The sequence below is a fragment of the Neoarius graeffei genome, chromosome 2 (assembly GCF_027579695.1).
Source record: "Neoarius graeffei isolate fNeoGra1 chromosome 2, fNeoGra1.pri, whole genome shotgun sequence".
NCBI classification, from domain to species: Eukaryota; Metazoa; Chordata; class Actinopteri; order Siluriformes; family Ariidae; genus Neoarius; species Neoarius graeffei.
Genome location: NC_083570.1, coordinates 1,182,205 through 1,326,383, shown reverse-complemented (window position 1 = coordinate 1,326,383; position 144,179 = coordinate 1,182,205). Strand labels below are relative to the sequence as shown.

Here is a 144,179-nt window from a genome sequence, read left to right as displayed (position 1 = left end):
TTCCATAAGAGAGCACTTTTCAGATTAACAAAGAAAACATAATGAAGGCTGCTGGTGCAAAATTTTGGTGCAAAATGAAGAAGTGAGTGTGACAGTAAAAGTGTCCAGAAGAACTGTGGCTGGTTCTGCAAGATGCTCAGTAAAACCTACAGATCATTTCCGCATAAAACTGCACTCACTGGACCGGAGACGGATTTTTTTTTTTTTCAAGCAAAGGGAATTTCATCTCACACCAAATACTGACTCTGTTTCATTTATTATGGCTCACTAATTACTGTTTATAGTATTTTTTAAATGTTGAAACATTTCATTTCATTATCTTTTAAGGCATTTTTGGTTGACAGCATTTGTTTCCATGTGCCTCAGACTTTTACACAGGACAGTGTGTATGGAATAAAACACTTAGGCATGCTGGTATCGAAAAATATTCCACAACAGTGTGGTTGATTATTTTCCTGTAACAGCACATCGCCAAGTGTTTTATTCTTATTATTAATTCCCACAGCAATTAATTTCCCAATGTTAATTTGTTAATGTTAATGAGTGACACGGTGTATGTTTTTTTTTTTATCTGTTTATATGTTGCGGAACATCAGTGAAACAGATTAGTTCCTGTTTGTGCTGATGTTATAGCAGCTATAAATAGTCGTTCCCGCACCAGCCTGTCTTTTTTCCTCTCTTGAAGTTAATATGACAAAATAAAACACAGCTCGTTCCAAAAACCATGAGAAGTGTAAACTCCTCTGTCCTGAAGATGTCAGAAAACTTAAAGTTCCAGCTTCACCTGGAACTGACTGTTACACAGCACTGACACTGGAGACTCCTTCCAGAAACATTACACAAACACATTTCTCCTTACAGAAAACTTCACCTTGCCAAGGATTACACGTTTTAATCCATTTATTATTGTGTAAACGATAACATATTAGAACAAGCGCATTAATATAACCCTGTGAGTTGCAGCTGCACTACTGTTCCAGAACATTAATCAGCAGCTTCTGACCAATCACAGTCCAGAATTCAACAACGTATAAGGCAGAAGACGCAAAGGTAATTTGTTTCCTTTCAGATCAGTTGTAGGTAACTGATGTTTGTTTTCATCAGGGCCGAATCTGACCTGGACCACTGATGGATGCAACACTTCCTATATTAATGGTTCTGTGACCTGTGAATGCCAACACTTAACCTTCTTTGCTGTGTTGATGGTGAAATCTTTTTTCCTCCTTTGATTTTCACAAGTTATTAAAATATTCACTAATATACTTACATACAGCAAGGAAACACCAAAACATTAATTCAGCATGTTCATGTGCAATTGTTTAATAAAGAAAAAGAAGAAATACTAATTACATTTATAAAAACCCAATATTGTGCACAATAATTATATAGTATAATAATCTGCACTGTGTGTGTTTTACAGGTTCCTGTAACGAAAGTCTCAAACTCTGACCTCAATAATCTTACCTTCATCACCTCCATCGGGTGTGGTCTGTCTCTCTTCTTCCTCGCCATAGGTCTGTTCATGCACTTCCTGTTAAGGTAAAAGATATATAAATCTACTGGAATACCTGAGTGCTCTGTTTCCTCACTCTCTCTGAGCGTGTGCGTGTGTGTGTATATATATATATATATATATATATATATATATATATATATATATATATATACACACACACACACACACACACACACACACACACTTGACTTGACTAAAGTGTACCTTATCTGTATACAAATACATAATTGTGTGCTACTTCTTAAAAATTAGGAACCAGTTTTTCCTAAATTTATTATCCGCAAGCACAGTTATATACAACCCCGATTCCAAAAAAGTTGGGACAAAGTACAAATTGTAAATAAAAATGGAATGCAATAATTTACAAATCTCAAAAACTGTTATTTTATTCACAATAGAACATAGACAACATATCAAATGTCAAAAGTAAGACATTTTGAAATTTCATGCCAAATATTGGCTCATTTGAAATTTCATGACAGCAACACATCTCAAAAAAGTTGGGACAGGGGCAATAAGAGGCTGGAAAAGTTAAAGGTACAAAAAAGGAACAGCTGGAGGACCAAACTGCAACTCATTAGGTCAATTGGCAATAGGTCATTAACATGACTGGGTATAAAAAGAGCATCTTGGAGTGGCAGCGGCTCTCAGAAGTAAAGATGGGAAGAGGATCACCAATCCCCCTAATTCTGCGCCGACAAATAGTGGAGCAATATCAGAAAGGAGTTCGACAGTGTAAAATTGCAAAGAGTTTGAACATATCATCATCTACAGTGCATAATATCATCAAAAGATTCAGAGAATCTGGAAGAATCTCTGTGCGTAAGGGTCAAGGCCGGAAAACCATACTGGGTGCCCGTGATCTTCGGGCCCTTAGACGGCACTGCATCACATACAGGCATGCTTCTGTATTGGAAATCACAAAATGGGCTCAGGAATATTTCCAGAGAACATTATCTGTGAACACAATTCACCGTGCCATCCGCCGTTGCCAGCTAAAACTCTATAGTTCAAAGAAGAAGCCGTATCTAAACACGATCCAGAAGCGCAGACGTCTTCTCTGGGCCAAGGCTCATTTAAAATGGACTGTGGCAAAGTGGAAAACTGTTCTGTGGTCAGACGAATCAAAATTTGAAGTTCTTTATGGAAATCAGGGACGCCGTGTCATTCGGACTAAAGAGGAGAAGGACGACCCGAGTTGTTATCGGCACTCAGTTCAGAAGCCTGCATCTCTGATGGTATGGGGTTGCATTAGTGCGTGTGGCATGGGCAGCTTGCACATCTGGAAAGACACCATCAATGCTGAAAGGTATATCCAGGTTCTAGAGCAACATATGCTCCCATCCAGACGACGTCTCTTTCAGGGAAGACCTTGCATTTTCCAACATGACAATGCCAAACCACATACTGCATCAATTACAGCATCATGGCTGCGTAGAAGAAGGGTCCGGGTACTGAACTGGCCAGCCTGCAGTCCAGATCTTTCACCTATAGAAAACATTTGGTGCATCATAAAACAGAAGACACGACAAAAAAGACCTAAGACAGTTGAGCAACTAGAATTCTACATTAGACAAGAATGGGTTAACATTCCTATCCCTAAACTTGAGCAACTTGTCTCCTCAGTCCCCAGATGTTTACAGACTGTTGTAAAGAGAAAAGGGGATGTCTCACAGTGGGAAACATGGCTTTGTCCCAACTTTTTTGAGATGTATTGTTGTCATGAAATTTAAAATCACCTAATTTTTCTCTTTAAATGATACATTTTCTCAGTTTAAACATTTGATATGTCATTGTAATAATCCCCGATGTGGGTGGAGCACAGAAGCATGGCAGGCGAGAGTTTGTGTTCACACAGACACTTTATTTTGCGACCTATCCTCAGCTTTTCAGCTTCTCTCACTCACACAGTCACACATACGTGTCCTGGCCAGGGGCGAAAATCTTCTCTCCTCTCCCCCTCCTTTTATACTCCATCCCTGCAACAAACACACACACTCACACACACACAAATTGACACCAGGTGTAATGACTTAGCCACTTACCTTCCCTAACCCCGCCCTCCATTCACAGACTGCTGTTTGGCCACGCCCCCGCTGCCACATACCCCCACCGCCCGACTCAGGCCGGGGAGCCGTCCGGCCTGAAGCTGACTCCCCCCCCCCCGATGGGACAGGAAGTCCACCACCACAATCCGTGCCCCTGGCCTGTGGATCACCTCGAACTTAAATGGCTGGAGAGCAAGATACCAACGGGTGATCCGCGCATTGGCATCCTTCATGCAGTGGAGCCACTGAGGGGCACGTGGTCCAAAAAGAGAGTGAAAGGGTGCCCCAGCAGGTAGTATCGGAGGGCGAGGACCGCCCACTTGATGGCGAGACACTCCTTTTCAATTGTGCTATACTTGCTTTCGTGCATCGACAGCTTTCGGCTGATGTACAGCACCAGGCGCTCCTCACCCTCCACCTTCTGGGACAAAACGGCCCCCAGCCCCCTGTCCAATGCATCAGTCTGCAAAATAAAGGGGAGAGAGAAGTCAGGGGAGTGTAAAAGTGGCCCCCCACACAGTGCAGCTTTTACCTCAGAGAAGGCCTGTTGGCACTGCTCCGTCCACTGGACCGGATCTGGAGCACTCTTTTTAGTGAGGTCGGTTAGCGGGCTGGTGACGTCCGGATAGTTAGGTAGAAACCTACGATAATAGCCAGCCAGCCCCAAGAACCGCCTCACCTCCTTTTTGGTCTTGGGCCTCGGGCAGGCCGCAATCGCTGCAGTCTTGTTAATTTGGGGACGCACCTGCCCATGACCCAAGTGGAACCCCAGATACCATACTTCCACCCGCCCAATCACACACTTTTTTGGGTTATCTGTGAGGCCCGCTCACCTCAGCGACTTTAAAACAGCCCTCAGGTGTTCCAAGTGCCGCGGCTAATCATGACTGTAGATTATTATGTCATCTAGATAGGCGGCCGCGTAGGCAGCATGAGGGCGGAGGACCCTGTCCATAAGCCGCTGGAACGTAGTGGGCGCCCCAAACAACCCAAAGGGGAGCGTGACAAATTGGTGTAAACCAAATGGTGTGGAAAAGGCCGTTTTCTCTCGGGATAGAGGAGTCATGGGGATCTGCCAATATCCCTTGGTTAGATCCAGTGTCAAATAAAAGCGAGCAGCACCTAACCGATCAAGCAACTCATCAATGCAAGGCATTGGGTACGCGTCAAATTTAGACACCGCATTAACCTTTCTATAGTCCACACAGAACCGGACTGACCCATCAGTCTTGGGAACCAGGACCACTGGGCTGCTCCAGTCACTGTGGGACTCCTCGATTATGCCCATTTTGAGCATGGCCTTGAGTTCATCCCGAACCACCTTTTTCTTGTGTTCGGGCAAGCGGTAAGGGTGGCTACACACTACCACCCCGGGGGCATTTCGATGTGGTGTTCTATGAGGTGAGTACGACCCGGAAGGGGCGAGAACACATCGGAAAATTCCTTCTGCAACTTGGCTACCTCCGTGAGTTGGATCAGTGAGAGGTGGTCTCCACAAGGGACCGGAGTGGTCTGAGATGTTTTCTTTTTTACCTTCGGCCCCAGCTCCGCCTTCTCTGGGACTACCGATGCCAACGCCATGGGGACCCCCTCATTCCAGCGTTTTAAAAGGTTGAGGTGGTAGACTTGCAGTGCCCTGCCTCTATCCATTTGCTTTACCTCATAGTCGACGTCCCCGACTCGCCGTGTGACCTCGAAGTGTCCTTGCCACTTGGTGACTAATTTAGAACTCGACATGGGCAATAATACGAGTACTTTGTCTCCCGGTGTGAATTCTCTTAGGCGCGTGCCCCTGTCATACAGCCGGCTTTGACGTTCTTGTGCCTGCCGTAGATTCTCCTGGGTTAGCTGCATGAGGGTGTGGAGTTTTGTGTGCAGGTCAAGAACATACTGGATTTCATTTTTACTCAGGGAAGGTCCCTCCTACCAATTTTCCTGCAGCACATCCAGAATGCCACACGGCTTATGCCCATATAATAATTCAAAGGGAGAAAACCCTGTGGAGGCTTGCGGGACCTCTCGTACTGCGAACAACAGGGGTTCGAGCCATTTATCCCAATTACGCACATCTTCACTAACGAATTTCCAGATTATGTTTTTGAGTGTCTGGTTGAATCGCTCTACTAATCCATCCATTTGTGGGTGATATACACTGGTGCAGATAGACTTAATCCCCAGTAACCCATACAGCTCGCGCAGTGTGTGTGACATAAACGAGGTGCCTTGGTCTGTCAGGATTTCTTTCGGAATCCCGACCCGGGAGATAACGCGGAAGAGCGCTTCTGCAATATTGCGTGCTGAGATATTGCGGAGGGGCACTGCCTCCGGATATCGCGTTGCATAGTCCACTAGAATGATATCCCTGTGCTGACCGATCTAATGGCCCGATGAGATCCATCCCAATTCGCTCAAACGGGGTCTCGATTAGAGAAAGAGGGCGCAACGGCGCTTTTGGAGTGGCTGCACACCACTGATGGACATCCCCACGAATCCCTGGCCAATAGAAACGGGCCATTATTCGGGCTAGTGTTTTGTCTTGCCCCAAGTGTCCAGCCATGGGATTAAAGTGAGCTGCATGGAATACGAGTTCCCTACGGCTCTTTGGGATTAACAACTGGGTTACTCGTTCCTTAGTTTGAGTGTCCTGCATCACTCGGTACAATCTATCTTTAATAATGGCAAAATAGGGGAAGGTTGGTGCCACGCTTAGCTGAAGAGTCTGACCATCAATTACTCTCACTTGGTCAAACGCATGCCGCAGAGTCTCATCTCGCAACTGCTCTAACAGGAAATCCCCAAGAGAATCCCCGAGAGAGGGAGGATGAGTGGGGTGCTCCTCACTCTGATGCGGTGTTGACGCAGACGGCTCTGTGACAGCTTCTCCAGCCAGTGCCACACCAGGATCTTCCCGTGACCTACTAGGGCAGGACCCACGTGTTAAATACTCCATTAGTTCTTTAAATCCCAGCCAATCAGTACCCAAGATCAACGAGTGGGTAAGACGAGGACTAACCACCGCCTTCATTCTATGCGTTTGGCCCCGGAATAGAATATGGACAGACACTATAGGGTAACAGTGAACATTCCCGTGCACACACAACACCTTCACCGCTTGTGCTCCCCCCAATGCCTCACCTTGCACCAAGCGTTGGTGAATTGAGGTCTGACTACAACCAGAATCTACCAAAGCGTGATATGTATCCCCTTGAATACTCACCGGTATGTGATACGTTCCGGCCCAATTGGGGGTGGTTTCTGGTGCATCGGGGATCTGGATGACAGCCCCCACCTCCCTTGTGGAGCTCTGACTCTGGAGATGCTCCGATTCCCCGCCGCGCCAGCACACCGGCCCAGGCTTTCCCTCTGCACTGGTGTTATGAGTGTCACTCACCTGAGGGGGAGACAACACAGACACAGAAGAGGGAGATGGGAGGACACCACGGGTGCGATGGGCCGGGTGGGGAGGAGCCAGCCGCCGCCTTCGTGGCAGGGGAACGGGGTGGAGAGGGGGACAAGAGACAGGAGAGAGAGAGGGAGAGAGAGAGAGGGAAGAGAAGTGAGGGGAGACGCCTCGTCTGCCTGCCATCAGAGCTGCCTCCAGATGGTCCTCTGCCAGCTCGATGGCTCATTCCAGCGACGCCGGGCGGCGACACTGGACCCATTCCTTCGTTCCTTCCGGAAGTTGAGAGATAAACTGCTCCAGTGCCACCAGATCGATGATCTCGGCGCCCTCAGCCACCGCCGGCAGGTGTCCCGGAGTTGCTGGCCGAATGCAAACGGTCGGCCAACCTCCTCCAGTGTCAGCGTCCGGAAGTGCTGACGGTGTTGCTCCGGGGAGCGGCTGAACCGCTGCAGGATGGCTTTCTTTATGTCTGCATAGACCAGCCGGCTGTCAGCAGGGAGCTGCTGTGCTGCGAGCTGCGCCTTGCCAGTCAGGAGCGGGAGGAGGCGCGCTGCGCACTGCTCCAGCAGCCACCCCCACACCTCGGCTGCTTGCTCAAAGAGAGCGAGGAACACTTCTGGATCATCCTGCAGTCCCACCTTTGTGAGGGTGGCGGCACCGGTGGCCGGCGGCCCTGCTGACGTGAGCAGGTGCCGGAACGCCTGATGATCTTCCTGCTGGGCCAGCATCAAGGCTTCAAAGCACTGCTGCTGCTCCTTCCAGAGGGTGATCAGCGCTTGATGCTGGTTCTGCTGGGCGGTAGCAATGGCAAGGATGAGCTCTTCGAATGGGGAGGACTCCATGGGGTGGTTCCCTTCTGTGCGTCCTGGGTTTCGGCACCACTGTAATAATCCCCGATGTGGAGCACAGAAGCACGGCAGGCGAGAGTTCGTATTCACACAGACACTTTATTTTGCAATGTATCATCAGCTTTTCAGCTTCTCTCACTCACACAGTCACACACACGTGTCCTGGCTGGGGGCAAAAATCTTCTCTCCTCTCCCCCTCCTTTTATACTCCATCCCTGCAACAAACACACACACACACACACACACAAATTGACACCAGGTGTAATGACAGCCACTTACCTTCCCCGACCCCGCCCTCCATTCACAGACTGCTGCTTGGCCATGCCCCCGCTGCCACAGTCATCTATGTTCTATTCTGAATAAAATATGGAATTTTGAAACTTCCACATCATTGCATTCCGTTTTTATTTACAATTTGTACTTTGTCCCAACTTTTTTGGAATCGGGGTTGTATAACACAAGGCTAAGGTGTGGATTACTGCAAACTGAGGCCCTTGTTTACTAAGAAGATCTGTGGAAAATAACACCATGAACTCGGGGATAAAAACAATATTTAAATTAATCTTTGCATATTTTGGTTGTTCCTGACAGCTAGCTCAGGTCCATGAGTTAGTGTGTTATAGTGTGTGAGAGTGATACAGTGTTATAGAGTGTAGCAGATTGTGTCACAGGGTGTTGCAGTCTGTCATAGTGTGTTTGTGTTACACTGTGTCAGTGATGCATTGTGTTACAGAGTGTTGCAGCACATTATAGTGTGTTGGTGTATCACTGTTGCAGTGTGTTACACTATTACTGTTCCAGTGTATTACAGTTTGGTAGACAGTGTTACAGCGTGTTTGTGTTTTATTGTTACAGTGTGTTGACGTCTGTGTTAGTGTGACAGTGTGTGGACATTGAGCTGGTGGATGATCCTCGGCTTCTGTTCATGGTTTGTCCACAGGAAAGGCCAAGCCAGCATTTCAGTCCACATCCTCATCAACTTGTTCGTGGCCCTGTTTCTGCTCAACCTCAGCTTCCTCGTCAATGAGTCTGTAGCGAACACAGGGAATGTGATTGGCTGTAAGTTCATGGCAGGCGTGATGCACTACACCATGCTGTCCACGTTCACGTGGTTCGGCCTGCAGGCGCTGCATCTGTGTTTACAGCTCGCACAAAATGTGGCCAGTATCCAGAATTACATCATCAAATTGTGCGTCGCCGGCTGGGGTGAGTTCAAAGCAAGAAAACATGACCGAGGGACAGAGATAGACAGAGAGAGAGAGACAGAGAGAGACAGATGAGATTATTGTTCATATCAACTGCAACTGAAATGAAGAGAAGACAGACAGGATTTTTTAAAATAAACATTACAGTTCTATTGATGTCTTTATTTTGTTTTGGTTTTCTTTATTTAAATATGATGTTGTGACCTTTAACCTCTGCTCTTTTCAGTGCCTCCTGTCCTCGTGGTGTCGGCCATTTTCATTTCTCAGAAATACAACAAGGAAGTCATTGTCTCTGATACTGGAAAAAACATATCAATGTGAATAACAGAAACACAGAAACACTACATTCCTTTCCTGATTTCAGTACATTTAGCAGCACTGAGGGACAGAACAAGTTTAAATAATACAGACTGAGAAAACCACACAGCAACAGGGTCCGACAGTTACTCACAATTATTCACAGTTAGTCACAATTACTCACAGTTACTCACAATTACGGTACTCAGTTACATACAATGATTCACAGTTACTCACAGTTACTCGATTACCCACAGTTACTCACAGCTACAACCAGTTACTCTCAATTACCCACAGTTATTCACTCACAACTACTCACAGTTACTCAACTACTCAGTTACACACAATTACTCACAGTTACTCACAATTACTCACAGTTACTCACAGTTACTCACAGTTACTCACAGTTACTCACGATTACTCACAGTTACTCACAACTACTCACAGTTACTCGCAATTACTCAATTACCTACAGCTACTCACAGTCAGGGGCGGATCTAGAAAAATATTTATGGGGTGGCAAGAGGGGGGCAGGAATTTTTGAGGGGTGGCAATGTATTACAGACGTATATACAGTTAGGTCCATATATATTTGGACACTGACACAAATTTTGTTTTTTTTTACCTGTTTACTGAAACATATTCAGGTTATAGTTATATAATGGACATAAAGTCCAGACTTTCAGCTTTCATTTGAGGGTATCCACATTAAAATTGGATGAAGGGTTTAGGAGCTTCAGCTCCTTAACATGTGCCACCTTGTTTTTAAAGGGACCAAAAGTAATTGGACAATTGACTCAAAGGCTATTTCATGGGCAGGTGTGGGCAATTCCTTCATTATGTCATTCTCAATTAAGCAGATAAAAGGCCTGGAGTTGATTTGAGGTGCGGTGCTTGCATTTGGAAGATTTTGCTGTGAAGAAAACATGCGGTTAAAGGAGCTCTCCATGCAGGCGAAACAAGCCATCCTTAAGCTGCGAAAACAGAAAAAACCCATCCGAGAAATTGCTACAATATTAGGAGTGGCAAAATCTACAGTTTGGTACATCCTGAGAAAGAAAGCATTGGTGAACTCATCAGTGCAAAAAGACCTGGACACTCACAGAAGACAACAGTAGTGGATGATCACAGAATAATTTCCATGGTGAAGAGAAACCCCTTCACAACAGCCAACCAAGTGAACAACACTCTCCAGGAGGTAGGCGTATCAATATCCAAATCTACCATAAAGAGAAGACTGCAGGAAAGTAAATACAAGGGTTCACTGCACGGTGCAAGCCACTCATAAGCCTCAAGAATAAAAAGGCTAGATTGGATTTTGCTAAAAAAAACATCTAAAAAAGCCAGCACAGTTCTGGAAGAACATTCTTTGGACAGATGAAACCAAGATCAACCTCTACCAGAATGATGGAAAGAAAAAAGTATGGCGAAGGTGTGGTACAGCTCATGATCCAAAGCATACCACATCATCTGTAAAACACGGCGGAGGCAGTGTGATGGCTTGGGCATGCATGGCTGCCAGTGGCACTGGGTCACTAGTGTTTATTGATGATGTGACACAGGACAGAAGCAGCCGGATGAATTCTGAGGTATTCAGAGACATACTGTGTGCTCAAATCCAGCCAAACTGATTGGTCGGCGTTTCATAATACAGATGGACAACGACCCAAAACATAAAGCCAAAGCAACCCAGGAGTTTATTAAAGCAAAGAAGTGGAATATTCTTGAATGGCCAAGTCAGTCACCTGATCTCAACCCAATTGAGCAGCATTTCACTTGTTAAAGACTAAACTTCAGACAGAAAGGCCCACAAACAAACAGCAACTGAAACCCGCTGCAGTAAAGGCCTGGCACAGCATTAAAAAGGAGGAAACACAGCGTCTGGTGATGTCCATGAGTTCAAGACTTCAGGCAGTCATTGCCAACAAAGGGTTTTCAACCAAGTATTAGAAATGAACATTTTATTTACAATTATTTAATTTGTCCAATTACTTTTGAGCCCCTGAAATGAAGGGATTGTGTTTAAAAAATGCTTTAGTTCCTCACATTTTTATGCAATCATTTTGTTCAACCCACTGAATTAAAGCTGAAAGTCTGAACTTCAACTGCATCTGAATTGTTTTGTTCAAAATTCATTGTGGTAATGTACAGAACCAAAATTAGAAAAATGTTGCCTCTGTCTAAATATTTATGAACCTAACTGTATACTGAATTTAATCACAGTTTGATGACAAATAGTATGTACACACTACAAAAGGGCACGGGCTGCCATTTACAAACTCATACAGACAAACTTAATCTCATATTGTTCACGAAGAACACACATTCTCAGATGAGGTCTATACCGTTTCTGGACAGTTTTATACTGTATATACAAAAGAACAGACACTAAAAAACAACAACAATAACAACACTGCTTCAAGTTCAGCATGATTTAAACCATTTACACCAGTGTCACATTTTATAGTTTTTTTTCTCACGCTTTGTAAAGGCTCACCAGTGAGCATAACATGAACTTGTCATGCCTACAACAGCTGAATGCGGTGATTTCCATGTTGCTCAGCAAAACGCTTCACATTACATGTATAGTTAGCTAAATAACGTTCTCCAACCTGATTTTTATCCTCTCAAAATCAGCATCGCAACTATGCTAGCACTGTTCATTCATTATAATTTCATTTCTTGATAGATAGTTAATCAGCTTTACCTCTGTCCTCCCATGTCTCCTTTCCTCGTGACTCCTGGCTCCCTCGCTTCGCGCCTCTCAATTTTTGAAAACAACCAATCTCTGGCGTTATCTCGTGCTGCATTCGCCGCAGTCGGACATTGGAAATTCGCGCATGTAAATGTCAAATTGGCTGTAATTTTTCTTTGAATTCGTCGCTGCCAACTGGGGTGGCAGCAGGGGTGGCAAGGCTTTCTTTTAGGGTGGCATTTGCCACCCTATGCCACCCCGGTAGATCCGCCCATGCTCACAGTTACTCAACTACTCACTGAGACACAATTACTCAGTTGCTCACAATTACTCAACTAATCACAACTATTCAGTTACATAAAATGATACACAGTTATTCACAGTTACACACAACTACTCACAGTTACACACCACTACTCACAGTTAATCACAGTTGCTCCCAGTTACACACAATTACTCAGTTACTCACAACTACTCACAATTACACACAGTTACTCCCAATTACTCACAGTTACTTACAATTACCCACAACTACTCACAGTTACATACAATGATTCACAATTTCTCACAGTTACTCACAGTTGCTCACAGTTACACACAATTACACACACACACAAAATATATTTTAAAAAGTACAAATTTAGAAAAGAAAACATAAAGGATTGCATTTCAAATGGACATAAAACATACATATGAATATTAAATTAGAAAAAAATCATAAAGATCAAGAAATAAAATATTATAAACAAAATATTTTAAGATATAACATTATTGCAAATATTATATTTTCTGTTTTAAAAAAATAACCAGTTTGAACATGTGAATGTAATAATTAAAATTATATTTTAAATACAGGAAGTAAATCTTCAATTAAATGAAGATAAATAAGATAAAGGAAAGATTGAGTTAAAATATAAAAATAAAATCTCTGTAGAAATATTTAGTAATGTATTTTTCTTAATTCTTGCGTTTCTCTGTGATGGCCACGGAGGAACTGCTGAACACTCAGTTCTCGGCTAATAAACATCTTTGTTCTCGCAGGTGCTGGATCACCGACTCAACCGTGCATTATGCAGTGAACATCGGTTACTACTCCATCATCTTCCTCTTCACCCTCCTCACCTTTGTGGTGATGCTCCGCTGGCTCTTCCTGCTCAGAAGTAAACGCCCCATCATCCCCATTTCAAAAAAGTCGAGACCCTCGGATGCTCTGTCCATCATGGGCCTGTGCTCCAACATGGGACTGAGCTGGGGCTTCGCTTTCTTTGCCTATGGCCCGATGCAAATCCCTGGATTGTACATCTTTACCATCTTAAACTCTTTGCAAGGTGAGTGAGGAAGGAAGATGTGATCATTCTTTAATATCATATGTTGTGATATTTAAAAAGAATATCCAGCAACACTGTATGTAACATCACTTCAGATTTCCCTACATAGGGGACAAAATACACATTTTAGTTTTTACTGATCCCTAAATCACTTGTTCTTTACATTATGTGATCAAGTCTGTTACAACAGTGGCCTTTTTTTTTAACACAACAGTTTATAGAAAATAATAACCAGGTAAATGATAGTGTGTTAACCATATTTAGAAATTACAGTAATTAGAAAATGGCAGAACAGATATGCTGACAGCTATGATGGCTTGTGTTTAGCTACAGTTTATTGTGGAGTGAATGCTAGAAAATTCTAATTGTAAAGAATCCTGGCATTACACACATTTACAGGTGCTAGGTGTAAGAATTTGTAAGAATTTTAGTTTAAAACATTTTAAAAAATAATAAACATTATTAACAGAATGTGAAGAAGTACCAGTGCCGACGTTACGCCAAAGACATCTACATATTGCTTTGCAGAGATATCTACTGAAATTAGCATGCTAACCAGCTAGCCCTGTACTATCCCAGACATACCGTCTGTTTTGTAATACCAATTTAACCCACAATTGAGTCACTGTAATGTCCAGTTTATCCTCAGCCTAAACTGAAAGGAGAAGTTGCATGTCGCTGACAGCTACAGTCCATACACATTAGCTCAGACTGCTGAAAACTAAGTTACAGATCTGTAGAAGCTTGTAAACAGTATTTTTTTTAGTGGCTGTGTGGAAGATCTGCTAAGTCACAAGCCAGCAACTGCGAGAGCACAATTTCATAAATGTAAGGTGGGCACTTCACTTTTTGGCCCAAGTATTGAATGAAATATATTACAAAAACATTAGGCTCTGTCACTGATTTATTGAATCATAGGCAGTGGGTTTTATGAGCTAAGCAAGCTATAAGGTAAACTATAAGTTGATGGCACACATGGAGATTATAAACAATATTATCTTGACTGGCTTTCAGAGTTTCAGCAAATTTTGTGTATTCTTGTCCTGCTGTTAATTATTAGTTGGTGTTTTATATATATATATATATATATATATATATATATATATATATATATATATATATATACAATCCCGATTCCAAAAAAGTTGGGACAAAATACAAATTGTAAATAAAAATGGAATGCAATAATTTACAAATCTCAAAAACTGATATTGTATTCACAATAGAACAAAGACAACATATCAAATGTCGAAAGTGAGACATTTTGAAATTTCATGCCAAATATTGGCTCATTTGAAATTTCATGACAGCAACACATCTCAAAAAAGTTGGGACAGGGGCAATAAGAGGCTGGAAAAGTTAAAGGTACAAAAAAGGAACAGCTGGAGGACCAAATTGCAACTCATTAGGTCAATTGGCAATAGGTCATTAACATGACTGGGTATCAAAAGAGCATCTTGGAGTGGCAGCGGCTCTCAGAAGTAAAGATGGGAAGAGGATCACCAATCCCCCTAATTCTGCGCCGACAAATAGTGGAGCAATATCAGAAAGGAGTTCGACAGTGTAAAATTGCAAAGAGTTTGAACATATCATCATCTACAGTGCATAATATCATCAAAAGATTCAGAGAATCTGGAAGAATCTCTGTGCGTAAGGGTCAAGGCCGGAAAACCATACTGGGTGCCCGTGATCTTCGGGCCCTTAGACGGCACTGCATCACATACAGGCATGCTTCTGTATTGGAAATCACAAAATGGGCTCAGGAATATTTCCAGAGAACATTATCTGTGAACACAATTCACCGTGCCATCCGCCGTTGCCAGCTAAAACTCTATAGTTCAAAGAAGAAGCCGTATCTAAACACGATCCAGAAGCGCAGACGTCTTCTCTGGGCCAAGGCTCATTTAAAATGGACTGTGGCAAAGTGGAAAACTGTTCTGTGGTCAGACGAATCAAAATGTGAAGTTCTTTATGGAAATCAGGGACGCCGTGTCATTCGGACTAAAGAGGAGAAGGACGACCCGAGTTGTTATCAGTGCTCAGTTCAGAAGCCTGCATCTCTGATTGTATGGGGTTGCATTAGTGCGTGTGGCATGGGCAGCTTACACATCTGGAAAGACACCATCAATGCTGAAAGGTATATCCAGGTTCTAGAGCAACATATGTTCCCATCCAGACGACGTCTCTTTCAGGAAAGACCTTGCATTTTCCAACATGACAATGCCAAACCACATACTGCATCAATTACAGCATCATGGCTGTGTAGAAGAAGGGTCCGGGTACTGAACTGGCCAGCCTGCAGTCCAGATCTTTCACCCATAGAAAACATTTGGTGCATCATAAAACGGAAGATGCGACAAAAAAGACCGAAGACAGTTGAGCAACTAGAATCCTACATTAGACAAGAATGGGTTAACATTCCTCTCCCTAAACTTGAGCAACTTGTCTCCTCAGTCCCCAGACGTTTACAGACTGTTGTAAAGAGAAAAGGGGATGTCTCACAGTGGGAAACATGGCCTTGTCCCAACTTTTTTGAGATGTGTTGTTGTCATGAAATTTCAAATCACCTAATTTTTCTCTTTAAATGATACATTTTCTCAGTTTAAACATTTGATATGTCATCTATGTTCTATTCTGAATAAAATATGGAATTTTGAAACTTCCACATCATTGCGTTCCGTTTTTATTTACAATTTGTACTTTGTCCCAACTTTTTTGGAATCGGCATTGTATAACTGATGGCTGTAAAGTTATATTGTATGAACCCAGAAGTGGATCAAGTAACAGCTTTATGCTATATTCAGTGAGTGATAATTCTGTAAGAGTGGTTGTGGTAGTGGTGGTGGTGTGTTTGGGAGAAAAGGGGAGGAAGGACTGGGTATTTCCTTGTTTCTTATGATAGGGGTGGATACCCAACTTTCTGGTGATATACTGCCCCCTGTTTTTTGCAGTATGGAGTATGAATAGATGACTTGCAACCATGTGATCAAAATGTGCTACGTCATGAGCACCCGCCATGATGGTGGATATACAAAGCAACTAGGATGGCAGCTGCCGAAAACATGCCTGTAAACAATGCTGAAGTTTCTCAGTATTACCACGATTTGAACGATCGAGCAAAGCTATACATGTGTGATTTTGACCCATATTATTTTTAAAAAGTCAGGCTTTTCTGAAGATAAGACACTTCTACTGACCATCGAGTACGAATACAGGTCATTTCATCCCATTACCATTTCATCCAAAGCCTTTTTCGTATGCACTATCAGTTATTTTATATTGCAGGTATTTGTTTGTTCGAAAAAGGGAGAAATTCTCAATGGAATTTGACCGAAGCAAAACACATTTTTGTAAAGCAAATGAATGCTATAGTATGGATCATATTAAAACTTTAGGCACCGAGCAACGCTTTCCCAGGGGCTTTGTTCACGAATCCCAGACTGACCGCTCTCACAGGGCTTTCGTTTGTGAACACCAGAATACCTGAAATATAAAATAATTCATAGTGCATATGAAAAAGGCTTTGGACGAAATGTCTTAACTATTGGACAAAATGGTCATTGGACACAGTGTCCCAATCCCCTCATCTCCTCTCTGTACTCAGCCTCAGAGTTTCCTCGCCCTCTTTCCGAATCACGGACGGAATTTTTTAAAAATCAGAACATGCCACGGTCATGAGTACTGTTGTGACCACAACCATATACAGCACAAAGATATGGCATAGACATATCTGAGAGTTGTGCACATGTTTTGTATGGAATGTCGCTTGACCCCGCATTTGTATCTCCACCAACATGGCCGACATCCGGGTTTCTATTTTGCTTTGACAAAACTTGCAAGTCAAGGATTCGACAAGTGACCAAGTTCTTACACACTGCACCTTCAAGTCTGAAGTGGTTGCTATGATTTTTTTTCACGTCATTTTTACAACCAGAGATGGTATTAATATACAGAATGATTAATTCCATATCTGCAATTAATGAAATGTAAAGAAAAGTCTTCATTTTATTACAGAATTAGAAGTCGAAAGCGTTTTACCCATTTAACGATCACATTGGGTCGTTTCTACAATTTTATGACCGTTTGCGTTATAACCTTAAGTTTATGAAGGTTATGACCGAACTGCAGGTCAGTGTTTTGTGGTTCAATGTCTCTCAACTCCAAGAGTTCTTGTTCATACATGTGTCAGTGATCAGCTGATCATCATCATTTCTCTCCTCAGGATTCTTCCTGTTTATTTATTACTACCAGACCAGTCGTCAGGTTGGTGAACCTGAAGAGAGGTCAGATCACACTGGCACGGAGGTCACGGAGGTGGAAAACCCATACGGCAAACACAAAACATTCTAAATCCAGAATCAGTGGACGAGAGTAAAACTGTAATGCTTTAAATATAAATGTATATTAAATATAAATAAAAAAATAGCTTAGCTATTCAAATTAACTCAGTTTAGAATTTAATTAACAATAACTTTAACTATGTATACGTGTATATATATATACACACACACACATATATATATATATATTTTGTTGCTCCGCCTTTAGCTTTGATTACGGCACACATTCACCATGGCATTGTTTCAGCAACCTTATGCAACATCATAGCATTTATTTTCATCCAAGAGTTGCATTCATTTTTTGCTGTGATCTCATCTTGATGACAGGAAAGTAGATCTACTCTGTAAAATCTTCTCCAGCATCCAGTAGGGGTTAAGGTCGGGACTCTGTGGGGGTCAATTCATTTGTAAAGCTCCATGAACCACTCTCTCACTCTCTGAGCCCTAATTTTATGCCATCAGGGAAGAAAAACCCCACTGATGTGAACCTGGTCATTTAGTGCATTCAGGTCGTCAGCTGACTTCATTTTATTGCCCCGTAACGTTGCTGAGTCTCGACCTGACCGACCGAACCAACCCCAGATCGTCACACTGCCTCCAGAGGCTTGGACAGTGGACACTATGCATGATGGGGCGGAGCTTCATGAGCTTCCTTTCTTACCCTGACACACCATGTATGTGTGTGTATAAACAAGAAAATGGGACAACTTATTACCTTATGTAACGTACAGTGGATATAAAAAGTGTACACACCCCGTTAAAATGATAGATTTTTCTGATGCAAAAAAAATGAGACCACGATAAATAATTTCAAAACTTTTCCCACCTTTAATGTGGCCTAAAATTCAATTGAAAAACAAACAAATCTGTTAGGGAGGGGGAAAATATAAAAAATTAAAAAACATACAATAAGCTGGTTGCATAAGTGTGCACACCCTTAAACTAATACTTTGTTGAAGCACCTTTTGATTTAATTACAGCATTCAGTCTTTTTGGGTCGGAGTCTATCAGCCTGCCACATCTAGACTTGGCAATATTTGCCCACTCTTCCTTGCAAAAGCGTTCCAAATCTGTCAGATTGTGAGGGCGTCTCTTGTGCACAGCCCGCTTCAGGTCACTCTTGTTTTTCAATTGAATTGTACAGGTTATAGGTCACATTAAAGATGGGAAAAGTTTTGAAATTATTTATCGTGGTCTCATTTTTTTTACATCAGTAAAACCGATCATTTTTACCAGGGTGTGTATACTTTTTATATCCACTGAGGCGTATGTGCATAAATCTAATCTTATGTTAATTAAAAAGTATAAATGCATCAGTCAAGTCTGTTAAATACAGACATACATTTTCTCTTCCTATAGTTTCTCATTTTAATTAAATCTGTCAATTTTTATTTTATATTGCATCTTTGGTGTGCATATGAGGAAGTTTATAAGAGAATGATTAATTGTGAATTCGATAAAATATTGAGATGGCTTTGATTGTTTATTTTTATTTCAGATTGCATTTATTCCACAACTGATGATAGTATAGCGATGTACTGTAGTTTTTAATGACATTACCAACATGTAGTTTGTATTTCCTGATTACATAAAGTGACAAATTATTTCATTACTCTGTGCATTTAATCTGAATTGATCTGTCAGAATGAATTAATAGATAAATAAATAAATAAATAAATAAATGTTGATTGAAATATTCATCCTTGCTTATGTATCACAAATTTATCAGAATATTATGAGTTCACTAAGAATTGTTTTGTTAGTTTTACTGTAATAACATGCTTCATTTATAAATGAATTATATTTATTACACAAACGTACATACATATTACATGCAATTTCATTTATTACATAAATTTTCAATGTAAAAACATTCACATTTGTGATAAAGTGTATATTTTTGCATAGTTTTATGAATGAAATAAAGTTAAAACTGCTCAATATATTAAGCAGTCTTCAAAAAAAAAAATCTCCCAGTCTTACTTTCCCAGTGGGCGAGCAGCACCCAAAACATACTCGCCCGAAAAACAGTTCCACTTGCCCAGAGCTTTATTTTATTCTGGAGAGGACGGAATGCAGTTGATTTTTTTTTATAGGTGAAGCAGCATAATTATGATAAATCCACAAAACCATAACACTAATATATGCAGACACATTCAGAAAGAAAGAAGTTCTAGTAGCAGAGGAATGAATAATTTAGGGAATATTAAGCTGTGGAGAGTTTTGAATGAGTATAATAAGAATCAGAATCAAAATTACTTTATTAATTCCTGGAGGGAAATTCAAATTTGCTACAAAGCTCCTGAATCAGAGAAGAAGTAAAAATAGAAGATAAAATCATCTGAAAAAATAATAATAATAATAAGTTTAAATAAGTTTAAATAAGGCAAAAAATTCAAATAAATAAATACATTATTAATAATAATAATAATAATAATAATAATAATAATAATGCTGGAGCTTTGTTTCTGTTATCAGAGGAACCCAGTCCTGTGCAAAATGTCACTGTGGAACCAGAGTGTAGAAATGAACCTACAGTTCGAGAGAGTTCTACACACAGACACACTGAACTTTACAACAGCTGCACGCATGTGAAATGGAAATAAATCAACTCAGGCAGGAAAAACTATTTTGGATAAAATAGTTACTGTCCGTTACACACTGATCAGCCTGTGTGACGCAGCTGTGCCTTTGAATCGAGAATAAATGAAAAGGGAACTGAACATTAACCGTTTACTGAAATTATTATTGGAAGAATGATTATAGTTACTGTATGACTACAGCTACAACTGGAATGTGCCGATTCTGTTAGTGTATGTAATTATTGTTCCATCCATGATTAAAATAAAATCTTACAATATTGTTTGAAAGTCTAGAGCAAGATATTTTGTTATTTTACAAATAACACTTCAGATATTGTTTTAACAATAATAAGCGTCAGTGTATAAATGATGGCATGCAGATAGCTGTGTAACTAGATGTCCTTGGGGTTGATGAGACATGGAGGGGTGGGGATACCATCTAGCCCACAGTTTAGGTCGGAGCCCTAAAATGCTTTGGCTTTCACAACATTCTGTTCTCAAAAGCTGATGTCAGGAAAAAGTCTTTACATAAAGGTTTTCTTGCTTCTGTAGTTTTTTTTAACTGTTCTTCCATGTCGGGACTTTTCGGGAAAAAGAAGGTATATTCCAACATGTAGCTAATGCTAATGCTAGGCTACTAATCTGCACCGTCACTCCAGTCGTTTCGAGGAATTTTGTACGGATCAGAACCACTAATAAACTCTAATTTCCATGTACATCTATCCTTCACTTCTTTCTGACTAAGATTGTCCAAGTGATCCGGTAGTAGAGCTTTTTTAGCTGTAGTTTTCTTCAGACAACAGCAACAGACGCCGGACATCTCCGCTTGGCTTCAGTATGTGAACAGCCAATCAGCGGGTCCTGTATGTGTTTACGATTTTTATGTCACGATTTACAACCAATGGGAGATGCCCTTTGTCGGCTGTCCATCAATCACAGGCTCCCGTGCCACAGTGGCAGTATGTTCATAAATATTTTGAAAACAAAAATGATATCATTACAAAATATGAAACCATCAAAAACAGTAAAAAAATCATAATGTATACACAGTTTAGAGGGAAGGAAGATTATTCAGTGATATTGTTTATTATTAACTCCAATCGTGATATAAAAGTTCCAAGTTTGACACCTGCCCACTTCAACCGCGCTGCTGGCACACGATGTCCTTGACCCTCATTGCCCTTAGCCAATTGGTATACGTCATTACGTGGACCTCTCTGAGCTGAGCTATTCCAGTACACTTGAACACACTCATGCTTACTTCAACAAATTAATATATAGATTTAGGCTGCTTAAAAGCGGAGCTCCCATCTGTTTCTGGGTTGTAGAATTTTCTAATATCATAGCCAGTCTCTTTTGTTTTATTTTTTTTACCAGCTATAACACTGGCCACTAGGCGGTGTGTATGACTGTAATTACTCACACTGGCCACTAGGCGGTGTGTGTGACTGTAATTACTTACACTGGCCACTAGGCGGTGTGTGTGACTGTAATTATTCACACTGGCCACTAGGCGGTGTGTGTGACTGTAATTACTCACACTGGCCACTAGGCGGTGTGTGTGACTGTAATTACTCACATTGGCCACTAGGCGGTGTGTATGACTGTAATTACTCACACTGACCACTAGGAGGTGTGTGTGACTGTAATTACTCACACTGGCCACTAGGCGGTGTGTATGACTGTAATTACTCACACTGACCACTAGGCGGTGTGTATGACTGTAATTACTCACACTGGCCACTAGGCGGTGTGTATGACTGTAATTACTCACACTGACCACTAGGAGGTGTGTGTGACTGTAATTACTCACACTGGCCACTAGGCGGTGTGTGTGACTGTAATTACTCACACTGGCCACTAGGCGGTGTGTATGACTGTAATTACTCACACTGGCCACTAGGCGGTGTGTGTGACTGTAATTACTCACACTGGCCACTAGGCGGTGTGTATGACTGTAATTACTCACACTGGCCACTAGGCGGTGTGTATGACTGTAATTACTCACACTGACCACTAGGAGGTGTGTGTGACTGTAATTACTCACACTGGCCACTAGGCGGTGTGTGTGACTGTAATTACTCACACTGGCCACTAGGCGGTGTGTATGACTGTAATTACTCACACTGGCCACTAGGCGGTGTGTGTGACTGTAATTACTCACACTGGCCACTAGGCGGTGTGTATGACTGTAATTACTCACACTGGCCACTAGGCGGTGTGTATGACTGTAATTACTCACACTGGCCACTAGGCGGTGTGTGTGACTGTAATTACTCACACTGGCCACTAGGCGGTGTATGTGACTGTAATTACTCACACTGGCCACTAGGCGGTGTGTGTGACTGTAATTACCGTAAAATACCAAATAATAGCCCGGGCGATTATTTGTCTCAATCACGTAAGAGACCCGGCGCGTATTAGAGACTAGGCGGCTATTTGGAACAGGAGATTAATTCCTTCTTCACAAACACCTTCCCCAAAATCTACCTCAAAACGGGGAAAAAAAATCATTCTCAGATAGGCCTACTTTTAACCAGTATAACTTACAGTTTGTTTAGAGTTAGATTACAGATAGCACGGTGCCGACTTCGGGGAATTTTGAAGACTCAGAATGCATCTTCGCATGGCACAGTCGGGGTGGATAAAGGATAAATCACACACCTTTTCCTGTTAATGACTAGTTAAGTGCATGCTTTACAAAATAATCAAGAAACCACACCATTGTCTGTGCGCAGCACTGTGATTTAATTACTCTGCAAAGTTATGGTCACTTTCTATCACCCTCACCCATGCAGCCTCCACCCTTTGCGCTTCGCGATGTCTGTCAATCTGAAATTGCATGGAGGGCGCGACGTTGAAGCAACATAATTAGGGTGCGAAGTGTCAAACCAAAGGGTTTTTTCTTATGCTGAAAAATAAGTGACCTGCAGTGGCTACATACTGTCATCTTGCATTCTCACGTTTCTCTCCAAGACGTCTCCCTATTTGGCGGATATGAGCCTATTCCCCGAGTGAGTTGGTACGGTGGCTCGACCCCGTAGAAAACTTAAAGTTGGGATGAAAGTTAGTTGAATAGGTTACTGACTTGTAGGCCTACATGTTGCCTGCCTGACGCGTGCTTCTGCCCAACTTGCACGACAGGTTACTTGTTGAAAAGGCCCCTTGGATTAGATTGGCCGCGAGCAGACTGAAATGCATGTTAGAACGCTCTCACCTTTTTTGTAAAGCGTCTTCCAGATCCGAATGGGTAAGGGCAAGTGAAATGGTATAAGGTCTTTAATAAAACTCAGTGTGTGCTTTGACGCATGCATTCGGCAATTTAGGTCGTTTAACAGAAGCAGCAGTCCAACCTTGGAAACCCGCAGTCCTCAATGTCACCACACACGCTGGCTTTCGTTGGGTATACCCAAAGGGGTGGCTAAGACATCTGTCAAAAGTTACGGACTTGCATTCCTCAAGAAATATTACGGTAGACCAAGATTATAACATTGAAATGGCATGTTTATTATCACGTAACAAAATGTTGTAAACAGTATTATAGAAATAATTTCATTCATTCATTCATTCATTCATTCATTCATATTGTTTCGGTAGAAAACTATGCAATGCAAAATCGTTTAAACACCAGAAAACCAGAAAAGTGCTGGGCCTCAAGATTCTAGATAGAACGTTCGGACGCTTTTTTTTTTTTTTTTTTTTTAGACCCCGGCGAGTATTCGGAACCGGCCTTTATTTGTCACAACACACGCGTACACCCGGCCGTTAAAGGGAACTCGGCGTTTAATTGGAACTCGGCTATTATTTGGTATTTTACGGTACTCACACTGGCCACTAGGCGGTGTGTGTGACTGTAATTACTCACACTGACCACTAGGAGGTGTGTGTGACTGTAATTACTCACACTGACCACTAGGAGGTGTGTGTGACTGTAATTACTCACACTGGCCACTAGGCGGTGTGTGTGACTGTAATTACTCACACTGGCCACTAGGCGGTGTGTGTGACTGTAATTACTCACACTGGCCACTAGGCGGTGTGTGTGACTGTAATTACTCACACTGGCCACTAGGCGGTGTGTATGACTGTAATTACTCACACTGGCCACTAGGCGGTGTGTATGACTGTAATTACTCACACTGGCCACTAGGCGGTGTGTATGACTGTAATTACTCACAGCTGATGAGCGCGACCGGAGAAACCGACTCTGGCCAGCTGTGGAGAAGGCACGCAAGGAAAATAAATTGGCGTTTTTCACTGGAGGGCGTTTCACTCATCTCTCATTCACTGTTTTTCTTCTATACTGTTAGCTAATTGTAGGTTCTAATTGCACTTAAAGCTGATCAGAATTAAGCTGCCATATATTTTTGTTATTATTGCCAATTTGAATAGGCACTTTATTTTGAAGTACTCATGTAGTGCATTGAATATTGCTCCTGAGAGAGCTGAACAGCAGCCTGGTTTGTTGTTGTTGAATTAGTTATCTAAAAAGAGTGAGAGGTTGCACTTTTTTCTCTCTCTTCAAAAATCACACACACCTGAAGAGGGTGGTATGCCACATGGCTTTATTCTCTTATTAAATATTCTTATCACGGTTCAAGTTCACAGTTCCCTTATCCAGGGTTTGCAGTTCCCATCTTTAACAGTACTCTCAGGCTTTCAACTTAGCCACTTCTTCTCTTATTTGGTCTAAGCTTACACTTATTTGTCCTTTTTATTAATTTATTTATTCATTTATTTTCTTTCTTCTTATTTTATCCCTATGTCTTTGTCTATTATCTCTTTAAATGTGAGAGGTTTAAGAAACAATGTTAAGCGTAAAGTCGTATTTCTCTTTTGCAAGCAGTTTGGTACAGATTTTTGCTTTATATGAGAGTCCCACTCAATTGAACAAGACAGGTCTTTCTGGGGCGGCACGGTGGTGTGGTGGTTAGCGCTGTCGCCTCACAGCAAGAAGGTCCGGGTTCGAGCCCCGTGGCCGGTGAGGGCCTTTCTGTGCGGAGTTTGCATGTTCTCCCCGTGTCCGTGTGGGTTTCCTCCGGGTGCTCCGGTTTCCCCCACAGTCCAAAGACATGCAGGTTAGGTTAACTGGTGACTCTAAATTGAGCGTAGGTGTGAATGTGAGTGTGAATGGTTGTCTGTGTCTATGTGTCAGCCCTGTGATGACCTGGCAACTTGTCCAGGGTGTACCCCGCCTTTCACCCGTAGTCAGCTGGGATAGGATCCAGCTCGCCTGCGACCCTGTAGAAGGATAAAGCGGCTACAGATAATGAGATGAGATGGGATGAGGTCTTTCTGGAGGTCGCAGTGGGGAGATGATTTGTGGATGTCCCATGGCACGGAGCGCGCTGCCGGTGTTTGCATACTGAAGAGCAGATTTAATGGTAAAGTCCTGATATCTGACTGTGATAAAGATGGTCTGATACTTGGGACTGCACACACTATCTATATTTTAGTCAATGAAGAAGAAACCTTTATTCGTCACATGCACACTTCAAGCACAGTGAAATTTAACCCATCTGAAGCAGTGAACACACACACACCAGAGCGCCCGGAGAGCAGTCGGGGTTCGGTAACTCGCTCAAGGGCACCTCAGCCCAAGGCCGCCCCACGTCAACCTAACTGCATGTCTTTGGATTGTGGGGGAAACCCACGCAGACACGGGGAGAACATGCAAACTCCACACAGAAAGGCCCTCACCGGCCGCTGGGTTCGAACCCGGAACCTTCTTGCTGTGAGGCGACCGCGCTAACCACTACACCACCGTGCCACTCAGTGTGTATGGATTCAACTGTCAACCAGAGAATAATCTCTATTTTGAAAGGTTGAAAGAGCGTTTACTGCACTGGCTATCCAAATATCCGGATTCTTTTATAATCTTTGGTGGAGACTTTAATATTGTGTTTGATAACTGCATGGATAGGTGGCCTTCTAGGAGGTTAGACTCCTCTAACTCGCATGTAAGGTTGTTTGCACAAAATTTAACTGATTCTTGGAGGGATTCTCATCCAGCTCAAAGAGCATATACATGGTGCAACAAGACACAGACCAGTCGCTCGCGCATCGATTATTGGCTTATTTCGAAAGACTTGAAAGAAGTTAAAACGGATATTTTTTCTACGTTGCTTTCAGATCACAGAACAATTCATTTAACTGTGCCTTTGTCATCCTCCTCTGGTGCTAAAGCATCATATTGGAAGCTTAACAGTACTATCCTTGAGCATAAGGAAGTAATTACTGAAGTCCATAGTTTGATAAGGCTTCATTGGAACAAAGCTCGAGCTGAAAATACGTTCGGTAACAACTGGGAGCTTTTGAAATATGAACTTGGTAATTTTTTTTGAAAATACAGCATTGACTTGGCAAAGAGAAGAAGGGCTGATGAGAAAGAAGTTATACATAAGATTGCATGCATTTCTTACTTCCAAACCAATAGATGCTCTCAATGAATCTGATAAGACAGAACTGACTGACTTGCAGCAAAGGTTGGATGAGATTTACAAGCGCAAAGCTGAAGGAGCATTTGTTCGGTCTCGTGAAAAGTGGCTTGAAGAAGGAGAACAGAACTCTGCATATTTTTTCAGACTTGAGAAACACCAGTCCAACACTAACTCTGTTCTACAACTAAATATTAATGGGTCAATTTCTAATGATAAGAATACAATTGCAAAATATTGTGCAGATTTTTATAGTAAACTCTATTCTTCCAAATATTGCCCTCAAGCTGCCTCTGAGTTTTTTAATTCCATAGATAATATTAGAGTAGAGTGGGAGAAAAAGCCCCCCTTAAGGAAAATTCAGTTTTTCTCCAAGTTGAAATGAACCATGTGTTTAGTTTTAATCATAGTTTTTGACAACAGTGACATGAACAATAATGCCACCTAAAGTTTGCCTAAAGTTAATACTTAATTTTTTTTTTTAACAAAAACAAACATTGTGCCAAGGGGGCCTTTTACCCCCCCCCCCCCCCCCCCCCCCCCCCCCCCAGTGGGGTAAAAGGCCCCCTGAGGTGGGGCAATAGGCCCCCTCACTCAAAAAAAGCTGTTTGGATAGCAAAAGTGTTTACTTAAGCCTATAATGTGAAAGAAACAAGAAAATATCCCTGAATTAATGAATAGATGCATTATTTTATTATATTTCACATTTTAATTTCAATTTTTTTTTAATTTCAATTATTTTTAATATTAAGTTCAAATTACTTGCTTTACTCAACCAGGTAAGCGAGATGTTATTAAAAACTATGTATCTGCTATTCAGAAATGTATGAAATACAGTAATTATGATAAAAGGAAACGATGCCCCCTGGGGGCCATTTACCCTGCCATTAAGGGGGCGTTTTACCCCACAGACTACACTTTTACAAAAAAGGGTCTTAGTTTCAAAATGTGATTCAACTTTTTATACCTAATGTATTTTTTTAATGTACTGACTTGTCTACTCATACCACATACACAGCTGTGATATCTGACGAAATAGCAGCTATCTAAATACAGTGTTACTGATATCTGAAAATTATATCACTTACCATGAAATTTGATTTCTCTCCACTGCGTTGCTGATATGCGATCCACAATGGATATTTGTATATCCCCGTTGTCAAGCCAGTCCATAGCAACAATAGAAATGTAACTTTGCTCCATTTGGTTATTTTGTGTAAAACAGGCCGGGGGCGTATTACCCCACGGGGGCGTATTACCCCACTCTACTCTACTCAGCTGAGTGAAGCTGATAGTGAATTTTGTGACAGGACAATTTCTCTGAATGAAGTCGCAGATGCTATAAAGCAGGGGTTTTCAAAGTGTGGGAGAGTCAGCCCCCGAGAGCAAATAAACAACAGCGCCCCCCCCTTACAATTTTTATTGTTGCTATACTTAATGTTCCATTTGTATTTAAAAAAATGGTTGTTGTCCACATTTTTATTTTTTATTTAAACATATGAGCTTTTTTAAAACCTCTTTTTTACACATTTTAAAACATCTGTGCTTTTTAAAACCTCTTTTTTTACACATTTTAAACATCTGTGCTTTTTAAAACATCTTTTTTACACATTTTAAACATCTGTGCTTTTTAAAACCTCTTTTTTACACATTTTAAAACATCTGTGCTTTTTAAAACCTCTTTTTACACATTTTAAAACATCTGTGCTTTTTAAAACCTCTTTTTTACACATTTTAAAACATCTGTGCTTTTTAAAACCTCTTTTTTACACATTTTAAAACATCTGTGCTTTTTAAAACCTCTTTTTACACATTTTAAACATCTGTGCTTTTTTAAAACCTCTTTTTACACATTTTAAACATCTGTGCTTTTTAAAACATCTTTTTTACACATTTTAAAACATCTGTGCTTTTTAAAACATCTTTTTTACACATTTTAAACATCTGTGCTTTTTAAAACCTCTTTTTACACATTTTAAACATCTGTGCTTTTTAAAACCTCTTTTTACACATTTTAAACATCTGTGCTTTTTAAAACCTCTTTTTTACACATTTTAAAACATCTGTGCTTTTTAAAACATCTTTTTTACACATTTTAAACATCTGTGCTTTTTAAAACCTCTTTTTACACATTTTAAACATCTGTGCTTTTTAAAACCTCTTTTTTACACATTTTGAAACATCTGTGCTTTTTAAAACCTCTTTTTACACATTTTAAAACATCTGTGCATTTTAAAACCTCTTTTTACACATTTTAAAACATCTGTGCTTTTTAAAACCTCTTTTTTTACACATTTTAAAACATCTGTGCTTTTTAAAACCTCTTTTTTACACATTTTAAACATCTGTGCTTTTTAAAACCTCTTTTTTACACATTTTAAAACATCTGTGCTTTTTAAAACCTCTTTTTTACACATTTTAAACATCTGTGCTTTTTAAAACCTCTTTTTTACACATTTTAAACATCTGTGCTTTTTAAAAACATCTTTTTTTTACACATTTTAAACATCTGTGCTTTTTTAAAACCTCTTTTTACACATTTTAAACATCTGTGCTTTTTTAAAACCTCTTTTTTACACATTTTAAACATCTGTGCTTTTTTTTAAAAAACAACATTTTGTTTTACACATTTTAAACATCTCATAGCATCGTTAGCTAGCACCTCTTGGCAGACAACACACTGTGGCAGTGGAGCATCTTCAGATCCAATCCATGAAAATCCAAACTTTAAATAATTGTGCTCATACTTCCTTCTTTTTCTGCTTGGCCCAGACTCTGTCTCCTCACTCACTGTAGCTTTAGGTACTAAAAATCAATCCATTTTGTTTCTGGCAAAGGCTAGCTGAAGTTTGCTCAATGTCCGCAATAGTAACTTATTCTGGTTTATTTTTCCTCACGTTGCGCCCCCCCTGAAGAACTCTGGCGCCCCCTAGGGGAGGCACACCCCACAGTTTGTAAAGCCCTGCTATAAAGTATCTAAGAGTTAATAAGTCTCCTGGGACAGACGGCCTTACTGCCGAGCTTTATAAACAATTCTCTGACAGCTTAGCACCGTTTCTTTTAGAACTTTTTAAGGAAAGCATTGATAGGGGTGCACTTCCTCCTACTTTATGTCAGGGCTTAATCACCCTGATTCCCAAACCAAGAAAGGACCCTTTACTCTTAGATAATTGGCGACCAATTTCCTGATTGAACAGCGATTATAAGATACTAGCTCTGATTCTTGCAAATAGAGTAAAGCCTGTTTTAGATGCTGTTATTGATGAGAGTCAGTCTGGATTTATGCAAAATCGTCATATTTCAAATAATATAAAATTAATTTTGGATATAATAGACTACCCAGAATTAGTGCAGGATGACAGTTTTATTCTTTTTTTGGATTTCTATAAGGCTTTTGACTCCTTGGAACATTGGTCATGAAAGATCTGACTCTTTAGAGTGTAATATGGGTGTCCCCCAAGGTAGTATACTTGGTCCGTTACTTTTCCTGCTGTATATAAATGATCTTCCTTGCATTTGTAAATTCTCAAACTGTTTGTTGTATGCCGATGACACTGTTATTTTTCTTTCTGATTCTGACCCTAACACTATTAATTTAAAACTATTATCTGACCTTCAGCATCTTCATGATTGGCTGGAAACAAATCATTTAACCATTAACGTCAAGAAGACTGAATGTATGTATTTTTATTCCCAAAGGAAAAGCTTGTCCATCTCTGTCCCTATTACCCTTTCAAATCAAAACCTTGTGACCACAAAAACCTATAAATATCTTGGTGTGATCTTGGATTCACATCTTACTTACAGAGAACACACAATTAAGTTAGCAAGTAAAGTTAATCAGAAGCTATATGTTTATAGTAAGATCAGACCATATTTGTCACCCTCAGTATCACACACATATTTACACGCAATTATTCTTTCAACATTATCTTATTGTCTTCCTATTTGGTCTCTCACTACAAAAGAAATCACAGAACCAATTGCTAGATTATACAACAGAGCATTTAAGATCCACCATCAACTTCCTAGTTGGACACATCACTGTACTGCACTCACCCACTCGAATGCTCTCACTTTTCAGAACTACATTAACACCCATGCTATGACATTTTACTTTCAGCTACAATCAAACTGTCCCATAGCTAGTCTTGCTGTGTTCCTTCCAACAACTAACATGCAACAAGATCAGTAACTAGGGCACTTCTTACAGTGCCAGCCTTTAGAAACACCTATGGCCAGCGATCATTCTTTCACACTTACACTAAAACATGGAATGATATTCCACACCACATCAGAATAATACCATCTATTACTCATTTTAAAAAGGCTTATATATTTCTTTTGCTGAATAGTTATACTTGTAACCATTAACACATCATATATACTTACATACACTGACATTATTTAAAACCTTAACTGATTTATGTCTGTGTAATATTGTTTTCTTTTGTTTACTTTTATCCTTGTCTCACGTTTTGTTGCTGTTATTGTACTGTATTGTGGTGTTTATACATGTCAGTCTGGTGTTGGTGTCTTGTACTCCTGTTGTTTTATGTGCTGCAGAACAGGAACCTGCTGAAAACCAGCTGAAGCTGAGCCAGGCCCTTTAAACTGTAACTGTCTGTTACTTTTAAAAATTCCTGTATAATAAATGAAATGAAATGAAATGAAATGAAATGAAATTAGCAGTTAATTTGAAGGTGAAATTAGAGTCAGGTGTTTTCAATCAATGGGATGACAATCAGGTGTGAGTGGGCACCCTGTTTTATTTAAAGAACAGGGATCTATCAAAGTCTGATCTTCACAACGCATGTTTGTGGAAATGTATCATGGCACGAACAAAGGAGATTTCTGAGGACCTCAGAAAGAGCGTTGTTGATGCTCATCAGGCTGGAAAAGGTTACAAAACCATCTCTAAAGAGTTTGGACTCCACCAATCCACAGTCAGACAGATTGTGTACAAATGGAGGAAATTGAAGACCATTGTTACCCTCCCCAGGAGTGGTCGACCAACAAAGATCACTCCAAGAGCAAGGTGTGTAATAGTCAGCGAGGTCACAAAGGACCCCAGGGTAACTTCTAAGCAACTGAAGGCCTTTCTCACATTGGCTAATGTTAATGTTCATGAGTCCACCATCAGGAGAACACTGAACAACAATGGTGTGCATGGCAGGGTTGCAAGGAGAAAGCCACTGCTCTCCAAAAAGAACATTGCTGCTCATCTGCAGTTTGCTAAAGATCACGTGGACAAGCCAGAAGGCTATTGGAAAAATGTTTTGCGAACGGATGAGACCAAAATAGAACTTTTTGGTTTAAATGAGAAGCATTATGTTTGGAGAAAGGAAAACACTGCATTCTAGCATAAGAACCTTATCCCATCTGTGAAACATGGTGGTGGTAGTATCATGGTTTGGGCCTGTTTTGCTGCATCTGGGCCAGGACGGCTTGCCATCATTGATGGAACAATGAATTCTGAATTATAGCAGCGAATTCTAAAGGAAAATGTCAGGACATCTGTCCATGAACTGAATCTCAAGAGAAGGTGGGTCATGCAGCAAGACAACGACCCTAAGCACACAAGTCGTTCTACCAAAGATTGGTTAAAGAAGACTAAAGTTCATGTTTTGGAATGGCCAAGTCAAAGTCCTGACCTTAATCCAATGGAAATGTTGTGGAAGGACCTGAAGCGAGCAGTTCATGTGAGGAAACCCACCAACATCCCAGAGTTGAAGCTGTTCTGTACGGAGGAACGGGCTAAAATTCCTCCAAGCCGGTGTGCAGGACTGATCAACAGTTACCACAAACGTTTAGTTGCAGTTATTGCTGCACAAGGGGGTCACACCAGATACTGAAAGCAAAGGGTCACATACTTTTGCCACTCACAGATATGTAATATTTGGATCATTTTCCTCAATAAATAAATGACCAAGTATAATATTTTTGTCTCATTTGTTTAACTGGGTTCTCTTTATCTACTTTTAGGACTTGTGTGAAAATCCGATGACATTTTAGGTCATATTTATGATATAGAAAATTCTAAAGGGTTCACAAACTTTCAAGCACCACTGTACTGCATCAATTACAGCATCATGGCTGCGTAGAAGAAGGGTCCGGGTACTGAACTGGCCAGCCTGCAGTCCAGATCTTTCACCCATAGAAAACATTTTGCGCGTCATAAAACGGAAGATACGACAAAAAAGACCAACTAGAATCCTACATTAGACAAGAATGGGTTAACATTCCTATCCCTAAACTTGAGCAACTTGTCTCCTCAGTCCCCAGACGTTTACAGACTGTTGTAAAGAGAAAAGGGGATGTCTCACAGTGGGAAACATGGCCTTGTCCCAACTTTTTTGAGATGTGTTGTTGTCATGAAATTTAAAATCACCTAATTTTTCTCTTTAAATGATACATTTTCTCAGTTTAAACATTTGATATGTCATCTATGTTCTATTCTGAATAAAATATGGAATTTTGAAACTTCCACATCATTGCATTCTGTTTTTATTTACAATTTGTACTTTGTCCCAACTTTTTTGGAATCGGGGTTGTACCTTGGTATTCAAGTCACTAAAAATGGGCAGTCCAGATGTTCTGTAAACTTCACTCCTATTATTGAAAAAACCCCAAAAATCCTTAATCACTGGCTGCAGAGAGACTTGTCTTTGAAGGTAAGAGTTCGGCTCTCGAAGGCAGAGGGAATCTCACGTCTAACCTATGCTGCTCAGTCGTTACATGTTGATAACACAACGTGTAAATCAATTGATAAAATGTTACATAATTTTTTTATGGAAAAACAAAACCCACTACTTAAGGAAATCTGTCACTTTAAACTCCTATGACAAAGGTGGCTTGAATTTTATTGATTTTGGTGCACTTAATAATACCTTCAAAATAAATTGGATCAAAAAGTATTTGAAAACCCCCACATCTATTTGGAATTTCATTTCGCATCATGTATTCTCAAATTTAGGCGGCCTTAATTTCCTGCTGCGCTGCAATTACAGCATTCCAAAAATACCACTGAAACTTTCTCACTTCCATCGACAGGTTCTTCTCGCATGGACATTGATTTACAAACACAGTTTCTCTCCGCAGAGTTGCTTCATTTCGAATAACCGTAATATTGTTTATAAAAACAAAACACTATTTTTGGATAAATGGTTTAACAATGGAATTGTTACGGTTAGTCAATTGTTCAAAAAAGATGGGTTGCTGTATAATTATTCTGAATTTCTTATGAGATATAATGTACCAATAACACCTAGAGAACTTTCAGTGGTTTTTGATGCTATTCCTTCTGGTCTGGGTATGTTATTCAGGGGCTCTTACAGCTCTCTTCCCTTATCATTCAATCCTCCTGATGTATCACAGTCTTCTCTTGGTAGGGTTTGTTTTTCATCTGGTAAGCTTCTTAACCCCAAAGTAAGAGCCATGTTTCAGGATGGCCTAGTCTTTGTCCCACCAGCATCATTTTACTGGGCCAATTTTGTGTCTGATATTGAATGGAAAAAAGTTTGGGCAAAGATTTTTTTCCATCAAACAAAGTCAAAGAGATCTCATTTAAATTGATACACAAATTCTACCCTGCAAAACAATATTTATCAAGATTTAAGAATGATATTGATGCTAACTGTTCTTTCTGCCAAAAGCATCCTGAAACATATACTCACTTATTTTGGTCATGTGACTTCACTTATAAATTCTGGAGGGACTTCCGGAGGTATGTTGCTGATTCTGTCTTTTCTGATTTTCACCTTTACTATAAGAATGTTATTTTTGTATTTCATAATTTTAATCACAAAGGTAAAGTTGCATTCTTTTTTAGAAACATGTTTTTATTTTTAGCAAAGTTTCACATACACAAGTGCAAATTCATCAACAGAAAGCCTGAACTCTTTGTACTTAAAAAAGAACTTGAACAATATATGAGGACAATCTCTTCATTGAAAAACACAAAGGCTTTAAAGACGATCAACATTTGCAAATCGTTAAATTTGTTTACAACCCCGATTCCAAAAAAGTTGGGACAAAGTACAAATTGTAAATAAAAACGGAACGCAATGATGTGGAAGTTTCAAAATTCCATCTTTTATTCAGAATAGAACATAGATGACATATCAAATGTTTAAACTGAGAAAATGTATCATTTAAAGAGAAAAATTAGGTGATTTTAAATTTCATGACAACACCACATCTCAAAAAAGTTGGGACAAGGCCATGTTTCCCACTGTGAGACATCCCCTTTTCTCTTTACAACAGTCTGTAAACGTCTGGGGACTGAGGAGACAAGTTGCTCAAGTTTAGGGAGAGGAATGTTAACCCATTCTTGTCTAATGTAGGATTCTAGTTGGTCTTTTTTGTCGTATCTTCCGTTTTATGACGCGCCAAATGTTTTCTATGGGTGAAAGATCTGGACTGCAGGCTGGCCAGTTCAGTACCCGGACCCTTCTTCTACGCAGCCATGATGCTGTAATTGATGCAGTATGTGGTTTGGCATTGTCATGTTGGAAAATGCAAGGTCTTCCCTGAAAGAGACGTCGTCTGGATGGGAGCATATGTTGCTCTAGAACCTGGATATACCTTTCAGCATTGATGGGGTCTTTCCAGATGTGTAAGCTGCCCATGCCACACGCACTAATGCAACCCCATACCATCAGAGATGCAGGCTTCTGAACTGAACGCTGATAACAACTCGGGTCGTCCTTCTCCTCTTTAGTCCGAATGACACGGCGTCCCTGATTTCCATAAAGAACTTCAAATTTTGATTCGTCTGACCACAGAACAGTTTTCCACTTTGCCACAGTCCATTTTAAATGAGCCTTGGCCCAGAGAAGACGTCTGCGCTTCTGGATCGTGTTTAGATACGGCTTCTTCTTTGAACTGTAGAGTTTTAGCTGGCAACGGCGGATGGCACGGTGAATTGTGTTCACAGATAATGTTCTCTGGAAATATTCCTGAGCCCATTTTGTGATTTCCAATACAGAAGCATGCCTGTATGTGATGCAGTGCCGTCTAAGGGCCCGAAGATCACGGGCACCCAGTATGGTTTTCCGGCCTTGACCCTTACGCACAGAGATTCTTCCAGATTCTCTGAATCTTTTGATGATATTATGCACTGTAGATGATGATATGTTCAAACTCTTTGCAATTTTACACTGTCGAACTCCTTTCTGATATTGCTCCACTATTTGTCGGCGCAGAATTAGGGGGATTGGTGATCCTCTTCCCATCTTTACTTCTGAGAGCCGCTGCCACTCCAAGATGCTCTTTTTATACCCAGTCATGTTAATGACCTATTGCCAATTGACCTAATGAGTTGCAGTTTGGTCCTCCAGCTGTTCCTTTAACTTTTCCAGCCTCTTATTGCCCCTGTCCCAACTTTTTTGAGATGTGTTGCTATCATGACATTTGTTGTTGTTTTTTTTTCTTTATATTTTTTTGAGTCTGTTCTTGGAATGTCTTGTTCATGTCTGTATTTCGTTCTGTTTAATTGTACTTAATAAAGTTTAAAAGAGAACAAAAAAACGTTCCAGTACTAAAAAAAAAAAACCAAATAAAAATGAGGTGGGTCTTACTTCCGGGTGTGGCGTGTTTGCGTCATGACGTCAGAAGCTGACGCGTGTTACGCAAGCGGACGTCTATGCCGCGCGGGAAAGTTGATTTTGAGCTCGGCTTGTTTTGGAGGAGGTGAGAATGGTTCCGCAAATAACTCCATGTTTTTCAGGGACTTTGGTTCACAGCTGCTTGTTTTTATGTTCAGTATTATCAGTGAATCTGTAGCTAGGAAGTTATAAAATGACGCGTTATTATTGGTGTTATTAGTAGATAAACAGCTCGTGTGAGCAGGCTGAGGTGAATTGTAGAAATGGTGTAAACGCGGGCCGAGTGTCAAATGCCTCTGTTGTCGGTGTGTAGTGCACTACATAGTGTGCTCGCGCGCCGCAGTCCGTGCCCTACGGAGTGCGCAGGGTGGTGTAGTGATGAGGAGTTTGGAACGCGGCCGGTCCTTCCAGCTGCCATTTTGTTTTTGAACAATCTGTCAGTGATGTAATGTTTTGTATTGTCACAGATATATAACTAATTGTCATGTCAATATCAATATGCATATATTTAACCAGATTTTTTTCATGTATAATATAATATAAAAGCAGTATTCATGTATCTCTTTATATATATATATATATATATATATATATATATATATATATATATATATATATATATATATATACTTTTATGTGTGTATAAAATGTGTGGCTGGACTGATTGTTGTGAGTTTGTGTTAAAGGTGTGTGGAGGTGAAGATGGCGATGAGTGCGAGTCGAGTGGAGGTCAAGGCTGATGTTGAAGAGGAAGAGAGCTTCGGGCCACAGCCACTGAACCGCCTGGAGGTACGAAAACACTGCACACACTCCATCATGATTCTCACACACACACTTCTCACTTGTGTTTGGATGTGTGTGTGTGTGATGCAGCAGTGTGGTATCAGTGCGAGTGATCTGAAGAAGCTGGAGGACGCAGGGTTCCACACCATCGAGGCCGTGGCGTACGCGCCTAAAAAAGAGCTGCTGAACATTAAGGGCATCAGTGAGGCCAAAGCTGAGAAGATCCTGGTGAGGAAAAATCAACACCACACCCAAACTATGTCTCGCTCTCTTCACGTCTGTCTCATTTTCTGTCTCCTTCTCCTCACTCTCTCCCTGTCTCTTCCTATCTCTACAACTGTCTGTCTTTCTTCAGCGTCTCACATTTTGATTGTATGTTTCTCTTTCTCTCAAACTGTCTCTCTTCCTAACAACTGCCTGTTAGGCATTATGTTTTCGGGTTGTCTGTGCGTCCGTCCGGAAACCTTGTGAACACGATATCTCAAAGGCTAATGAAAGGAATTTCAACATTTGTGCGCTTTGGGACAAACATGAACTGATTAGATTTTGAGGTTAAAAGGTCACAGGTCAAGATTACTGTGAGGTCAAATGTCCATCCCCGAATCACAACTTGATAAGGCGTGAGGCATCCCCGTCGACGCTGTTGGCGTCTACAGTCAGGTCCATAAATATTTGGACAGAGGCAACATTTTTCTAATTTTGGTTCTGTGTGAACAAAACAATTCAGATGCAGTTGAAGTTCAGACTTTCAGCTTTAATTCAGTGGGTTGAACAAAATGATTGCATACGAATGTGAGGAACTGAAGCATTTTTTAAACACAATCCCTTCATTTCAGGGGCTCAAAAGTAATTGGACAAATTAAATAATTGTAAATAAAATGTTCATTTCTCATACTTGGTTGAAAACCCTTTGTTGGCAATGACTGCCTGAAGTCTTGAACTCATGGACATCACCAGACGCTGTGTTTCCTCCTTTTTAATGCTCTGCCAGGCCTTTACTGCAGCGGGTTTCAGTTGCTGTTTGTTTGTGGGCCTTTCTGTCTGAAGTTTAGTCTTTAACAAGTGAAATGCTGCTCAATTGGGTTGAGATCAGGTGACTGACTTGGCCATTCAAGAATATTCCACTTCTTTGCTTTAATAAACTCCTGGGTTGCTTTGGCTTTATGTTTTGGGTCGTTGTCCATCTGTATTATGAAACGCCGACCAATCAGTTTGGCTGGATTTGAGCACACAGTATGTCTCTGAATACCTCAGAATTCATCCGGCTGCTTCTGTCCTGTGTCACATCATCAATAAACACTAGTGACCCAGTGCCACTGGCAGCCATGCATGCCCAAGCCATCACACTGCCTCCGCCGTGTTTTACAGATGATGTGGTACATGAGCTGTACCACGCCTTCGCCATACTTTTTTCTTTCCATCATTCTGGTCGAGGTTGATCTTGGTTTCATCTGTCCAAAGAATGTTCTTCCAGAACTGTGCTGGCTTTTTTAGATGTTTTTTAGCAAAGTCCAATCTAGCCTTTTTATTCTTGAGGCTTATGAGTGGCTTGCACCGTGCAGTGAACCCTCTGTATTTACTTTCATGCAGTCTTCTCTTTATGGTAGATTTGGATATTGATACGCCTACCTTCTGGAGAGTGTTGTTCACTTGGTTGGCTGTTGTGAAGGGGTTTCTCTTCACCATGTCCAGCGTTCAGGTCTTTTTGCATTGATGAGTTCACCAGTGCTTTCTTTCTTTCTCAGGATGTACCAAACTGTAGATTTTGCCACTCCTAATATTGTAGCAATTTCTCGGATGGGTTTTTTCTGTTTTCGCAGCTTAAGGATGGCTTGTTTCACCTGCATGGAGAGCTCCTTTGACCGCATGTTTTCTTCACAGCAAAATCTTCCAAATGCAAGCACCGCACCTCAAATCAGGCCTTTTATCTGCTTAATTGAGAATGACATAACGAAGGAATTGCCCACACCTGCCCATGAAATAGCCTTTGAGTCAATTGTCCAATTACTTTTGGTCGCTTTATAAACAGGGTGGCACATGTTAAGGAGCTGAAACTCCTAAACCCTTCATCCAGTTTTAATGTGGATCCCCTCAAATGAAAGCTGAAAGTCTGGACTTTATGTCCATGTCCGTTATATAACTATAACTTGAATATGTTTCAGTAAACAGGTAAAAAAAATAATTTGTCAGTGTCCAAATATATATGGACCTAACTGTAGTTCTCTCTTTCTTTGACATTCGATCCATACAGCCGTCTCAATCTCACTCAGACTGTGTCTTTCTATCATTTGTTCCCCCGCTCTTGGTCTTTATCCTCAACTGTCTTTTCTTGTCTCTTCGTCTTTCTATCTACTGTTGGATCTCTCTCTCCTAAAGCAGTAGTGTTCTGTAGTGGTTCAGTCATGTACAGGTGCAATGGGGCCATCCTGTGTGTGATGTACAGGGCGAGGCGGCTAAACTGGTTCCGATGGGATTCACCACGGCGACTGAGTTTCACCAGCGCAGAGCTGAGATCATCCAGATCTCCACCGGCTCCAAAGAGCTTGACAAACTGCTGCAGGGTGAGGAGAGGAAACACACTCTCACACACACACTTAATGTGGTTCGGTTTGGCGCTGTTTATGTACATGTGTGGATGTGCAGGCGGTATCGAGACGGGTTCCATCACGGAGATGTTTGGCGAGTTCCGTACAGGAAAGACTCAGCTGTGCCACACACTGGCAGTGACGTGTCAGCTTCCCATCGATCAGGGTGGAGGAGAGGGGAAGGCCATGTACATTGATACTGAGGGCACTTTCAGACCTGAGAGACTGCTCGCTGTGGCAGAGAGGTCAGTCTCACACACACTCATCCATAATACAACCCCTGGCAAAAAGTATGGAATCACCAGTCTTGGATTCAGACGTTTTATTCTGTAGAACAAACCGAGATCACAAACATGATACGATAATAAAGTCATTCCAAAGTGCAACTTCTTGGCCTTCAGAAACACTAAAATAAACGAAGAAAAAGCATTGCGATAGTCAGCAAGTGTTACTTTTATAGACCAAGCACAGGGAAAAAAAATATGGAATCACTCAATTTTCAGGTAGAAAATAAGGACTCAGCCAGTCAATTTCCTTTCCCTAAATTGACACCTGCCTCAGATTAGATCTGCTCGTTAGAAACAGCGCAGTTATCACACCTTGGAGGGCTGCTGGACCAAGAATCATGGCTCCAACAAGAGAGATGTCTCTTGAAACAAAAGAGAGGATTGTCAAACTTCTTAAAGAAGGTAACTCTTCACGCATGGTTGCCAGAGATGTGGGCTGTTCACAGTCAGCTGTATCTAAGATATGGACCGAGTACAAACCGCATGGGAAGGTTTTTAAAGCCAAGCGTACTGGTAGACCAAGGAAGACATCAAAGCGTCAAGACAAAAAACTTAAGGCCGTCTTGAAAACCGAAAAAGTACAACAAAACAAATGAAGCATAAATGGGAGGAAGCTGGAGTCAACGTACAAGTATGTGACCGAACGGTGAGAAATCGCCTAAAGGAAATGGGATTTTCATCTAGGAAAGCTAAAAGAAACCCATCATTGACACCTAAGACTACAATGGGCTAAGGAGAAGCAATCATGGACTGTGGATGACTGGATGGAAGTTATCTTCAGTGATGAATCACGAATCTGCATTGGACAAGGTGATGATGCTGGAACTTTTGTTTGGTGCCGTTCCAGTGAGATTTATGAAGAGGACTGGCTGAAGAAAACATCCAAATTTCCACAATCGTTGATGATCTGGGGCTGCATGTCAGGCAAAGGCACCGGGGAGACGGCTGTGGTTACTTCTTCAATAAATGCACAGGTTTACATTGACATTTTGGACAGTTTTCTTATCCCTTCAATTGAAAAGCTGTTTGGGGATGATGAAATTTTCCAAGATGACGACGCATCGTGCCATAGAGCAAAAACGGTGAAAGCATTCCTTGGCGAAAGACACATCCAGTCAATGTCATGGCCTCCAACCCAATAGAAAACTTGTGGTGGAAATGGAAAAAAATGGTCCACGACAAGGCTCCGGCCTGCAAAGCTGATCTGGCAACTGCAATCAAAGAGAGTTGGCACCAGATTGATGAAGAATACTGTTTGTCACTCATGAAGTCCATGCCTAAGAGACTGCAAGCCGTTATAAAAGCCAGAGGTGGTGCAACTGCAGTGGTGCTTGAAAGTTTGTGAACCCTTTAGAATTTTCTATATTTCTGCATAAATATGACCTAAAACATCATCAGATTTTCACACAAGTCCTAAAAGTAGATAAAGAGAACTCAGTTAAACAAATGAGACAAAAATATTATACTTGGATCATTTTCCTCAATAAATAAATGACCAATATTGCATATCTGTGAGTGGCAAAAGTATGTGACCCTTTGCTTTCAGTATCTGGTGTGACCCCCTTGTGCAGCAATAACTGCAACTAAACGTTTGCGGTAACTGTTGATCAGTCCTGCACACCGGCTTGGAGGAATTTTAGCCCGTTCCTCCGTACAGAACAGCTTCAACTCTGGGATGTTGGTGGGTTTCCTCACATGAACTGCTCGCTTCAGGTCCTTCCACAACATTTCCATTGGATTAAGGTCAGGACTTTGACTTGGCCATTCCAAAACATTCACTTTATTCTTCTTTAACCATTCTTTGGTAGAACGACTTGTGTGCTTGGGGTCGTTGTCTTGCTGCATGACCCACCTTCTCTTGAGATTCAGTTCATGGACAGATGTCCTGACATTTTCCTTTAGGATTCGCTGGTATAATTCAGAATTCATTGTTCCATCAATGATGGCAAGCCGTCCTGGCCCAGATGCAGCAAAACGGGCCCAAACCATGATACTACCACCACCATGTTTCACAGATGGGATAAGGTTCTTATGCTGGAATGCAGTGTTTTCCTTTCTCCAAACATAACGCTTCTCATTTAAACCAAAAAGGTCTATTTTGATCTCATCCATCCCAAAACATTTTTCCAATAGCCTTCTGGCTTGTCCACATGATCTTTAGCAAACTGCATCCCAGCAGCAATGTTCTTTTTGGAGAGCAGTGGCTTTCTCCTTGCAACCCTGCCATACACACCATTGTTGTTCAGTGTTCTCCTGATCGTGGACTCAGGAACATTAGCATTAGCCAATGTGAGAGAGGCCTTCAGTTGCTCAGAAGTTACCCTGGGGTCCTTTGTGACCTCGCCGACTATTACACGCCTTGCTCTTGGAGTGATCTTTCTTGGTCGACCACTCCTGGGGAGGGTAACAATGGTCTTCAATTTCCTCCATTTGTACACAATCTGTCTGACTGTGGATTGGTGGAATCCAAACTCTTTAGAGATGGTTTTGGAACCTTTTCCAGCCTGATGAGCATCAACAACGCTTTTTCTGAGGTCCTCAGAAATCTCCTTTGTTCGTGCCATGATACACTTCCACAAACATGTGAAGATCAGACTTTGATAGATCCCTGTTCTTTAAATAAAACAGGGTGCCCACTCACACCTGATTGTCATCCCACTGATTGAAAACACCTGACTCTAATTTCACCTTCAAATTAACTGCTAATCCTAGAGGTTCACATACTTTTGCCACTCACAGATATGTAATATTGGATCATTTTCCTCAATAAATAAACGACCAAGTATAATATTTTTGTCTCATTTGTTTAACTGGGTTCTCTTTATCTACTTTTAGGACTTGTGTGAAAATCTGATGTTTTCGGTCATATTTATGCAGAAATATAGAAAATTCTAAAGGGTTCACAAACTTTCAAGCACCACTGTAAGTACTAGTGATGTGTTTTGAATGTTCTTTTGTTTGTCTGTTTTTCATGATTCCATTTTTTTTTTTTTCCCTGTGCTTGGTCTATAACATTTTACTGACTTCCACAATGCTTTTTCTTCGTTTATTTTAGTGTTTCTGAAGGCCAAGAAGTTGCACTTTGGAATGACTTTATTATTGTATCATGTTTGTGATCTCAGTTTGTTCTACAGAATAAAACGTGTGAATGAGTGCTCATCCAAGACTGGTGATTCCATACTTTTTGCCAGGGGTTGTAGACTACTCTGATCACAAGAAATGGCTCAAAATCGTGCGTTTCAGGTACGGGCTTGTCGGCAGTGATGTTTTGGATAATGTAGCATACGCTCGAGCTTTCAACACAGATCATCAGACTCAGCTGCTCTATCAGGCTTCAGCTATGATGGCCGAGTCCAGGTAAAAAAAAAAAAAAACACACACGGCAGCTACACACTTATGCAAACAGGGTTGTACGAACACTAATTCTCTCTCTCTCTCTCAGGTACGCTCTGCTAATAGTGGACAGTGCCACTGCGCTGTACAGGACAGATTATTCCGGAAGAGGCGAGCTCTCGGCACGCCAGTGTCATTTGGGACGCTTCCTCCGCATGCTGCTGCGCCTCGCTGACGAGGTGATTCACTTATTAATGATTTGTAAAACTAAAATGTGTGTTTTATTGAGATTTTACAACCCCGATTCCAAAAAAGTTGGGACAAAGTACAAATTGTAAATAAAAACGGAATGCAATAATTTACAAATCTCAAAAACTGATATTGTATTCACAATAGAACATAGACAACATATCAAATTTTGAAATTTCATGCCAAATATTGGCTCATTTGAAATTTCATGACAGCAACACATCTCAAAAAAGTTGGGACAGGGGCAATAAGAGGCTGGAAAAGTTAAAGGGACAAAAAAGGAACAGCTGGAGGACCAAACTGCAACTCATTAGGTCAACTGGCAATAGGTCATTAACATGACTGGGTATAAAAAGAGCATCTTGGAGTGGCAGCGGCTCTCAGAAGTAAAGATGGGAAGAGGATCACCAATCCCCCTAATTCTGCGCCGACAAATAGTGGAGCAATATCAGAAAGGAGTTCGACAGTGTAAAATTGCAAAGAGTTTGAACATATCATCATCTACAGTGCATAATATCAAAAGATTCAGAGAATCTGGAAGAATCTCTGTGCGTAAGGGTCAAGGCCGGAAAACCATACTGGGTGCCCGTGATCTTCGGGCCCTTAGACGGCACTGCATCACATACAGGCATGCTTCTGTATTGGAAATCACAAAATGGGCTCAGGAATATTTCCAGAGAACATTATCTGTGAACACAATTCACCGTGCCATCCGCCGTCGCCAGCTAAAACTCTATAGTTCAAAGAAGAAGCCGTATCTAAACACGATCCAGAAGCGCAGACGTCTTCTCTGGGCCAAGGCTCATTTAAAATGGACTGTGGCAAAGTGGAAAACTGTTCTGTGGTCAGACAAATCAAAATTTGAAGTTCTTTATGGAAATCAGGGACGCCGTGCCATTCGGACTAAAGAGGAGAAGGACGACCCGAGTTCCAACATGACAATGCCAAACCACATACTGCATCAATTACAGCATCATGGCTGCGTAGAAGAAGGGTCCGGGTACTGAACTGGCCAGCCTGCAGTCCAGATCTTTCACCCGTAGAAAACATGGAAGATACGACAAAAAAGACCAACTAGAATCCTACATTAGACAAGAATGGGTTAACATTCCTCTCCCTAAACTTGAGCAACTTGTCTCCTCAGTCCCCAGACGTTTACAGACTGTTGTAAAGAGAAAAGGGGATGTCTCACAGTGGGAAACATGGCCTTGTCCCAACTTTTTTGAGATGTGGTGTTGTCATGAAATTTAAAAATCACCTAATTTTTCTCTTTAAATGATACATTTTCTCAGTTTAAACATTTGATATGTCATCTATGTTCTATTCTGAATAAAATCTGGAATTTTGAAACTTCCACATCATTGCATTCCGTTTGTCTTTACAATTTGTACTTTTAATAACACCTTGAAGTTGTCTCTCTTTGCTGAGCTACTGCTTTGAGCTATGTTTACCTTTTGTTGTAGTTTGGCGTTGCGGTCGTCATCACCAATCAGGTCGTAGCGCAGGTGGACGGGGCGGCCATGTTTTCCGCAGATCCTAAAAAGCCAATTGGAGGAAATATCTTAGCACACGCGTCCACTACCAGGTAAGAAACGTTATGTCACTGTGGGCGTGTCCCGAACCACACACCATGTTCACTATATACAGTGCAGGCCGCATCAACCCTGTCTCATGGCGATGTGATGTTTTGTCCCTCAGGTTGTATTTGAGAAAGGGCCGAGGTGAAACTCGGATCTGTAAAATTTACGACTCTCCCTGCTTACCGGAGGCGGAGGCCATGTTTGCCATCAATGCAGACGGAATAGGAGACGCTAAAGACTGAGACAACCACGCAGTGTGTGTGTGTTCATTTAAGATATGGACAATCACTGAAACATGGTGGTGGATGCACGTGTGTGTGTGTATATCAATCACACTTGCTCTTCTCAGGCTGGAGAAGCTGTTGTAAAGGATATTCGTCTGTGTGTGTGTTTCAGTTTACTTCGTTTTGAGGTGATGAATGATACTACATTTAAGGTCTTTTTTTTTTTTTCTGCTTGTATAGCTTTGTACTTATTGTTTCTGTACATAAAACTATTAAATGTTTTATTATTGGTCATGATCACTTGGTTTTCCTCCCCAGACTGATAAAAGGAGGTGTGGCCTGTGTAAGTAGTGTAATATTAAAATCACTAAAAATGACACGGGTTCAGCTTTTTATTTCCTTCAGCGTTCACACAGCAACACCAAACATTTACATCACTAGCGTTTCACATTCAGAACTCAAGTGAAAAACACTTTTCATGAATAAAGAGCAGCTTTAATAAATCCTTCTCTATAAGTGCTTATGTCAGTAATATACACATCACACCATCATTTACTCAAACTAGTGTACCTACGTAGGCAGCATCAGGACAGTTGACTTCTAAAGTGCCCTTGTTTTGGTCAGTTAAAACAAACAAGTGTGAAGAGATATTTTAAAGATGTTCCTGTAGTTTGGAATGATCCATTACATTCTTTTAGGGGTTGGGTTAGCGGTGAGGGATCCATATCAGCTTCTCCACGGCCTTACAGCGGCTCAGCTGGGCTGTCAATCAAAGCCTGTAGCTCCACCTCCAATCCAGCAATCCCTGCCTTCTGTGGATTGGTTTGGTTTGATTTGATTCAGTGATTGAAAGTTTCCAAGCCATAAATAACAACAAAGAAACTGAGCATCATCACCTGGTGGGTGTTTGTGGGAAGTGCCAGCGCCAGCTGTGTCCAGTTCCTCGCCTCGGATTCATTCCCCAAATCCTTATGACACTGAATCACACAGAGGGGAAAATGACTAAAGGGCAAGTTGGAAAGGAGAGAGAGAGAGAGGGGTGTAGGCATGAAAGAAATGTTCACCTTGGCGATGTAGAGTCTCACTGCTCTGGAGAATCCTGGTTTCAGTTCCTCAGCCTACAAACACACAGAGAACGTTTCCCTGGTTACCGTTTTCTAGTTAGTTATGTATTTGGTTGTCGATATGCAAAGCTGTGTGTGTGAGACCTTCAGGAAGTGCTCTAGAGCTTGGTGTAGGGAGGAACATTGAGGAGATTCATACAGAGTGGCTGCTGCCTTCTGCTCCAACCACGACAACCTGCTCATCTACACACAGAGAGAGATGGAAACTTAACCAGCCATGAGGAAGCTCTGCCCTCTAGTGGGCATCATAGGTGTTTAAATTCTCCAGAAGTATAAAAGGTGTGTTTGAATGCATGTTTTAACACGCACCTCGTAGCACCAGCGACCCAGCAGGTAGAAACATAGCGGGTCATCATCTCCGAGAGCTAAAGCACGATCCAGGTGTTCCTGAAACAAACACACACAGGTTTATTTTCAAATAAGAACTTTAATATAGCACAGTATACTAGTGCATCTCAAAAAATACATAGTTTTCATAATTTAATTCAAAAAGGTAAACTTTCATATATTCTATATTCATTACATGTAAAGTGAAATATTTAAAGCCTTTTTTGTTTTAATTTTGATGATTATAGCTCATGAAAATCAGAAATCCGGTATCTCAAATTATTAGAATATTCCCTAAGATCAATCAAAAAAAGGATTTACAATACAGAAATGTCCAACTTCTGAAAAGTATATTCATTAATTACTGTATCAGTGCGGTGTGGCACTGCTGAGGTGTTATTGAAGCCCAGGTTGCTTTGATAGCGGCCTTCAGCGTATCTGTATTTTTGGGTCGGGTGTTTCTCATCTTCCTCTTGACAGATTCTCTATGGGGTTCAGATCAGGCAAGTTGGCTGATCAATCAAACACAGTAAACCATTTGGTAGTAGTTTTGGCACTGTGGGTAGGTGCTAAGTCCTGCTGGAAAAGGAAATCAGCATCTCCAAAAAGCTCGTCAGCAGATGGAAGCATGAAGTGCTCTAAAATCTCCTGGTAGATGGCTGTGTTGACTTTGGACTTGATAAAATACAGTGGACCAACACCAGCAGATGACACGGCAGCCCAAATCATCACAGACTGTGGAAACTTCACACTGGGCTTCAAACACCTTGGATTCTGTGCCTCTCCACTCTTCCTCCAGACTCTAGAACCGTGATTTCCAAATTAAATGCAAAATGTACTTTCATCTGAAAAGAGGACTTTGGACCACTGAGCAACAGTCCATTTCTTTCTCTCCTGAGCCCACTTCTGACATTGTCTCTGGCTCAGGAGTAGCTTGATATTAGGAACGCGAAAGTTGTATCCCCTTTCTTGAAGATGTCTGTTCGTGATGGGTCTTGATACACTGACGCCAGCCTCAGTCCACTCCTTGTGAAGCTCTCCCAAGTTCTTGCATCAACTTTTCTTGACAATCCTGTCAAGACTGCAGCCATCCCTGTTGCTTGTGCACCTTTTCCAGCCACCCTTTTCAGCAATGACCTTTTGTGGCTTACCCTCCTTGTGGAGGGCATCAGTGATCATCTTCTGGACAACAGTCAAGTCAGCAGTCTTCCCCATGATTGTGGTTGTGTGTACAGAATTAGACCGAGAGATACACCGTGTTCATACTGTTTTACTCAAACTCGAAATGAAATATTCTAATATTTTGAGATGTTTTAGTACGGTATGCCATACTGATTAAAATTAAAATAGAAAAATGCTTGAAACATTTTAGTTTATGTGTAATGAGTCTATAATATATAACATTTTCACTTTCTTAAATAACTGATGGAAAATATTGAACTTTTTCACAATATTCTAATTTTTCGAGATGCACTAGTACAACTGACAATCTGAAATAGTGGATGAGGAATTCCCCGCCCACTGCACACACCTTCAGGACGTAGCTACTCTTCAGTTTACTGTGCACGCTGTCACACTGCAACATCTGATCGGTCAGCACAGCAAACCTTATACACACACACACACACACACACACATCAGAAATCTGTGGATAACATTCACCTGCGTGTGTGTGTGTGTGTGTGCGCGTGCACGCGTCTCACCACTTATGACAATCAGCATTCAGTTCGTTCTTCTGAAGCACCAATTCTGCCTCATCACGACCTACAGGGTCAAAAGGTCAAAGGTCAACCAATGACAGGAAAAGTAAGGAACCAGCTTAAAATTCTGCAAATTAATGTGGTGTGTGTGCACATTCACCTTGCTCTGCGTAGTTCCGCCTCTCTTCCTCGTTCTCCGCATTCTCACACATATCATTGTAGGCTCGAGCCAGTCGCCATAGAAACTCACTATTATCACTGTACTGAACACACACACACACACACATCAGGGTTCTATTATGAAACCTTTAAAGAAACAAACTATTCACTTTATTATTATTATTAAGTTACCAGTGGTTTGTTCTCTCTTAACAGATTAAACGCGTCAGTTTTTTTCCCAGAATCCCCGGCGTGAAGGAGGTCACTCTGGTTCAGTAGCAGCGCGAGTTCAGGACTCATCACCACTCCTTCATCACTGTCCACGTAGTCCTCGTCAGACTCCAGCAGGATGAACTGCGAAGGAGTCAGAACTGTCGCACAGCTACACTCCTCCTCCTCGTCTGTAATCACGTTATATACACACACACACACACACACACACTAACGTTACTCGAACGTTTCCGTCGCTGATAGTGCGCCGTTATTCCCATGACACTACAGCACTCATCTTACTGTTACTCGAACGCTAATGTTCCATTTTATTATTGATCCACCAGCGCTCCAGGACTGTTCCTCTCACATTCTACCATTAACGTTGCTCAAGTGTTACTCGAACGTTACTCAAACGTTTCACTTACTTAGAACCTCAACACATTAGTGATAACTCTTACCACAACACACTGTTCTCTTAGTGACTAAAGACAGACGGGATGAGGCCGTGTCACCTTCATCGTCCTCGTCGCGGTCCTCGTCTCTGTCCGTCTCTCGATCTGTGTAGTCAGATTCAGCAGTTGAATACGCTGTCGTGTATCTATAAAGACGTAACACACACACACACACACGATCACTAAAGAGCGAGCTTGATAAACACCACTAGCTCCATCAGGGTTCAAACTCTTCAATTTAAAACACAGTAGTGGGCGTGGCAGTGCTGCGTACCCGCCCTCATTCTGACTGCTCATCCCATTACTAGCAGTGAAGTAGATGGAGCTGGAGCTCATCGAGTCAGAACGCTCCCTCGTCAGAAAGTGACGTCGCCGCCGTGACCTCTGACCCTCCTCCACTCCCTTCCTACAGAGGCACACAGACAAATCTGTCAAACATACTGACGCTTTAAAACAGAAAAAATAATACCCTCGTACACTCAAGAGTGCACACTAACATAAGTACAGTCGACAGCTGTGAGGACTAACAGCAGCCGTGTTCGCTTGTGGTAGCTGGACATGACGACAACATGCTACGCTCTTGCGTGTTTTGGTGAGAGGGGAGGATACTTCCAAAATCTAGCTTACTCTCACTGGTTTCTCCAATGTTGAACACCCTGGCTTGAAGCAGTATCACACGAGACGGTGTGTTATTGGGCCGTATCTCGTCACAACCTCAAGTCTGACAGTTTTAATATAACAGTTTGATAAACAAGAAACTAATATCACTCCATGACTGGAAAGAAATCATGAAGAAGCCTCGCTCACTTTACAGCGCGTCGACTAGCTAGCTAGCTCACGCCGATTTGAACGTTCCTGTTAAAGCTGTTTCTTGTTTTTCTTCTGATGACCTTTTAAGTCAAAAGTTATGGGACATTCCACCGAATGGGTGCCATTTGCTTAAAATTAAACTTAAATTTGTTATATTTTTTCAACACTGATTATAATAACACACATATTTAACTATTCAAAATGTTAAAAGGCTACATTATTTATTTATTTATTTATTTTTACAAGGTTTGGAAGTCAAAGGTGGCTGCATTTTTTTCAGTCCTGTTACCAAAACTCAAAGTAACAGGACTGAGTTTTTAGCCTAGGATTAGCTAATCCATGGAATTAAGCCACATGGCGTCATCGCTAATAGCATGACCACACTTAGCACATTCTAGTGCTTTACCAAATATCTGTATTTTTAAAATAAACAAATATCATCTAAGAAATAATTTAAGGATAGAAGGGTATAGTACTTAAATTATTTCAGCTCTATACCCTTCATAGGGTGCTCGAGGGTTCATGGGAGTTTGCCCAACCAGTCCACATGTGTTTTGTGGATCTGGAGAAGGCATTCGACCGTGTCCCCCGTGGTATTCTGTGGGGGGTGCTTCGGGAGTATGGGGTTCGGGGCTCTTTGCTAAGGGCTGTCCGGTCCCTGTACGAACGGAGCAGGAGTCTGGTTCGCATTGCCGGCAGTAAGTCAGCCTTGTTCCCAGTGCATGTTGGACTCCGGCAAGGCTGCCCTTTGTCACCGGTTCTGTTCATAATTTTTATGGACAGAATTTCTAGGCGCAGCCAGGGGCCAGAAGGAATCCTGTTTGGGAACCACAGGATTTCACCTCTGCTTTTTGCAGATGATGTTGTTCTGTTGGCTTCTTCAAGCCAGGACCTTCAACATGCACTGGGGCGGTTTGCAGTCGAGTGTGAAGCGGCTGAGATGAGAATCAGCACCTCCAAGTCTGAGGCCATGGTTCTCAACCGGAAAAGGGTGGCTTGCCCTCTCCAGGTTGGTGGAGAAGTCCTGCCTCAAGTGGAGGAGTTTAAGTATCTCGGGATCTTGTTCATGAGTGAGGGAAGGATGGAGCGTGAGATCGACAGGCGGATCGGTGCAGCCTCTGCAGTGATGCGGTCGCTTTACCGGTCCGTCGTGGTGAAGAAGGAGCTGAGCCAAAAGGTGAAGCTCTCAATTTACCGGTCGATCTACGTTCCAACTCTCACCTATGGTCATGAGCTTTGGGTAATGACAGAAAGAACAAGATCGCGGATACAAGCGGCCGAAATGAGTTTCCTTTGCAGGGTGGCTGGGCGCTCCCTTAGAGATAGGGTGAGAAGCGCAGTCACTCGGGAGGAGCTCGGAGTAGAGCCGCTGCTCCTCCACATCGAGAGGAATCAGCTGAGGTGGCTCGGGCATCTTTTTCGGATGCCTCCTGGACGCCTCCCTGGGGAGGTGTTCCAGGCATGTCCCCCCGGGAGGAGGCCCCGGGGAAGACCCAGGACACGCTGGAGGGACTATGTCTCTCGGCTGGCCTGGGAACACCTCGGTGTTCTTCCCGAGGAGCTGGCCGAGGTGTCTGGGGAAAGGGAAGTTTGGGCTTCCATGCTTAGACTGCTGCCTCTGCGACCCGGTCCCGGATAAAGCGGAAGAAGACGAGAAATAATTTAAATAACAGGAGAGTATCTTATCAGTCAAAGTTTAAAAAAAATCATCAAATATACAGAAAAGTAAATGAGAGAACTAACTTTTGGTCTTCCCATGGCCTTCAGAAGACACAACTGATGTAACTTCCTGTTGAGCATGTGATTTATGGAATGTTCCAAATTTGTCAGCTGGGGTAATATGTTTGGGTAACAGGACTGAGTGAAAACCCAGGGACACGACTAAAATGTGTATTTTAACTAAGATATTGTGGATTTCTTATGAAAAAAATATGTTTAAACCATGGATAGGATATGGAGTCACACAACAGTGCAAAAGAAATACTGTTTCTGAAGGATTTTAATCATAATATTTCATAGTTAAGTATAAAAGAGTGCGGGGACAGGTGTAACATGCTATTTTTCAGTGTTTTAGCTGGTTTTTATTAATCCTTACAATTATATATATCTTAAATTTGAAATCAGATCAATGTGCAGGACAATCTGCGTAATAAGGAAATGTATTTTAAAGTACATTTTTATGTGCATTTATACATATACATTTTCTAGGGACGGAAATGGCACCGATTCGGTGGAATGGCTCTTAAACTTCTGAAGAGTATCACCGAGTTTCAGCATGGGAATGGTTCTGAACTAGGAAGTGGAATTTTCCGTGCAGGACACCCGGGGCGGAGTGATAGAGACGGTGAAATGTCCGCTGTGAAGTGCTGCTCGACCAATCAAATTAAGCTGTGTTCACATATATACCGGTACGATAGTAGTATAACTGTATCGATACAAAGTATAGCGGTACAGTTTAGTGCATCTGTCCACACTAGCGAGAAATGTTTGCGGTTTTCTTTCACGGAAGTTGAAATGCGCGTGCGCGAAATGTTTCCGTGGTTACCGAGTAACTTCCTTCCGAGAATATGGCGGATGAAACAACGTGTGTGCGCTTTTTGTTGTCAATGTACAGTCTGTATTTCTGGTGGTCATTTATTCAGTCGAATTGTATAAAACGTGCGAGGCAGTTGAGAAAGAAACAAAGAAAACGAATCTCCGTTCTTCACTCAACTGTTCCTGGCATCGCTCGTCTCCCCAAAGCACCAACAAACACACAACTTCGTCTTTGCTCCACGGTCGTTTTGAGCCATTTTGACGTTTTATTTACAGCTGGAAAGCACGTGCATATTGTATTGTATTGTATGAATAACCCGGAAGACGTAGGAATGGTTCATTGCGCATGCGCATTATATTTGTATCGATACAGAACCGCTTCATCTGTCCACACTACAGCGAAGCGCGACTGTACCGGTAAGAAACCCATACATTTGTGGGTTTCGTACTGATACAGTTATACCGCTACAGTACCGGTATAGTTGCTAGTGTGGACAGGTGTTGCGGTACGAAAGTACAACCCCAATTCCAAAAAAGTTGGGACAAAGTGCAAATTGTAAATAAAAACGGAATGCAATGATGTGGAAGTTTCAAAATTCCATATTTTATTCAGAATAGAACATAGATGACATATCAAATGTTTAAACTGAGAAAATGTATCATTTAAAGAGAAAAATTAGGTGATTTTAAATTTCATGACAACAACACATCTCAAAAAAGTTGGGACAAGGCCATGTTTCCCACTGTGAGACATCCCCTTTTCTCTTTACAACAGTCTGTAAACGTCTGGGGACTGAGGAGACAAGTTGCTCAAGTTTAGGGATAGGAATGTTAACCCATTCTAGTCTAATGTAGGATTCTAGTTGCTCAACTGTCTTAGGTCTTTTTTGTCGTATCTTCTGTTTTATGATGCGCCAAATGTTTTCTATGGGTGAAAGATCTGGACTGCAGGCTGGCCAGTTCAGTACCCGGACCCTTCTTCTACGAAGCCATGATGCTGTAATTGATGCAGTATGTGGTTTGGCATTGTCATGTTGGAAAATGCAAGGTCTTCCCTGAAAGAGACGTCGTCTGGATGGGAGCATATGTTGCTCTAGAACCTGGATATACCTTTCAGCATTGATGGTGTCTTTCCAGATGTGTAAGCTGCCCATGCCACATGCACTAATGCAACCCCATACCATCAGAGATGCAGGCTTCTGAACTGAGTGCTGATAACAACTCGGGTCGTCCTTCTCCTCTTTAGTCCGAATGACACTGCGTCCCTAATTTCCATAAAGAACTTCAAATTTTGATTCGTCTGACCACAGAACAGTTTTCCACTTTGCCACAGTCCATTTTAAGTGAGCCTTGGCCCTGAGAAGACGTCTGCACTTCTGGATCATGTTTAGATACGGCTTCTTCTTTGAACTATAGAGTTTTAGCTGGCAACGGCGGATGGCACGGTGAATTGTGTTCACAGATAATGTTCTCTGGAAATATTCCTGAGCCCATTTTGTGATTTCCAATACAGAAGCATGCCTGTATGTGATGCAGTGCCGTCTAAGGGCCCGAAGATCACGGGCACCCAGGATGGTTTTCCGGCCTTGACCCTTACGCACAGAGATTCTTCCAGATTCTCTGAATCTTTTGATGATATTATGCACTGTAGATGATGATATGTTCAAACTCTTTGCAATTTTACACTGTCGAACTCCTTTCTGATATTGCTCCACTATTTGTTGGCGCAGAATTAGGGGGATTGGTGATCCTCTTCCCATCTTTACTTCTGAGAGCCGCTGCCACTCCAAGATGCTCTTTTTATACCCAGTCATGTTAATGACCTATTGCCAATTGACCTAATGATTTGCAATTTGTTCCTCCAGCTGTTCCTTTTTTGTACCTTTAACTTTTCCAGCCTCTTATTGCCCCTGTCCCAACTTTTTTGAGATGTGTTGCTGTCATGAAATTTCAAATGAGCCAATATTTGGCATGAAATTTCAAAATGTCTCACTTTCGACATTTGATATGTTGTCTATGTTCTATTGTGAATACAATATCAGTTTTTGAGATTTGTAAATTATTGCATTCCATTTTTATTTACAATTTGTACTTTGTCCCAACTTTTTTGGAATCGGGGTTGTAGTATCGTATCGGTACAAAATCCCTAGTGTGGACAGGGTATAAGTGGACCATTGACAGGTGGTGCACTGACCTGACGTCCTCGACGATGGCGTTGACGATGGTGTTGGCGATGTCTCTCAGGCCGTTCCTCAGCTCGGACACTTCACCACGTAGGGTGGACACACTCATCATCACCTTGTCCAGAGTTGTCCTCAGCTCAGTGTGCTGCTCCGGGGTTAACCCGCTCATCGCAGATGCTAACGCCACTACACACACACAGAGTCATTATCAGCATGGTGATATCATATCATCCTGTTCTGATGGTATCACCCATCCTTACTCCTCACCTCCACCATCCTGCCCCAGCGTCATCCTCCCGTCCACCGCTAGGCGGCGCTCCTTCCTCCTCCGCGTCATCTCTTTAATGATCAAGAACGCGATCAAACCGGTACTGACGGTGACACCGATACCGAGACCGATCAGACCGTTCCGACCCAGAGAACTCATCTCTAATCCAATCCAATCTCTATTTTTGTATTTTTTTAATTCCTATTGTTTGTCTCGAAATCTAATAATAATAATAATAATAACGAACGACTCCTGAAATAATCTTAACACCGATTTCTTCACGGCATGTCGTCATCATCACTATCAGCACATGCGCACCTTTCAGATGAACACCGACACTTCCGGAAACACAGCCCTGATGAGCATAATGCTCTGCTACTACAAGTTTTAGTCTATTAATTCATATATTTACGAGAAACCGGAAACCACTTTCGATTTTAAACGAGTTCTTTTTCACCGAGGGCGAGAAACGAAACAAAAAAACAAACAGCAACGTTCTTTAAAACTTGTAAACAAACCACGATAAGAAATCACCAGCGCCACCCAGCGTTCTGGAGGATACTGGTTAAAGACGTGCGCATGCGCAATGTGTCAAAGCGAGTGTGCGCGCGTGCGTAGTATTGACGCCTCAGAAATAGCTAGCAACAGAGGACTCGGTTCAGAAGTGTCACACAGGAAAAAAAAAAAAACACCAAACAATTCACAATTTAAAACAGTTAATGTGGTAATTTCGAGGTCACGGAGTTCGACAGGCAAAATATGGAAATCGGGACGGAGATCAGCAAAAAAATACGGGTAAGTTTTTAAACATCCGGCTAAATTGGTGCGCTTAGCTTAGCTTAGCTTGTTAGCTAGCTCGGCGAGCTGTGGTGTTGTTAGCTTTGTGTGTCTGTCAGATGGCATTAACCTCCTCTGCGTCTAAAACTAATACTATATCACTGACCATCAGGTCTAACTGGATTATTTCTTGTTTCACAGACTGTTGCCAGGCATACACACCAGCATGTTGTTAATAATAATAATAATACAGTCCCAGTTTCTCACAGGTCTCTGCTGGAGGTCTCCAGTGTCCAAGCTGAAAGTGTGAAAAAAAAATACACACATTAGACTGAGAATCAGAACCGAGTTTATTGTCCAGTCCGTTCCACATAGAAGGAATTTGCTTTGGTGCTTGAACAGTTAAGATAGAATAATTTAAAAAAAAAAAGACAAGAATAGTTATATAAATACAACCCCGATTCCAAAAAAGTTGGGACAAAGTACAAATTGTAAATAAAAACGGAATGCAATGATGTGGAAGTTTCAAAATTAGGTGATTTTAAATTTCATGACAACAACACATCTCAAAAAAGTTGGGACAAGGCCATGTTTCCCACTGTGAGACATCCCCTTTTCTCTTTACAACAGTCTGTAAACGTCTGGGGACTGAGGAGACAAGTTGCTCAAGTTTAGGGAGAGGAATGTTAACCCATTCTTGTCTAATGTAGGATTCTAGTTGGTCTTTTTTGTCGTATCTTCCGTTTTATGATGCGCCAAATGTTTTCAGTTCAGTACCCGGACCCTTCTTCTACGCAGCCATGATGCTGTAATTGATGCAGTATGTGGTTTGGCATTGTCATGTTGGAAAATGCAAGGTCTTCCCTGAAAGAGACGTCGTCTGGATGGGAGCATATGTTGCTCTAGAACCTGGATATACCTTTCAGCATTGATGGTGTCTTTCCAGATGTGTAAGCTGCCCATGCCACACGCACTAATGCAACCCCATACCATCAGAGATGCAGGCTTCTGAACTGAGCGCCGATAACAACTCGGGTCGTCCTTCTCCTCTTTAGTCCGAATGACACGGCGTCCCTGATTTCCATAAAGAACTTCACATTTTGATTCGTCTGACCACAGAACAGTTTTCCACTTTGCCACAGTCCATTTTAAATGAGCCTTGGCCCAGAGAAGACGTCTGCGCTTCTGGATCGTGTTTAGATACGGCTTCTTCTTTGAACTATAGAGTTTCAGCTGGCAACGGCGGATGGCACGGTGAATTGTGTTCACAGATAATGTTCTCTGGAAATATTCCTGAGCCCATTTTGTGATTTCCAATACAGAAGCATGCCTGTATGTGATGCAGTGCCGTGTAAGGGCCTGAAGATCACGGGCACCCGGTATGGTTTTCCGGCCTTGACCCCTACGCACAGAGATTTCCAGATTCTCTGAATCTTTTGATGATATTATGCACTGTAGATGATGATATGTTCAAACTCTTTGCAATTTTACACTGTCGAACTCCTTTCTGATATTGCTCCACTATTTGTCGGTGCAGAATTAGGGGGATTGGTGATCCTCTTCCCATCTTTACTTCTGAGAGCCGCTGCCACTCCAAGATGCTCTTTTTATACCCAGTCATGTTAATGACCTATTGCCAATTGACCTAATGAGTTGCAATTTGGTCCTCCAGCTGTTCCTTTTTTGCACCTTTAACTTTTCCAGCCTCTTATTGCCCCTGTCCCAACTTTTTTGAGACATGTTGCGCTCATGAAATTTCAAAATGTCTCACTTTCGACATTTGATATGTTGTCTATGTTCTATTGTGAATACAATATCAGTTTTTGATATTTGTAAATTATTGCATTCCGTTTTTATTTACAATTTGTACTTTGTCCCAACTTTTTTGGAATCGGGGTTGTAGAATAAAAAATAAGAAGACTATAATATCCAGGTTTGAAAAGTGGACGTATGGGGTTTTTTTTTTTTACTTGTTTCAGTTTCATTCAGAATCATATTCATCATAACTGCTGTTTTTCAATACACAACTACGATGACGGAAAGAAAAATATAAAACAAAATGAGAAATAGAATTTAAAAAAAAATCAGGTTAATAATATAGATCGGATTCATATTGTATGGGTTCCTCACTATCGTAGTAAACCCATGGCAGGGCTCCATATTCTTTTTGAAGTCTCAGGGAATATCTTATTTGTTCCATTTGATATACTTCCTTTATTTTTTCCATCCATATATTGTATGTTGGAGGGTCAGGCTTCAACCACCTTGCTGTAATGGTATGGGTTGTCTTGAAGTCCAAGCTGTACAGTATGACCCGGTGTAACAGGCTGTAGTATACCCCTAGTCCGGACTATAGACCCTTTTCACTCACGTGACCTTCGTAAACGCGACCGCCATTTTGGACATGAAGAAATAACGGTTTATGGCACAGACCCTTTCGGTTCTCGCTCATCTAGCTGCTACAATGACTGCTTAGACTGCAACAATAATACCTAACACACATTTAAGCATCCGTCGTAAAGACGTGAAACTCGTCGAGTGACGAGTGTGTTCATTGATCAGCTAACACAATCTAAAAGTAGACATACCATCACACTGCCCTGGCGCTGTGTACAGTTTACCTTCTATGGTTTGTGCACTCACTATTTGCCATTACTTTCTCCAACCCAGTGTTCGAACTATGCCGATATTTTCGGGGGGTCCCCTTTTTTTCCCTTGGAGGGGCGGGTGCTTGCTCTTGTCTCAGAGCGCGGATCTCCAAACACATGAGAAGCCTATCTTACGCACATATCATGCGGACTCCACACACGCATCGCGTCTGAAGTCATAACTCATCAGGGGAAATCGTGTCCGCATTGGCATGTTCAAAAAACAACCTCGCGTCAACAATGATACCACACGCAAGGAAAAAAAAACAGTCAGGCTACTCAACACATCTGATTCACAGCAGCACCAAAGCATCACTGGAAATCATGTCAACAACCAATCTTCCATTTCAACACGCGTCAACAAACATGAACGAATCGGTCAGGCTACCGATTCCAAACCCACAGCAGACGAATAATTAAATGCATCTTACCTTAAAGCAGAATCGACCACAAAGGAAGTGTGTTGGCACTGTTGGCACACTTCCTTTCTACTAGTTTGTGTCCCCAACCTGGCAGCAGCAGTCGTTGTCATATCGGTTTATTTTATCTTTGATGTAAACACAACACTTCGGATATGCAAATGCTTCCCGTTACACACGATTGCTATGTCAATAAACATCATTTTGCCAATATTTTAGAGACCATCCATCTTCTCCATCGGTCAGCATCTGTCGGGATCCGATGAAATGATAAATCTTGCCTTGTGTGTTGATGGTTACTACATCCAGGTGCACAACAATATAATGGCATGATGGAAGTCTTGCTGAAAGTAAAAACTTTCTTTGATGGCTATATTCCTTTCGATGCTTCACCGTCGTTCCTCGTTTTTGGCTGTGGTAGACTACTGGTAGTTCATGTCCAAAATGGCAGCCACATTTGTCGTGACGTCACGTGGGATGGGTCCATAGAGGATGTGCAGTCACGTGACCTGTCTGTGTTTACTCCGCCATATTGGACGGCTTCAGGATAGTTTACCTTGCGCGAGCGTAATGGATCCAGGCAGTAGTCCCCAAGAAAATTCGGAAAATACCCCATCTACATCGCGCGATTACTTGTCTAAGTTTGTTCAGCATCTTGAAGGTGACGTGAGGCAGCGTTACGTGGAAAAGTGTTCCAGGTTGGGGATTGCAGATCCGTACAACTTGCCGCAATCCTTGTTCAGGGAAATTCGGAGCTGCGGTGCCGGCGATTTGCCCGATCTGGCCTACCACGACATTTACAATTTTCTCGTGAATCGTATTACACTGGCAAAGCCCTCAAAGCTTACAAGAGCCTGGAAGCTTATAAATATTTTGTTGCGGGATGCGTATCCCAACTATACCTCTGGAAGGTTCCGAAGAAGAATGTCTACTTGATAACCTCACGGGTAAGTGGCATTAAGATGTTTATCATAAAGAGACTATGCAGGACATTTTATCTTATGTTGCTTATTTAGTAATTTTAATACAGAATTTACTTTGATGAAATTATTCAGACACTCCAACGCCCCCCCTAAAAAAAAAATCGGATCTGCGGGATTCAGCCGTGAAAAAGGCGCATCCGCCGTTTGCATCTCTGTTTAAACTCGTAGGTTAACCGACTTTAACCGGCTAATGAGGCTCGGTGGTCGGTCAAGATTTTTTTTTTTTTTTAGTTTTCGCCATCCCTACTATGGATTGGCCTTTCAAAGGCATATATGAGCCAAAAAGATAAAACATTGTCTCAGACTGGGCCAGGGTAGTAGGGCTCGGCATAGCCATTTTAAACGTTACAGACTGTCTAGTTTCTAAGTATGCAGCTATCATTCAATCCGAAAATCAACTTAACAGATGTACTAGGAGTATTGAATTAGAAGATTACACCTACCTGATATGAAGTGTTCACTACAAATTCGGCTGGTAGAACTGGGGTTCCAGTTTTCTCTTCGCACAGCGGACACCCATTTTGCACGTCTGTCCGCGTCTGCGGGGAATCTATAAAATGACACGCCCTCCTTTTGGCCCTGTCTATTGGTACAACCAAATGCTGAACAAGATATAACCAAAGATATACTCCCACACACTTGATAATTAGAACGGGTTCGTCCAAGTTCTATGCGCGACTTTGCCGTCCAAAATGGCGGATAAACAAATATCACGTGACGTCACGTGCACGCTCTCTATACCCGGGGTTAAAGTTGCCTAGGGCCAAACAAAATAATATATGTGTTTCCGGTTACCCGACCGACCCTGTAAAAACACTACGACCCTTCAACTGTTTATGACCACAATAAACAAACTATTTCTCGCACCCGACCCTACCTGCTTGGCAGCCACCTGGCGAGTCAAACGAGAACTGCTAGGGCGTGTCATATAAACCACTCAGTATTTGCCAAAAGACACGAGGCCCGTCAGGAGTAAATTGGGGAGGCTGGGACCTCCCCTGCCCGAGTTACAAGCGTCCAAAGTCGGGCAGGAGCCGCCAATAGATAAACGAAACTAAAAACGAGCGCCGTGGCTCTTCGTCCCGAGGCGCGGGGCTAGCCCACCCTGGCACCGCTGGTTCGTTGGGGACAGGGCAGAGGTCTCATGCGGGGAAAATAATTTAGTGTGGATATGGCTAGATAGTGATTGAAATAATGCATACATCACAAGGAACTGTTTGCTCAGGGTATAAATCAGGTATTCAACACTTCCAATGCTATTCTATCCTCAACTTAAGATATCTGAATTGATAATAAATCTGAAATTGGAGGAGTTTGTGTCAGTGAAATGATACGTTCCTTGATTTCCTCCTGATTTAAACCTTAGAGCAAATAGTATGAACCATGGACTAACAGGGCTGAAAAATGAAAGCATTTGCATTTATTTTGCAACACAATTTACAAACACAGAATAGGAAACTTAAATATAGGAAATGTAGTTTCTTTATTTGAAAAGAAAATGGCACGGAGCAGCTGTATTCATTAGAACGACACAAGTGAACATTGCATTCATAGACAGAATAAGAAGCAAATACAATGTCATTAAGGCCGAGATGTTAGGCACGCACCCAATTTTGATAAACACGCAGGACGTCAGTTTTAAGTATGAAAGTCCCCACTAGTATATAAAAATATATTTTGGAAATGTTCAGAACTGAAGGGATAGATCTAGGTACTGGATCATCCACCAAAATATTCCCATTTTACCTGGAAAATGAAAGTACGCCATCATTATTAGAACAATTTATATACAAGTGCATCCTTATATCATCAACCATATCTGATGACTAGGTTTAGTTTTGAACGAGTATTTTGAAAAAAAAAAAAAGTTTTCAAAGGAAACTTCTCACTTTTTCCTACCTACCCTAGAAAATTTGTTGTAAACTTTTGGGATAAACAATTTTTTTTTTTTTTTTTTTTTTTCCCTACCGACCTACCCTATTTTGAAAACCCAGGAAACACGTATATTATTTTGTTTGGCCTAGGCTAGATTATACCCCGGGTATGTTATAGCCTAGACCAGGGGTTTTCAAAGTGTGGGAGAGTCCGCCCCCCCTCAGAGAGCAAATAAACAACAGCGCCCCCCCCTCACAATTTTTGTTGTTGCTATACTTAATGTTCCATTCGTATTTTTTAAAAAAATGGTTGTTGTACACATTATTTTTTTCTTTTACACATTTTAAACATCTGTGCTTTTTAAAACATCTTTTTTTACACATTTTAAACATCTCATAGCATCGTTAGCTAGCACCTCTTGGCAGACAACACACTGTGGCAGTGGAGCATCTTCAGATCCAGTCCATGAAAATCCAAACTTTAAATAATCGTGGTCATACTTCCTTCTTTTTTCAGTCCCTCCAGGATTCCGCGGGCCTTTTTTGTGGTTGTTGCGGGCTAAAATGTCTGATGTTGCGGGGGTTTCCAAAAAATTGCGATGAAAGTTGTGGTGTTTTTTAGGTTTTTGTTGCGATTACATTGCGGGAGGAAGTGAAAGTTGCGAGAAATTGTTGCGATTTTCTCTTTTTGTGATTAAAATTGAGTGATATGTTAAATATTAAGTTATTACTGAAAAACTGTTGATTAAAAAAACAAAGACACTGAGAAATGGTCCTATAAACAACGTTACCAATATAAAAGATTACCAGGACTACAAAAATGCAGAAAAATAGGCTTTACTTATCCAAATGCACCTGTTGGTTCAAAAGTTAAAGTGCAGAGAACCTCACAGCACAACATGAAGTTACCTTAAAATATAAGCGCCTCAGCTTTCATGTAAGAAAAAACTATTAATACTAGTACTGTGTGCAGGCAGTCTCTCCTGAAGACTAAATTAAACAATAATTATACACTAATAAAATAAATGGCTCAGGCTTCATAGAAGAAAAACAATTTGAACAGAATCTCACAGTATGATGCTGAAGCCGCCTAAACAATGGAAAATAAAATACCATTTTGGCAAAAATGTTGGCATCCATTAATTTCTTGTATTAAGTAAAAAATAATGTAAAGTGCACACAGTCCTTCACTGTAAACATAACACACTTTCAGTAACAGAATTTAAGCCTATATAAACACTGACTAGCACATGCAGTGTTGCCAGATACTGCTGACGTTTTCCAGGCCAAAATATGTTCAAAAACCGCCCAATCTGGTAACACTGCCGCATGCTGCTTCTCTTGAACGTATACACGGAAGTATGGCGGAAGGTAGTTTGTCGACGTCACCGCAAGACGACGCCAACGATTGGTCAAATTTGCGGGAAGTTTGCGGTGATTGGATATAATTGCAACACCGCCCTGAATTCGTGGGGATTGGTTGAATTTGCAAATTGCGAAATCCTGGAGGGTCTGGGTTTTTTGCTTGGCCCAGACTCTTGTCTCCTCACTCACTGTAGCTTTAGGTACTAAAAATCGATCTGTTTTGTCTCTGGTAAAGGCTAGCTGAAGTTCGCTAAATGTCCGCAATAGTAACTTATTCTGGCTTATGTTCCCTCACGTTGCGCCCCCCCGAAGAACTCTGGTGCCCCCCAGGGGAGGCGCGCCCCACACTTTGAAAAGCCCTGGCCTAGACCAATTTATACTCTGGGGTATATTTTATAGCTGGCCAAATTATACCCCCATGATATCGGTAGTGTTGAGCGATATACACAAGAATTACTTAATTTTTCAATATTTTATTGAGAATTCAGTTTTGTCAGGTAAGTTAAGTGAGAAAGTGAACTGACCTAAATCTTAAAACTCTTAACACGTAGACTTTTATTACTTCAACCAGAAAAACTTTAATCACTAAAAATATTAAACTTTCACAAAGATCAAAAATTACTGCCACACTTCTCAGTAGTGTTTACGCATTAAAATAAAAGCACAGATCCAAAACATTATAATGTAGTTGTACACAGCTACAGTTGAACATTTAACTGTCATGTATCAATGAGTTACATCTCAATAGAATTACAGTATTTTGTGTGAAAGGTCTGAACATTTATTATTCTCGGTTTCTCTGTATGTTGAGCTCAAGTGACTTAGTGAACTTAGAAAGATGTTTTTCCACATGCCGTAATCGCCTTTCTGTGGCCTTGCTGATAAGCAGGGTGTCTGAGTTCTCATAACTACGCATCCGCCTGCACATCCCAGAGCACGCCAGGTGCACGCTTTAACAAAGCTTCATAGAAAATCTTGAGCCAATCACGTGAAGCTGCAAGCAGCAAGCGAATGCCTTTAGAGTATAATAGATAGCAGCCACAAAAAAAACACAACTCGGAGAGCGCGCTCATACTCTCGCATCGCTAGAGGTGATGTTCTGCTTTAATTTCTTTCTTTCTTTCCTTTCTTAGGCCATCCTTAAAAAAAAATCTGTTTCCTGTCCACCGGGTGAGCAAAAAAATTTTCGGGAGGGAGGGAGGGATTTTTTTTTTTTTTAATGGATGGATAAGAAATCGCAATGCTGTGTTTGCTTTTTCTTTCAGTACTTTTTTATTACAAAAGCAGACACATTTAATAAAATGACAGTTTAATCAACTGAAACTTGTACAAAAACTTTAAGTTAGCATTTTAAATGCTGACTGCAACATTTGCAAAATTTTTACAAAGGTACTTAAAATGTCCGACACACGGACTTTTTGTAGTTCTAAATCGAGCGTTAGGCCTAGAGCTGATTCAGAGGCAGTAGTGTGTCGGAGGGAACAGAAGCAGAGATAACGCTTATTGTGTCTCTGGTAAACCAGTCTTCTCTCGTTCAATTACGTGCTGGCATCAAAAGACACCGTTGGTTGTAAATGAAGCCAAACTGAGTGGTTGGAGTGTATTTTCATACACAAATGGAGAAATGTTGGCTGAGTGTGTAATTGTGTAGCCCCACTGCAGACCGTTGTCGTTGTTAATTCATAGCATGCTCAGCTGCGTGAATGTGTCATGCACTGAAAATAAGAGATTTACAAGCCAGGGATGCCTCATGATGCAATACGCAAGAAAAGAAAGAAGATTTACTGCCATTTTACTTTGTATTTGAGTAAAGTGAATAAATAAATGGTCTGTGGAAAATACATTTAATCCTGGGAACTGCGTGCACAGGAGTTTATTTTGTGTTTACTCCCTTCCCCCCGGCTGGCTACTTATTTGTCATGGCTGGCTGGTATGAGCCTTAGTGGAAAGCCCTGGGAATGCGGAAATGTCGAGTTCAATTTTAGATTTACGAACCCGAAAAAAATGTCGAAAAACCGGCGTTAAAAAAAAAAAAAAATTCAACCGCACAAACGGCACTCACCCGGCCGGTGGACCGGAAACAGAACATTTTTTAATAATGGCCCAATATACCTTTGTATGATTTACTATAATAAATGACTGAAAAGATGACTGCTAAGCGTTCTGAAGTGTTTATTAGAAATTTCCATTACAGAAGGCCTGTTTGACACATTTTCCCACTTCAACATCTCTGTATTGGTAACTCATTTTAGTACACAGGACAAGACCTTTCAACCAGACTGAATATAAATACAGAATGCCATATGATCTCTGTTAAATGGTCGAGTCCACGGATATAAATGAAAGGGTAGATCAGGATCAATGTATCAACAAACAGTGTGAAATAAATCGCATATTTATTTGTTTAAAAAAAATACTTAGATGTATACTAAATAAAGATTACGTTATGAAATGAAAAGTAAGGCCGCCTGCTCTGCTCACTTTTAAGTAAAACCGTCACTCGATCAGCAATGCGTCCCCCTCCACACACACTACGTACACGCATGAACCATCTGAGCCTTATTACTTCGTTACAGTGCCAGCAGTGCGTTAAACAGTCAAGTCCACTGAAAAATGTGCAAGGAAGCTCAAGATGTTATGTAAACATTATTCCTTCTATTGATTTCACGGACAGCTATCCCCGCCAATAGGATTTAACGTCGGCATCTCACTAGCTAGGGCCCTAGTAAAAATAGACTTTCCTAACTGTAATTTACAAAGATTTCAATTTACAAACAATGGCGTGCACAAAATGAGAGAAACTTTAATCACTTGGAAACAGGAACCCGTTTGGTTTCCTCCGGGTTAAAAAGTGAGTATGTACTCCTTTACACAGAGGGGTATACAGGCTTTCGTCTAAACCGGGGAACAGGGGCGCTGCGCCCTCTTACTCTCGGCGTGCGCCCTCTTACCGAAATGCCGATTGAACCCCAAGTCACACTTAGGCCATGCACTTGTATGCTACTGCACAACATGCAATCTCTCAGAACGATCATTTCTCCGTGAAAACATCCCAGCAACACCACGTGACAATGTGTCTGATCATCAAATACGTTATAATTGCTCCAAAAATATTCCAATCATAGTAGATACACCGCCAGACGGTGCAAAAACAATCCGAATTGGCGTTTTCCAGACTGAGGCGCCATGTTTGTTTACTTGTCGCGGCTGCTCTCGCGAGATTTGACATGGGTTACATACAAGGTCAGCTGACTTGTAGAGCGAGATTTCTCGAGACTGAATGACCTTTCACCCACCGGCGCGGGAGCTTTTGACAGAAGTAGTCCGCGAGTTGTTTTTGTTGACACTTGGGCATTTAAAGATGTCATCCCGCGGCACGAAACGGAAGAAAGCCGAAGACTGTCCGGGGCAGAAGATGATTACTTCTTTCTTTTCAATGTTGACAGACAATTTGTTACAATTTCCCTCTCAGATAGCCTCAGAATGTCCCATTGTAGCCTCAATTTTTCAAAGGCTTCGCACGGCGGAGAGGGGGGGACAACCAGCACCATCCCACCCCACCCCCAGCTTCGCTCCCTCGCCATGGTGAGCGCCCTCGTACTAAATTTTTCTAGAAAAAACCCTGGTATATACTGGCCTAGGCTATTTTACACCTTGGGTATAGTTTGGCCTAGGACAGTTTGTCCCCCCGGGGTATACTCTGGCCTAGGCCAAACTATACCCAGGTTCAATCTGGGCAGGGGTTAATTTGGCCTGCTACACCAGAATGTGCAAAAAAAAATTCAGAGTGAGAGTTTAGTCGGTGGGGGAAAAAGCTGGCCTTATGGTGTGAGGTTTTGGTTCTGATGGACCGCAACGTCCTACCAGACAGGAGTGATCCAAAACATTTGTGTCTTGGGTGAGAGGGGACGGCCACAATCCTTTATGCCCCCCTCAGGGTTCTGGACTCGTACCAGTCCTGAAGAGACGGAAGGTTGCATCCGATCGTCCTCTCAGCAGAGCGAATGATGCACTGCAGTCTACCCTCGGCCCTGGCAGAGTTCAAGATTCAAAGATTCTTTATTGTCAATTCACTATATATCCACAATGTTTGTAACGGAGAAGGTGCTAGAAGAGCAGCTTATGAGGTGAATATGAACAGTAGTGCAAATGAGCAATAGCAGCAGATACAGCCATAATGCAAATGATTGTAGTGTGATGTGCAAACGGATGAGGTAGTTTTCTTGTGTGAATGAATGTGTTACAGACTGGGGGGGAGGGGCAGGGTAGAGTTCAGCATCCTGACAGCTCGGTGGATGAAGCTACTCAGTAGTCTTGTGGAGCGGGCCCAGAAGCTCCAGTACCTTTTCCCTGAGGGCAGGAGGCTGAAGAGTGAGTGTGAAGGGTGGGAGGTGTCACCAGCGATACTGATGGCTCTGCGGGTCAGACAGGAGTGATAGATGCCCGTAAGGGACGGCTGAGGGGTACCAATGATCTTGCTGGCCGCATTCACTATGCGTTGCAGAGTCTTCCGGCAGGAGGCACTGCAGCCTCCGTACCACGCAGTGATGCAGCCAGTGAGGACACACTCAATTATGACCCTGTAGAAAGAGCACATGATTGGGGGGGTGGGAGTCATGCAGTCCTCAGTTTGCAGGTTCCACCCCCCCCATCATGTGCTCTTTCTACCAGTGATGGTGTGGTGAGGATGGACTCAAGGAGTGATGGAGGAGGTGGTGGTGGTGTAAAAGTGCTCCATCATTGTCTTTGGCAGATTGAACTTCTTCACCTGACACAGGAAGAACATCCTCTGCTGTGCTTTCTTGGTGAGAGAGCAGGTATTCGTCTCCCACTTGAGGTCCTGAATGATTGCAGTGAAGTGGAAATACTCCACTGGGGAGTCAAACAGGGTGATGAGGGAGGGTGTGGCAGAGCTCCTCCTGGAGTCTACACTCATCTCCACCATCTTTAGAGCATTGAGCTCTAAGTTGTTCTGCCTGCACCAGGACACCAGATGGTCAATCTCCCACCTGTCAGCAGACTCCTCATCAGAGAGGAGTCCAGTGAGGGTGGTGCCATCTGCGAGCTTCAGGAGCTTGACGGACTGATGACTGGAGGTGCAGCTGGTGGTGTCGAGGAGAAAGGACACAGCCTTGGGGGGGATCCGGTGCTGATGATTCAGGAGTCAGAGACGCGTTTCCCCAGCATCATGTGCTGCTTCCTTTCAGACAGGAAGTAAGTGATACACCTGCAGGTGGAGTCAGGCATGCTCAGCTGGGAGAGCTTGTCCTGCAGAAGAGCCAGGATGATGGTGTTGAAGGTGGAACCAAACTCTACAAACAGGATCCTAGTATAGGTTCCTGAGCTATGATCCTGTTTTGTGGATTTCAGTTCCACCATCAACACCACTCTGTTAACGACTTGCGCCTGGCCAACCAACTGAATGAGTTCTACTGTCACTTTGAAAAACAACGGGACTGTCCTGATCTCCTCCCCGGTGACTCCACACTCCAGCTCTTGCCCACTTACCCCACTTCTACTGGCTTCTTTTCTACCTCTCACCCTGGAGGCCCCATCCCCACCCCTCCCCTCCCCTCCACCACTGCCTCAACTCTCTCTATTCTGGAAAGGGACATTTAAGAAGCGGAACCCCTACAGTTTGTAGTCTGAGCCCTTTCCAGACAGACGCAGAGGCTGAGAACTGGTGTTGGAGTTTCTCAGAGTACAGTCGTTTAGCTTCTGTCACCGCCTTCCTAGACCTGTTCCTGTCCCCACTTCTGTACCCTTCTTCCCTCTGCACCTTTACCTGTCTGAGCTGATCTGTGAACCAGGGTTTGTCATTACTGTAACTCACCCTGGTTCATGATGGAACGCAGCAGTCTTCACAGAAGCTGTCGTCGGACGTCACAGCCTCTCATCCAGACTGTTGGTCGCAGTCCTGAACATGTCCAAGCATGCCTGAAGGTTCTCCACATCTCTGATGTCCTCACTACAGGTTTCCTCAGCTTTAATTTCCATCAGGTGGACCATGACTTGGTCAGAGGGGGACGGCGTGATCGGCACTGCTGACTGGAGTGGAGCGGTGATCCAAAATATTCTCCTCTCTGGACAGGCACTTAATAAACTGTTTGTAAACCAAGATGAAGGGTGGAGAGAGGTGGAAAGTCCGTGATGGTGGAATATAATGATCATGTTCGTTTGATGTTAATAATAATCATCATTCTGCTTCCCACTGAACCCAGATTTGTACTTTAGCATGCGTTGTTTTGGAGACATCGTGGTCATGAAAGAATCAGTCTGACCTCAGGATTATCTCAGAAAGCTGCGTTTATCTTTTCTCTCTGACACACAAACACACCTTTTGCACTGAGGTTTAGAGGACGGAAAATGTGAATTAGATTACGCATATCACCAGTTAGTTTGTTTAATGAAGCCTTTCTATTTTTATAGCCTAAACATTGTACTAAGTCTCTGACTGATGGATATTTGAGAGAGCGAGAGCGAGATTGTGCTTATTCCAATGTAAGGAACAGATATTCCAGCATTAATCTGGTTAATTCTACGTATGCATCTAATTTTTTAACGTATTTTAAATTGTATATGAATTATGTATACTAAAGTTAAAAAACACATCTGAGGGAAAACAGTTAAAAGTACGTTTTGAGCACAGTATATGCTCATTAATATTCACTAATCAGTATTCACCAGGCACTCATTAATATTCATTTTACACTCACTGTCATTAACGTGTCTCTGTGTGTTTTGTGTTTCAGGCGGCAATTAAAGGGAAGCTTCAGGAGTTGGGGGCATATGTGGGTAAGCTCCTGATATACACTCTGTATCCTTTAGGTGTGCGTTTTAAACCGTGTGTGAGAGACCGTGTGTGTTCTCTTATCCCAGACGAGGAGCTTCCTGATTACATCATGGTGATGGTGGCCAATAAGAAGAACGCTCAGCAAATGGCTGACGATCTCTCGCTGTTTCTGGGCAACAACACCATCAAGTTCACCGTGTGGTAGGACTAACATCTGCACACAGCTGCACCACACCTAGACACAGCTAAATGACCTCAAGTTCACAATGTGGTACGACAGCTACACACAGCTAAATGACATCGTTAAGTTCATCATGTGGTAAGACGACTACACAGCTTCGCAACACCACCATCAGTTTGACCGTGTGGTTAGACAGTTACAGTGGGGCAAAAAAGTATTTAGTCAGTCACCAATTGTGCAAGTTCTCCCACTTAAAAAGATGAGAGAGGCCTGTAATTTTCATCATAGGTACACTTCAACTATGAGAGACAGAATGGGGGGAAAGAATCCAGGAAATCACATTGTAGGATTTTTAATGAATTTATTTGCAAATTATGGTGGAAAATAAGTATTTGGTCAATAACAAAAGTTCATCTCAATACTTTGTTATATACCCTTTGTTGGCAATGACAGAGGTCAAACGTTTTCTGTAAGTCTTCACAAGGTTTTCACACACTGTTGCTGGTATTTTGGCCCATTCCTCCATGCAGATCTCCTCTAGAGCAGTGATGTTTTGGGGCTGTCGCTGGGCAACACGGATTTTCGACTCCCTCCAAAGATTTCCTATGGGGTTGAGATCTGGAGATTGGCTAGGCCACTCCAGGACCTTGAAATGCTTCTTACGAAGCCACTCCTTCGTTGCCCGGGCGGTGTGTTTGGGATCATTGTCATGCTGAAAGACCCAGCCACGTTTCATCTTCAATGCACTTGCTGATGGAAGGAGGTTTTCACTCAAAATCTCACGATACATGGCCCCATTCATTCTTTCCTTTACACGGATCAGTCGTCCTGGTCCCTTTGCAGAAAAACGGCCCCAAAGCATGATGTTTCCACCCCCATGCTTCACAGTAGGTATGGTGTTCTTTGGATGCAACTCAGCATTCTTTCTCCTCCAAACACGACAAGTTGAGTTTTTACCAAAATGGTTTCATCGGACCATATGACATTCTCCCAATCCTCTTCTGGATCATCCAAATGCTCTCTAGCAAACTTCAGACGGGCCTGGACATGTACTGGCTTAAGCAGGGGGACACGTCTGGCACTGCAGGATTTGAGTCCCTGGCGGCGTAGTGCGTTACTGATGGTAGCCTTTGTTACTTTGGTCCCAGCTCTCTGCAGGTCATTCACTAGGTCCCCCCGTGTGGTTCTGGGATTTTTGCTCACCGTTCTTGTAATAATTTTGACCCCACGGCGTGAGATCTTGCGTGGAGCCCCAGATCGAGGGAGATTATCAGTGGTCTTGTATGTCTTCCATTTTCTAATAATTGCTCCCACAGTTGATTTCTTCACACCAAGCTGCTTACCTATTGCAGATTCAGTCTTCTCAGCCTGGTGCAGGTCTACAATTTTGTTTCTGGTGTCCTTTGACAGCTCTTTGGTCTTGGCCATAGTGGAGTTTGGAGTGTGACTGTTTGAGGTTGTGGACAGGTGTCTTTTATACTGATAATGAGTTCAAACAGGTGCCATTAATACAGGTAACGAGTGGAGGACAGAGGAGCCTCTTAAAGAAGAAGTTACAGGTCTGTGAGAGCCAGAAATCCTGCTCGTTTGTAGGCGACCAAATACTTATTTTACAGAGGAATTTACCAATTAATTCATTAAAAATCCTACAATGTGATTTCCTGGATTCTTTCCCCCCATTCTGTCTCTCATAGTTGATGAAAATTACAGGCCTCTCATCTTTTTAAGTGGGATTCTTTCTCAAGAGAATTCACAGTGCATCAGTACGTTGAATATTTCTCCATCACTGATGGTCACAGGTGTGATGAATGAGTACAGAGGAGATGTGATTGTGTGTTACAGGTTACATGGAGTGCTGGAGAAGCTCCGATCAGCTGCAGTAGGTATGACTGACACACACGTAGTTTATGTACACATTCATCATCACTCTGAATAAGAAACCTCATTATTTTCTGTTCTGCGTTTAGAACCCGCCTCTATCCGCACTAAACAACTCCCGTCTGATACCAGCACATCCAGTCGGGAAGAGCACAAAGGGGAGGAGTCTCGAGCTCTCACTGTGTCCAGCTCGCGCTCTGATAGGTTAGAAGGACGGGTGTCTAGCTCCGCCCACGAGCACCATGGCAGGTGACTGTATGTTTTAGTGCGTTCTGGTCAGGGGTTTAATATGTGCATGTGTGCTAACACACACACATTAACGTGTGTTTCAGGAGAGCATCCTCTGACCGCTCGTCCTCCAGACTGACCTCCGCAGTAAAGCCTCTGCTCGAACACTCCACTGAAGCCATCATCGACATCAAACCTGATCTGGAGGACGATGACCTCATTACCAATGACCCCAGATTCACCACTTCTGGGAAGCCCCACCCCTTAACCAGCCGTTCATCCGATCGGAGTTCGGGAAGAGCTGAGGAGAGTTACAGGTCGTCTGAGGTCATGAGAGGTCAGGAAAGGTCGAGCTCTGTTTATGGGCGGAGCTACAGAGAAGGTAGCAGTAAGGTGAGGAGTTCCAGATTACTTATTATTATTAAATGTTGCAATTACATTTGTTAAATATTCATGTGGTTTATGCTGATTAGGCAACTAACCGAATAAACATTTTAATAACTAATCTGTTCATCCAGCCATCAATTTCGTTTTGCTCTGATTGCTAAAAAAAAATAAATAAATCACGGTTTGATCAGTGTAAGTTTTTTAAATTACTTTTATTGGTGCATGAATTTGCTCAATGTTGTTTTCTCACTGTAAAAATGGGATCAAAAAAAGGAATGGAGGTTTTGTAGCGTTTATTTATTTGTTTTTATGTATTTTACACCCCCCCGATCTCACAGCAGGAAGAATTTTCACGGAAAAGGAAAGCTCCCATGGCGAGCTCTGTGGTTCGGATTCAGAAAGGTCAGGAGCAACTTTATGAGAGCGACGAGGACGAGGAGGATGAGGAAGATTACGGCGTGCCGAGTCGAGTTTCTCTGCCACCGAAACCAGAGCGCAAGTCTGTTTCAACTTTCCCTTATTATAATTTTTTTTTTTTTAAGGTGTTTGTGCAAATACATTTGGGGCTCTGCAGCCGACCAACACACACACACTGATAAGACAGTCCGGCCCGTTTCAGAAACCATAAGCTTCAAAAGCCGTTTGATTCAGCTCCTCTTTCTGTGTCCCAAGGGGAGATCGTTAGCACAGAGCCTAATCTAGGGCGCGTAATACGCGTTTTTTTTATCTGTCTGTCGCACATCCACTTTTCGGGCGCGAGAGTGATGTCGCGCATTTATAAGTAGAGAGCGTGTAGTCGCGTTTTACTGAATCTTGTGCGTATCAATTTGTCAGCACCCGCTAGCAAGCACTGCGGTAAATATAGCGTTGTTTACACACCTATCGGAAAGGACTGAAGTATTCCGAATGGTTTATTCAGCGGGTAAAACAGTTTTCTGAACTATTATATCATTGGCCACTGAACCGGAAGACAGTGCATCTCAACCAATCGTGTGAAGTGTTTTAAAAATACCCAAAAGCACATGGCATATCGTTCTGTCTCATCCAAACATAACGATCAGAGCCTCCAGGATTTCGCGATTTGCAACATCAACGCAAATTCAACCAATCCCCGCGAATTCAGGGCGGTGTTGCAATTCTATCCAATCACCGCAACTTTCCCGCAAATTTGACCAATCGTTGGCGTCGTCTTGCGGTGACGTCGACAAACTACCTTCCGCCTTACTTCCGTGCATACGTTCAAGAGAAGCAGCATGTGCGCAGTGTTGCCAGATTGGGCGGTTTTAAGTGCATTTTGGCGGGTTTTGAACATATTTAGGCTGGAAAACGTCAGCAGTATCTGGCAACACTGCATGAAAGTGTGTTATGTTTACAGTGAAGGACTGTGTGCACTTTTTTTTTTAACTTGATACAAGAAATTAATGGATGCCAACATTTTTGCCAAAATGGTATTTTATTTTCCATTGTTTGTTTTTTTTTTTCTTCTATGAAGCCTGAGCCATTTATTTTATTAGTTTATAATTATTGTTTAATTTAGTCTTCAGGAGAGACTGCCTGCACACAGTACTAGTATTAATAGTGTTTTTTCTTACAAGAAAGCTGAGGCATTTATATTATATTTTAAGGTAACTTCATGTTGTGCTGTGAGGTTCTCTGCACTTCATACCTGCAAACTAGTCACCTTTCGGCGAAATTCGCCGTTTTGATCCCAAAATAGGTCACTTGTGTGAATCGTGTAGATCCGAGGAGTTTTTTTTTTTTTTGGTGCGCGAGGCTACGTTGCCGAACATTTGGTTTCAATGTACTACTACTTTTCTCCTCACACCCACATTCAGACCATTTCCGCCTTCTTCATACTTCAAACGTCTCTCTGATTGGATGACATTCCAACGAGCCAATAGTCTTACAGAACGCTGGACAGTATCCGCGAATTGTAACTGAATAGAGGCGGGGTTTTCTTGAATACGGGTGTGTATAGGAGGATGGCAGAGATCATCCAAACGCAATGCAGAACGGGACACTGAGTCTTGAAAACAGCTCACGGAATCATATTTTTTCCGGAACTCTATATTACATCTGGAGACGGAAAAACATATTTTTAGTATGCGGAGAAAGCTGTGTTACGATGAGTGCGATTTAAAGAGGCTTTAGGGTGTTTTTTTTGGTACCTGTGATTCGGTGGTCTGTGAGTCGCGTTTTTATGACGTAAGACGCAAGGGGCGGGGCTGTTACGTTTGAACCGAACGCGCGACACGGAAGATGTTTCTGTGGGCTGAAACAAAACAGAAAAAAATGTCAAATCAGTTTGAATAAAGTCATTTTTTGTTGAACATAAGGATCTATAAACGCGTGTTTTGGGTAAGAGAAATCATTTTTATGTGAAACTATTGGTGGGATTGTCAAAATTATAACATAATATGTGTTGATCTCGGTTGTATTCAGAGAACCAGTTAGTTGTGTGAGTGAGAGAGATTCTCTCTCACTCACACACACACACACACACACACACACACTCTCTCACACCATGAATTTGGCAGCACTGAAGGAAAGGAGGGCTGAATTTGGTGTGCTGCTGGTAATGGGGCAGAGGTGGTGAAGAAGAATAGCATGGCGTGAAAGAGGCACATGGCAGAGCAGCATAAACGTGCCCTTGAACGGCTTGTTCGGGCCAAAAGGTCTAAAAAATGATAAACTGGTCTGCTGAAGAAAGTTTCCAGTGTCACACTTCAAAAATTACTTTTTTAAATTCAAATTTTACTTTTTTATACTTTTCCTTCCTTAATGGTAATGTAATGAGGTGTCAGATGCAAAACTGAAAATTGCAAAGCTAAAAATGAATAAATCTCGTCTTTGTTTTAAATGTTGTCTTTTCCCTTTATTGTCCTTGATCGCGCGCTGTTTAAGGGGGCCGGGGGGTTACCGGTAGTTTGTCACCTTTTTCAACCCTCATGAGTTTGCAGGTGCACCAACAGATGCATTTGGATAAGTAAAGCCTATTTTTCTGCATTTTTGTAGTCCTGGTCATCTTACACATTCTACATGATTGCTAGATTTTTTTTTTTTGTTTAATTTTTCTTGTTGACAGTTCAATTTAGTATTATGTTAATGATATTCTAAAAGTAAAGATTAATAAAACTGTTCTGTTTATATATGTACTCTTGAAAATATCTACCAGTGTATTACTTATTTTTCTGTCCCCGCTAACTGGAACAAACGAGGGATATTCTTACCCATGTTAATATTTTCTGTCCCCTGTTTCTACAACTAGTGAGGGATCTGTCCCCTGTTTTCAAATTCCTAGATTAGGCTCTGTAGCATTGCGCCATCCATCATTGCGCACTCCGGCCCTGCGCAGCTCACAAGCAGTGATTCGGGACTGAGCCGTCCGCGCTGTTTTTCAGCATGACCAACGCCAGCGAATCAGGAAGGTGGATGTCACAGTGACGTCGTCCAATGACGACGTCAGCTAGAGCTCAGCACTGCGTATCCTCGTTTCTCAATGTTTACACAGCACCGGATCAGATACGTACCGGGCTGAATACGTGGGCCCTGGCGGATTCAAACTGTTCCGCCTGTGGAGTCGTTTCCCGGCGTTTTAATGTGCACGGACAGTGCATCCGCGACGAAAACGATACGGTCTAATGTAAACACCACCTGAGTATCATCACTTATTGCTTGAAAACTGCCTTTGTGAATGAATATTCATGAAGAAAGTGCTACCTGATTGGCTGGTGGCAGAGGGGGGTGGGGTGAGCAGTGGCACATCATCACTGAAAGGAACGGATGCTCAGATCAGCTGATTTGAACAGGGCTGTTTAGACAGGGTGAGAAGGTGCTGTGGTGCTTTACCTGTATTAGTTAAGGTGTGTGTTTTGTTGTTGTGTTTCTACAGACCATCTCTGCCTCCAGCAAAACAGGCCAACAAGAATTTAATCCTGAAGGCTATTTCTGAGGCTCAGGACTCCATCAGCAAGACCACAGCTGCGTACACCAGTGAGAGAGACACACACACACACTTTAAAAAAAAAAAAAACATCTCAATCTCATGTGTAATCTCAGAATCTCACTGCAGTTTGTTTGTGTGCCGTTCCCTTGGCAACCACACAGTCCCTCAGCGACAGACCGTTCCTGTGGCGCCACGAACGCGATCAGCGAGTGATGACCTGAACAGAGCCGCCATCCGATTGGTCCAAGAGCACCTGCACGAGCTCCTCCCACAGGAAGCGCAACACACCCGCCCAAATAGTGAGACTCCGCCTCTTGAACAGACAGCACACCAAAGCAATTCTCATTAAAGTGAGCCCTTTATTCTCTCTCTCTCTCTCTCTCTCTCTCTCTCTCTCTCTCTCTCTCTCTCTCTAGTCCCTTCTCGCTCTCTGGCCTCACGACTGCAGCAGGATCTGCCAGATGATGGGAGCAGAGAGCAGCAGTTTGGTAAGATTTAACTCGATATCCCCTACAGCGATTTATTTTTCTCAGTAAAGATGACCTCACTTCCTGTTGTGTTCAGAGTTGCACCTGTTGGAGACGGCGAGACTGAAGGCTCTGGACACTCGCTCCTTCATCGTCAGGAAACCAGAGCTGGAACAGAATCCACCAATCAGGAGCAGGCTGGAAGTTGTTGATCAGGAGGAGGCCCCGCCCACCACTCCACGCACAGTGCAGGCCAGGTGAGCTTTCATTAGTTCTGCACGTTACCTCCAGAACACGTAGGAGAATAGCGGCGACGACGACGACGGTGGTGGTGATCTTGCGCATGTGCCTCCTCAGAGAAAGATCCGAGTGCAGTCCAAAGTTCATCGTGACGTTAGACGGGGTGCCGAGTCCTCTCGCCAGTCTCACTGAACACGACATGGACACTGACCACACCCCCATGACCTTGGACCCCTCAGCCGAGCACAGGACAAAACCAGTGCACCTCAGCATGACCTCTGACCTCTCGTATGATGGTGAGGGGATGGACACGCACACTCTCTCTCTCTTGCTAAAACTGGATTGGCCAATCATGTGACCGTTAAACCCATAGGATACTGTGTGAGAGATTCTCTGTTTCTCAGATGAAGGGATGATGATGGAGGGAGAGGAACAGATGGAGGAGGAACCAGTGCAGGTGAAGAGACAAAAGGTTCTGGAGCGCTGCAAGTTCTGGCCCGCATGTAAGAGTGGAGACGAGTGTGTGTATCACCATCCTACAACACAGTGCAAGTATGTGTGCACACACACACTAGTGATTTCCTGTAAGGTGTGTGTGTGTGTATAACCTGTGTGTGTGTGTGTGTGTGTGTAGGACGTTTCCCAGCTGTGTGTATGGAGAGAAGTGTCTGTTCATCCATCCTAACTGTAAATACGACAGCAAGTGTTCCAAACCCAGCTGTCCGTACACACACGTCAGCCACAGAGCCCTGCTGCAGCCTCCCAAACCAGGTGCGTTTAAGATTTACATCGGAAGTGGGTGTGGTCTATACCAGAAAGGAGTCCGTTTTTCACAAAATATAACAGTTTGCAGATTGTGTTATTCTTCCTCGGCCTCGTCTACATCACTCAAGACACCATGTAGAACTTTCTGGAAATCTGATGCGACAGAATTAAAGTGCTGATGACACGAACATGACTCTATGCAATTTCTTAAATAAACTATACAAACATGTTAGATTTCTGTTATAATTACGTGAAAAGAAGCTGTTACGCAAATATCCAACTTTTAATTGCACAGCGCAAGAAAACTGGGCCCGTGGCTCGCGGCCATGCTGTGACGTCAGCGGAAGAACACGCCGCTGTTCTACTCAATGGAAATGGCGCATGAAAACGCCGGTGAACTCTCTAGTGCTAGCTCTTCCTCTTCTGGGAGTCTAGAATTGTGCTGATCTCTTCCGAATAGAATCTATGATGCCTACCCTTTGCCTCTCGTTGCTAGGCGGCAGTTACATGAAAGCCGCAAGCTTTCACAAGACTGATATCACGCCGACTTTATGATTATCATGTAGAATCTATAGCTCTACGTACCTTTATCTTATGTCGTTTCACGACACGTGTTCTGACAGGAGGACTGTCTTTGGATCCGGCGTAGCTACTAGTAGACCCTTCCGGAATACTGGCAGTGTTGCCAGATTGGGAGGAATCCCGCCCAGTTGGGCAGTTTCAAGTGCATTTTGGGCTGGAAAACGTCAGCAGTATCTGGCAACACTGTGTCGGCACTGCTGATGGTAGCAGCACACGTTTGTGCTGAACTGAACACCCAAGAGATTCCTTTAAGCTGGGAAGGGTGTCAAAACAATCCAAATCCAAGTGTTCAGAGCACAGGACGGATGTTGGTGAGGGCTCCCACTTGTCACGAGTGCGCCTGACTTGCAGCTCGGGATCTCTCAGAAACTTGAATAAACTTACCCCATCCTTGTGGGTTTTGGAGCAAAAGCCGGCAACACAACGCGAAGGCATAATAACTAATATACATGTCTAATAAAAATACTAATAATGATAAACTGAACACCTGTCGCATCAACAACAAACTGGTAAGTTAGGAGGAAGGTTCTTTCGCTGACGTCATATAGCTCCTCCTCCTCTTTCGTCTCCTGGGTGCTGCAGCCCCGTCAAATTTGCCCAAATAGCTGCCTTCGTGAATTAATATATGGATCATCGGGAATTGTTATAAAACATCGCCAAACGTGTCATCAGCACTTTAAGCTCGACAACAAACTTAGTCTGAAACTAAAATGTAAGAAAAACTTCAGGCTGTAGGGTTTGACTCCTTCCCTTTATCATCAGAGCTCGGCGTGCTGGATGGACAGGCCACGCCCACAAGAGACAAGCGTGAACAGAGAGCAAATAATGGTGGGTTTATACAGGAACATGGGAGAAATCTGGTTTTATTTTGGCGCTCGGGGTACTGGAGCCAACAACCCATGATCATGGCTGCATCATTGTAGTGTTATTTTACAACATTGTGTGTGTGTGTGTGTGTGTGTAGCTCCTCCTCAGTCCAGCAGTGTGTGTCGTTTCTTCCCGGAGTGTAAGAGGACAGACTGTACCTTCTATCATCCTAAAGTAAGTTCATACTCCGTGTGAACATTAAAGACCGCTATTTCAGAGATTAGTGAGCCCAGTTAATCACCTGTGTGTGTTGTAGCTATGTCGCTTTGCAGCACACTGTCACCGTGCAGGATGCACCTTCTACCATCCACCAGCCTCCGTACCACCCAGACATGCCCTCAAGTGGACTAAAGCTCAGGCCAGGTATCTCTCTCTCTCAGAACTTCAGCTTTCTTCCATGCTGTTAACATCTGGGGAAAACCATGTGTGTTTTGTCCCACAGCTGAAACGGACATGCGGCTTCATCATTCCTGTCTGTAGAGCCTGATCACCACTGAACCTCAGGAGCCTGTTTTTTTTTTTTTAATTATTATTCTCAATTCTATGTTTTGATTGTTTTTAAAAAAAAACTGGATTTTTTTTTTGTAGATTGCCTCATTCTGGCATTAAAAGATGATGAATAAAATGATTGTGGGCATGTTGGAGTACTGGCTATGGACTGATGTGTAGAAAGGGAATATGACTTCACTGTAGGTGGGAGTGACACAGCTCTAAAGATTAAAAATATTATGGAAAGTCAAACCGTGAGCCTAGAATCATAACACACACACAGGCAGTTATTGTAAGGCGCGTTTTTATTTAGAGCTCATGGTCCTCAGGGTGGTACAGCTCACTCATCAGGCGGTAGATGTAGGAGGGAGCGTTTCCCCCGATGTTGGAGATGAACAGTGTGATGAGTTCTGGGGGAACGTAATCAAATACAGGGCAGTGAGCATTCACCTTCGACAGGATCTCGCCTGAGGGCAAAACACACACAGTGACCTCATGGATTAAAGCAAAAAAAATTATTTGACTGATAACTTTATCAATTAATCAATATAGAAAAAAGTTTGGATCTTCACTTACATTAAAATTATAATTTGACCTTACTTTGTGTTGAATACGACTTCAAAAACAATTCAAGAGAAATATTGTGGCCAACATGAGTGTTAAGTTCCCTAAAAGATCGCGTGAAGTTGGCTGCGTTCATTCTCATTTTCCTCCATCATTTCATAGGCCAGAAACAGATGTTTCGACGTAATTTAACTTCGTAGGCTATGATTATTATTTAACCGTAGTCTTCTAGACATTTTGGCTGTTTGGGGTATTGAACGCTGGTGTATGATTTTCAGGGAATAAAGTTTAGCGCATTGCGCTCGCAGCCTCCAACTCCTCAAACGTCCTTTAAATTGCGATATAACGTAGGCTATAAGGCACGGTTCTAACATACCTTACACACTGGCCTGACGAAAATAATAATTGTTGGGGTGTCTGCTGATTTGTTAGCTATAAATTTAGGTCTAATTTTTTTTTAACATGCTCCATTTCTATATGTCCAGGTTTGATTGAACTAAGTCATTTTGGCAAGATTTAATTTAATACAAAACCGAAATGGTCAGACACAAGCACGCCAAGCACATGGGAATGTATTTTGCCAATTTTGACAGCGCATGTTTTTTTAATGCCGCACCGTAGACAGCGAACGTTTAAACATGATCAAACATAGGAAATGAACGACACAAAGCAAAACAAAAAAGTTAAATAAACCCTGCTGATAGTTGGTGTTGCAACACATCAGTGTTCTAACCCAATCTCTACCCAACCACCCGTCATTTTAATTCTCCTCGGATCAGCACCGACCTCACATTTGGCCTTGGGAGAGTTCAGTTGACGGAAATCCGACATGTAACAAATAATCCTGCCAAGTTTCATGAAATTCCCAAAGTGCAAGTTTGTTAGTAATCAAGAGCATAACTCTGAAAATTTGCCCAAATTAAATGAAATTTCAATCTGCATATACATACATGTCAACCTATACGGATTCTTTAAAAAAAAACTTCAATATTTATTTAGAGCTATAATCAATTCTCATGATGATAAAAAAGAGCGCATAACATTTACAAACGTACTGTAAAGAGTCTTATGAAATCGCGCGTTATCTTGTGGTAGCGAGACTTCGTTCCACTTTTGATCATGCGCCCACCGCATTGCGAGAATCCCGCCAACCGTGAAGTCATAGACATATAAACATAGACGCCGCTTTCTGCGTAGAATCATACGTCATCCTCGCCGCCATATTGGATGTGGCAAAGTGGAGATTTTTCAGCCGTCTCTGGTATAGCGTCTAGACAGTAGCCGAGAATAAAGATGCCTCATTCATGTGCTGCGTTTAACTGTACCAACGGGATTACCTTTCAGGTCAAAAAAAAAAAAAAAGTGTGCGTTTCTGGTTACGTAGATTTCAAAACTAGGGTCGGTAGGCAGGCTTTTTTTTTTTTTTCAATATGGCTGCCATAACCTATATTTAGACAGGAATAATTTCACAAAATATAATGAATTTCTTTGCAGGTCACCCGAGTTACCACCTTCTGATGCAGCATGAGACACCTTTTAACATGAATTTTTCTGTAAATATAACAGCTCAATACACCATGAGAGAGAGAGAGCAGCCCCACCCCTCTCTGCTCCCTGAGTGGAGCTCGTCGCCTTGGTAACGGTGCAGGGAAAAGACACAATATAACAAGCAAAGAGCGCTTTTTCTCAGAGTTCCCTCTCCTCGAACAACACTGATTTACACGGAAACGGAAGGAGCTTTTCACATTGAGTGCTACAAGGCTCCCATGAACACATTAATGTAATTTTTTTTGTCCCTAGTGTAAAAAATGTGGACACTAGAGTGAGTTAAAAACAAGTGACTTTTCTGATTTTGCAGTAAAAGCGCTGCCACGTTTATAATGTGAGTCTATGGGAGAGCGCAGCTGTCCTCTCCTTACTTTCAGGCTTCTCATTCAAAAACTGTAAATCCTATCGCTCAGGGAGACACTTGTCTTGATTCACACAATGTGTGACTACAACCTTTGAGAAAGTTGTGTGTGTAGAGTGAAAATTGTGGCTGAGAAAACAGTTTAAATGAGAAAGTTAGAGCTTTTTTTTTCAAGCTGCCTCCACTCTAAACTCCTGAGCGCCACTGGTGTGTAACGCAATAGACCCCCATTATAAAGCCTGAATTTCTCCAGATGTCCTCATGGTGTTTGATCTGTGACTGATCAGAAAGTATAGAACCTAGCAAAAAAGTTGAATGCCGGATCCACACAGGAGAAGTTTGTCTCCGTTTTAAAGTTTGAATCATGTCTCTAGGTGAAAGACAAAATAAGCGTCATCTCTGCTTCTGTTCCCTCCGACGGCCCCGACGCACACACCACATGCCGGGGCCGCGGATGAGTTACTCTCCCTTGATCAACGAAGTCGGCGGGGAATTTGTGGTTATTATCGGTACAAACAGCGCGAATCACAGTTTGACATTATTGTCAGTCCGTTAGATGAACATTTAATTTTATTAAAATCGAAAATTAATATTTAGAGCCTGTGGGCTACAAAAATAATAGTCATTAAAGTAGCCGGCTGGACTTAATTGTGTAGTCGGCTGTATGGCCGGCAGCCGGCGCTTGTGGAAAGCCCTGATTTTCCCAGTGAGTGACAAAAACTTCTGGTTCACGCGGTTGGGTTATATGTAAAAGTTGCGACTGGGAAAAAAACGAAAAAAAAAAAGTTAGGGTCGGTTGGGTAACCAGAAAAACACACTTTTTTTTTTGGCCTCACAGGCGAGACTGGAAAAATACTTTTCACTGTATTTGGTCATTATAACGTAATTTTACGAACAGATTTTCCTGACTTTGTGGCTAATATGAAGTCTCGCGCATAATAGTCGCTAAGTGAAACCTGTCTCCAAACAACGAAGTATTTCCTTCGTAACTACGCTGATAACACTGTGTTTTTGTCGAACATTGGAGCTTTGTATTCATTCTGAAGGTTTGTTATTAATATTGAATAAAAAGTAACTGGGAGGATATATCATTGTTAATTATCATTCGGATTTTGGAGGTTGGTTATACAGGTTTGATTGACCAAAGGTTGACGTGTATGCATATAACCGTCATATAACAAAGCCTTCTGCCAAGTTTGGTGAAATTTCTCCACAAATTATGAGAGGAGTTGATTTCAGAACGTGAGCACCCTTCAGACAGATGGACGGAAATCGCCACGACATCATCCCCTTTCGGCCAGCGGGGGATAAAACAAATTTAAAGGTCAGAGATTTTTGCCGAAGCACTGAATCTACACCTTCGATGGTTTTGTTTTAAAAGCTCATACCTTCAGTGAAGGGCAGGACCTCATGTGGAGAGACGAACTTGTGGAACGTGTCCTCTTCATTCGGAAACTGAGGAGACGGAAAACATATAAACGTGTGCGTGTGTGTGAGAGAGAGAGAGATGTTATTTTGTCACGCCACCGCTGTCATGGTTACCTGAGGTGAGAGTTTGAACATGGCCGCGCACACGATGAGCGGAGTGGAGTGGTGTTTAGCGGCAAGCGCGAGTGTGTGTGTGCCGTTCACTGCTCGCAGTCCTCCGTTAGCCAGAACCGTCTGTGTGCCGATGATCACCTGACGCACGTTAAAATAAAGTATATTACACACAAAGTTCTTCCGGTTGGTTTGATTTTAGAAGAAATTAAAGAAAAATATTAAGTGGAGAAGACACAAAATAAAATTTCCATCTCTCTCACCTTGTTGACTCGGGACATGACGGCGAAAATAGCAGCGTCTGGAATGACGGTGGTCTCGATGCCGTCTCTTGACAGACTGGTCGCCATTTCATGACCCTGAGAACGCGCACACACACTTCAGCACGCAGTACTACGCTCCACCTGCAGGGGATTGTGGGTAATGTTACCTGACAGAATGGAGCACACTCGGCAACGATGACGTGAAACTTGCGTTTGCGAGCTGCGTCCTTCAGAAAAGCCTTGACGGTGCGCGAGCGTCCGATCGTCATGATCACCTCATTAGAGTGAATGTGCTCCAGAGCCTGCATCGCAATGTTATCAGTAGTGCCCTCTACACACACGAGAAAAAAAAAAAAAAGGACAGATTTATATAATTTCATTTTAAATGTAAAGAATCGTCTATATAAAGAATATTTTTTTATCGTGTGCGTACCGAGCTCAGTCAGCAGCTCGTTGATGGCCTCGATGACGTTTGCTTTCAGGGAGCTGAAGTGAGTTCTGAAGTTTTCTTCACTCGAACCGCCAGACGTCAGCAGCTTGTGCAGGGACTCCTGCTGATCGGCTTCTTCACTGCTGCCGCGGGACCTACACGCACACGATAGTCCACTTGCATGTGATGTCACAGCCGATACAGACGCCATCTTGTCGGTCCAACGCCATATTTCCGCCATCGCAATTTACAGACACTGACTTTCGTTGTTTTTCGCCCAAATCTGCAAATATTACCGTGCCACAATGCCGGAGAGCTGTATGGTATATAAATGCCACGACAGGAGAGGTCAGAAATCGGGAAGAAAGTTTCATAGGCTGCCACGGGACCCTGACAGGCGTGCAAAATGGATTGCTGCTATCAGGTATACCATATATACAGTAATAGTGATAGACTACTGATACTTGATCTACAACCCCGATTCCAAAAAAGTTGGGACAAGGCCATGTTTCCCACTGTGAGACATCCCCTTTTCTCTTTACAACAGTCTGTAAACGTCTGGGGACTGAGGAGACAAGTTGCTCAAGTTTAGGGAGAGGAATGTTAACCCATTCTTGTCTAATGTAGGATTCTAGTTGGTCTTTTTTGTCGTATCTTCCGTTTTATGATGCGCCAAATATTTTCAGTTCAGTACCCGGACCCTTCTTCTATGCAGCCATGATGCTGTAATTGATGCAGTATGTGGTTTGGCATTGTCATGTTGGAAAATGCAAGGTCTTCCCTGAAAGAGACGTCGTCTGGATGGGAGCATATGTTGCTCTAGAACCTGGATATACCTTTCAGCATTGATGGTGTCTTTCCAGATGTGCAAGCTGCCCATGCCACACGCACTAATGCAACCCCATACCATCAGAGATGCAGGCTTCTGAACTGAGCGCTGATAACAACTCGGGTCGTCCTTCTCCTCTTTAGTCCGAATGACACGGCGTCCCTGATTTCCATAAAGAACTTCACATTTTGATTCGTCTGACCACAGAACAGTTTTCCACTTTGCCACAGTCCATTTTAAATGAGCCTTGGCCCAGAGAAGACGTCTGCGCTTCTGGATCGTGTTTAGATACGGCTTCTTCTTTGAACTATAGAGTTTTAGCTGGCAACGGCGGATGGCACGGTGAATTGTGTTCACAGATAATGTTCTCTGGAAATATTCCTGAGCCCATTTTGTGATTTCCAATACAGAAGCATGCCTGTATGTGATGCAGTGCCGTCTAAGGGCCCGAAGATCACGGGCACCCAGTATGGTTTTCCGGCCTTGACCCTTACGCACAGAGATTCTTCCAGATTCTCTGAATCTTTTGATGATATTATGCACTGTAGATGATGATATGTTCAAACTCTTTGCAATTTTACACTGTCGAACTCCTTTCTGATATTGCTCCACTATTTGTCGGCGCAGAATTAGGGGGATTGGTGATCCTCTTCCCATCTTTACTTCTGAGAGCCGCTGCCACTCCAAGATGCTCTTTTTATACCCAGTCATGTTAATGACCTATTGCCAATTGACCTAATGAGTTGCAATTTGGTCCTCCAGCTGTTCCTTTTTTGTACCTTTAACTTTTCCAGCCTCTTATTGCCCCTGTCCCAACTTTTTTGAGATGTGTTGCTGTCGTGGAATTTCAAAATGTCTCACTTTCGACATTTGATATGTTGTCTATGTTCTATTGTGAATACAATATCAGTTTTTGAGATTTGTAAATTATTACATTCCGTTTTTATTTACAATTTGTCCCAACTTTTTTGGAATTGGGGTTGTAACTGATAATATAAAATATTCAACCATAATCGGCTGGTCAGTGCTATACTAGATACTACTGATATATCTAGTATCAGTACTAGTACGCAATACTTAAGTGACTTACCCGTCCAATGAGGATTGTTATTTTCTTGTTTACAAGATGCCACATCTGAGGGCGGCTGACAAATCCTGAATTTCTGTAAAGATTTACACCACTGAACAGCGAGGGAAAGTTAATGAGGTAATTATACACGTCTGGGTATTCCACCTCTGGCAGTTCAATATCCACTGACACGGTCGTGAAAACTCCGTAGGTCGTTTATTTTAGACATATATCTAGTTATCTGTTCATTAGAAAAATGAGCCGTGTAGTCCGTTGGTTGAAATTGATCCATTCTGTACACGAGTGCAGCAGTATTCAGCTGTGTTTTTTACCGACAAAATGGCGGCTGTGTACTTTCCGGTCACGTGACTGCAAGATCTCCATACCCGAGAGGTTAACGTTACACTGGATAAACAGAGCAGTGTGTAAGCAGGATGGCAGCGTAAAACTAAACACCATGTCTCAGCTGATTTAGGGTAAAACACACCGTGGATGTTGTTAAAGTGTGTGCGTACCTGGCGTATTCCTCTCGGATGATCTTCAGCACTCGGCGGATCATGTTCCCGACGGTGGTCTCTGAGGGCTGAGCTGCAGTCATTCTCCTGCCCTCCTTACGGATGATCTCCATCAGGTCACCTACACACACACACACAGATTTACTCCAGAGGGAAATGAAAACTCCACGGGGCTCGAACCCGGACCTTCTTGCTGTGAGGCGACAGCGCTAACCACTACACCACCGTGCCGCCCCACAGGAAGTTATATTACTGTATTGTTTGTATTAATATGAAACAGTTAATAAGCCACATTATTTTATATTGTGTCTTGAGTGAAAACTTTAATGGCTTTGTGGCCCCTCGAAACATTGTTCAATCTTAACCAAATTTCGCACAATAACTTCTTTTAGGCAATGTAAAAAAAAATTTGGGGGACCACCCTAGTGTGTGTGTGTTCAGTGCTTCAGATGGGTTTCACTGTGCTTGAAGTCAGGGGCGGACTTACCATTAGGCAAACCAAGGCGGTTGCCTAGGGCCCCCAAAATTTGGGGGCCCCTAACAGTCAGCCTCATCACGGTAAACACCAAACAATATATATGTAATCTTAATTTGTCTCTGATATTAAGTAGTCAACGATTTACATGGAAAAACACACCAAAATAGCATCAGAATATCAACACCCTGGCTGTTTTACATTGGACTAGTCCATGATCTGACGACGTAGACAGGTGCGCGACGGGAATTCAAACCAAAGCAGAGGGAACTGTAAACAAGATGATGCGCAGTTATGACAGTGTTTGCGCCTGGGGCCGCCCATCCTAAGCGTGATGCAACACGGGGGGCTGTTGTGAACTTAGGGCCTCTGCATGCTCTTGTGACAAGGCTTTCGCAGATAGCTTTTCGCAGACAGTTGTAATTTATCGTTGAGCGGGGAGTAATAGGCGTGCATGATGTTATTCACTGCCACAACGCAAGGGGGTGCGAAATCGCTAGGAGTAGTTGGTGGGTGTGGTTAGTGGAGTGTTTATCCTCCTACCGCTCTTCGTGCTGCTCCATCTTCGCTCGTGTTTTTAAAAATGCCGGTCGTGAAAACAAACCAAACCGGGAAAGTAGGGAAGCGGAAGTGCGTGTACAGCGGATGTAGAGTGGACCAATCAGAGCCCTCGTCTGCGAGGCTTCTGCGGTGGTCACAATTTTTGGGAGGTGCGCGCAGAGCGTCTGCGAAGGTGGGGGGGGCTACGCAGACGCTATCTGCGGCGCAGTCTGCGAGGACTGGGTTGTCAGCATAAATTGGCCTTTAGTCTGGCAAGGCAAGCTATCTCCAGCTCTTCCAAGCTCCCGAAAAATCGGGAGCCAATCAACTCTGAGCATCTCCAACGCATTCAAAGCAGTGACGTAGTAGAACTGCGACCGGAAGCCATAGATTGTTTACACAATCTATGCCGGAAGCGCTTCATTCACATCACGAACATGGAGCAGCGGCAAGCCTTTAACACAGCGGTAGATGCTGTATTGAAAGCATTCAACGGGAAGTTCTCATTGAAAACGGAGCAAAGAGCAGCCCTGGAGGTATTTATCTTCTTCCTGTTACTCAAGCAGTTTCCGTCGCGTCACATACGTCAGAGGAAAGAGTGATGTGATTGGTTTAAGCTTCATCACAGCCTTTTCTGGCTTCGACCAGTAGCAAACTGAGGCATTTCAGGGAGGCGGGTCAACCACGCACTTTGGGAAACGGTTGGGCTTAATATATCTTTGCCAGACCCAGCGGTCTCAAAAGTAGCCGGTCACCGGCGGCAAATCGCCATCTGTGGCATGTTATTGTCAGTCGAGTCACAAAATTTAATATTAAATATTTGACAGCAAAAAAAGCTGTGAATGTAAATTACATCCACTATGTCATGTATGTCCGTTGCCGCGTCAACTTTGTTTACATCCTCGACATGAGTGCAGCCATTACCTGTGTTGCCAGATTGGGCGGTTTCCCGCCCAATTGGCATATTTTGGGCTGTAAAACGTCAGCAGTATCTGGCAACATATTTTTTTACTTAATACAAGAAATTAATGGATGCCAACATTTTTGCCAAAATGGTATTTTATTTTCCATTGTTTCGGCAGCTTCAGCATCATACTGTGAGATTCTGTTCAAATTGTTTTTTTTCTTCTATGAAGCCTGAGCCATTTATTTTATTAGTTTATAATTATTGTTTAATTTAGTCTTCAGGAGAGACTGCCTGCACACAGTACTAGTATTTTCTTCCATGAAAGCTGAGGCATTTATATTATATTTTAAGGTAACTTCATGTTGTGCTGTGAGGTTCTCTGCACTTTAACTTTTGAACCAACAGGTGCATTTGGATAAGTAAAGCCTATTTTTCTGCATTTTTGTAGTCCTGGTAATCTTTTATATTGGTAACGTTGTTTATAGGACCATTTCTCAGTGTCTTTGTTTTTTTAATCAATAGTTTTTCAGTAATAACTTAATATTTAACATATCACTCAATTTTTAAACAACCCCCCATGGCTTGCCCCCATAGTCTCCAAAATTTCTGTGGGAAACACTGGCGTGCGTAACAACGCTAATCAAGCTTAAGCTAGACGACCCGCCTCAAATACCCGTCCCGGGTAAATGTTACCCCAATTTTAGATGACCTGTTCCAAACCATCCCACCCCATGAAAAATTCATACTTGCGCGCATCTCTCTCTCCTCTAGTTGTGCTCATAAGTTTACATACCCTGGCAGAATTTTTGCTTTCTTGGCCTTTTTTCAGAGAATATGAATGATAACACAAAAACTTGTTTCCCCACTCAGGGTTAGTGGTTGGGTGAAGCCATTTATTGATAAACAACTGTGTTTTCTATTTTTAAATCATAATGACAACAAAAAACATCCAAAAGACCCTGATCAAAAGTTTACATACCCCAGTTCTTAATACCGTGTATTGCCCCCTCTAACATCAAGTCTTTTGTGGTAGTTGTGGATGAGGCTCTTTATTTTCTCAGATGGTAAAGCTGCCCATTCTTCTTGGCAAAAAGCCTCCAGTTCCTCTAAATTCCTGGGCTGTCTTGCATGAACTGTGCACTTGAGATCTCCCCAGAGTGGCTCAATGATATTGAGGTCAGGAGACTGAGATGGCCACTCCAGAACCTTCACTTTGTTCTGCTATAGCCAATGACGGGTCGACTTGGCCTTGTGTTTTGGATCGTTGTCATGTTGGAACGTCCAAGTACTGTACGTCCCATGCGCAGCTTCTGGGCTGACGAGTGCAAATTTGCCTCCAGTATTTGCTGATAACGTGCTGCATGCATCTTTCCTTCAACTTTGACCAAGTTTCCTGTGCCTTTGTAGCTCACACATCCCCAAAACGTCAGCGATCCACCTCCGTGCTTTACAGTAGGAATGGTGTTCCTTTCATCATAGGCCTTGTTGACACCTCTCCAAATGTAACGTTTATGGTTGTGGCCAAAAAGTTCAATTTTGGTCTCATCACTCCAAATTACCTTGTTCCAGAAGTTTTGAGGCTTGTCTCTGTGCTGTTTGGCGTAAATTTTTGTTGGTCTTCCTGACCGTGGTTTGGTTTTAACAGAGCCCCTGATTTTCCATTTGTTAATCACAGTTTGAACACTGCTGACTGGCATTATCAATTCCGTGGATATCTTTTTGTATCCCTTTCCTGTTTTATACAGTTCAACTACCTTTTCCCGTAGAGCCGCAGACAATTCTTTTGCTTTCCCCATGACTCAGAATCCAGAAACGTCTGGATGAAAGATGCGAGAGTCTGTCTGGATCCCAGAAACTCACTCAGCTTTTATGCGCACACACCGATTACAAGCAAACAGATCACAGGTGAGGATGTTACGGTACCTTTCGTAGCCATTCAAACCCATTTGTGTCAACTTCTGTGCATGTTATCAGGCCAAAATCACCAGGGTATGTGAACTTTTGATCAGGGTCATCTGGGTAGTTTCTGTTGTCATTATGATTTAAAAAGAGAAAACACAGTTGTTTGACAATAAATGGTTTCACCCAACCACTAAGCATGAGTGGAAAAGATGTTTTTGTGTTATCATTCATATTCTCTGAAAAATGGTCAAAGAATCATAGATTCTGCCAGGGTATGTAAACTTATGAGCACAACTGTATGTATATATTTACAACCCCGATTCCAAAAAAGTTGGGACAAAGTACAAATTGTAAATAAAAACGGAATGCAATAATTTACAAATCTCAAAAACTGATATTGTATTCACAGTAGAACATAGACAACATATCAAATGTCGAAAGTGAGACATTTTGAAATTTCATGACAGCAACACATCTCAAAAAAGTTGGGACAGGGGCAATAAGAGGCTGGAAAAGTTAAAGGTACAAAAAAGGAACAGCTGGAGGACCAAACTGCAACTCATTAGGTCAATTGGCAATAGGTCATTAACATGACTGGGTATAAAAAGAGCATCTTGGAGTGGCAGCGGCTCTCAGAAGTAAAGATGGGAAGAGGATCACCAATCCCCCTAATTCTGCGCCCACAAATAGTGGAGCAATATCAGAAAGGAGTTCGACAGTGTAAAATTGCAAAGAGTTTGAACATATCATCATCTACAGTGCATAATATCATCAAAAGATTCAGAGAATCTGGAAGAATCTCTGTGCGTAAGGGTCAAGGCCGGAAAACCATACTGGGTGCCCGTGATCTTCGGGCCCTTAGACGGCACTGCATCACATACAGGCATGCTTCTGTATTGGAAATCACAAAATGGGCTCAGGAATATTTCCAGAGAACATTATCTGTGAACACAATTCACCGTGCCATCCGCCGTCGCCAGCTAAAACTCTATAGTTCAAAGAAGAAGCCGTATCTAAACATGATCCAGAAGCGCAGACGTCTTCTCTGGGCCAAGGCTCATTTAAAATGGACTGTGGCAAAGTGGAAAACTGTTCTGTGGTCAGACGAATCAAAATGTGAAGTTCTTTATGGAAATCAGGGACGCCGTGTCATTCGGACTAAAGAGGAGAAGGACGACCCGAGTTGTTATCAGCGCTCAGTTCAGAAGCCTGCATCTCTGATGGTATGGGGTTGCATTAGTGCGTGTGGCACGGGCAGCTTACACATCTGGAAAGACACCATCAATGCTGAAAGGTATATCCAGGTTCTAGAGCAACATATGCTCCCATCCAGACGACGTCTCTTTCAGGGAAGACCTTGCATTTTCCAACATGACAATGCCAAACCACATACTGCATCAATTACAGCATCATGGCTGCGTAGAAGAAGGGTCCGGGTACTGAACTGAAAACATTTGGCGCATCATAAAACGGAAGATACGACAAAAAAGACCAACTAGAATCCTACATTAGACAAGAATGGGTTAACATTCCTCTCCCTAAACTTGAGCAACTTGTCTCCTCAGTCCCCAGACGTTTACAGACTGTTGTAAAGAGAAAAGGGGATGTCTCACAGTGGGAAACATGGCCTTGTCCCAACTTTTTTGGAATCGGGGTTGTATATATATCCGTGCACGCTTTGCGTGCATTATTACCATTTTGCACCCTGCTATTCTTCCAAACTTTGAAGCCCCTGCAGACCAATGCTCACAGAGCTTTTAAGTTGCATTAGACAGACTAACAGATATGTATCTGTGGAGTAAAAATAATAATTCGATTTCAGATATCCTTGTTTTATTAAAAAATGGAGACTGACTTAAAATTCTCTCTCTCTCTCTCTCTCTACTTCTGTTGTTTGCCTTGTCGCTCTCTCTCTCTCTTTCTGGCTTGATCTGAGCAATAAACACTGTCAGAATTTTGGCAAATGCTGTTTCACTGTGGAGCTTATTTGGGGAACATTGCTATCTTTTTTTCTGACTTTTGAGGGCCCCAAAATGGCCAGAACCGCCCTGCTTGCAGTGTGCATGTGATGAATAAAGGCTTCTTGTTGTTGTTGTTGTTGAACTCGAGTCACAGGCTGTAACTAATACCCACTGTGGGTTTGTGCTGCTGGAGGAAACTAATCACCAGCAGCCTGATGTGATGAAGCAGTCAGCCATTCTCACAGCCTGGAGGTTCTGCTGCTCTCACACCACAGCAGCTCACCCACTTACAGGCCATGCTTTACTTTCTGTCCATTTAACATCGCTTCCTGAGGGTCTGTGATAAACAGCTGTGTGTGTGTGTGTGGAGAGACCTGCGCTGCCCCAGCGGGCCTGGGCGGTGATCCTCCTCAGTAAAGCCGCGGTGTCTCTCGCTGTTTCCGCCGAGCCGCGCACTGATCCGGAGCCGCTGCCGCTGCGCTTCAGCTCGGCCAGGAAAGCCTCGATCCGCTCCGACAGGTCCGTCTCTTTATCCGCTCCCGGCATCCTCACTGCTCCCTCACACAAACACACACACACTGTCTAACCTGCCTCCGCTCACTTCCGGCCGGAAGAGGCCGGAAACTTCAAATTAAAAGTTCCGGATAATTCATATGAAAAGACTTCATTTTCCTCAACACGATCAGCCAGAGTTCCTGAGAATTATTAATAATAATAATAATAATAATAATCCTCAACTGTGGAAAAAGAAGAAAAGACACAAAGAAAAGCACCTGTGTACAGAAAAAGCGTGAAGCGAACCACTATAGCGACTCTCACTTCCGGTCTGGTTAAATACCTTCAATTAATCTTTAAAAATAAGAATTATCCTCGACATAACATCCATCAATAACAGCGTTATACACATATTTATTTATTTAACTGAATAATTCAATAAGTTTGGCTGAAAAAAAATATTTTTTTTAATGGACCGTTTCACGGATGCCGCCATTTTGGATTTGGCGCGGTGCACTCTGGGAACAAACAAAGCATCCCATGCGAACTTGTTTTACTCGAGATGCCTCGTTTCCTAATTCTGTCAAAAGAGATTACATATTAAAAGATTTTGAAACAGTAGAAATTAGAACTAAACATCTCTCCTTTCTAATTCCCTTCAAAGCGAAAGAAATACAGTTCAAACTTTTGAATAGAATTTACCCAACCAAAGAATTTCTTAAAGGGCCATTCCACCACTGGATGTATTCTTTGGCATAAAATACAATATATTTTATGACAACATGACTAGACAGAGAAATCTTTTAGCTTCAAAATGATATATCAAACATAATTTTTTGACAACGACAAGTATATTAACTTTGCGACCAAAGTCACCTACCCTTTTAATTTCCGCGCGGTACTGAAACATGATGTCTATCAGCAATGGCGGATAGAACGCGATTGTCAGCTTCGGAAAAGAAGCGAATAGCAAAGGAGACGGTCGATGGTGAATATCGGCACAGCAATCGACAAGTGGAAATCGCGTTCTATCCGCCATTGCTGATAATCTGTGCACAAGAAGGGGAACCTGCCGATGACATCACGTTTCAGTACCGCGCAGAAATTAAAAGGGTAGGTGACTTTGGTCGCAAAATTAAGTCGTTGTCAAAAAATGATGTTTGATATATCATTTTGAAGCTAAAATATTTCTCTGTCTAGTCATGTTGTCATAAAATATATTGTATTTTATGCCAAAAAATACATCCAATGGTGGAATGGCACTTTAAGCCCCCTAAAGCAGTCATTTGTTCAGACTCCATGTCATCCCTGGTATCCATACAAAGTGGTAATTCTTCATGCCGTCAGGACCTATTGAATGAAATGAATCACCTCTTATTTGTAATACGTCAACAGAGAATAGTCATCCAGCTTGTATGGGTTCCTGCCCACAGTGGAGTGAAGGGCAATGAAGAAGCAGACAAGCTGTCAAAAATGAAGAAGTCCAGCTGAATATTCCACTTAGTCGTACAGGAATCAAGGTATTAATCAAACATAAGGTAAATAAACTCTGGCAAGCAGATTGGGACAAGGAGAAGAAGGGAAGACATTTGTACAGCATACAAAAAGAAATATCAAGCAGCAAATCTAGTTACTCAGGAAGACAAGAAGACGTATGGTTCACACGTATGAGAATAGGCCACACTGGATTAAATAGCAGCATACATATTATTCATAAGCATCCCACTGGCATGTGTGAGTTTTGTGGAGTTAGAGAAGATGTGGAGCATGTATTATTAAGATGTGTAAAATACTCAAGAAGGTCTTAAGAGAATAGTTGAAGCAGCCAAAAAGGATTTCTCTTTAGAGACCCTACTGGGGGAGCCTAGATCACTAATGCAGTAACAACTTTTATTAAAGACACTAAGATAGCTGGTCGCATTTAATCTTATCGGGTTTTTTTTTTTTTTTAAATAATGTCCGCGTGATTACACCCCAGTCCAGTAGTTGGCGGTAATACACTATGTTTGTCAATTGCCATAAAACTTAACAGAAAAAGAAGAAGACCGTTTCACGGATGCCGCCATTTTGGATTTGGCGCGGTGCACTCTGGGAACAAACAAAGCATCCCGTGCGAACTTGTTTTACTCATAGAAGACGAGATGCCTCGTTTCCTAATTCTGTCAAAAGAGATTACATATTAAAAGATTTTGAAACAGTAGAAATTAAAAAAGATTAGAACTAAACATCTCTCCTTTCTAATTCCCTTCAAAGCGAAAGAAATACAGTTCAAAATTTTGAATAGAATTTACCCAACCAAAGAATTTCTTAAGAAGAAATTTAAATTTGAAACTGGTAAATGTGTGTTTTGTGAAACAGAGGAGGAGGATTTGGAACATCTTTTCTTTCTATGTAATTTAATACAAAGATTTTGGATTGATTCAGGCTTGGCTACAGTCTAGAGCAGGGGTGGGCAAACTTTTTGGCCCAGGGGCCACATTGACTTTTGAAATTTGCCAGGCGGGCCGGGCCAACACCAAATTCATACATATCGAACATAAACCGGAAAAGCTTTAGTGTTATTGTAAGGCCTTCACTGACAGAGACCCAAATGCAGATCAGATTGACATTTATTTTAGTTCTCAGTCAACAAAGGCAGAGCAGAAAAATGTTTGCAGTTCAATAGATCGGCACTGGATCCATCCAGAAAAGTAACACACACACACACGTGACAGTAAGAAAAGTAGCACACTTAATTCTTAAATTACATCTTTGAGCTGCCAGGATGAGTAGGATGCCAGTGTATTTGTATATTTGTATCATTTTATACATACAACTAAATTGCATATCATTAAATTGAACTAAATTACATATCAGTACATATCATTTTTGTACATTTCACTGAACTCGTAGATTTACACCTGAGTGTTTTGTTTTTTTTAACCATCCACTTCCAGCCTGCCAGTACAACCAACCACCATTAGTAGGAGAGGTACCACACCATTCCAAAATGTTTGCAGTTCAACAGTTTGGGTACCACACCATGCCAACATGTTTGCAGTTCAGTGGTTTGGCACTGGATCCATCCAGCCCACAAAATCAAACAAAACGGCTCAAGAAAGCAAAAAACTCCAAACTGGTTTTCAGGTTCAAAGTCACTCACTGAAATATTTCCAGTCCTCAAAAAATCAAAACACAGGTTCCAAACAGGTTTTCATATTCCAAAAGGCCACTCATAGATCAGAATAACCTCCACAGATATAAGCAGAAGCAAGGTCAGCTGCAAGGTCATAATACACCTATAATAGCAGACAGGGACATAAATGAGGGGCGGAGCCGACACCCAAAAGCACATGGTACTTAAAAACAAACACCAGCACTACAGCAGCCACCCACGACAACCAAAATTATTAAGAGTTATACTTTTTATATTATTATGTCTGTAAACATGTGACTACCATCTTATTACAGCTCCAACATCGTTTTAAAAAGAGAAAGTGTTAATACTCACATTCACTCCGCAACCGCTGAGCTGTATTCGTCCGTCTGTATTGCGCTGACTGGTTGTTAGCATAATTAGCATGCTTGGAGGAAAAGTGCCGTTTGATGTTATAAAACTGAAACGGTTTCTTTGCAAATAAGGCATACAGCCTTTGATCGGACTTCAGCAAAAAAATATTTAGTTGTCCATTCTTTATTGAACACCCTGCACTCACTGTCCACTTTTCTTTTTTGAGGACCACTCATTGTAAAGTTTTATCCTGTGTTCTCGAGATCATCAGTGGCACGGGCGCCAGAATGACTTCCATGGCACGCGCTGCACCACTCTGCAAATGTAATCTCGCGTGAATACGACTGACTGGAAAGACGGATCTCTAGAACACCTGTCTACGTGATAACACTGAAGCTTATAGTTTATAGATCTGCTCAATCGTGTTTATATGATTGTCTTCCGCGGGCCGGATTAAAAACGCCAACGGGCCGGATGTGGCCCGCGGGCCGTAGTTTGCCCACCTCTGGGATTCAATTTGCCCCTTTATCCATTAAAGAAATTAAATTTGGAGTGTTTTTAAATAATAACAAAATTGAATATGGTATTAATAATTTACTACTTTTAGGTAAACACTTTATTCACAAATTTCGTTTTTTTTTTAAACTAAACCTTATGTTACACACTGGAAGAATGACCTCAAGCTTTTTGCCAAATCTTTAAAGTTAGTTGAAAATAAGGATGTTGGTTATTTTATATCCTTTTTGGATGACTTTGATTTACTCGGTTAACATATGTAAAGATAGTTAAGTAACCCCTTTCTTGTTCATATTTTTTACTTTATTGCTATGTGTGTGTTTTACTACTTTGATGTTTTTGGATCTGTATATATATGGTGCTCTATTTGTTTGTATTTTGAATGTTTTGGGAAATAAAAAAAAAACCTAGATGCCTCGTCCCTGCTGCCCGTCAACGAAGTCGAACGTCCGCACATGGCGGCCATCTTCCCTCAGACAGCTGGCTTACCCATTACATTGTGTTGGTAGCGATATGTACTTTTCAGATGACCATAACTTCCTCAAATTTCAATCGATATTCAAACGGTTTGGTTTATTATATAAAAAAAACAAACGGAAGTATGTATTTATGATATTAATGATGAATAATCATTTTATGTTTTAAAAAAATACGCATAGCTTGGCGAAAATATTTCAGTATACTACAGACTGTAAAGGCCTCTGCATGCTCTTGCGACAAGGCTTTCGCAGATAGCTTTTCGCAGACAGTTGTAATTTATCGTTGAGCGGGGAGTAATAGGCGTGCGCGATGTTATTCACCGTCACAACGCAAGGGGGCGCGAAGTCGCTAGGAGTAGTTGGTGGGTGTGGTTAGTGGAGTGTTTATCCTCCGGTTACTTATAATGACTAGAACTGGAGTCGTATAGATGTACGTACTTCCTCGATCAACCGCTCTTCGTGCTGCTCCATCTTCGCTCGTGTTTTTAAAAATGCCGGTCGTGAAAACAAACCAAACCGGGAAAGTAGGGAAGCGGAAGTGCGTGTACAGCGGATGTAGAGTGGACCAATCAGAGCCCTCTTGTCTGCGACGCTGTCTGCGAGGCTTCACAATTTTTGGGAGGTGCGCGCAGAGCGTCTGCGAAGGTGGGGGGGCTACGCAGACACCATCTGCGATGCCATCTGCGAGGACTGCGTTGTTAGCATAAATTGGCCTTAAGACAGGATGCATGCTGAAATTCCTATGCTGTGAGAAGCCTAACACTAGTGGCAAAATCTGAAAAGAGGCCTAGAAATCACTTTAGGGAGGACGGAATGTTAGCTTGTGGCACCTATGTTAGGTGGTTAATATGACCCTTAATGGACACATTTTTGGTGGATGCCACTTGAATTAGGCTTTTAATAATTTTGTATGTGGAAAAACATAATTACCACCCCAAGTAATTTTTTGGTCAATTTGATCAATGAAAAAATTGGGGGGTACCCATAATTTTACTTCTCCCATTTCAAAAGTAGAAAAGGCACATGTTAATTAGTCAATTAGTCATTTTGAATCCTTTGTATGGTGTGGAAGTTGTCCACGTCGTTGTACTTTTTGCGTTCCGCTGCAGCTTGACGAACTCGTTCAAATCCAGTGTCTCCAAGTTTTCTTGTGTCCTTTTTCAGGTTTTTTCTCTGACAGAACAGACACAGATCCCAGTCAGAAGTAGTGTCAGAACTTCTCTTTTGGCTATAATCATAATTTTACAATCTGCAGGGTACCTGGTGAAAGAGAGATGTTACAATACTTAACTAAATTAAGAATGACTTGTTTTGGTTTCCGTTCAATCATTCCAGTCTGTTAGCATGAATAACAAGATACATATCATAAAATAGAGAAGTACTGTTTATAAGTTTCATATATAGTGGGTGTATATACATAATAAATACGTTTATCACTTTAGAAATCATAAAAGATTTTGGTGTGGTCGCCTTAATTTTCCATTGACAAAATCTGTTGAACTGATGCAGGTGGACTGTCGCAGTATAGCTTATTATGCAATCCATCTTATTCAAGTTTACAAGGCATTTTCGTATTCCGGGAGCATTGAGGTTCCATTTGACATGCTTAAATATGTGGTATTGGTGCATTGGGTGTAGTGAAGATATTTAGAAATAAAAGCAGAAATACATGTAGTTTGATTGAAATTGGTTAGTTTCATTTTTTCAACACAGTGTTTGATGAATCTCATACCTCCTTCTGAAACATGTATATCTGAGTGTTATATTTAAAAAAAATATATCAGCTTTCATACAATATGAGTTGTTAACATATGCCATTTTTTATTTCTGACATGGGAGAAGATGCATTAGGAGTAACCCTTATTTTTCAGCCAACAAAACTGGCCGAAAATTGAGTGGGGTGGTGGCCATTAAGTTTTTGGTGTAAAACAATTTTTAGAAAGCCTACTTTAGGTGGCATCCACACTAAATGAGTTCAGTAGGGGCCATATTAACCCCCTGACACGGATGCCACAAGCTAACATTCCGTCCTCCCTTAAGTGAAATTTGGCCACCAGTCTATTATGGATAACTGCGGCCTTAGGACAAATAACCATACAATTGATTTCCAATTTTTAGTGAAAATATTTTTACATGTGATAGGGCCGTAGGGGAAGCTAAAGTTAAACAAACAGCTTACTCACTTCTGAAACACTTCATCCACCTCAAAAACCTAATGCACTCACATCATCGCATAATAACAAATGCACTGCCCGAGTAAGTAATAGTATAAAACAGTGACAGCGACTCACGGTAGTTTAATTGTGACAAAAAAAACATTTAATTAATCACATGTGGTTATACTTCCAAGGATAAAAAGATATCTTTACATTTACAAAAAGAACATTCAAAGCTGATTATCATGTCAAAGTCAATATATGTTAGCACAGAAGATTGAAATTTCATTTGACTAGGCTCCAATGTGCAGTTAAAATAAAACTAAACATACTGATATAAACATCTACAATTAAAACACACACATCATCTTGTCATCAAAGTCAGTACTTTGATTTCCTGTAAATCATAATGTGAGTGCTGGGCTGGGCTGGGCTTGCGTAAGTCTTCATACCCCTTGTCTGTGGTAAGATGGCCGCCCTGTGCGGACGTTCTGGAATACGCGGTGAGGAATCTAGTCTTCTATGTAAATCTGTGGTTTTACTTATAAAGGGGAACGAGGTAGTTGACCAACTGGCAAAAGAATATTTACGGTAAATAATGATGTGGTTACGTTGCCAGTTGGTCCAGGAAGGACTGAGTTGAGGAGCCAGCTTATGGGAAAAGTGTTCCAGACATGGCAAGCTCAATGGGACAAGGATTTAAAGGGGAGACACTTGTATTCAATCCAGCCTTCAGTAAATGCACAGTGCACTCTATCAGGAGTTAGGTCTCAACAAGTGGTGCTGACCCGTCTCAGATTGGGGCATTGCGCCCTAAACTCTACATTACATCTGATTCATAAACACAGAGACGGATTATGCGAAGTGTGCAGAGTTCCTGAGACAGTTCCTCATGTTTTATTAGAGTGTGTGCAATATTGTGAGTCTAGACGTACGTTTTTTTAACGACTTGTCCGGCTTGGGTGTTACTACTGTTTCCCTCCCTGTTCTGCTTCAACTGAAGGATTCTAAAGTTGCATCTAGTCTAGTTAGATTTTTAAAATCCTCTGGTCTTTACGCCAGAATCTAAGGGTGTTTTCACACCTGGTCCTCTCAGACTCAGTGGACCAAAAAGTGGACCAACAGAAAAAGAACTCAGTTCTTTTTGTGTTCACACTGTGAATTTATTACAAAGAGGACTGGGTTCTCTTTCTGGTCCAGTTAAGCTTTGATGGGGCCTCAGTCCTCTTTCTGTTCATACCAGGTCCTCTAGAGCCCTCAGACCCCCAGTGCATGGAATTCTGGGTAATTTTCTCTTGAATCAAAATGTCTGCTGCCATGCTTGCCCTGCTGTATTCTTTGATCAAAATAGTGCGGATTAAGGAAAATAAATTTATTCCAGCGGCTGTGGTAAGTTCCAAAAGGAAGTTGAGTTTCCCTGCTACAGTCACGTGACCAACTACGGCAAACGAAGAAGGTTGAAAAAGGCGAAGTGAACCCGGTGCGCTTTTTGTTCACAATGCGCAGATTAGGCGAACCGTACGGTTGATTTTTAGCGAACCGTACTGAGACCACCTCAGGTTCGCTTTAAAGGGGTCTGGGTACGGTTGGAGTGTTCACATATGCGCAAAAAATGCTGAGTCATCGATCTGAGTTCGGTTAGATGGCTGAAAGGGACCAAGTGTGAAAACATCCTAAGAGACTGATGGACTAGTAGTGGACTTAATTATCCTGTAGGTGGCGGTAATACACCGGATGGTGTCCAATCCGCCATTATATCCTGAAGAAGAAGAACTTGTTTTACTCCTAGAGTGAAATGGGCAACTCTATCGTTTAGTGAACCATCACTTTCAGTATTGCTAAATATTATGCGTTCATTTTATTGATTCATGACTTTTAATGCTGAAGGATTAATCTTTAGTGCTGTAATGATGATTTTGCTCTAAGGAAGGTTAGAACTTGAATGAAAATTGAGAGTTTAAGAACCACACATTTTATACCAATAAATGCAGCTTTATGCTAACCCTTTCTCTCCGTGCTTCCACGGAAGGCGGTCGCATTTTCTGCTCTCCCTCTCCCTCCTTGTTTTCCCTGCTTGTGCTTCTGTGTCTTGTCTCGTCTGCTGTACTTTCTGAAGAGACTCTTCCTGCATTAGTTTCTAAACTAAAAAAAAGCATGGAATTGATAAACTGGTCTCCTAACGAAATTGACACAGTTTTGGGTTCAGGGGAACCCGTCTGTCCTGCCGGAACGTTTGCGGCTGGTTACACGATGGACGTGTGGGAGCGGTGGTGAGTCGTATGCCTGGCGATTCTTTCTGTGGAGGACATTGAAGATATCTACCTATTCGGAACCATGATTACAGGACTTTTGCTGATTGGATTAGGCATTGCCCTGGTATATTGAGGAAATCAGACAACGGTGACAGCTGTTCAAAGCCCCACAAAGCTGCCCGATATGATTAGAGTGGTGGGCAAAGCTGTCAGCACTCAGACTGTGGACATTCAGAATTTTAACCACAAAATGGTTGTTATCTCGAAGAAGCTTTCAGCTTTGCAAGGAATACGTTTTTCGGAGACCAATTTGAATAGAATGGACAGATATGGACGAGCGGTGTGGACGTGCAAAGACTGCGTCTGGAAAGAGCAAACAATTCATATCTTATCGACATTCAGCTCCCTGAGACAGCACCGGCCTCGGTTCAGGCCGTTGCTGAGACAACATTTCCCCCTGAAGGTCACTGCCAGGAGACACTCTCATTCCTCGCATTCCTTCTCTAACTTTCCGCGGTCGCCATTTTTACCCCCAGTGTGACAAGCGGGTGCGTGACCAGCACCTTCATGGCTGCAGGAGCGGACGGCTGCTTGCTTGCGCTGGATTCCCCCCCTCAAGTCCCGTACTTAAAGTGTACTTGTGTTGTTGTGTGCTTATGTGCAAAAGGTTTTTTAAATGTTCCCACACTGTACTCCTGACAGGAGCATAGTGGGGGGGGGGGGTTCTTTTTTTCCTTATCTCTCCTCATGTTGTGTTTCCTTTTTATCTTCATCCCTGTCTTCCTGTCCTGTCTACCCTATGCCAATTGTATGTTGTATATGTACGGACAGGTTGACGGCTAATTTTGCTGGTACATGTGACTAGTGACAATAAAGGGCGGCATCATCATCATCATTATTAATTGCATGCTCCCACCAATATACGGTACATGTATGTGCTTTATTACAAAACAAGATGGTCAAAAAATATTGATACTGCTTAACACAACAAATGTACTGTGGCCAGTTAGCAAAGGTATTACAGAATGGCATGGTATACTGGACAAATATATTATTACAAGAATTACAATTTAATTACAACAATAACTTTACAGAAGTTACACTGTAGTATGCTAGGCCTTACACTGAACACAGAACCATTGCAATTTCTTACTTCTGAGAAAACGTTCTTGATGCCAACACACACCCAGTGACACGAGCCATCACACTTATCACAACAAAAAATGCTCATATCTGTGTGAGCGAGTGGTTCTTCAATGCACTCTCACTTGCAAACTTGGCAAGGGTAATCTGTGGCCGATAAAAGAGCCTGTTTACTGTTGGGTCACTTAAGGTAACATTGTTATTATGGTCATCTGTGATGCTTTTTCTAACAGGGCCTTCCAGGAGTTCGGGGATTATGATGTCCTTGAATACAACCCTGATTCCAAAAAAGTTGGGACAAAGTACAAATTGTAAATAAAAATGGAATGCAATGATGTGGAAGTTTCAAAATTCCATCTTTTATTCAGAATAGAACATAGATGACATATCAAATGTTTAAACTGAGAAAATGTATCATTTAAAGAGAAAAATTAGGTGATTTTAAATTTCATGACAACAACACATCTCAAAAAAGTTGGGACAAGGCCATGTTTCCCACTGTGAGACATCCCCTTTTCTCTTTAAAACAGTCTGTAAACGTCTGGGGACTGAGGAGACAAGTTGCTCAAGTTTAGGGAGAGGAATGTTAACCCATTCTTGTCTAATGTAGGATTCTAGTTGGTCTTTTTTGTCGTATCTTCCGTTTTATGAAGCGCCAAATGTTTTCTATGGGTGAAAGATCTGGACTGCAGGCTGGCCAGTTCAGTACCCGGACCCTTCTTCTACGCAGCCATGATGCTGTAATTGATGCAGTATGTGGTTTGGCATTGTCATGTTGGAAAATGCAAGGTCTTCCCTGAAAGAGACGTCGTCTGGATGGGAGCATATGTTGCTCTAGAACCTGGATATACCTTTCAGCATTGATGGTGTCTTTCCAGATGTGTAAGCTGCCCATGCCACACGCACTAATGCAACCCCATACCATCAGAGATGCAGGCTTCTGAACTGAGCGCCGATAACAACTCGGGTCGTCCTTCTCCTCTTTAGTCCGAATGACACGGCGTCCCTGATTTCCATAAAGAACTTCACATTTTGATTCGTCTGACCACAGAACAGTTTTCCACTTTGCCACAGTCCATTTTAAATGAGCCTTGGCCCAGAGAAGACGTCTGCGCTTCTGGATCGTGTTTAGATACGGCTTCTTCTTTGAACTATAGAGTTTTAGCTGGCAACGGCGGATGGCACGGTGAATTGTGTTCACAGATAATGTTCTCTGGAAATATTCCTGAGCCCATTTTGTGATTTCCAATACAGAAGCATGCCTGTATGTGATGCAGTGCCGTCTAAGGGCCCGAAGATCACGGGCACCCAGTATGGTTTTACGGCCTTGACCCTTACGCACAGAGATTCTTCCAGACTCTCTGAATCTTTTGATGATATTATGCACTGTAGATGATGATATGTTCAAACTCTTTGCAATTTTACACTGTCGAACTCCTTTCTGATATTGCTCCACTATTTGTCGGCGCAGAATTAGGGGGATTGGTGATCCTCTTCCCATCTTTACTTCTGAGAGCCGCTGCCACTCCAAGATGCTCTTTTTATACCCAGTCATGTTAATGACCTATTGCCAATTGACCTAATGAGTTGCAGTTTGGTCCTCCAGCTGTTCCTTTTTTGTACCTTTAAGTTTTCCAGCCTCTTATTGCCCCGTCCCAACTTTTTTGGAATCGGGGTTGTACAAGTGTTGCCTTTTCAGTAAGTTTTTCCATGAACATTGGATCGAATGAAATTTCTTCAAAGTGTTAGTTATTGTAGGGCGAAACTGTTTTTACACCAAAAAATGACTTAATTACTAACACAGCGTCTACAACAAGTTCGCGCAGGCTGACATCTCGCATGGGATGCTTTGTTTGTTCCCAAACGGTCCCAGAGTGCACCGCGCCAAATCCAAAATGGCGGTGTAAATAAGGAAAGAAAAGTAGAGTTAAACAAAAGATAAAAATAATTTAATTAAATAATGTGATCGATTGATTATACGTTTGTCGCCATGATAACGCGATAAATTTTTCAAAATAAGAGTTCTGAAACAAAGTTTAAAAAAAAATAGTTGAAAATATAGAACGTCCTTCAAAATGGCCTCATACTCATAAACTGGAACTACTTCAATAAATTTACTTAAATTTAATTTCGTATGGCTGAAAAAACCCCTAAAAATTGGATTTTTAACCGAATTGTTTGTGGTTTGTTCCTCTGAATGAGGCCTGTAAATAACTAACTTCATTTTAAACACATCATTTAAAAGCTGTTTAAGAAAAAAAAACACAAATATGAAAATGTAAACCAGCTTCACCTCAGAAAACATTTGGTTTCCTGGTCAGTGTCTCAGATTGTGGGTGTTTAAGCAGGTAAACTCACTCGTTAATGTTGCATTAGATACATTTATTTTTCCATTACAGCCATGATTTCTTCCACACATCACTCAGACAAGGAAAACAAAACATGACAAACTCTTCAGTGGTCACATGGGGTAACTGTTGTTGGAGTCCCTCAGGGCGGAGTCTTGAGTCATTTCACCATTTTGGTGTCGATATATTAAAGTGTGATTGAGAAACAGCCTGACTTCCTGTTTGGCCTGTCCAGACCTCAGGAGATAAAAAGGCAGAATTCAAAATAGCACAAAGAGGAATCACAATGACCATGCAATGACACTTCACCGAGTTTGGTGTCGAACCCAATAGGACCACATTGGAAATAAGCAATTTTGCTTTCATGTGTTATCCTGGTTTTTGTCATATTTACATATACAGTGGTGCTTGAAAGTTTGTGAACCCTTTAGAATTTTCTATATTTCTGCATAAATATGACCGAAAACATCATCAGATTTTCACACAAGTCCTAAAAGTAGATAAAGAGAACCCAGTTAAACAAATGAGACCAAAATATTATACTTGGTCATTTATTTATTGAGGAAAATGATCCAATATTACATATCTGTGAGTGGCAAAAGTATGTGACCCTTTGCTTTCAGTATCTGGTGTGACCCCCTTGTGCAGCAATAACTGCAACTAAACGTTTGCGGTAACTGTTGATCAGTCCTGCACACCGGCTTGGAGGAATTTTAGCCCGTTCCTCCGTACAGAACAGCTTCAACTCTGGGATGTTGGTGGGTTTCCTCACATGAACTGCTCGCTTCAGGTCCTTCCACAACATTTCCATTGGATTAAGGTCAGGACTTTGACTTGGCCATTCCAAAACATTCACTTTATTCTTCTTTAACCATTCTTTGGTAGAACGACTTGTGTGCTTAGGGTCGTTGTCTTGCTGCATGACCCACCTTCTCTTGAGATTCAGTTCATGGACAGATGTCCTGACATTTTCCTTTAGAATTCGCTGGTATAATTCAGAATTCATTGTTCCATCAATGATGGCAAGCCGTCCTGGCCCAGATGCAGCAAAACAGGCCCAAACCATGATACTACCACCACCATGTTTCACAGATGGGATAAGGTTCTTATGCTGGAATGCAGTGTTTTCCTTTCTCCAAACATAACGCTTCTCATTTAAACCAAAAAAAAGTTCTATTTTGGTCTCATCTATGTACAGAATTATTCCAATAGCCTTCTGGCTTGTCCATGTAATCTTTAGCAAACTGCATCCGAGCAGCAATGTTCTTTTTGGAGAGCAGTGGCTTTCTCCTTGCAGCCCTGCTATGCACACCATTGTTGTTCAGTGTTCTCCTGATGGTGGACTCATGAACATTAGCCAATGTGAGAGAGGCCTTCAGTTGCTTAGAAGTTACCCTGGGGTCCTTTGCGACCTTGCCGACCATTACACGCCTTGCTCTTGGAGTGATCTTTGTTGGTCGACCACTCCTGGGGAGGGTAACAATAGTCTTGAATTTCCTCCATTTGTACACAATCTGTTTGACTGTGGATTGGTGGAGTCCAAACTCTTTAGAGATGGTTTTGTAACCTTTTCCAGCCTGATGAGCATCAACAACACTTTTTCTGAGGTCCTCAGAAATCTCCTTTGTTCGTGCCATGATACATTTCCACAAACATGTGAAGATCAGACTTTGATAGATCCCTGTTCTTTAAATAAAACAGGGTGCCCACTCACACCTGATTGTCATCCCACTGATTGAAAACACCTGACTCTAATTTCACCTTCAAATTAACTGCTAATCCTAGAGGTTCACATACTTTTGCCACTCACAGATATGTAATATTGGATCATTTTCCTCAATAAATAAATGACCAAGTATAATATTTTTGTCTCATTTGTTTAACTGGGTTCTCTTTATCTACTTTTAGGACTTGTGTGAAAATCTGATGATGTTTTCGGTCATATTTATGCAGAAATATAGACAATCCTAAAGGGTTCACAAACTTTCAAGCACCACTGTATAGTGTTTGTATGATTATTATTTACTGAATAAACTAATCAAAAATCAACCCGAAACATGTTCCTGAGATACAGACTCACTTACTGCCTGGCAGCTTTACCATCAGTTCATTGGATGACGACGGCCATATTGCTTCTCAGAGTAAAATTCTTCGAATAACTTTTGGTCAGAACTCTTTAGAGTTCATGTGGACCAAAATTGATGGTAGTAAGATCAATAATCTCAAAAAAAAAAAAAAACACTTAAAACGTTGGTGAAAATCCAACATGAACGACAAGAGGTATGGATTCAGGTGGCAAAACTTCACAACTTAGAAGCAAAAACGTACCTTGAAATTTGGCCTGTTGTTGGAGCTACAAAGATGGATGGATGGACCACAAATGGTGCAAAGGTGTGACCAGGTGAAACCCTGCCTGAACAGACACGCCTTCATGGCGGGACAAAACATTGACAGGAAAAGAGTGACGCTCACATCACTGGGTCCTGCACAGTTCTTCAGTGGCCTCCTGATTCACCAGACTGTTGAGCATCTGTGAGATGTTCTGGACTGTTGGGTTCTTCGACATGTTCCTGTCCCTAGGAATGTCCATGAACTCGGAAAAGCTCTTATGGAGGAACGGGAGAACATTCTAAAGCCTCAGTCAATAATCAATGATCTCATTCACTGTCGAAGACGAAGGCGCTGCTCTGCACCACAGAACTTAACATGCAACACAGGAAGTGGAACCATGGCCCTCTTTATTACTGAGTATGTATGTATGACATGTAAAGAAAGGATTTTGTCAAGCTGATTAAGTGAATAAACGTACTGGACACAGAGTGAAGCTTTTATATATTTATATGATTAGGTATCTACTGATAAAATTATAAATATAAAAAAATTAACAATGTTCTGATTGTGTGCACATTTAAAAGAATTGTACATTCTTGTAAAAATATTTAAGCGACATGCAAAAAAATCCATAGGGTTTCAATTGTATTTTATAAATGATAAGCTCCAGGAGCCACACCCCTTTTCCTGAATAGATTAATATACAACCCCGATTCCAAAAAAGTTGGGACAAGGCCATGTTTCCCACTGTGAGACATCCCCTTTTCTCTTTACAACAGTCTGTAAACGTCTGGGGACTGAGGAGACAAGTTGCTCAAGTTTAGGGAGAGGAATGTTAACCCATTCTTGTCTAATGTAGGATTCTAGTTGGTCTTTTTTGTCGCATCTTCCATGTTTTCTATGGGTGAAAGATCTGGACTGCAGGCTGGCCAGTTCAGTACCCGGACCCTTCTTCTACGCAGCCATGATGCTGTAATTGATGCAGTTTGTGGTTTGGCATTGTCATGTTGGAAAATGCAAGGTCTTCCCTGAAAGAGACGTCGTCTGGATGGGAGCATATGTTGCTCTAGAACCTGGATATACCTTTCAGCATTGATGGTGTCTTTCCAGATGTGTAAGCTGCCCATGCCACACGCACTAATGCAACCCCATACCATCAGAGATGCAGGCTTCTGAACTGAGCGCTGATAACAACTCGGGTCGTCCTTCTCCTCTTTAGTCCGAATGACACGGCGTCCCTGATTTCCATAAAGAACTTCACATTTTGATTCGTCTGACCACAGAACAGTTTTCCACTTTGCCACAGTCCATTTTAAATGAGCCTTGGCCCAGAGAAGACGTCTGCGCTTCTGGATCGTGTTTAGATACGGCTTCTTCTTTGAACTATAGAGTTTCAGCTGGCAACGGCGGATGGCACGGTGAATTGTGTTCACAGATAATGTTCTCTGGAAATATTCCTGAGCCCATTTTGTGATTTCCAATACAGAAGCATGCCTGTATGTGATGCAGCGCCGTCTAAGGGCCCGAAGATCACGGGCACCCAGTATGGTTTTCCGGCCTTGACCCTTACGCACAGAGATTCTTCCAGATTCTCTGAATCTTTTGATGATATTATGCACTGTAGATGATGATATGTTCAAACTCTTTGCAATTTTACACTGTCGAACTCCTTTCTGATATTGCTCCACTATTTGTCAGCGCAGAATTAGGGGGATTGGTGATCCTCTTCCCATCTTTACTTCTGAGAGCCGCTGCCGCTCCAAGATGCTCTTTTTATACCCAGTCATGTTAATGACCTATTGCCAATTGACCTAATGAGTTGCAATTTGGTCCTCCAGCTGTTCCTTTTTTGTACCTTTAACTTTTCCAGCCTCTTATTGCCCCTGTCCCAACTTTTTTGAGATGTGTTGCTGTCATGAAATTTCAAAATGTCTCACTTTCAACATTTGATATGTTGTCTATGTTCTATTCTGAATACAATATCAGTTTGAGATTTGTAAATTATTGCATTCCATTTTTATTTACAATTTGTACTTTGTCCCAACTTTTTTGGAATCGGGGTTGTAAATTAAATTAATAAACACCACATGATTCAAGTTAAAGTACATTTAGAAGGAAAGAAAAAAAAGGAAGACTAGAAATTGTTAAGTAACAAAGTTTATTGAATGACAATTCAACTTTAACAATAAGCAAACTGCCACAAAACTCAATAAACCATCAGTGATGAGTCGCAGCTCCCGACTGACGAAGGATAAAATCCAAAATCAAATAACCCGTCACCCTGAAACGAGCTCCACCACAAACATCAAACCAAACCACAGCATGACCGAGAGGAGAACCAAGTCAGAGATGGAGATAAAATTAAAAAAAAAAAAAAAACCCTCTCCTCCGGTCACTGTGCAAGAAAAACTCATGAAAGCAGAAAAACCAGAGCAGAAGATCTGAACCCAGACGATGGGTTCCTTCACGTTACACCATCCTTCACAAAACACACATCAGGGTTCTGCTTTTGGGTGAATGTCGACATTCCATATTTACTCCTGAAGAGACGAGTTTATGAAAATACACAGGTGGAAGAAAAGAGAGAGAAAGAGAAGCCAAACGACCTGGATTAAAAAAACGGACTCGAGTTTAAACTCCAGCTACCTGTACGAGTCCGGCCCACACTCTCAGGGTTTCGTCAGATTATTTACCGTCGTAAATCTCGCCATCGTATCAGCTTCTTCAGGAACGTAATATAATTAATGTAGTATTGAGAGCATGGGGGCGGAGCTTAAGTAGAACATTCTGTAGATGAAAAACAGAACGCGAGTGAATGAACCATGCAGAAAAAACTACAGATGTACAAAATATTTGCCCCCTTCCAAAAATACTGGGACAGGAAACGAGTGACACTCAGGACTGAGACTTTAAAAAAAATATGCAGAAGGGAATAAACATGTCATTTTATTATTAATTGAGTTCATTTCAAAAACGACAGTGGAACATGAACATGGCCGCCATGACATCTCCGCCCACCGTCAGCTCCTGAACGCGCACAGGGAAATTAAAAAACTAAATGGTGTAAAATGAAGGTGGGGGCGGGGCTTCTTGGTGTGTGATTGGCAGCTCTGTTGAGTTTTCTCTCTTCACTCGATGAGCTTCTTGGCTTTGAAGAAGCGACGCAGGTAGAAAACCTGCCATGTGGCCAAACCGATCAGACAGCACATGGAGAACACGCTGAAGTACAGCACACGCGTATTCGTCGACTCTGTGGGGGTGGGGAGAGAGAGAGAGAGAGAGAGAATATCAATAAATCCAATAGACCCCTTCGCAGTAAACGTCATTCATACGCAAGAGGAAATTGCACACGCAGCCGGGACCCAAAAAAGACTCCGCGACGGTAGAGACGAGAAGGAATATTTGGAAGAAGTGCCTAGTTGTTGTGTTGTCGCGTGTCAGAATCGTAGCAGTGACGGGGTTAAAACATACGATCTTGGGGGATGAGGAAAGAAAATTGGCGTTCATATTACATGTCTTCCGATAGGCCCACTACAGCTTTCCCCCTCTGTCTTGCAAGGTTCTTTTTTTTTTTTTTTTAACTCCTGTGGCTTACGTCTTACGTCTCTGAGCATCATCACCATGGTGATAGCCTCGCAATACAGTTCGGGGTTCTCCACGAGGGGTTTTAGAGGTGATTCCCGCCCCCGTTTAATTCCCGCCGCCCCTTTGGAAAAGGAAGCGTGATATTGCCTATAAAACCGTGAGGATATAACCTGGCTGTCAGTGTTACTGTAGCTCTTGAAGCGTTTCTGCGGAGTGGTGGATCGGACTCAAGCCTGGCATGAACCGCTCCGACGCGCTATAATGACACCAATCTATCACCAGCCAATCAGGAGACTAAATCAAACGCATCCCCCGCCCACTCGTGTCCGCGTCTGAGACGTTGAATTTCCACAGAAGGAGGGAAGAAGTTGACTGAGGTAAGACTGTGTGAGAAATTAACGAACGAATAAGAGAGGAGTTTCAACATACAGGGCTTAAGTTTGTTAGCGTTAAATAAGCATTGCTTGTACAGTAACGTTATGTCGAGTACCGACTGTAGCCGCTAACAAATGCTAATTAGCTCGCTGTCAAGTTTTTCCTTTGTCGAGCTTTAAGCGCAAGGTCATGGATGTTCCTGCTGCTTGTTCCTGCTGTAATATGAACCGAACTATAAGGCACTCACTGACCGTGTTCAGTCACAGCCATCACATTGACTTGAGTTGCGTGATGAACTGGAACCTCTGTAGCATCGCTGCAAGTTCATATTTGTCTTTATTGTGTATGTATGGTTAAAGAAAATCAGTTCATGTTGAACTGAAGTTGTCATTTTGTCACTTAAGTTACAATTTGTGATATATCATCACTGTTGTGTTGTAATTTCAGTTGACAATTTCCATTTTATGTTGCTGTGAAATTAATTAGTGTTACAAGACGAACAAGACAGTGCAACTGATGTTAACAGTTCAGCTTTCTCATTACAATACTATTAGTTGATATTAATAACAATCTGAGTCATTGGTGGTTCATTCATTCATTCTGCTCACTACAGATTAGGGCTGTAACGATACGCCCAACTCATGATTCGAATCGCGATTTTTGACCCACGATTCGATACGCCCACGATTTTTTTTAAAATGTTTTTTTAAAGTAGTAAATTTGACTTACTTACATTAACTATTTAATAACAAATAATTCAGACCACTGCAGAGAATGAGTAATATGTATGCAAAAATGAACAAATGTATATCCAAAGACTGCTTTATTTCTCAAAATAATACTGTTGAGCCGGAAGCTCTGTTTTTTCGGTTCTGAAAAAGTCATTTTTCCAAATCGTGTAAATCCATTAAGATTTTTTTTTGGGCGGGCGGGGGGGCTCTGTCACTGTCTCACTCTCATAGGGCCAATGATTTTCTGTGATCGCGGAAAACAGATGGAAATTACAGAATTTTTATGGTGAAACGTTGCTCACGTGTCAAAATGTAACTGCCGCTAACGCCCAAGCAGACATGCCTTCAGTGTTGCCAGATATTGCTAACGTTTTCCACCCCAAAATATGTTCAAAAGCACCTAAACCCGCCCAATCTGGCAACACTGCATGCCTTTCCGGTCAAGTGATTGTGATTGGCTTGTGGCACACCTAGCCAGCCAATGAGCTGCTTGTTTACAGATTCGCTCCCCGCGTCGCAACCAGAATGGCGACCGCTTAAAAGAAACGAATGCTCTGCCAGTGGCGAGTGTGGACTGGAAATTTCCAGAACAATCTTATCTTGTAATCCAGGATGGTTTACAAGACACCTTCGGTCTCATTAGTCTGCTGCCCACATTAATCAGATTATTGTGCGAGTTCCGCCGCCGCCACAAAAACCACATCGCCAGGTCTCGCCTCATCTCCATCGCAAACTGCACTGGTGTTTCTGCACCTTGAGCCAGCGCTGAGAGAAGCTGCAGAATTCAGCTGGCTATAAACAATCTAAATAAATATTTATAAAAATGTAGAAAAAGTTTATTAATATGATGAAATAAATATGTGCAAATGATTAAGCCTGAATTAAGAGTTTGGTAATACAGCGGCCGTATCCCAAATGACTGCCTACTGAAGCTCGAGTGCACTATATAGAGTTTAAAAATCCATTACTTCCTAGTAACATGTAGTGCACTTGTATAGAAATTAGAGACATATTTAGGAGTCAACCCTCGTTACCAGGCTACACGTTTTCATTTCAGAAACAAAAACACACACGAGACCTCACACTTTAACACTAACCAGATAATTAAACAAACAAACAAACAAAAGAAATCATTAAACTTGAAGAGTGCTTTTTTTTTTTGTTTATGTATTACGTAGATGTGCTTATTACGTGTCAATTTGCGCATGCGGGACACTTTTGGGTCGTTTTCCGTTCATATTGGAGATCACATACAAGTTTCATATAAGTGGTAATGTGAACGGCCTAACAAAAAAATCGGATTTCACAACAAATCGGATATGGGTCGTTTCAGGTTGCAGTCTGAACGGAGTGTACGACAGTTACAATAACTTAAGTCTTCTGTACAATATCACCTTGTCACTTTAACTACAGTGTCACTCTAATCATATTGTCATTTTAATTTTATCCACGCTTCATTTTATTTATTTGCCATATTTTATCTGCTGCTTCCCCCCCCCCACCCATTTTTGTGATTTTATTTTCTTGCTTTTTTTTTTTTTTTTTTTAAATATACCGCCCTTCACCCTTCTAATTACCCTTTGGCGATAAATTCAGGGATCCCAGCAGTAATTGAAAAAAATAGAGGACTATAAGAAACTATCAGCAGGGGTCAAGGGCGCTGCAAGCCCCCTGAAGCTGTTGAGATTTTAACATTTAAAGATGCTATAGAACACATTTTTTACATAGATTTAACATAGAAAAGCAACAGAATTTAACAATAATGTGTATCTATTTGATGCCATATTTTGTAATCAATGACATAAGTGGAAAAAAAATTATTTAGCTATAAAAATTAGATGAAAATGTAGCTTTGAAGAATATACCTCTTCTAACCCGGACACTGTTCCGCTCTCTCTTTCATGGACGATATCTTTTTTCCACGACATATTCAAGGCTGTGAAATTGTAAATAAGAAATCCGAGGAAAAGGGGGGGGCCCCAGACACCAAGCCATTTTAGGTGTTATATGGTGTATTCTGAGCATTTCCTGCAAGTAAAAAATTGATCTCAACAAGTAAATATTTGACTAGTCTTGGTCTTCATTTTGCCATATAAAATACCTATCAACAGTTTTCTCTTTTAAAATGAAAGATCCATGTAAAATATTAGATATTTAAAGGTAAGTGCCTATGTATTTTATCTCAATCAAAATAAATGTTAAAAAAGTGTAAATAATTTAAAGAAATGTTAAAAGAAAACTTTGATAGGCCTTTCAAAATGACTTTGTGAAAATCATGCTCAATACTTAAGTGAGAGATCCCTGTTGTCTTCCAAATTACACTTAATTCTTGTATTATGTCCTGGCTTTTTCCAAGAGTCTGTCACAATGTCTCTTGTCTACAGAGCAAAAGTTTAAAAAAAAAACTAGTGTTTCTTATCTAATATATTATTTACATCTTTTCTTTTACTTCTGGCTCCTTCTATTCCTCTTTGCATCACTCCCAGCTATTTCTTTCAATTCATCTTTCAGTAAGGCTATTAGTGATTAGTTCTATAGTATTTGCATTCCTCTATTAAAGCTATTTACAAGTCAAACAGCACCTAATGAAAGTCTTTTAATTTTCTTTTCTTTAACACCATCTCTTTCAGTTTTGCAAACTTGTTTTTAATCTTTTCCTTCAGTCTGTCTGTGTGTTCTTTTCTAGCCCTCTCTGCATCTCTCTCAAACACCTCCTCAGCTTTCCTTTTTGATGGCATCTTAACTATGTCTGATCTTACACCCTGTAAGTACAGAATTCACGTACGCGGCACCAGGTCACGCAATAGCTATTTTTAGCTTTGTCATGCACGAGTCGCAGTCAAGATGTGTTCCAAACTCCGCGAGTCCGGCTGTATTGAGCCGCCGGTCTCGTGCAAGGCGATTAAAACCGACTAGACCCCCCAATGATTTAATGCAAAAATAGACGTTTTGTGAAGATATTTTTCGCGACAGAATCCGCAGAAATTTCACAGCCCTGCATATTGAATTAAGTTCAATGCATTAGAAACAAAAGCACGAACAGAGTTAAAACACATTTTCTAGCAAACAGGCGCAGCCATATTGTTTTCTCGTTCTATCGCGTACAGTCTCGCGGTATTTATATCAATTTAACTTCCGAGTGTTCCCGAATGTCAACGAGAACAAACGAAGCTGACAAAAACAATCGCTAAACAAGCAACGTATTCTGCTGGTCATTTTACTTAAACATATTTTTAACAGATATACAAGAGATTTAAACACCGCCACTTTGGCTAGAAAAATAGCAGAATTCCGCTAAATAGCGGACGTCTGGGATCCCTGTAAATAAAGTCGTCTGATCTGATCTATAGGGAATTACTGTATAGAGGACTATACAGTGAACTCACTGGTAAAATGATAAAACTCTTTCGGACACTCATCCGTCGCGCTGGTATTTACGTCATTACTGTCGCACAATTAAAACGTGCCGGATCAGTCGGCTGGTGGGTTTCAAAATAATAAATACACACGTGTTTGTGTGATAAATCCATATTATCACACGTTAATCAATACACAGTCCCTGCAGCTTTCCGTTCTTTTAAATCAAGGCTGAATCCTTTCTTTCTTCTTCGACGCTGCTTTTTATTAAATCACATGAGACTTTTAATTTGATTTCTTTCAGCATGATGGGATATTGTTGTACACTGATGCATTGTGGGATACTTTGAGTGCGCTATACAGGGTGTAAATAATCCTCAATGAGGTTTCAGACAGCACTACAAAACGGCGTCCTCGCTATACAGTGCCCTATAGAGGTTTTCGACCCGACGTCATAGGGTCACGTGATACTGTTTACGCCGCTATTTTGGAGGTCAAACAACGCTTGTAATATCCATCTTCTTCATCGCTTACTTTTATCGTAGAACGCCTGATACGTGTTGTGCAGAAGAGGGGATAAACCTGGATGAACGTTCCATAGGTTCCCGGCCGATCGACAGCGTCGCGAAAAGTGGATCGCGGCGATCAGGCGAGAGAATTGGCAGCCCACCGAACACACGCATGTGTGTGGCGAACATTTTGTCTCAGGTAACTTTTCCAAAAGTTTAAAGATATCGTATGCGAGATAAATGACAAATTTGTAGGTACATTCACACGGCTCTTTTTTAAACTACATTTCCCATCAACCCACTTCCGCGTTGACCTACATCACATCCTCCAGGAAGTCATAAACAACCCGGAAAATCCGCCATACTTCATCCCTCGTCTTGGATCTCAAGCTGTCCAGACACAAAAGGGATACCCTGCATCAGAAAACCCAAGAAAAGACCTCTTTCTTGCAAGATCCACAATTTAGCGCGATTTCTCTCTTACCCTTGGCCAAGGTAGACTCCAGAGTCGCGCGATTTTTAACTCAGTCGAGTTACAACCGGTTTTATTTGTATTAGAAGTGATGTCACGACTACCGCCCAAGCAGTTTAAATTCAAAGTTAAGAAAGCGGCTGGACTTTTTTTGTTTTTTTAAACTCAAGCGCTGTGCACATTGTTTGATCAAAGATTTTCTTCCCACGAGCTACGAAGCGTCAGACCAAGAATTCTTTGTTTTTCTACAGAAGTTTCTACAGGCTCCTGTGAACTCAGCCTCTCCAAGAAATTCCCCGTGCTTCACGGAGGTCTCCACAACAGTGAAAACTCCAAAAGTCTCAGGACATCTCATAATATCGCATAGAAACGAGATACGGAAGCAAGACTTGGCATTTTTGGGCATAATTAAAGCTAGTCTTAGGAATTTGCTTTATTGAAAGAGTGTGAATTTAAACTCAGGAACGGTTTAATTGTTTACACTGTAGACACGGAGCGTGTTGAATTAATGATTGTTTTAATCTCTCAATTGTTGAATAGATAGAGAAGCACGCACAGCCTCTCTTATACATATCTTGACCTCATCAAGATTTCAGTGGATTTAGTAGTGTCATGAGCTAGCTCCCCTTTGTCTTAGCTTAGCCACACGAGGCTAATCTAGGCCTACACAAACACATCTTAGCTAGCAATCCATGTTAACTCTTTTGTTCTCCTCAAATCCCACGTGGTGATCCCTACACCACGTGGACACACACATCCCTAGCTAGTGTCCCACGCTAGCCTTTTGCTTAGGCCACACACAAGCACACATTAGCAACACGTGCTAATTCTCTGTTTTACTTAGCAACGTGTGGTCAACTCCACCACGTGGCCACAGGCCTCCCAAACACACCTTAGCTAGCTTTCCTTTGTCTTAGCTAGCAACACAAGGCTAATCTAGGCTTCCACCACGTGGACACACAAACATATCTTAGATTAGCCTTGTGTGGCTAGCTTTGTCTCCACACGTGGTGACCCCACACACGTTTCATATTTAACGTTTAATTTCTTTTTAACACACGCGCTCAACCATATCATACTTGTATATATTTCAATTGACAGTCATTTTTCATCTTTGTTATAATAAATTCAATTATTGAAACTGTTTCATTTGTTGTTCCAATACTTTTGAAGTCGCCCAAATCTCAAAGAATTCAAAGGTGCATATGAGCTATGTAATATGGTAAGTGATCATAATCTGGAATATACCAGAATTTAGCTGTTTGATAATTTATTATTAAGCACCAAAATTAATGGTATTAATTAATGAGACTGATTCCATGAGTGATTTAATGATACGAGACTGATTCAATTTAATTATTAACCTTCAGACTTAATGAGACTGATCACTCAATAATTACCAGCTGCACCTACAAATTATACATGTAGCCTCACACCTAGCCTACACGTAAGCCCTGTTAGGCGGTGTTCAGGCTACCTGGCACCGAGCCCCACTAGTCAGGCTACGATGGTTTTATATACGTGAAACGGGGACCGCTCGGCCTCATCAATGGGGCGACCTGGCACCGGGCTTCTTACTAGTGTTTGGACGGCTTACGTGTAGTCTAGGTTTTACATACACGGTGAATTCGATACTAGACAATTATTATGCGTTTTTCTATATGATTAATGTAACTCTCTCGCTCAACCTGGACACTATTTTTCTAACTGCAATGAATTTACTTTTATTTGGCATCACGTTGAAGTAGACCGTTATGGAATTTTTTCGCCACAAAATGTTGTTGGAAATCTTTGCACATGTTGTCATGGCAACCATTCACGATGTCGAGGTACTACACTACCGACACTACACCGTTGCAGTGGCATAAACAGGTGATTAGGTAACGAGTATGGGTCACGTATACCAGCCTCCGTCAATTTTTTGCAATATCTGCTCTTCCTTTTACCATCGAGATGCTGTACAGTACACGGCAGTGTAATGTCGCTCGATAACCCACATGTTAGGCTAGCAGGAGTCACCATTGTTGCGACCGCCAAAATAGCGCCATCTACTTGTTGACATGGCAACAGTCACGTGGGTCGAAAACCTCTATACAGGGAGTGATTTCGGACACAGGGCGTTTTTGTTGGTTCCGGCTCGCTCATTGTTGGTTCAATCAGCTTGAAACTCATGATTCCCCCCTAGTGGTCGAATCCCTCATGCGGACTTGTTTTTCCAATAAACAACAAATACAAAATTATCTATTAAATTCAGCAAAATCGTTATATTCGTGATGATTATATGGCATTTCTGCTCGAGCTCCGATATGCATACTTTACAACCGGAAGAGCCGCTGTCACGTGATCATACGTCACAAAAACTTTCGGGTGCAGCACAAGCGGGTAGATGAATATGGAGAAGTGTGAATCGTGATGATGACGAATGCGACAAAATAGTTTTTGTGTCTTGGATGACAAGAAAATTGTTTCGTTTTTAGAGTGTTTAACGTACATTGAACATCATGGTGTATTGCGACCTCCCAGTCAGTCAGACGCGCTGTCACTCCTGTTAGCAATGTAGCTAGGCTCAGTATGGCCAATGGTATTTTTTGGGGCTGTAGTTAGATGCGACCAAACTCTTCTGCGTTTTTCCTGTTTACATAGGTTTATATGACCTGAAACAAAGTTCAGTTACACAAATTGAAACGTGGCGATTTTCTATGCTATGGAAAGTCCGCACTATAATGACAGGCGTACTAACACCTTCTGCGCGCTTCGACAGCGCATTGATACCTTCACTCGGAGTTGTACTATTTTTTTTTTTTTTTTAGACAGGGCGGACGGACCAGGGCATTCGCCCGCCTGGCCGTGCCCGACGAGGAGCGCTCTCGGCCGGCTTGGGAGGCAGACGGTAGCCCCTCCTGGAAGTGTGGTTTTACCATGGGCCTCATGCGGTAAGGATTAGTATTATAATTTTGGGTGTATCAATTATCATAATTCTGACTCGTTTTGCCATTTTGAATGTTTCATCTCGGACTCTGGAAGCATTGTATCTCGAAAAATATCAGCAAAAAAAAAAAAAACTAGCTTGCAACGGACTTTAGCTAGATCTATGATACAAAAATAATACTTCTTTCAACAGATCATTAGCCTTTGAGCAGAATTGTTTTTAACTTACCAGGAAGTGTTATCGAGCCGACCGCTTTCAGTTTCATGAGGGCTGAATGAACTCTCACTCTCAGAATCATCTGACCCGTCAGAGTAAAGACAAGATCCATGTTCATGTGAATTTCCAGCTATCGGTTCGAATTGATAGGGTCTAACTTCACATCTCTGTGAAACATCGGGAATGTCACTGTCGATGGTGTCCATTTCAGTAACCTGTTTACATTAGATTCCCAAGCGCTGGCTCCTTGGAAAGTTTGTGTGACGTCACGGGTCACGTGACCACCTAGCTCATTAACGAATCATTGTTTTACGCTGATGTATAAAAAAACTTGAATAATGTGATGATTTTCACATTTTTGACGCCCTGCAGTGATTTAGATGGCATTTCTTATGTCCTTTATACATAATTATGCCCAGAAAAAAAATTCATGTCCTTTAAAGTGAACATACCCAATAAATTCTGGCTTTTACGTTTAACTTTTAATCCTTCGAGGTGCGGACTTGTGATTAACAAGACGAAGCCTTTCTCTGTAATTCTTACCGATACTCAAAATTCTAAAATCTCTATTTCTGGCTTTTTGGTTTATTAATGTATGATTAAGGTTTTTTTTTTCCGCGTGAATGGAAAACGGTTGCTGGTTTGTGACCAGGGCAACAGACAGAAATGGAAATTTTATCAAAACAAGATTTTCAAACTTTTTTTTTAAGACATTTACAAAATTAAACAAGTTTTCAATTCAGACCTTCACACTCTACTTTATAAAATGGCCTGTCATCGCTACCTGAACCATCATCATCATCATCATCATCTACACACCTACAAACAGGATGTGATGTTTACACGACTCGCATCACATCCCCAACGCCTTGACCTTCAGAATAACGGGGGATATTACCGTGCGTGTGGCGATACTGAAGCTGATGGAGGAGTTTAAGTGCGCGCACGTGTGTGTGTGTGTATAAAGAGGAAGCGTGACCGTTACAGAGTGACCTCCAGCTCCATCGTAACAGTGTGCGTGTTGAGGTTCTCACCGTTGGTGTCCCTCATCTCCTCCTCTCTCTTCTTCATGTAGGCGAAGTCATTAACGATGGACTCGGAGAGATCCTCCAGACGCCTCAGCTCCACCTCCAGGGGCTTCAGCTTCTCCACCTTCGCAATCTGACACACACACACTTCAGATTAACGTGGGACAGACTGTGAAATGGACGGTCAAATTATTTCATCATATTTAAGTTGGTCGTGAAATGGAAAAAGAGAAAAAACCTCCTCATAGTTTTTAGCCTCCACTCCATGCTTCATATCCAGATTAACGAGCTGATCAGGAACTCGCCCGATAGCTACGGACAGACAACGGGACATTTTAGAAGCGGTTCAAGATCTCTCCCATAATGACACGGAGATTATGTTTAAAAAGCTCATCCCCGCTCACCCATCTGAGACTTGCTCTCGAAGCAGACCTCGAACATGTCGTAGTCCTCGGTGGTGAAGGCGAACTTGCCCTTGGTGGCGTCCTCTTTAGAGTACAGGATGTGACCAGACGAGTCTGTGATCTACAACAAAACAGCAGCAGTGTGGTGACGTCACCCGACCTCCTACACCCGCGGTTTTCGGTTTTATTAGCCTTATATCATGACTCGTATTGGGCATATTTCACTAAAATTTGACACCAAGGACTGAAATTCTGTAACAGGCTAATGAAAAGATAATGCATAGGCCATGGCATTTTTCTTTTGTTTCTAGTTTCAAATATAGACCTATTGTGCAATCTAAAAAAAAACTGTTCCTGCATAAAGGCACCAGTGTGGATAGAAATTCACCTGACGTGTCCCGTACATAACCTGTTTTCCCTCAATTTGCGTCAACCTGAGATGATGCATCTATTTTTACAAACGCCCATTCCAATACGAAGCTGTTCCACTAAACAATCCTTAATGTTGAGTCACAAGGAATTCTTGAAATATTGTGGAAACCAGATAGAATTTGATATTTGAAACAAACAAAAAAATTTCATTATATGTAATTACATATTTTTGTAACGCCAAGCAAAATTTCTTTTTAAACTAATAGTTTTGCCAATAAGAATGCCTAACTAAAGTAACTGTTAATATCTGGTCATTAGGGCTGTAACGATATGCGTATCGAAATCGCGATACGCAGAGCCACGATCCGTATCGCGATACAAGAAGGCAGAATCGCGGTACACCCTTCCAAACTTCTCCTCAGCCCAAAAACAGAGGCGCTTCCAAACTTCAATTTATGAATACTTTACTTTTTATTTAAATTACATTTTAAACTTACTTATTTTTTTTAATATCTATTAGTAAGTCGTTTTTTCGCCGACCTACGACAATCTTCTGCGAGTCACGCAACGTCCACACTCGCCACTGGCAGAGCATTCGTTTCTTTTAAGCAGTCGCCATTCTGGTTGCGACGCGGGGAGCGAATCTGTAAACAAGCAGCTCATTGGCTGGCTAGGTGTGCCACAAGCCAATCACAATCACTTGACCGGAAAGGCATGCAGTGTTGCCAGATTGGGCGGGTTTAGGTGCTTTTTGGCTGGTTTTGAACATATTTTGGGGTGGAAAACGTTAGCAATATCTGGCAACACTGAAGGCATGTCTGCTTGGGCGTTAGCGGCAGTTACATTTTGACACGCGAGCAACGTTTCACCATAAAAATTCCCTAATTTCCATCTGTTTTCCGCGATCGCAGAAAATCATTGGCCCTATGAGAGTGAGACAGTGACAAAGCCCCCCCCCCCCCCCCAAAAAAAAAAAAACCTTAACGGATTTACACGATTTGGAAAAATGACTTTCAGAACCGAAAAAAACCAGAGCTTCCGGCTCAACAGTATTATTTTGAGAAATAAAACAATCTTTGGATATACATTTGTTCATTTTTGCATACATATTACTCATTCTCTGCAGTGGTCTGAATTAAAAAAAAATCGTGGGCGTATCGAATCGTGGGTCAAAAATCGCGATACGAATCGAATCGTGAGTTGGGTGTATCGTTACAGCCCTATTCCACATGGGCTTAGAATGGAAAATGAGAGGTTTGTCCCATACGTAACTTAATGATAGTAACTTAGGGGGATTAGAAATAGTCCTTAGAGGCATCAAAGTTTTTTGATTACTTTATTTTATTAGAAAAAGTATCAATTTTCATGTCTAAGCCTAGTGAGCTACCTCGCTTGGACAAAAAGTTCTGTAATGTGAGAGCAATCATAGGGCTGACATTTTTGAATTTTTCATCAAATGTCCCGTACGTAACTGAAATTGTAGCTCTAACTATTTGTCAGGTAAGCCAAGCTACGGTTTGGATAGAATGTCTTAAAGCCATATTAAGACCATTTCATCAGACAATCTGAAATATAAATGGTTGACCATGGTATAGGCATTTAAAAAAACGTATTCATATTGTCCCGTACGTAACAACTCAGGGCATAGGTTACGCACGGGACGGTTCCTCTTTAAATCATATATATATGGTAAGATTCATCCAACTAGAATTGTTTATTCTTACTAAGGTGTATGAAAATGAGAAATTAAGAAAATCATTTCATTGCTGTTAAACCTACGGTTCTTCATTCAGACTCTAACTGAAAGTCAATCACAAAAATTGAATTTCATTGAATTTGATCACCACCACTAGCTGGATACTACTCTCAATGAAAACATACTTTAATTCAAAATTTGGGAAAGTCAATTTTTCAACCCTCTGGTTGACAGCAGTGTCAAATAATTATGAAACATGCCATTGGCATACATTATATTATATATTACGCTTATCGGCCTTTTCGGTTTTTAGCCGTGTTGAATGTAGTTCGTTCGGTCCGCGGCAGGCAGGCGTCGCTTATCTGCGCGAGCTTCACGAGACTTCAAACGTGAAGTGTCAGCGCCACCATTTTGAAAACTGTTTACACAGCGGCCAGATCGCCGTATCGTTCCAATTTAGATTCATTTCGGGATTTGCCAGCTTCGTCAGTGATGGAGTGTCAGTCCTGAAGGCGCACCTCGGGCTCCACGCGTAACTGTGAACGAGGCGCACCTGAGCTCAATTAAAGAACTGGCTTTGCCTATTTAAGGACTGCGCTAACGGTTTCTCGTTCTTGTTGCTTAGCCTCTGATGTCCTGCTTGTGCCTTGACCGACCCTTTTGCCTGTAATCTCGTTTGTGATCTATCGTCTCACTGTATATTATTAAACCGTATACTTCTGTACATACATCCGCCTCCCCCCCCCCCCCCCATGTACGCGATATGGAGATTATTCCATACGACTTTGAGCCACCGTGGAGTAACACAAGTTGGAAAGACAACAGGATTGGCTGATTGGCTGGCGAGCGGGTTCGTATCCTACAGTACGGTCCCCGGTTATGGACCTCTAGCAACTTGCTCGTTCACCGCAAACATAGTAGCAATTTGTCAACATTTATTTTCACATTTCTCAGGAGAACAGCATTAATTGTACAGCATGGATAGCGATAACGACAGTGTTCACGGCGAAAGCGAGTTTTACTCCCCTGAGGAAGAAGAAATAAAAGAAAACATTTCAGGAGGAAGCTAAAAACCTCTAACTGTTGCTAACGCCGAGCAAAAACATGGCTGAATCCTGAATGACTCAATTTTTGTATAAATATGGGACGACATAGGCGGCAAAATGTAGTTGTTTTCCTGCCATGGAAGTGCACTTGTATACCGAGGAGGAAGCCTTTTGCATTACAGCCATGAATGAGGATTCAAAATGGCGGCTCGGCTTCCTCTCGGGCGCTCTCGTTTTCTGTTAGAATTTGGTAAAGAAAAAAAAAAAATCAATATATTATTTACCAGCTTAAGGTCAGTCCGTATGGTGAAACGTGACCTCGGCCCAGAGAGCCTCGCTCAGTACTTTCAAGACCTCGGTCACGGTATTTCACGATACGGACCCCCCAGCTGGTAAATAACGCATGTATTTTTGTGATAAACACATTACACCGAGTGCTTTTCCCACACAATCCTCACTAAGGTTTCGGACAGCACTTTGTACAAAAGGGCATCGCCGCTATATAGTGGTGAGTAGGGAGTGATTTCGGACACAGGGAAAACTTCCGGATTGATTACGCCAGTATTTGAAAGAGGGTGCGCACGTCTTTTGACAACATTGGTCACTTTGATTTCCGCTGTACGTTTTACTTCCATCCTACGATGTCTCGCACAGGTCTCAACGAATCTCGTTTACGGCCATTGTTTTGACATGTGGACTGATGGCGTATTTCAAACACTCAACTTGCTATAGCAGTGACAAAATAGCAGTTAAAAATGCATTCTGATATTTTATAAAATGATACAAATGGAATTTTAATTTTTTTTTTTTAAATGTGCCTTCAGTTCTACGGAGCCGTAGAGGGGACATGGTGCAGGCTTTCGTCTAAACGGGGGAACAGGGGCGCTGCGCCCTCTTACTCTCGGCGTGCGCCCCCTTACCGACTCCGTGAAAACATCCCAGCAACACCACGTGACAATGTGTCTGATCATCAAATACGTTATAATTGCTCCAAAAATATTCCAATCATAGTAGATACACCGCCAGACGGTGCAAAAACAATCCGAATTGGCGTTTTCCAGACTGAGGCGCCATGTTGTTTACTTGTGGCTGCTCTCGCGAGATTTGACATGGGTTACATACAAGGTCAGCTGACTCGTAGAGCGAGATTTCTCGAGACTGAATGACCTTTCAGCCACCGGCGCGGGAGCTTTTGACAGAAGTAGTTCGCGAGTTGTTTTTGTTGACACTTGGGCATTTAAAGATGTCATCCCGCGGCACGAAGCGGAAGAAAGCCAAAGACTGTCCGGGGCAGAAGAAGATTACTTCTTTCTTTTTCAATGTTGACAGACAATTTGTTACAATGTCCCATTGGAGCATTTTTCAAATGCTTTGCACGGCGGGGGGGACGGACAACCGGCACCATCTCCCCCCCCGCTTCACTCCCTCGCCATGGTGAGCGCCCTCACACTAAATTTTTCTAGAAAAAACTCTGTGGTGAATAAAAAAATAAAGCGTGGGAACGACTTCTAAGGCGTGTGCATGAGATATTAATGCGCGTGAGTTATAACCCTTGCGCACGCTTTGCGTTAAGGCGTGCACTCGGGTAGTTAAAAGTGAGGGGACGAGTTACAAATCATTCCCTCGCTTTCATTAAGGTGTGTGCACGAGATATTAATACGTGCGCTCGAGTTATAAAGGCGTGCGCACGGGTTATTAAAAAGTGAGGGAACGTCTTAAAACGCCTTCCCTCGGTTTATATCCAAGGCGAGGGAATGATATCCTATGTCGTTCCCTCGACTTATTAAAATATCCCCACAATATCCTTGTTTTCAAATGCACTTGCATCCCAACATGGCTTTATTATAAGTCTGAGAGACCTCAAGAGAGTTCTGAGAGAGAACGGGCTTCGCCGGGAGGTGTCTCAGGCTTATAATAAAGCCATGTTGGGATGCAAGTGCATCGAGGATTTCTGTGCATCCGAGTCCAATATTAAAATAGAATAAAATAGCGTCTAGTATTTCCGGAGCTACCGTGGTGAGCTACAGCCTGTGTGTAGGCAACGAGATTTTAATAAGTCGAGGGAACGACATAGGATATCATTCCCACGCCTTGGATATAAACCGAGGGAAGGCGTTTTAAGACGTTCCCTCACTTTTTAATAACCCGTGCGCACGCCTTTATAACTCGTGCACGCGCATTAATATCTCGTACACAGGCTTTGTTATTTTTTTATTCACCATGTCCCCTCTACGGCTCGCTGATTCAGTGAAGTGAGCAGCTGTACACCGGGTCCAACACCAGGGGGCGACACACTCCACTCATTAAAGTCAGCCCTGATGGCAGTTACTCACGCCCAGTTTGAACAGCTCCACCTTTTTCCTTCTCCTGCAGTCTGAAACCAACACAACCCATGATTAAACCTTTAAAGGAGTGGTGTGCGTGTGTGTTCAACACACTGGATTTCTGGGGAAAACCCAGCCATGATTAGATTTTGTTTTAAAAATCAGTCAGGTGTGAAAAGGCTGCGTGAGAGAAAGAGCGCGATCCAGACCACCTGCAAATAACAATATTTAATTTCTTTCCCGCAAACACACCTACACACCGCAGATTCTTCCGTATCGTACTCATTAAACCCCGTCGCTACTTCCTCCAAACTGAATAATGTAATTTAAACTCGCTTTTTACTCGACTTGATCAACACTTTACTCCGAAAGGTCATACGACCTTTGATTTAACTCCGAGCTGAAGTGTTGATTTTAATCACGGTGTTAAATCAGATTCAAGCTGATCAGCTCCATATTAAAAAGGGCATAAGACTGACCAAATCATTTTATTTATTTATGTCTGCTTTTATGCACAAAACTATGAAAAACCAAAAGTGTCTGGATCATTGTGTGAGTGATGCTTTTATTTACACAGAACAGAAAATTAGCCACATAATACAATAAAATACTGTATCAGGGTTATTCATTTTATTATATTGTATTCCATTATTTTTCTCGATAATTTTCTGTATTTTATTATACTTTCATTTTTAATCTATTATATTATATATAAACAGCTGTTTCTGTCGCACGACCAACCAGGACGCGTCATCTACCATTTTAATAAACTAATTCGGTTTGCTCAAAAATATAATAAGGGTTGTTTTACAAAGTTTGTGTCACAGGGGTCCAAAATTCAAATTGATTCAAACTGGTTTTTGTACCAGTTAAGTGAAGGACAAGTTAAAGAACAGATTTGAGGTCATTTTTTGATGGTAGTTTTGTGTAATCTGCTATAAGATGATTAAGTGTCGCTTTAAGCAGGGCTGGGAGAAACAAATGAAGTGATTCTCGGAGAGGACGTTTTTTTTTGACAATTCAGAATCCACTACTTCCAGATATGTTTCTACACACTTTGGGATGAGATCCCTATGAGACGACTTCCAGAAAACTGGCAGACATCTTAGCCAGAGAGGATCGTTCATTTTTGTCAACCTGGAACGGCCATCACTGAACAGAGGTGGGTGTCTAAGACATCTTTTATCAGCCGCCTACAATGCAGCCATCAGCATTCTGATTCTATGATGATCCATGAGAGGATAAATACCGGATACTCCCTATTAGTCAGACAGAACTGACTAGAATCTGACAAGAATCTTCAAGCAAGTCCAGTTGCTCTCTTCAACCGACCAGAGATTACTATTAGCCTGGGCCCGCCCATCCTAAGTGTGATGCAACACGGGGGGGGCTGTTGCGAACTTGCACTACGTTCACACTGCAGGCTGAAGTGACTCAAATCCGATTTTTTCGCCCATGTGACCTGTATCCGATCTTTTCTTGACAATATGAACGACACAGATCCGATTTTTTCAAATTAGGATATGTGGTCCTAATTCCGATTCCTATCGAATCTTTTCATATGCGACTTCAGTCTGAACCGCCAGGTCGCATTCATCCGACTTACACGTCATCAACAAGTCACAAACGTCACTATTCTGCGCTGAAGTAGGCGGCGGGTCTCTCAAAAAAACTTACAACAACATGGCTTTGATGTTCCTTTGAACGGAGGTTGCAGTCACTACCCCGCAGAACACCTGAGCCAAAACCCTTGCCCTCTTCCTTCTCAACAACAACAACTGCATCATCGCCAGGTACTCCATGCTGGCTACTGTCATACACAGGAAACTTTAAATTACTTCCGTAAACACTGGCCATGCTCACTGCGTGTGACGTCGTCGTATCCTGCAATGCGCATGCGGAACACTTTTAGGTCGCTTTTCGTTCATACTGAGGATCACATATTTGTTAATGTGAACGACCTCACAAAAAAATCGGAACTGAGCATTAAGCCTTGCAGTGTGAACGTAGTGTTAGTCTGGCCAGGCAGGCTATCTCCAGCTCTTCTAAGCTCCCGAAAAATCGGGAGCCAATCAACTTTGAGCATCTCCAACGGCCCTGGGTAGAGGCGTGTTCAAGGCAGTGACGCAGTAGAACTGCAACCGGAAGCCATAGATTGTTTACAGAATCTATGCTGGAAGCGCTTCATTCACTGGAAACATTACGAACATGGAGCAGCGGCAAGCCTTTAACACAGCGGTAGATGCTGTATTGAAAGCATTCAACGGGAAGTTCTCATTGAAAACGGAGCAAAGAGCAGCCCTGGAAGTATTTATTGAAAGGAAGGACGTTTTCGCCTTGGCTTCGGTAAGAGTTTAATCTACCAGTTAGCCCCGCTGGTAGCCAAATCAATGGGGCTCAGCGAGAATCCTATCTTTGTGGTCGTCTCGCCTTTGATCGCGCCATTACCGTCGTCATTCTTCTTCTTCCTGTTACTCAAGCAGTTTCCGTCGCGTCACATACGTCAGAGGAAAGAGTGACGTGATTGGTTTAAGCTTCGTCACATAGTAACTATGGACCTGGATGACTGCGATTCGTCACAGATACACTTCCATAGTGCTTTTAAATACAAGGCTGTAAGCTTTGTGTTAGGCCAAGAAAAAATAATTGTTTCCGGTTACCCGACCGACCTTTTAAAAAATGCCCCGACCCTAGACTTTTTTGTTAGATGTTTAAAAAAAAAAAGTATTTTCACCGACCAACAATAAATTTTGAAAAAAAAAAAAAAATCTGCATTACGATTTGCATAATATTGTCGATCTGACAAGTGACTAATTCTAAAACGCATATATCGGACAAGAAACACTCATTGATTTCTCACAGCCTCAATCTGACGTCATGACCTCTTTCCGGGAAACTCCGGCTTGTGTTGTACACAACGCTAGGCATCATGGCGGCTCTCGATTACCGTGATCGGTTGCGACCACAAGGAAGATTGTAAGACAATAAGTTCATTTTATAAGTTTTCAACTGTAAAAAAGAACTCTACGAACATTATCATCCTCCGCTGGACGAGTCATGCAAACAGTATACACACAGCGCCCAGGCTAACGGCGGTATCGATATCACGATGGAAAGCCTGCGCAGCAATTTTGGCTTGCCGGCACTGACATTTGAACGTAAACGGAAGCCGGAGTTTCAAAAAATGTTAGCTATCAAAAAAAATAAATACTAAAAGTACACAAGGACGCAAAAGTAGAGGCAACAAAGGTGACAAATAATGCATTCCAAGTGCTCATGGCGGGCGGCAGAGCTTTTGTTTCTGTGAAGACGACGGGGTAAGTTTGCTTGTTGTGGGCGCCATTTTGTGTACATATACATGCATGCATTTGTGGTGGGGGTTCTGGAAACCGACAATTTAGAGCATGACAGATGGTGTTGTGAAAACCGCACAGGGCTGGTCGTTGTTTCTGACACTGATTGATCATTTTGTATAACAGCAGGTCCAAAAGTCTAAAGATGTTTTTGATGGTTCTTTGTATTCATATTAAACATACAAGTTCACAACTAATGCTACGTTCACACTGCAAGGCTTAATGCTCAATTCCGATTTTTTTGTGAGGTCGTTCACATTAACAAATATATGTGATCCTCAGTATGAACGAAAAGCGACCTAAAAGTGTTCCGCATGCGCATTGCAGGATACGACGACGTCACACGCAGTGAGCATGGCCAGTGTTTACGGAAGTAAAACCGCCCGGTTGCGGTATGACCCATCCAATCTAGCTTGAATAGCTGCATCCGCCCAAATGGAAATCAGCTCCCTAACCTCTGCGTCCTTCCATTGAGAAGATTCAGAACCTTCACAGCCCGAAGCGTCCCTCGCATTGATGTCATGCGCAGGGGCGCAGATAAGTTTTTTGAACTGGGAGGGACAAAGCTGCCAGCAAACCAACCCCAACCCTGATATGCCTGTCAAACTTGTTGTTAGTAACCATAGCAACCAAGCTCGAGCTTGCAACCTGTGCAGTCTGCGCAGCTCAACCAACCGAATATCAGTCTTTGTTTTGTTTTATGTGAGTTGTTGCAACTATGTATACACTGCTGTGCACCTCAATAAACCGAATGGTAATTAGTCTTTTGATTTTTCCGTGAGGTTTGCCTTATACAAAGAAAGACAGCATAGACATTTTTTCCTCCCTATAAGTGGGGGGGACCGAGCGAGGTGAATTTAAATCTGGGTGGGACGAGTCACCCCCTCTATCTGCGCCCATGGTCATGCGCCATGTTGTTGTAACTTTTTTTGAGAGACCCGCCGCCTACTTCAGCGCAGAATAGTGAGGTTTGTGGCTTGTTGATGACGTGTAAGTCGGATGAATGCGACCTGGCGGTTCAGACTGAAGTCGCATATGAAAAGATCGGATAGGAATCGGAATTAGGACCACATATCCAAACGGCCTGGGTCGGATTTGAAAAAAATCGGATCTGTGTCGTTCATATTGTCAATAAAAGATCGGATACAGGTCACATATGGGCGAGTCACTTCAGCCTGCAGTGTGAATGTAGCCAGTGTTCCTAATAAAGTTAAGGTTCAACATTTGTAGTTATGTTTATAGTTCCTTTAAGCGTCCGAGCGCTCCATATTTTATCCATGGGCTCCGAATCCTGTATTCCACAAGCTTCACTGGTTTTCTTAGAATTTCTGGTTCTGGATGGTTGAGTCACAGAATGACACTTCCCCACTATGTGCCACTGTTTGTCCCACACCCAGAGGTGGACAGTAACAAAGTACATTTACTTAAGTACTGTACTTAAGTACGCTTTTTGAGTATCTGTACTTTACTTGAGTATTTTTTTTTGAAAAACTTATGACTTTGACTTTACTACATTGGAAAGACAAATATCGTACTTTTTACTCCACTACATTTCTATCAAGGTCCTCATTACTCGTTACTCTGAAGCGACTTTGAAAGTGGATGTTTTTTCTTTTCTTTTCTAAAACGTGATTGTTTTTTTCGCAGGTGACACTGAGACAGACTATCAGTAATCACTAGGGTCATGTCACGTCCATAGACCGGGTAAAATCATGTTCAATTATTTCTCAGCAGCGTTATTTGAACACATTCAGTCGATGGCAGAACGTAAGGGGGCGGTTCTTCTGAGGAACGCACACACCCATGGCCATACCTAGAACCCATGTTTCAGTTTTCTGAAAGGATTAAAGATACGTTTTCGTTTTAAATGTTTGCCTTGTTTGTGAAAACGAACCACATCGCAGCCTACAAAAACTTGCCGTCTGACTTGTGGAAGCATACTGAGTTACATAAAGGTTTTATTCCAAAAGAAAGCTTGCAATGAAGTTGTCTGTGCTTTTAGAGCTAGCGATAACGTTGCAATAGCTATGCAGTCTGGTTCGTCAAATGACTTTCTATGGATTTGCTCATCAAGTTGCCATCGCCTTGTCCACGGCTAATGTTAACACATAGCTAGTTCAACTTGAACACAGTTAGCATGTAAAAATGGAGTTATGCCAACATGAATAACGTTAACTTATCTGAAGTCCTTTCAGAAACATATGTTTTAGTATAATCTTGCCAAATAAACAATGTAGAAATCTTTCTTTTCTAGTAGCGTTAGCTACCCAATACGATTTCAAGTTTGAAAAGAGTTTGCCAGCATGTCAGGTGGAGCGTCACTGACTAGCTAGCTTAACGTTAAACTACCATGATGCACAGCATGTGTTCATTTTGTGAATTCACATTTCTGTCTTTGGTAACGGCATTAGGTTTTGTAAGCGTTGTGGCAATAATAAAACAATGTGTTGACAGAAAATGTACTTTCAATACTTAAGTATTTTTAAAAGCAAGTACTTCAGTACTTTAACTTAAGTAAAAATTTGACTGGACAACTTTCACTTGTATCGGAGTCACATTTGACCAGCGGGATCTGTACTTTGACTTAAGTAATGAAGTTGGGTACTTTGTCCACCTCTGCACACACCTAAAATTTATTTTAAAAAAAAACCTACCTGGTATTTTGTGTGATAAAAAATAAAAAGACCTACCTATCTACCCTATTTTTTTTCAAGATGTAATAGGAAGCAATTATTTTTTCTTGGCCTTAGTTGTGTCTAATATTTATGTCCTAATATCTTGACCACATTTTAGGATGAAAATCATTTTAGATGTGTGTTATTTTATATTGAAAAATTAGCTGACTTTTTTTTTTTTTTTACACTAATTTGATCAAAATAGTCTGAAAACTTACTGGCATTCAACATTAAAACTTCACTATGTTTCCTGGCACCAAATGTGTGTTTTATGGTGTAGAAAGAGATGTAAGTGCATCCCTTTTGTGGTCAAAAAAGCACTTTTTCTAAATGACACGAGTAATTTTGCTAAATATGACATATATTGTCATACATTCACCAAAAATAACGTTATCACCACTTTTTTTTTTTGCATGGTAAATAGAGCTATCACAGGCCTGCAATAAACAACCGAGTTTATTTAGTTAAACCTTTTGATATTGAAGATAATAATAATAAAGTGTTAAATGTGATGTTTAGCTTGCGGACCCTGATTGTAAAACAACCCTTAATAATACATGTTAAAAGGCGCGAGACCGGAAATCTCTCTCTCCCTCAGTGTTTATCATCCGAACAGATTTAAAAAGTTTCCACTCGGAGCTAAAGTCACTAAAATAACGAAAACTAAATCAGTTTTTAAATAAACATTTTAACTCCGGTGTTTAAAACTGTCGGCTGTGTCAGTTCTATAAACCAGCTGCTTGAGCTGACGTCGCCTAGTAGTTAGCATTAGCGCTAGCACTAGAACTAGCGTTAGCATTAGCACCGGAGTCGCACCTTCAGGTTGACTTTGCTGTTGGCCTGCTCGCTGATCTCGTACTCCCCGGTCACCAGGACGTCTTTGTGGATCTCCTCCTTCAGACATTTCCGCGTCCGAATCGGTAAAAAGAACGAAATGGCCGCCACGGAGTGAAAGACGACCGGCAGCAGGAGGAGCACACAGAGCCGAGCCATAGCTGCTTCAGGCCGAATCATCCAACACAGCCAGGCCGCCACTGCGCATGCGTCACCGTCTTACGCAGGCAAACGCGGAAGTAACGAAAGTTCGCATGCGCGCTGCGGATCTGCTTTGTGGCTGTCTGGTGTGGTGCTCAGTAGCGCCGCCCCGAGCTCAGGAGGACACAGCACTTCTCTAGAACGGACAGTTTCTCTGAAGTTCTCATCTCATCTCATCTCATCTCATCTCATCTCATCTCATCTCATCTCATTATCTGTAGCCGCTTTATCCTGTTCTACAGGGTCGCAGGCGAGCTGGATCCTATCCCAGCTGACTACGGGCGAAAGGCGGGGTTCACCCTGGACAAGTCGCCAGGTCATCACAGGGCTGACACATAGACACAGACAACCATTCACACTCACATTCACACCTACGCTCAATTTAGGCCCTGTCCATATGGCACCGGCGTTTTGGGTGCCCCAAAACGCAATCTTTTGAGAACGGGTTCCAGAGTGGAAAGATCTGGCAACGTTGCCGTTGCGAAGTCGTCTGGATTAGACCCCGAAGCCGCCGCCAGGCGCCGCTAAAACCGCCATTTAGAATTTGAGCCGCCAATAATTTTGTAAGCCAATTTGAGCCGCTATCTAATGAAATTTGGCTGAGCCACTAAGAATTGTGTACATCAAATAATGGGTTTATCCACATCATGAGCTACAAGAAAAGTGACACAAACATGATCAACTGTACACACTAGTAGTAACACAATAGAGACGTATAGGCATACACTGTAGAGATTTAGAACTGATATCACAGCACAGAGAGCCACCACAAGCTTGCCGTTGTGACTACCTGTCTGGCTTCCCGCCCCTCACACCGTTACCACGATACACTGGGGAACCCGGGAACCCACCCAGAGCATCAATCGACTCCGATATCGACGAGATGGCTGCATTCTTTGCCGCTGCTGAGGGAAAGTGTAAAGGTATTTTTTTTTGTTTGTTTGTTTGTTTCACATACTTCGAGATTGATAAAAAAAAAGTACTCCACCACTCTACTTTCATCATAGTAAGATAGCTGCCAGTCCTTCACTGGTCATTGCTAGTGAGAGTAGATAGCTAGATGCCTTCCTCGAACAATCCAGATTAGCTTATTATTAGCATTGAACTACAATCTTGCTAGATTTATATTTACAATGAAGTAAGAGACCAGGGGACCTGTGGTAATTTGCTATTTATTCCCCCCATTTGTTTGATCCGTTCGCCCGGATATATGCCACACAGTGACGTCCAGTATCAGCCATTTGTAGCCATAAACATTTTGGTGGCTGCAGCAGCCATTAAGGTTTTGGCTGAGTCAGCTAGCCAGCCAATAATTTCATCAGCCAGCCATTATCCTGAAAACAAACGGCTTCGAGGTCTAGTCTGGATAAGTAGAACGGATTTGTTTACGATGACGTCACAACCACATGACTGTGAGTGCTTCACGCCGGGTAGAAGTGTAACGAACTCGATGCGAGTTGTCAACAAATCCTATAACTTGGTTCATGAAACGCGCTTACAAAATATTTTCACTGTGAATATTTATTGTGTAATGGTGCAAAGTGAGAGAGTGAGAGAATAGCCCTTAGGGCAGAGTCAATCCCGCCAGCAAAAATAGGGAAAAAAAGGAGCGATCTCACCTCTTCAGATGATGGTTTAAGTCCTACAATACATTCCTCAAAAAGGGCGGAGAAGAACAAATTAATCCATCAACATGTAGCATTCAATTTATTCCGGACCATTAAAGACGCCGCCTTCCGCGTAGAATCATATGTCATCCTCGCCGCCATATTGGATGGGTCAAAGCAGAGAATAAAGATGTCTCATTCATGTGCTGCGTTTAACTGTACCAACAGGTTTACCGTACAAACGAGATCACATGGGATTACCTTTCACAGGTGAGACTGGAAAAATACTTTTCATTGTATTTGGTCATTATAATGTAATTTTACGAACAGATTTTTCTGACTTTGTGGCTAATATGAAGTCTCGCGCATAATAGTTTATGCGCATGCGTCCTTACTTCTTCTATTGTTCTGGTGTCTCCGAAGGGACCGTCTTACAGCGCCCCTAGAGGTGTGGCATGTGTATTGCATCGTTTTCAGCAAGCGTTGCGTTGCCATATGGACCTGATATTTTACTGATCGTTGCCCATTTGGACGCGATATTTTTTTAAATAACATCTCGTTGCCGTTGTCGTGTGGATGTAGCCTTAGAGTCACCAGTTAACCTAACCTGCATGTCTTTGGACTGTGGGGGAAACCAGAGCACCCGGAGGAAACCCACGCGGACACGGGGAGAACATGCAAACTCCACACAGAAAGGCCCTCGCCGGCCCCAGGGCTCGAACCCGGACCTTCTTGCTGTGAGGCAACAGAGCTAACCACTACACCGCCGTGCCGCCTTCTCCGAAGGTGTGAAACGGAAAGAATGAATTCAGAAATGATCAGACTTATCAGTTATTCAGAAGCTCAGAAGTCCCTGTTGACACACTGATTTATTTATAATCACTCCATGATGAGGATGGAGTGACAGACCCTTTCAGTCTAGTTCCTCTCGAGGTTCCTTCCTCACGTCATCTCAGAGAGTTTATCTTCACCACCGTCACCTCCGGCTTGATCAGCAGGGATACATTTATACCTGTCATTTGTATTTTTCTGTAAAGCTGCTTTGTGACAGTGTGCATTGTTAAAAGTGCCATACAAATAAAAAAAAAGTGATTCAAACTGAATCATGTCATTTCTTTCATGTTTATCATTAAGGAATATCAAGGCTGGGTGGCACGGTGGTGTAGTGGTTAGCGCTGTCGCCTCACAGCAAGAAGGTCCTGGGTTCGAGCCCCGTGGCCGGCGAGGGCCTTTCTGTGCGGAGTTTGCATGTTCTCCCCGTGTCCGCGTGGGTTTCCTCCGGGTGCTCCGGTTTCCCCCACAGTCCAAAGACATGCAGGTTAGGTTAACTGGTGACTCTAAATTGAGCGTAGGTGTGAATGTGAGTGTGAATGGTTGTCTGTGTCTATGTGTCAGCCCTGTGATGACCTGGCGACTTGTCCAGGGTGAACCCTGCCTTTCGCCCGTAGTCAGCTGGGATAGGCTCCAGCTTGCCTGCGACCCTGTAGAACAGGATAAAGCGGCTACAGATAATGAGATGAGAATATCAAGGCTATCATAAATGAAATATGATTTAGCCCTGAGACTCAAAACCATTCTTTTCTCTCATATTTAGTGCCTTTAAAAGGTGTGTAAGGATTAACACACGACTGTGCAGCTTTACGAAAATAATCCATGCAATAATCTGATGTGGGTTTCCATTTTTGTCCACTGCAAAGATTTGACGATGATGTTCTCACTTATAGCAGCTATAAGCATTCGTTTCCTCATCTATTTCTCTCTCTCTCTCAAAAAAATACAGCTTGTTATTTTACAGACAAACCAGAAAACATGGGAAACATTACACAGCACTGTGACAAAACCCTGACACTGGAGACTCATTACATTACAGGTATGTAGCAGATGCTTTTATCCAGAGTGACGAGCAACACACCCAGAGTAGAGCCCTGCACTCCCGCGGGACCCGCCGCAAAGCAGTGTGGTGCAGGACAAATTTTGAAAGCTCATTGCAGGTGTGGGCGGGACCGGAAGTGCACATATGCAGGCGCGAGCAGGAGTGCACATATGCAGGCGCGGGTGGGAGCGGTGATAAGCTGCAGTCCCGCTAACTAAAAACGTGTTTTACACAGGTTACACAGTGACGGTAGGCTTGACTCAATGCTATCCCAGAAATCCTTCCTGTAATATGCAAATTTGGCTGTCCAATCAGAGGTGGCCAAATTTGCATATTACAGGAAGGATTTCTGGGATAGCATTGAGTCAAGCCTACCGGCACTGTGTAACCTGTCTCTCTGATTAGAGTTGTAGACTAACTCAAGCAGTAAATCACTTCACTCATGGTACAAAGCAAGCCCATTCACTTTTTTATGCTGATCAGAGAATTACAATGGTTTCTCATGTGACAAAAATGTGCAATTCGCGATTAAATATTTTAATCGCTTGACAGCACTAATTATTATTATTAGAGACACTACATGCTGAATTCAGAAACAAGGTAAATAATAACAAATGTGAACGTGAGCTGTAGATATTTATGCTCAAATCCACTCAAAGTAGGGGGCGGGGCACCATCACGCTGTGTCAAGACAAGAACTTTCCTGAGAAATGACGCGAATGTCTGCATCATGTGGGATTTGCGGGCGGGAGCGGGACTGAAAATCATAATTCTTTGTGGGCGCGGGCGGGAGCGGGACTGAAAAATCATAATTCTTTGCGGGCACGGGCGGGAGCGGGACTGAAAAATCCGACCTGCGCAGAACTCTAACCCAGAGCAGCCTGGGGAGCAGTTGGGGGTCAGGTCCCTTGCTCAAGGACGCTTCAGCCATTCCTGCTGGTCCAGGGAATCAAACCAGCAACCTTTTGATCTGCTTCTTGCTTCCTGATATATCCCACCCCTTGATAGGTGCCGCTGTAATGAGATAATCAGTGTTATTCACTTCACACGATGCAGTGACAATAAAGGAATCTTGAATTGGTGTGGATATAGCGAGTGGGGGAACTATTTGGGATTCAGCTATCAGTCATTAACGCAGAACATTTCATAGAGAAAAATACTAATAGTTTACGGATGAAAATACACAAGTTAATGAAAAGAATTTTAATTTTGATCCAGTTCACCATTTTGACAACGCGCATCTAATCAGTGGGAAAACACTGGGAGTGACATCATCGAAGTGAAATATCAGGAATTATTATCCACACAGGACACTTTTTTGATGGAATAAAAACACGTGTTCAATTCCCTTCTAGCAGGTTCCATTCATTTGGTTCAATAGCAAGCAATATTGTTAGCACATCACTTATTCTACGTGTATTACTTCACTCTACCCAGTGGAGAATGAGCATTGAATATGGTTTACGATATTGCACGGTTGTCAAGACAACATGAGGTCACACGCCGGAGGTGTAAAACTTCCACGCTAGTGAGTGACAATTTGTAAACAAACATGGCTGTGAGGTTTGCGTCGTTAAATACGGAAGGTTTTGAGAGAATTTTAATAATAATAATTAATAATAATATCACACTTATTATGCTAAGCGCTTTACAATTTTAGTTGCCAGGTCGCTCTGTTGTGTGTAGCTGTCGATGTTGATTTTAAAAGTAACTCAGTAAATTACAAAGGGAAAATAATAATAATATTCAGCTTGACTGCGCTAGCATTGGCTTTCGCTAACACTACATCAGCTGGAAGGTAACTGCACTGCTGCGCTAACAGCACCGAGTCGCAGGTAAGCTGTACTCGAGTTGAGGGGGGATGGGGGGATGCCATCCCCCCTAGAATAAAAAATCATCCCCCCTCTAAAACGGGCATCCCCCCTCCCTTCCCTTGAGCGATTTTATCAATAAATGTGGACATTACTGCTATTTAACATTGGAATTAGAAATGCCATTCCACGTAGCTTTGCTGAAACTGAGCATACAATAAGCCACCGCGAGAGAGGGCACGCGCAAGCGAAGCGTTTGAGGAGGTGACATTCAGTTGGGGTTCCGTTATTTTTGATTTCATTCGGCGTCAGTGACAGCAGCGGATTGCAGCATCATGGCCAAGCGGAGTGCACAGCAAGACCTAAGCAAGTTCGGATTTAAGATCGCAAGAAAAAACATTTCAGGAGGTAAGTCAAGAGTTACGAATATCAGTCCCACTTTCTGTGAGCCCACTATCACGCTGTAAAGTTCCCGATATGGAGCCTAATTTGTGAGCGGCGGATAACAACACAGCTATCATAATGAATGTTAGTTTGGAGTCTAGCCAGCTATCGATAGCTTACTCAGGTTCATGTTAGCTTTGATTTCTTGTATAAGGCCATTAATTTAATCAGCCTGGACGTTCGTTTGTTATTCTTCAGGCAACAAAAAGTGTCATTCAAGACAGGAAGGCTAAAATAAACGACACTAGCAGTTGTGAAGGCTTCATCGCCTCATTAGAGAGCTGGTCACAACATGTAAGGCAGAGCAGGATTGGTGTAGGACTCGACAAAGTGTCTGCTAAAATGCAGCTTTCTTTTTCTTCGTCATAGGCTCTTCTTCTGTCTCCTCAATGGGCCTTTTCCCCTTTCCAAAGAAACTTTCCAAAGATGCCTGCTTATTGGTTACCTACCTACCTCTGTATTTACAACCCCGATTCCAAAAAAGTTGGGACAAAGTACAAATTGTAAATAAAAACGGAATGCAATGATGCGGAAGTTTCAAAATTCCATATTTTATTCAGAATAGAACATAGATGACAAATCAAATGTTTAAACTGAGAAAATGCATCATTTAAAGAGAAAAATTAGGTGATTTTTAAATTTCATGACAACAACACATCTCAAAAAAGTTGGGACAAGGCCATGTTTCCCACTGTGAGACATCCCCTTTTCTCTTTACAACAGTCTGTAAACGTCTGGGGACTGAGGAGACAAGTTGCTCAAGTTTAGGGAGAGGAATGTTAACCCATTCTTGTCTAATGTAGGATTCTAGTTGGTCTTTTTTGTCGTATCTTCCGTTTTATGATGCGCCAAATGTTTTCAGTTCAGTACCCGGACCCTTCTTCTACGCAGCCATGATGCTGTAATTGATGCAGTATGTGGTTTGGCATTGTCATGTTGGAAAATGCAAGGTCTTCCCTGAAAGAGACGTCGTCTGGATGGGAGCATATGTTGCTCTAGAACCTGGATATACCTTTCAGCATTGATGGTGTCTTTCCAGATGTGCAAGCTGCCCATGCCACACGCACTAATGCAACCCCATACCATCAGAGATGCAGGCTTCTGAACTGAGCGCTGATAACAACTCGGGTCGTCCTTCTCCTCTTTAGTCCGAATGACACGGCGTCCCTGATTTCCATAAAGAACTTCACATTTTGATTCGTCTGACCACAGAACAGTTTTCCACTTTGCCACAGTCCATTTTAAATGAGCCTTGGCCCAGAGAAGACATCTGCGCTTCTGGATCGTGTTTAGATACGGCTTCTTCTTTGAACTATAGAGTTTTAGCTGGCAACGGCGGATGGCACGGTGAATTGTGTTCACAGATAATGTTCTCTGGAAATATTCCTGAGCCCATTTTGTGATTTCCAATACAGAAGCATGCCTGTATGTGATGCAGTGCCGTCTAAGGGCCCGAAGATCACGGGCACCCAGTATGGTTTTCCGGCCTTGACCCTTACGCACAGAGATTCTTCCAGATTCTCTGAATCTTTTGATGATATTATGCACTGTAGATGATGATATGTTCAAACTCTTTGCAATTTTACACTGTCAAACTCCTTTCTGATATTGCTCCACTATTTGTCGGTGCAGAATTAGGGGGATTGGTGATCCTCTTCCCATCTTTACTTCTGAGAGCCGCTGCCACTCCAAGATGCTCTTTTTATACCCAGTCATGTTAATGACCTATTGCCAATTGACCTAATGAGTTGCAATTTGGTCCTCCAGCTGTTCTTTTTTTGTACCTTTAACTTTTCCAGCCTCTTATTGCCCCTGTCCCAACTTTTTTGAGATGTGTTGCTGTCATGAAATTTCAAATGAGCCAATATTTGGCATGAAATTTCAAAATGTATCACTTTCGACATTTGATATGTTGTCTATGTTCTATTGTGAATACAATATCAGTTTTTGAGATTTGTAAATTATTGCATTCCGTTTTTATTTACAATTTGTACTTTGTCCCAACTTTTTTGGAATCGGGGTTGTAACTCGATGTTCCCAATGTTCAGCTTTGAATAAAAATTCTATTGACTTGATATGAAAAGATTCAGTTGTTCATTTACATTGCCTGCTGAGGTTTTAATAAATTATTTACCAAACGATTTAAAAGGAGCCTACCATGACTATGAAGTTACACTTCAAATTTGTCATCTGCATTTCACCCTAATATGGAGAATGTGGTCGGTATGTCAGCCAGAAGACTGACTAAATATGACAAGTGACATCCACACTGTGCATGTTTTACAGTAAAATACCAGTGTATTGTGTTTTTTACAACAATAAAAAGGGTACACAGTGTGCACTACACACTTTATCAGCACAAAATACTGTATGTCTGGTAAATGAACAAGGTCCACAGACCTACGTTGTGTGCAAACCCTCCTAAACGCAAACCAGTTTCCCACCGACGGGTCAACACGCGACTAAAAATTTCACCATCCCCCCACAACTCGACCACTGCGGGTAAGCTAGCGTTGGCCTTCGAGAATGCTGATATGAAGAGAGTGTTTATGTATAATAATATTATTGGCTGGCTTTTTTCGTGGTCTATCAGATATATTCCATTCAGCTACTCGTCTTCGAACGGAATATATCTGATAGACCACTCAACACCAGCCAGTATTATTTAAATACGTCACTCAGGTCCGTGATATATTTCGTCTGAAAAATGTGAGTTTTTCAACACGAGAAGATAAACTTCATATCTTCAATTCAACGTGTGATTTTCTTCTTATTATATCGACACATTCACAAACAAAAAGTCCCGAAATTTATCGAAACAATTCATCGATTTCCTCACGAGGGACAGACAGAGATTTATGCCACGGTTTTGGTTCTCCATGTGTATAGTACAGGATGAGATGAGTCATCAGAGTCTTTAATAATAATAATACAACCCCGATTCCAAAAAAGTTGGGACAAAGTGCACAAATTGTAAATAAAAACGGAATGCAATAATTTACAAATCTCAAAAACTGATATTGTATTCACAATAGAACATAGACAACATATCAAATGTCGAAAGTGAGACATTTTGAAATTTCATGCCAAATATTGGCTCATTTGAAATTTCATGACAGCAACACATCTCAAAAAAGTTGGGACAGGGGCAATAAGAGGCTGGAAAAGTTAAAGGAACAGCTGGAGGACCAAATTGCAACTCATTAGGTCAATTGGCAATAGGTCATTAACATGACTGGGTATAAAAAGAGCATCTTGGAGTGGCAGCGGCTCTCAGAAGTAAAGATGGGAAGAGGATCACCAATCCCCCTAATTCTGCACCGACAAATAGTGGAGCAATATCAGAAAGGAGTTCGACAGTGTAAAATTGCAAAGAGTTTGAACATATCATCATCTACAGTGCATAATATCATCAAAAGATTCAGAGAATCTGGAAGAATCTCTGTGCGTAAGGGTCAAGGCCGGAAAACCATACTGGGTGCCCGTGATCTTCGGGCCCTGAGACGGCACTGCATCACATACAGGCATGCTTCTGTATTGGAAATCACAAAATGGGCTCAGGAATATTTCCAGAGAACATTATCTGTGAACACAATTCACCGTGCCATCCGCCGTTGCCAGCTAAAACTCTATAGTTCAAAGAAGAAGCCGTATCTAAACACGATCCAGAAGCGCAGACGTCTTCTCTGGGCCAAGGCTCATTTAAAATGGACTGTGGCAAAGTGGAAAACTGTTCTGTGGTCAGACGAATCAAAATTTGAAGTTCTTTATGGAAATCAGGGACGCCGTGTCATTCGGACTAAAGAGGAGAAGGACGACCCGAGTTGTTATCAGCGCTCAGTTCAGAAGCCTGCATCTCTGATGGTATGGGGTTGCATTAGTGCGTGTGGCATGGGCAGCTTACACATCTGGAAAGACACCATCAGTGCTGAAAGGTATATCCAGGTTCTAGAGCAACATATGCTCCCATCCAGACGACGTCTCTTTCAGGGAAGACCTTGCATTTTCCAACATGACAATGCCAAACCACATACTGCATCAATTACAGCATCATGGCTGCGTAGAAGAAGGGTCCGGGTACTGAACTGGCCAGCCTGCAGTCCAGATCTTTCACCCATAGAAAACATGGAAGATATGACAAAAAAGACCAACTAGAATCCTACATTAGACAAGAATGGGTTAACATTCCTATCCCTAAACTTGAGCAACTTGTCTC

The 144,179-nt window shown here is 42.0% G+C and overlaps 6 protein-coding genes across 10 annotated transcripts in view; 3 read left to right on the top strand and 3 right to left on the bottom strand.

The window, feature by feature from the left end:
- The window catches only part of adgrg11 (adhesion G protein-coupled receptor G11), a 136,474-nt gene extending 118,004 nt beyond the window's left edge, over positions 1-18,470 (top strand). Inside the window, exons 32-37 of the mRNA XM_060913558.1 lie at positions 1,105-1,205; positions 1,421-1,539; positions 8,756-9,021; positions 9,247-9,337; positions 13,054-13,340; positions 17,563-18,470. Of these exons, the coding sequence (XP_060769541.1) occupies positions 1,105-1,205; positions 1,421-1,539; positions 8,756-9,021; positions 9,247-9,337; positions 13,054-13,340; positions 17,563-17,690 (992 nt within the window). The 3' untranslated portion in view covers positions 17,691-18,470. The remainder of the gene's footprint in view (positions 1-1,104; positions 1,206-1,420; positions 1,540-8,755; positions 9,022-9,246; positions 9,338-13,053; positions 13,341-17,562) is intronic.
- Positions 18,471-36,335: 17,865 nt separating this feature from the next.
- On the top strand, positions 36,336-45,725 carry rad51 (RAD51 recombinase). Its single transcript, XM_060913556.1, has 9 exons — positions 36,336-36,392; positions 36,994-37,096; positions 37,181-37,318; positions 39,534-39,651; positions 39,734-39,920; positions 43,206-43,319; positions 43,405-43,534; positions 45,008-45,129; positions 45,243-45,725. The coding sequence occupies exons 1-9, from the start codon at positions 36,346-36,348 to the stop codon at positions 45,364-45,366; spliced, it is 1,083 nt and encodes a 360-aa protein (XP_060769539.1). The 5' UTR covers positions 36,336-36,345; the 3' UTR covers positions 45,367-45,725.
- Positions 45,726-45,727: 2 nt separating this feature from the next.
- On the bottom strand, positions 45,728-55,639 carry rmdn3 (regulator of microtubule dynamics 3). 2 transcript variants are annotated; one of them, XM_060913554.1, is made up of 13 exons: positions 55,119-55,639; positions 54,863-55,037; positions 49,598-49,729; positions 49,330-49,469; positions 48,851-49,059; positions 48,660-48,762; positions 48,503-48,563; positions 48,331-48,406; positions 46,782-46,859; positions 46,557-46,655; positions 46,413-46,466; positions 46,245-46,325; positions 45,728-46,160 (listed from the first exon to the last, which is right to left on the bottom strand). In XM_060913554.1, exons 1-13 carry the CDS (start codon positions 55,276-55,278, stop codon positions 46,092-46,094), a joined length of 1,437 nt encoding a protein of 478 aa, XP_060769537.1. In that variant the 5' UTR covers positions 55,279-55,639; the 3' UTR covers positions 45,728-46,091. The 2 variants fall into 2 exon arrangements, with proteins under 2 accessions (XP_060769537.1, XP_060769538.1); XM_060913555.1 differs by having other exon boundaries at positions 49,384-49,469; positions 55,119-55,638.
- Positions 55,521-80,163, top strand: zc3h14 (zinc finger CCCH-type containing 14). Of its 4 annotated transcripts, none has more exons than XM_060913549.1 (18): positions 55,524-55,914; positions 69,938-69,980; positions 70,065-70,179; positions 72,002-72,042; positions 72,127-72,286; positions 72,370-72,658; positions 72,991-73,151; positions 76,545-76,645; positions 76,760-76,897; positions 77,015-77,086; positions 77,163-77,322; positions 77,423-77,601; positions 77,710-77,857; positions 77,940-78,076; positions 79,415-79,480; positions 79,617-79,693; positions 79,776-79,882; positions 79,962-80,163. In XM_060913549.1, exons 1-18 carry the CDS (start codon positions 55,879-55,881, stop codon positions 79,963-79,965), a joined length of 2,034 nt encoding a protein of 677 aa, XP_060769532.1. In that variant the 5' UTR covers positions 55,524-55,878; the 3' UTR covers positions 79,966-80,163. The 4 variants fall into 4 exon arrangements, with proteins under 4 accessions (XP_060769533.1, XP_060769532.1, XP_060769534.1 ...); XM_060913551.1 differs by having other exon boundaries at positions 55,880-55,914; positions 69,938-69,976; XM_060913550.1 differs by lacking the exon at positions 79,415-79,480 and having other exon boundaries at positions 55,521-55,914.
- Positions 80,164-80,295: 132 nt separating this feature from the next.
- Positions 80,296-93,532, bottom strand: eif2b2 (eukaryotic translation initiation factor 2B, subunit 2 beta). Its single transcript, XM_060913557.1, has 8 exons — positions 93,286-93,532; positions 87,127-87,247; positions 84,717-84,868; positions 84,451-84,614; positions 84,284-84,379; positions 84,024-84,161; positions 83,870-83,936; positions 80,296-80,475 (listed from the first exon to the last, which is right to left on the bottom strand). The coding sequence occupies exons 1-8, from the start codon at positions 93,455-93,457 to the stop codon at positions 80,318-80,320; spliced, it is 1,068 nt and encodes a 355-aa protein (XP_060769540.1). The 5' UTR covers positions 93,458-93,532; the 3' UTR covers positions 80,296-80,317.
- Positions 93,533-110,262: 16,730 nt separating this feature from the next.
- tmed10 (transmembrane p24 trafficking protein 10) lies at positions 110,263-134,243 on the bottom strand. Its single transcript, XM_060913562.1, has 5 exons — positions 134,010-134,243; positions 121,728-121,848; positions 121,562-121,635; positions 121,330-121,456; positions 110,263-111,371 (listed from the first exon to the last, which is right to left on the bottom strand). Exons 1-5 carry the CDS (start codon positions 134,205-134,207, stop codon positions 111,250-111,252), a joined length of 642 nt encoding a protein of 213 aa, XP_060769545.1. The 5' UTR covers positions 134,208-134,243; the 3' UTR covers positions 110,263-111,249.
- Between the last annotated feature and the right edge of the window lie 9,936 nt (positions 134,244-144,179).

What these genes read in the sequence shown, in the direction of transcription:
- eif2b2 (XM_060913557.1), bottom strand. Translation starts at nt 93,457, where the DNA reads ATGCCGGGAGCGGATAAAGAGACGGACCTGTCGGAGCGGATCGAGGCT. An exon ending in GGCCCGCTGGGGCAGCGCAG is followed by an intron (nt 87,248 to 93,285) that starts GTCTCTCCACAC and finishes GTGTGTGTGTAG; the next exon opens with GTGACCTGATGGAGATCATC. An exon ending in CGAGCTGCTGACTGAGCTCG is followed by an intron (nt 84,615 to 84,716) that starts GTACGCACACGA and finishes TCGTGTGTGTAG; the next exon opens with AGGGCACTACTGATAACATT.
- zc3h14 (XM_060913549.1), top strand. Translation starts at nt 55,879, where the DNA reads ATGGAAATCGGGACGGAGATCAGCAAAAAAATACGG. An exon ending in CCACCGAAACCAGAGCGCAA is followed by an intron (nt 73,152 to 76,544) that starts GTCTGTTTCAAC and finishes GTGTTTCTACAG; the next exon opens with ACCATCTCTGCCTCCAGCAA. An exon ending in GAGCAGAGAGCAGCAGTTTG is followed by an intron (nt 77,087 to 77,162) that starts GTAAGATTTAAC and finishes TGTTGTGTTCAG; the next exon opens with AGTTGCACCTGTTGGAGACG.
- rmdn3 (XM_060913554.1), bottom strand. Translation starts at nt 55,278, where the DNA reads ATGAGTTCTCTGGGTCGGAACGGTCTGATCGGTCTCGGTATCGGTGTC. An exon ending in GCGGAACTACGCAGAGCAAG is followed by an intron (nt 48,564 to 48,659) that starts GTGAATGTGCAC and finishes TTGACCCTGTAG; the next exon opens with GTCGTGATGAGGCAGAATTG. An exon ending in AGAGTAGCTACGTCCTGAAG is followed by an intron (nt 46,860 to 48,330) that starts GTGTGTGCAGTG and finishes TGTTTGTTTCAG; the next exon opens with GAACACCTGGATCGTGCTTT.
- tmed10 (XM_060913562.1), bottom strand. Translation starts at nt 134,207, where the DNA reads ATGATTCGGCCTGAAGCAGCTATGGCTCGGCTCTGTGTGCTCCTCCTG. An exon ending in CGAGAGCAAGTCTCAGATGG is followed by an intron (nt 121,636 to 121,727) that starts GTGAGCGGGGAT and finishes GTCTGTCCGTAG; the next exon opens with CTATCGGGCGAGTTCCTGAT. An exon ending in GGAGATGAGGGACACCAACG is followed by an intron (nt 111,372 to 121,329) that starts GTGAGAACCTCA and finishes CCACCCCCACAG; the next exon opens with AGTCGACGAATACGCGTGTG.
- rad51 (XM_060913556.1), top strand. Translation starts at nt 36,346, where the DNA reads ATGCCGCGCGGGAAAGTTGATTTTGAGCTCGGCTTGTTTTGGAGGAG. An exon ending in GCTTGACAAACTGCTGCAGG is followed by an intron (nt 39,652 to 39,733) that starts GTGAGGAGAGGA and finishes GTGGATGTGCAG; the next exon opens with GCGGTATCGAGACGGGTTCC. An exon ending in CTGCTCGCTGTGGCAGAGAG is followed by an intron (nt 39,921 to 43,205) that starts GTCAGTCTCACA and finishes CGTGCGTTTCAG; the next exon opens with GTACGGGCTTGTCGGCAGTG.